Consider the following 144,179-nt stretch of genomic DNA (forward strand, 5'->3'; position numbering starts at 1 on the left):
TTTCCTTGACTTCTCTTCCTCTTGGGACGTAGTTCTACAAAATTTTGGGTGGTCTGTTTCTTACCATTCTAGTAGTCTACGTGTTGAAATCATTTTGTTCTATAATTTTCAATTTTTTCTAATACTGAAACTATTTTTAATTCTGAGTCTCAGTGAAACGTACAGCAGAGTCCGTATAGGTCAGTTTCTGTCAGATGGGTTTCCAATTCACTGTGGGCTAAAGCAAGGAGATGCACTATCACCTTTACTTTTTAACTTTGCTCTGGAGTATGCCATTAGGAAAGTCCAGGATAACAGAGAGGGTTTGGAATTGAACGGGTTACATCAGCTGCTTGTCTATGCGGATGACGTGAATATGTTAGGAGAAAATCCACAAACGATTAGGGAAAACACGGAAATTTTACTTGAAGCAAGTGAAGAGATAGGTTTGAAAGTAAATCCCGAAAAGACAAAGTATATGATTATGTCTCGTGACGAGAATATTGTACGAAATGGAAATATAAAAATTGGACATTTATCTTTTGAAGAGGTGGAGAAGTTGAAATATCTTGGAGCAACAGTAACAAATATAAATGATACTCGGGAGGAAATTAAACACAGAATAAATATGGGAAATGCCTGTTATTATTCGTTTGAGAAGCTTTTATCATCCAGTCTGCTGTCAACAAATCTGAGAGTTAGAATTTATAAAACAGTTATATTACCGGTTGTTCTTTACGGTTGTGAAACTTGGACTCTCACTTTGAGAGAGGAACATAGGTTAAGGGTGTTTGAGAATAAGGTGCTTAGGAAAATATTTAGGGCTATGAGGGATGCAATTACAGAAGAATGGAGAAAGTTACACAACACAGAACTGCACGCATTTTATTCTTCACCTGACATAATTAGGAACATTAAATCCAGACGTTTGAGATGGGCAGGGCATGTAGCACGTATGGGCGAATCCAGAAATGCATATAGAGTGTTAGTTGGGAGGCCAGAGGGAAAAAGACCTTTGGGGAGGCCGAGACGTGGATGGGAAGATAATATTAAAATGGATTTGAGGGAGGTGGGATATGATGATAGATACTGGATTAATCTTGCTCAGGATAGGGACCAATGGCGGGCTTATGTGACGGCGACAATGAACCTCCGGGTTCCTTAAAAGCCAGTAAGTAAGTAAATAAATATTTTTAATTCTTCTGCAATCTCTAATTGTTTTTATAGTCCATCCAAGTGTAAACTGCTGTTTTTTCGCATGCTGCTCCTATTCTTGATGAATCTGCTGCTCTGATGGTCAATTTTTCACTGTCGTACAAGAGCGTGGGAAGAGCTAAGTTGTACAATTTTAACAATTTTGCAAACATACAGAACACAAAACATTAATTGAATAACCAGGTTTGAAAATACACTAAGTCCAAGAAACCGAGTTTTACAGGAGAGTCAAAAAACGTCATTGCATTACTTTCATAACAAATTAATGGCCGCGGATGCGTTTTACAGAATTGGGGAATTGGGTTGGAGATGGACTACCTTCTTTTAAATTCTTACCACGATTTGTGTAACCAAGAAGACTTCGCAACTGTATAAAAATGCTTTTGCGGTTTCGATGGACTTAATTGGTTTTAAAGCTGGCGATTCAATTTAAAAAATAAAGAATTTGAAGTTCGTTAGTCTTAAGCCCATTACTGCACAGGAAGTACTAGCTTTGGAATTTTCAGACTAATGTAAAGGAGGAGGTAAGTATTGTTTGCGTCTGTTTGCGCTCCTATTCTTCATGTACAGTACCGCGTTTTGATGGCAGTTCTTCTGTATGCAGGCAACAAGCTTCGCAACACTGTCAATAAGTAGCATTTATACAAGAGCTCTTGTTTATTGGACATGCACAATGCGTTGTATGTGAAACTTAGTAAAAATATGGCGGTCTATTTCTTTTTTTCTGAAACTGTACAGTACATCATGTCGCATTTCTTTTAAGGCAAGATAAGATTTCTAATAGTTCGTATTAAGTCAACAATTGCAATTAATGTATGTAAATTAATCTTTGGCGTCGTAGTCTAATACATCCTGCCTAGGACTCGCGTTACGGAATGCGCGCTGGTTCGAGTCCTCACGGGGGAAGAAATTTTCTCATGAAATTTCGACCAGTGTATGAGACTGGTGCCCGCCCAGCATCGTGATGCACTTTGGGAGATACGATAGGTAGCGAAATCTGGTTGCGAAAGTCAGCTATAACCACACGATACCGATATTATTATTATTATTATTATTATTATTATTATTATTATTATTATTATTATTATTATTATCTTGGTCATTTTTTTAATTTTAAAGTCAAACTTACTTACTGGCTTTCAAGGAACCCGGAGGTTCATTGCCGCCCTCACATAAGCCCGCCATTGGTCCCTATCCTGAGCAAGATTAATCCAGTCCCTACCATCATATCCCACCTCTCTCAAATCCATTTTAATATTATCTTCCCACCTACGTCTCGGCCTCCCCAAAGGTCTTTTTCCCTCCGGCCTCCCAACTAACACTCTATATGCATTTCTGGATTAGCCCATACGTGCTACATGTCCTGCCCATCTCAAACGTCTGGATTTTATGTTCCTAATTATGTCAGGTGAAGAATACAATGCGTGCAACTCTGCGTTTTGTAACTTTCTCCATTCTCCTGTAACTTCATCCCTCTTAGCCCCAAATATTTTCATAAGAACCTTATTCTCAAACACCCTTAATCTCTGTTCCTCTCTCAATTAATTTTAAAGTCATGTTTTCAAAAATTTAAGATTATTTTATAGGTCATTTTTCTGTGATGTTTAGGTCATCAACTTCCGAGCCCTAATAATTACACTTCCTCTTTCTTATTGTCTTCGTTTATTTCCCATATTTGGGGCTTGCTCAGAGTTGGCTGCGGGCCGTCACTGAACTTGAACCACGTGGTAGGTGGTCATTAGTTTCTGGTGGTAGTGTTATGTACCGTGGGCTTCCCTGGGCTAATGGTACCTAGTGGGACCGGAGTTAGGGGACGGCTGTGAGGCCTACGCGGAAAGGTAAATGGATTCTGCAGGCTGGAGGGGCGTTCGAAGGCGGCCCACAGGGGAATCTGTAAAGCGCGGAGCTTAGCATTCCACTCCTTATAGTACAATGGGCCCATCCAAGCGGCCTACGTGCGAGGGCAGTTCCCAGTCCCTGCTTTTCGCCTCACAGGTGACTAAGTGCAGTAGTAGTTCATTCAAAGACGCTCTCAACTGCAGCGTCGAAATTCAATCTGGACGAGAAATAGTTCGCCTGGAGCTCTCTGTCAGTAGTTGTAATTTTAGTGCTGTAAATCCGAGACACAGATCTCTCTGATATACTTCCCTCCCGGACAAAGCACTGCAAAGGACTTTATCGTCGTTAAAACCCCACTGACCTCGGCCGGGTTTGAACCAAGGACTTCTGATCCCACGGCTACTATGGTAACCGCGAGACCACCGTATCGAGGACGTCACCATGTAAACCGTTTTGCGGTCGATACAGAACACAAATCCAACATTCGCACCTTTGCCGCAACTTGTTAGATTACTATGGATTCTTTCCCTAATACAAGACCGAAAGCAATTGAGCGAAGTGGCTCAGATGGTAACGTTTGAAAATTCGCATTCGGGAGGTGCTGGGTTCAAAACTCGTGACCGACAAATCTGACTAAGATTTTTCATTTTCCCCTCAGTCACAAAGGCAATTTGCCGGACTGGAAATTTAAAAACATGATTTATCAACGCCTTAATCACCAATATTATAACTATTAATACAAAATCTAAATCAGTTACATGAACACAGGTCATTTATAATTCTATAACACACAAAAATAAAAGCAGAAACTCAACAATAGTCAACGGCCTTCTGATATACCCAACGATCCTACACACGCGATATGATAATAGAAATGTTAAAGCGCATATAAATAAATGCATATAAGAAAGATCGAAAGAAATTAAAGAAACCCTTCCGTTACTTTCTCATGATATTTTTCGATATACAGAGTGTGAACGATACAAACTTTCAGAATAATATAGACAGTACGTATCGATGTACTGAACAAAATATCTAGTGAAATTTAATTATTTCTTATCATTATTCTATTTTTAATTTGTAAAGTACCATGTTTTTAATATTGATAGTAATATAATTGTTTACATTTCGATTGAACGTAAATGGTAATGCCAATGACTTTGTGCCCAATACATACCAATACACAACAGAGTAACGAGCGACTGATTCAGCGTACGTAACGGGCAAAGTAAATAATGACTTTCTACTTTCATTTTAAATAGAGTAGATTCACAAAACATTTTTTTTTCAGGGAGAACCTTGACAGTTACAGGAAAATATTATTTGACTTTTTTATTCAGATATGTATGTATTCCCAAGAAACTAGCTCGATTAATTAAAATGTGTCTCAGTGAAACGTACAGCAGAGTCCGTAATAGGTCAGTTTCTGACAAATGCGTTTCCAATTCACTGCGGGCTAAAGCAAGGAGATGCACTATCACCTTTACTTTTTACCTTTGCTCTAGAATATGCCATTAGGGAAGTCCAGGATAACAGAGAGGGTTTGGACTTGAACGGGTTACATCAGCTTCTTGTCTATGCGGATGACGTGAATATGTTAGGAGAAAATCCACAAACTATTAGGGAAAACACGGAAATTTTACTTGAAGCAAGTAAAGAGATAGGTTTGGAAGTAAATCTCTAAAAGACAAAGTATATGATTATGTCTCGTGACCAGAGTATTGTACAAAATGGAAATGTAAAAATTGTAAATTCATCCTTTGATGAGGTGGAAAAATTCAAATACCTGGGAGCAACAGTAACAAATATAAATGATACTCGGGAGGAAATTAAACACAGAATAAATATGGGAAATGCCTGTTATTACTCGTTTGAGAAGCTTTTATCACCCAGTCTGCTGTCAACAAATCTGAAAGTTAGAATTTATAAAACAGTTATATTACCGGTTGTTCTTTACGGTTGTGAAACTTGGACTCTCACTTTGAGAGAGGAACATAGGTTAAGGGTGTTTGAGAATAAGGTGCTTAGGAAAATATTTAGGGCTAGGAGGGAAGCAATTACAGGAGAATGGAGAAAGTTACACAACACAGAACTGCACGCATTGTATTCTTCACCTGACATAATTAGGAACGTTAAATCCAGACGTTTGAGATGGGCAGGGCATGTAGCACGTATGGGCGAATCCAGAAATGTATACAGAGTGTTAGTTGGGAGGCTGGAGGGTAAAAGACCTTTGGGGAGGCCGAGACGTACATGGGAAGATAATATTAAAATGAATTTGAGGGAGGTGGTATATGATGGTAGAGACTGGATTAATCTTGGTCAGGATAGGGACCGATGGCGGGCTTATATGAAGGCGGCAATGAACCTCCGGGTTCCTTAAAAGCCAGTAAATAAGTAAGTTAAATATATGCTCTACCACTACTATTTTTGACAGTTTATAATGATTATACCCCGTAGACACATAATTCTAAAAATAATCTATTTCGGTATTTTTGCGAAAATACTAGTTTTTTGCACTTCTGGTTTAAAAAAAGTGGTTTTGCGCATATCTTTTATGTAATTTAAATTATATTATTTATCCTGTCTTCCTATCATGATAATCCTTTTTTTCAGGCATTTTATATCAGCAGAAGCAGCAAGAACACAACTACAGTAGAACCTCTATTATCCGTGGTAATCAAGGGGGTGAAGGAATATATCTATCTTATCTTATCTTATCTTGTCTTATCTTATCTTATCTTATCTTATCTTATCTTATCTTATCTTATCTTATCTTATCTTATCTTATCTTATCTTATCTTATCTTATCTTATCTTATCTTATCTTATCTTATCTTATCTATCTATCTATCTATCTATCTATCTATCTATCTATCTATCTATCTATCTATCTATCTATCTATCTATCTATCTATCTATCTATCTATCTATCTATCTATCTATCTATCTATCTACCTACCTATCTATCTATTTACTTATTTATTTATTCATTTATTTATTTATTTACTTACTTATTTACTTAGTTACTTACTTATTTACTTACTTATTTATTTATTTATTTATTTATTTATTTATTTATTTATTTATTTATTTATTTATCTATCTATTTATTTATCTATTTATTTATTTATTTATTTATTTATTTATTTATTTAGTCTGGCGGAATTAAGACCATCAGGCTTTTTTTTTTTACACACCACCAGAATACAAATAGACATATACAGGAAACAAATGCAGAGAGAAGAAGGAAATAAGGAAATGTTTCCTCACGTTGCAGAGAATTATGACACGCTTGATATAATCATTTTCTTCTTCCTTGGATGGATACATGTTATAGCCTCCTCTTAGCACTTGATTTCGGTATGGACATAAAATTTAAAATGTTTATTAAACAGTGTTAAAAAAATCACGAATTTTAACGCTAACAATTGTTCATTAACAATATCTTTTTACCTCTGGTGTGGACGCATCTTTAAGTGTACAGAAGTAAATTTGGAATAGTTTGTTTTCTTGGCAGCACTGACATTCGTTCACCCGGTAGGACCCGATCCGAGTCCTGCTTGTTTCTTTTCTGCAGTGTGTGAATGCGATAAAGTGTCATCTAACCCACAGATGTTTCAGTGGCACTCAGACACTTGTAGCGCCGATTATCGCCCGGTCCTCCAGTTGTGACGGCGGCAGCTTTGCATGCAGACTGCATAGCACGTCATAATACACACAGCCGGAAGAAGAACATTGCAAGGTATTTGATGTCATATTGTTTGTTGTGGTTCTTTCTTTCACGTTCACTTCACGCTATTATTAGGATTCAAATTATGCAATTAAAACTTCATCTACTGTCTTTATTAACATTGTTAACAAATAATTTTAGTGAACGGTTTTATGTTTATTATAAAAAAACGAGTGTTTATTAACTTTTATTAATTATTCAAGAACAAAAGTTCTTTAACTTTCAACAACGAAACTTTTTTAACTTCTGTGGCGTCTGTCAACTTTTACAACTACTAACGTGAGGTAACAAAATATCTCTAATATAGAGTAAAGGTTGGTAATATTGCGGTACTAATAATATTATGATAGTTCTTTTTGAGAATCTTTTACAATTTTACTGAGCGAGAGGAAGATCGGTTTTTTACGTCAACGTATTAAGGGAATGTTCGTGGATAAGTTTCTGCACAAACCCGGTCCTTCTCTCGCTCAGTAAAATTGTAAAAAAAAACTGTCACATAGAACTATCATAATATTATTAGTGTCAGAATATTACCAACCTTTACCCTACACTTTGTGATGAGGGTATTGAGGAAAAGCTCTGATAAATCTAAAGAGATTGCATATAAGTCACTAGTTCTTCCAATAATGGAATTGATGCCGCATGTTGAGATTCTTACAGATTAGAGCATATTAAGACATTAGATAAGATTAAAAAACGGGCTTTTATTTAAGCTTTGATGCAATAATTAAACATTAAAATGGGGTACACTCATAAAGAGAAAAACACGAATTCGATTACGCGCAAAAAAAAAAAACGTACAGAGATGAGGTTGTCTGTAGAGAAATAAAAAATAGTTTTCAGCAGCCAAATTATCTTCAAAGAACGATTACTCACATAAATTGAGACAAAGAAAACAGAGAACAGAAAATTTTATTTTCTCAATCTATCAGAGACTGGAATGTCCTATCTGCAGACTTTTATTTTCTTCGGAAGAGAACCCGTAGGCAAGCACCGCAGCCTTGGGCTTATTGTGCAATCTACTTATATTGAGATTATTTTGAAGTCCTTAGGCCCGCTCTTCAAGCACATGATTCACTGCTTAGTGCTATTTTATCGATTCGGCTATGACATCCAATTCTGACGAAGCCCGCATGTATAACACAAAAGACCAATAAGCGTCCTAAACAGACTAGCATGGAATGTCAACGTGCCGCACGACGTTGGCTTTATGACGTACACCCATCGGGGCAACAGTGACGCCCTTCTAATCGAGTAACGCTAATAATAGGTTGGATCCCCCTTTTGGTGAGATTGATTGGTTTCTTCCGAGGTTTTTCCCAGCCGTGGGACTGATGCCGGGTGTTCTATGGTGAGTCCTCGGCCTCACTTCACTTCACCCCAGTTTGGTCTGATTACCTGGTTGGGTTCTTTCCGAGGTTTTCCCCAACCATCAGGCAAATGCCAGGTAATCTGTAATCTGTTGGCGAATCCTCGGACTCACTACATCTCGCCAAAATATTGTAAAAAATTGTAAAAATTATAATTGTAATCTTGTAAAATTTTGACTTGTTCCAAATCTTAAAGCTTCATTGCTAATGTAAGATCTATGGAATACAATAAATGAAATGAAGTGAAATGTCACCCTGTTGCGGACCACGTGGTGGACAGTCTTAAACATCTGTCGCCATGTTTGTAATTGAAGGGCCCAATGGGAAAGAGGCCCATGCCTGTTGATTTTTAGTTTCTTCGATATTAATCCGACAGATCTTGCCATCTGGGACCTCTTTTATGAACTTCCAGTCTTGTGGCATGTGTTTACCGGACATGGCAAACATTTATAAATTTCTTTTCTTCACTTGAAGAGAGAGAATCTCAGTGAAGTAAATGCTTATTTTACAACATTTAGTTTTTGTGGCATGGGCCCCTTTTCTACTGTGCCCCTTAATCCTTCTGTTTCAGGACATATTTTCAGAATTAAATAAATAATATGATTGTAAATAAAGTTGTATACTGCCATGTTTAGAGAACGAGAAAATAGTACCAAAATAGTCGCTCTACTTAGTTACAAGTTCTGCGCGTCTTTGCTATAGACCGCTGGGCTACAAGACAGACATATAGGACGTCACAAAGTGCAGTGACGTTAGTAACTACAGTTCACATAACAAATGCAGTCAGTCAATGTTGATCAACGGTGTGTTAATACAGTTGTTTTGTGTTGTTTCAATACTCGTAACACCAAATACAAAATATATATATCAGGAGGAGGAGGAGGAGGCCTTTGCCCTCAACGGGACATTTTTAGGCTTATCATTTCAATTCAAAATATTTGTTAGAAATTCCATATGAAAAAATTTCCTCCCGTACTCTTCGGCAGATTTAGATAGATCTAGATTTCTAGAGTAACATAAGGTAAAGTTGTGAGCAAAGACGCTGTGGATTCCCCAGCGAGGAACCCCTAACACACGCCTACATTCTCGTATAAACTGTACGTAGAGATAGAAATATATACATACTTATATAATGAAGGATAAATTAAATCACTAATTTAAATTTTAAAATTCTAATATTAAATTACCCGAAAATACTCCAAATTTCTTAATATTCGCCAAAATACCTTCCGACCTGAATTTTACCCGATTGGCAACACTGGTTAAGACGCAAACATGTCACAAACCTGATTCATAGTACGACGTAATGACAATTCGACCCATATTCATATGACAAAATGCCATTTCAATGACATTCACTTATAATTTCAATAGTCTCTCAATCTTACACATTGAGGTGAAAGTCTTCTAATATGTGGTGAAGAGATAATGAAGGACTTAGGGTGCGAATTTCTCGAATGAAGGCGGTCTAAATGAACTCCCAATTATTTCACTGTCTGATCTGCAGGCTTCCATGCGATGATAATATTGCCTAGTATTATTTGGGTACTGATATAGGACGTCATAAAGTAAAAATGAAGGGTTCAGAGCCATAGCGGGCCAAGTGCAATTTTTTAAAAACGGAGAAAGCAAGGGTTAAAGTTAAGTAAATATAATTTAATGAAGATTGACATATCATTTAATTTTAATGTGCATACTTTATCTTACTTGCTATATGTTTCGTTAAATTATGATAACCACTTAATTTTAACTCTTGTTTTCTCCGTTTTTAATAAATGGCTCTTGGCCCACTATGGCTCTGAACCCTTCAAATCAAGTAAAGCAAAGTAATATTAGAGTTATATTATACACTTCTTTACTCCGCTCTCTGATCACTTATGCATGACCAATTTGGGGTATGCAGCGCCAAACAAAAATCCCAAGAATGCAGTCTTTTTGAAACAAAGTACTACGACCTGCTGTTAATGCACCATGGTTTGTCTGAAATTCACAACTACATAGAGAACTGGGATTATACACGACACAAGAATTCATCTGCAGCTTCCTGAGACCTGGGAGTATAGTATAGCCTATTATACCATACTTCATACATGATTATGATATAAGATGTATGCAGAGACCTGAAGTATAGTATAATATACTAGCATTTGTGCCCTAATTGTAACTTGCACCCACTACACAGGACATTCTACTAGAGTACTATGGACTATGGTCCGTCCCAGGAAACTGTACAGTCACTTGGCGCATATGGGGGCGGTGTCTATATGTGCCGGAGTGTATTGCGGGCAGCATCAGTTCGAGACCGCTAAGGAGTAAGATGCTCGTGATAGAGAGTTCAGATAGAAATGGTCCCCTCCCTGCAAGAGATTGGTAGTTTCGTTCAACCAATGCCTCCCCCAGAGCGGTCATTGGTCCTAGCCCTCCCACATGCTACTCGCGCAGAGATCTTATTTCGTCTTTCTACTCTACAGATTCCTGAGACGGACCATAGATTCATCCACTTCATCTGATGAAGAACACATAATTTTATAAATTTATCAAATAATAATTGTTTTCAGACATTTCTTTTCTGTCACAGAGGAATCTGTAAATTGGCTGACCTTCTTGTTATTTACTTATTGTTACGTTATATCTTTTATCATAGATCTGTAGGCCTATAGCGCTACAACGCAGAACGTTCAACAAAATCTATTTTTAAAAAACTATTACGTCTCGTCTCCTACTAATTTATTTTTTGTCATGTCTCTGTAAAATCAATTAATTTCAAATGCTTACGCAATATCTTTTGTTTCTAAACGTGTAATACCTACATGTAGGCCTACTTATTGTATGTGATTACGAAACAGTCTATGTATGTAAACAGTTCTCAAGGTTAGTAGTATTATATAAATATTTGACTTTGATACAGTTCAATTCATAAAAGCTAGCAAAGCACGGCTTTCAACGGTCGGTGCCCCAGATGGCCTGTCTGTGTCTAGTGCGTCGGTCTTTCATTCATCCGGCCCAGGTTCGATTGCCTGTCATGTCGTAGTGGAATTTGTGTTGGGCAAAGTAGACGTTGCAGAGTGTTTTTCTTGGGGTACTCTAGTGGCAAAATTCGGAATTATGTCTCACGTTGCACAGCCCGATCAGTATTGCAGGTAGTCATTATACTAACAACATTATTATTATTATTATTATTATTATTATTATTATTATTATTATTATTATTATTTATAATGTTACTACCCAAAGGTAGAGCACGAAATGAGTCATCAGTTTAAATGAAATGTTTAACCACAGTATGAACACCACGTTTCATGGTTTTTGGTTTAACATAATGCATGTCAATATACCTAATGGTTGAACATTAAATTGAAAATCAATGACAACGCGTTCCGTCTGTCAACGGCTTGTGTCTTTAATATTCAAATAAAGGATCGCAAATATTTAATCGCTGATCAGCTGAACAAAAGTGGGTAATTGGCTACTTTATCTCCAACTAGAATTCTAAATCGGCTACTATATAAAAAGACGATGTTACAAATGGCTTTTAGAGAATCCGCTCTCACATAAGCGCACCATCGATCTCTATCCTGAGAAAGATTAATTCAGTCCCTACTCCCTACCATCATATCCCACCTCCCTCAAATCAATTTTTATATTATCCTCCCATCTACGTCTCGGCCTCCCCAAATATATTTTTCCTTCAGGTCTTCCAACTAACATTCTATATACATTTCTGGATCCGTCCATACATGTTACATGTTCTGTCCATCTCAAACATTTGGTTTCAATGTTCGTCATTAACTCATTATGTCAGGTGAAGAATACAATGCGTGCAGTTCTGCGTTGTGTAACTTCCTCCATTCCCCTGTAACTTCATCCCTTTTAGCCCCAGATATTTTCCTAATCACCTTATTCTCAAACACCCTTTTCCACAGTTATTCCACTTTAATTCTCCATTTGAATATTCGTAATCATCGATACAATAGTATTAATCCAAAACGGTGTCGACCTGATGCAGTATTGTAAGTAGCATACAGATGGCATCGGTCTGAGGAGGCGCAGTACGCTTTCGGGGGGTAGTGAAAAGGCATTCTAGTGAGATTGAATCGACAGATAACGCCATACAGCTAGGTCATGATTGAAGACTGTTTCACTAGCCCCACAACATTGAAACGAGTATATAAGTGTGCACGGGGTATATAATACGGCACGTGCCCTTCACTACAGACTCTGCTCATAATAATAACAAATAACGCGCACTACAGGATCACTCTACAACAGGATCCTTACTCCTAAACAAGTACAGTATACTTCAATTTAGCAATATTTATGATATTATGCATTAGGTACTAGTTGAAATAAAGGTGCCTAAAAAAAGTACGGAAGTACAAAAGTGGAGAGAGAATTTCGGAAGACAGTATGTCTAAGTGGCGACATAATTGTGTGTAATTTATGTAAGACTGATATAATCTGTTCTAAAATATTATACTTACAGCAGTATTGTAGTTAAAAAAACATATAAACCATTTGAAATTGGTAGAAATGAGTGAGTCAGATGACTTACCATCAACTAATAGGCCTAATTCAGTGCCAGCGGATGAATTTTGCAGAGATCTATATGAAATAATGGTGCATGGCAACATTCCTTTCAACAAAGTTGAGGACAAGTACTTTAAAAGGTTGCTGAAAAGTACTCTTGTACACAAGAATACCTGTGTTTTAGTAGTACCGGTAATTTAAGTAAAATTTTACAGCAAAGATTATTATAATATTGACTTAAACATTTAATTGAGAGCAGTACCTGTGTTACAGTGTACCGATATTTTAAGTTAAAATTTTACAACAAATATTATCGTAATGTAGGTTTAAACATTTGATTAAGAGTAATGCCTATGAAACAGTAACATTTTAAGTTGAAATTTTACAGCAAAGATTATGTTTATTCTTTTGTAATACATAAAACAGCCCTACTCTTGAAATCATTCTTTTATGTATGTGTGTGCTTTCTTTGATGCGGACATCGTCTGTTTTCATTTTACAGCACCACGCGCCACTACTCTTCTTCAGGTCATTGGCCCATTGTATAAACTCCGTAGATACTTAACTTCATAGGTTAGGGACTAAGATTCCAGTCTCTAGTCATGATGTCTGCAAAGAAAGCGACACTTTGGACTTCAACACTACTCTTCTTCAGGTCATTGGCCCATTGTATAAACTCCGTAGATACTTAACTTCGTAGGTTAGGGACTAAGATTCCGGTCTCTAGTCATGATGTCTGCAAAGAAAGCGACACTTTGGACTTCAACATTCCTAAATACAAGGAGTGACAAAGCACAATAAGCCCATTAGAGACTGCGGAGTTCAGACTTCGGTCCCATCATCCGTAGAAAGGAAAATATATATGTATATATTAAGAGTATGGAAAAAAGAGATTTCGTAAAATTCAAAATATGAATATGCAAACTCTGTAACAGATACACACGTCTCTGAAAAGATTCAATCAAGAAGCTTGAAACTTGAGCAACAAGAAAATGAAATACATGTTCATGAAACTATACAATCATAAGACTTCAGTCTATTCTATGTAGTTTAAACTTAAATGTTTTTTTAGTTTTTAAAACGTGTATAGAAATCGGTGTTTGCACCATCATATTTATAAGTTTCAATGTACAGACCCAGAAACAAACTTCAGGTGGCCCAAATTTTGTTTCTGGGTGTGTACAGTAAACTCTCGATTATCCGTTCTGCGGATTAACCGCGGCCATTTTATGCACTACAAATTTATTATTTGTCTCGATTGCACATCACAAGCATAATGGACTATCTGGAACAATAAGAATAAGAATACTTTTCCTTTAAGTTGGTGCTGCGGAAAATTGAATCACTGATTGGAAAAGGGAAGTATATCCATTCACTTGTGTTTTGAGAAAAGTAAGAAAAACTTATTTACACTTACAATATTATTCCTACAGTTTTGTGATGCATTACAAACTTGTAGAACTAAGTTATCTATACTGTATGGTGAGTCGTTTCAGGATATTGCATAAATATTTTTGAATCCATCCTCTCTTGAAGTTGATTGACATTCTTTCTTTTTCCAATAAATGATCAATTCCCATGGGTAATTTGCAAAGAAACTCAAACAATTTGCTATGTATTGTTAATTAAATTTCTATTGTTAACACAGTATGAAAAATAGGCCTACTTAATTTCAGTCAAACATCATAAGAATTTAATAAATTGTGATATTGTATTAAAAATTATTGTAATTAACAATTTAACTACTAATCTTCATCAGATTGGGCAGCATTTCTTGTGGGCCATTAAAGAATGTTGTTATAAAATTCCTGATACTCTGATGGAATATATTAATTAATTATTTTGTTACTGAGTCAATTAGTACGATATGTATAATAAATTATAAATGATTGTATGGGGACTAACTTGTGAGTACAATATTTATTTTGACACTTAATGAGTATGGTAGTGTAGTATTCGTTGTATAAATTAAAATAATTTGAGTCCATAGTACATTTTTGCATTTCAATTGAGCCGTTCAGAGCAAAAGTGGTGTAAGTCAAAATTGGGTAATGAGGTTTAAAGTAAAAATTCTGTAAAATTCGGTGCAAAATAGCAATGAATAGGTCCTTCTTGCTATCCACTGACTACTAATAGTTTAAATAAATTGAATATTAATTGCTACTTTGCGCTGTATTTTACAGAATGTTTACTTTAACCTTCATTACCTATTTTTGACTTACACCACTTCTGCTCTGAACGGCTCAATTATTGAATAATTCAAATTTCTTTTTAAACATCCATATCACCTAATTTTCGGATTATCCGCGGTTTTTCTATTCGAATTACCGCGGATAATCGAGAGTGCACTGTATAACAATATAATACAATCAAGAAAAGGAACATGGATATTATTCCGAAAGAAGTCGGAGAAATCACAGTTTTGTGCTATTATTGCACAAGCACATGTCTCTCACGTCAGGATTTACCCGACTTCAGTAAAGAAACCTCTAAAATACGGCAAACTTGCGGCTTTTGCAAATGATCCTATTGTGTATGATGTGCAACGTCATATACAATATCATGATCTTGCGTAGCAATAAAAGTGACGTGCTGACTTTTATCTAGTTAAGCACACAACCCTCAATTCACAACATTGACAAGGACGCTCAGTGTCGTCTTGGTCCGTCCTCTCTCAGCTCCGAATCTCTTCAGTGTGTAAGTACCAAACTATTCAGTTTCCCATTTCATCCCACTTTGCCCATACTCTTGCACAAGGCTATGAAAAAGAGGAAAAATCTATTTTTCCGCCATCGAAAGTCTTCACTTTTCTTACATTCTGGTATTACATAACGATATTAGAAACATTATAATGTGAAAAAAGTGAATTTATCTTTACTACAGGGCATGGAAACCGACAGTGTAAGGCGGGGCTATATTTAACATGTTGGCCGTCCCGGGCCATTAAAAAATGCAGCCCCCTCAACACAAATAACGATCTACGAACAATTACTATTCGAAAGGAAGACAGAGGATTAAATCACTATTCAAATGAAAGTATTTAAGAAAGAGGAAATGATACACAACAAATATAACTAAATACTATTTTAATGTCAGTAATGATGTGGTACTATAGTACCTCCAGTTATCACAGTCCTGCTTTTTGCTGGATCTGAAATTTTCCAAAGTTTTCACTCCTTGACTCTGTCTAGAACGTTGGATTATCTCTAATTTTACTTATTTCATTTCCAAACTCATCGCTGTTACTACTTTCATTACGTGGGTACTGATCGATATTGCCATTATTTTCACTTTCACTATCGTAATTAGTTGTAATAGAAGTCGTTATCACACAAGATTGAAGATGTACTCCCATCAATTTCCGAAATAACGTCTCCTGTTTCATTTTTGGCAACTTCGAAAGAGTGTTCTACTTTGTGTGTCACCTCTGATCATATATATATATATATATATATATATATATATATACAGGGTGATTCACGAAGATTTACCGCCACTTACGGAGCTTAGTTCCGAAGACATTCTGAGCAAAAAAGTCACATAAACATGTGTTCTAATCTCAATATTTTTAAAGTTACACTAATTTGAAGTTGTTAGTAAAGTACTTTTTTTCTTTAGTTTTAAGGGTAAAAGAATATTACAAATAGAGAATGAACTATTTACAAGTATCATTTCTTTAATTGACTGGTGTTCTGAAGCTAAAAATGTGTTCTTAATAGCTTTGTACAGATTTTGTTTTTCAATTTTTAACTAAAAATTACATTATTCTTACGCACTTATCACAAAAATTGTTACAAATACGACATTAGGAACTTGATTCTTTACAGTTTAATTATGCATCCTAATGTTCAGTCTTGAAGAATTTACAAGAGTGACGTGATTTGTAACAACTTTTGTGACAAATGCGTAAGGAAAATTTAATTTTGTAGTTGAAAACCAAAATAAATAAATCAAATAAATAAATGAATACATAAATGAATGAATAAATGAACGAATGAATGAACGAATGAACGAATGAATGAACAAACGAATGAATGAACGAATGAATAAACGAATGAATAAACGAATAAATAAACGAATGAATAAACGAATAAATAAACGAATAAATAAATGAATGAATAAACGAATAAATAAATGAATGAATAAACGAATAAATAAACGAATAAATAAATGAATAAATGAATAAACGAATAAATAAACGAATAAATAAACGAATAAATAAACGAATGAATAAACGAATAAATAAACGAATGAATAAACGAATGAATAAACGAATAAATAAACGAATGAATAAATGAATGAATAAACGAATGAATAAACGAATAAATAAATGAATGAATAAACGAATAAATAAACGAATAAATAAACGAATGAATAAACGAATAAATAAACGAATGAATAAACGAATAAATAAATAAATGAATGAATAAACGAATAAATAAACGAAATAAACGAATAAATAAACGAATAAATAAACGAATGAATAAACGAATAAATAAATGAATGAATAAACGAATGAATAAAAGAATAAATAAACGAATGAATAAACGAATAAATAAACGAATAAATAAACGAATAAATAAATAAATAAATAAATAAATAAATCTGTACGAAGCAACTATGGAATTCACAACACATTTTTAGCTTCAGAATACTAGCCAATTAAATAAATGATACTCCTGAATAGTTCATTCTTTATCTGGGATATTCTTTTACCCTTAAAACTAAACAATAATGGTATTTTACAAACAACTTCAAATTAGTGTAACTCTGAAAATATTAAGATTAGGACACACGTTTATGTGACCTTTTTGCTCACAATGTCTTCAGAAATAAGCTCCGTAAGTGACGATAAATCCTCGTGAATCACTCTGTATATATATATATATATATATATATATATATATATATATATATATATATATATATATATATATATATATATATATATATATATCAGACTGGCCACTCCCATGTTATGAAATGGCAACATATAAAAGAGAACAACCACCAGGATCACCACTGTCGAAAATATATTTTTTGGTAATAACCACTAGATGGAAGGACTGCTGAAAGCTATTACTCCATGCAATTCCATCAGGGTTATAACGTGACTTCTTTTGCAATCGTTAGATGACAGTATAGTGAAATTGATAAACGTTGTTTTCTTTAAAGTCCAATAGGCTGATCAATCTGTTAAATGTGACCAGGGATGTCACATTACCCAAGCACTTTCTGTTCCTTTTCTAATTGAAGTTGACTGTAGGGTGGCATATCAGTGAAATTTAATTGATACACTTGCACTTGAAAAGAGAGTTATCAACTTATCAGTCCTGCGTTTCGTTACTTTGAATACAAGTTAGGTGTACGTCGATCATACTAGCTTGGTACGGAGAGCAAGTTGAGAGTCAGCTGTTCACCCTGCACGCTCCGGTACTGTGTGTTTACATTTATTTATTCGTGTACCTGTGTGTATAAGTCAGTGAAAAACAGGAATAATACTCGTGCACAAAACACCACTTGAATTGAATAACAATAATAACGAAGTATTTATTTAAAAACGGCGTATATGCAATGAAAGATAATTTTTACTAGAGATAGACAAAACTAAGGATATTTGCGCAGCCAGCCCCTTTGTTTTCAGGAGCCAGCACATTTTGTCCACACATGCAGTGAGAAAACCATTAGAGCTAAGATAAAGATGCATTCACTGAAATATATTAAACAATATTAAATATCTAGGCAGTGCAAACACACGCTGTCAGAGACGTTCTGTCCTTTTCACTGAAGCTATGTAGTGACAATATCTTGAAATGCGCAAGATATGTAACAATATTAACCTAAAAGCACATTCGGATTTCTTCCTGCAAACGCTTTTGTTAACATTATGTGTTAGTCGTAGTGACATCGAAGTCTTTAAAAATTGTGAACTCAATAAAAGAAAAGAACTCAGACGCCACATAAAACTTTTAGTCGCTATGCCTACCTGGCATCAGCAATTTATCTACCTCTAATTTTTACAATAAGCAAAATGTATCTAGGTCCTTTAGATGCATAGGTGGAGTTATGAGTGGGGATGGGGTCACTGCCCCCCCCCAAACTTATCTCAATTCTTTTTTTTTTTTCTATTAACATTAGAAAATATTGAATTCAAAAGATATTTTTTTGCTTATGTTTATGATTAAGTTTCTGTGCTTAAATTGATGAATTAATAATGTCTTCAGATCATGTGTCTGGACTACAACATTTATTTTAAATGTCTGAATGTATAAGAATAGCTATTCCTCATTTGAGGAATGGAAACACAGTAAAGTTTCTTTGTAACAGCCTGAACTCATGTGTTAGAAATCTTCAGATGTTCAAGCCGCCTTTTGGAGAAATATGAATAACACTGCACAACAATGCAGGAAGAAGAAAAGTGATTCCGGTATAATGTGTAAACTTAAAGACGAGATTAAATAAAATAATTAGAGTTTACATTTCATATGATATCTTTAGGAAGGTTAACTTCATATAAAAAAGTTTCTGTTAGCACTGTTACGTAGTTTTATTGATGCATGCATGTGTTTCTGTACGAGAAAGTAAGGGAGATTGTTTTAAGTTATGCCCTATTATAATTTGTAGTAGACCTACACTTCAATCCCTATACAATTCGGTCCGAAACATCGCGGATATGGTTGTAACACTGTAAGAAACATGCCCCCGAAAATATATTTATTAAATGATCATATTCCGATTACTGTACCACAGTGAAACTATACCGGGGGAAGGAGGTAAATGATGTCCTTCATAACCCCGTTATTTGGGGATTCTATGGCTTTGCTTTGCCCCACAAAGGAAACGATTCTCTCTCCGCCTATGTTTAGATATAATTAAAGGTTGTAATAAACAAATGAAAGAACATAAAATGTCAGCACAAACTTAATATAAAACAAATTATGAGTGCGTGCTTTACGTGTGTCTACACCAGGCATGTCAGAAATCAGACACTGAAAGTGCAGTGTATGTGCGCGTAACGCCGGTCTGTGCAGATTGCGTCATTCACGTGTTGCTCTTACCAGTTCTTAGCGGGAGGGATGTACAAGAATCTATTCTGCGCTTCTAGTGTTCAATTAAATTGACATTTGGGCATTATAAACATACTTAGCAGAAGGAAAAAAACACAATTATTGTCAGTGTCTACATTTTACAATAATTGTAACACAAGAAACAATAGACTTACTCAGTTACAATTCACAATGCAGTCGTTTTGTAAATAATCATTTATTCACGTGATTTGTATACAGTATTTGAAGAAAATATAAATATTGCAGTAATTTCGAAACAACAAAAAAAAACGAACACAATATTTCATTTTACGTAGTAGGTACTGATTATTTCAAAGTAATACTCTTTCATTGTTCCTCAAGCATTATTGGGTCCTTGGTGCACAAATGCTAAGAAAGAAAATATTTTACTCCCAATTACATGCAATAGGACATTGTGAGGCTTTTACACTGGAATCATTTCCTTGCTCTATATTAATATAAATTCACAATATTATTAATAAATTGGATAAATTAAGCTTGAATTTAAATTTATATATAGTTTATTTGGAAAACGTTGAGAGCAAATATCAGCAAGTTGGGAGCGTTACTGAATTGAGTTAAAAGAGTACTTCACAAGCTGTGAAGCGAGGACATTTTCTTTATGTCAGGTTTAAAGATTTATTAACGTAAGTATATTAAGATAATATAGTAACGTAAGATGGAAAATTCGTCATTAGGCCTATGTATTATTTTTCCAGAAAATGTTTCCGCTTGACAAATAGTTGCGTTCTTCCCTTACAACCTCAAGACCCTACCATATATTCTTCACTCAATATTCTCATCACTTATCAGCTTATCAAATAAAAGTTGTAAGTCGTCTAACCATTGATGGATGTGTTAGTACAGACTCCAAAACAACATCATTGTCATGTTTGTCTTGCCGTGATAGTACTAATTAAGAAATAAGAGCTGGCGAATATCATATTTTGAGAACTTTACTAATCTGATTTAAATTCTCACATCACTATTAGGTCCACATGATATGAGGAAAGCCTTTCATTTTAAAATAATTACTATTGGCTGAGGAAAACATCATAACAGTTATGTTATATGATTCGTGATTTCTCTTCTTCGTTATATCTGTGGACTCCTCACTTTATTTTCCATAACGCATTCACAATCACAGCTCAAAGAGCACCCGTACTGATCTGCGTTACTGAACACAAAAGCTGATCTGCTACTGTAGGTACTGTACAGCCCTGTCGCGCTCCCCTCCAAGCCGATTCGCTCCCTCCAGGTAGGGGAATAGGAATTGCACGTTGCACAGAGACCAGTGCACAATGTGCGCGACTGCACAATGTGCAGGGTTTTGACATGCCTGGTCTACACATTACGATCAATGACTGTAAACATTTTAAGTGTTTCAATTGAAAATTTTGCCCTCATTTCTGATAAAATACATTTTCTTCTTTACTAATGAAGTGCTCGCTACCAAATTCTTCTATTAGAGCAGTAATCTCCAAACTCCTATCTTTGTTTTGATTTCATGTTTTCACTGAACAGCAAACCTGAACTGTGTAGATGCCGCCGAGCTCTCTATTTTCCATACATACCTACACTGTTGCGGATTGCTTGGAGACACTAGGGGTGCTATGCATAGACATTTCGCTAGTCCGCGCTACGAGCGTGCTAAACTAGTCCCGGCTATCGACTGATTACTTGTACAGGATTCATATCATATCGCTAACACTGGTTTATGAAAACGAAAATCTTTAGTTCGCTGATCATCCACCGGAAGCCTGCGCTAAGAATGTCTATGAATATGGCCCTAGGTAACCAAACGCAGGACTCTACTTATCAGACTGCAAGCTGAATATATTTAAAATTAAAAGTTTGTAGTTTGTTGAATCAACGATAATGCGCTGTCTTCAGAACCAGCGTGTGGGAGTGTTCCCGCCAAAAGCCAAAATTACCGATTTGCGACTGGGAGATAAACTGTTCACCTGGTAGTTGAATTGTCATCAAGTTACACCAGTTTGTCTTTACTGCACCTTGAATTCTATACTGTATAATAAAGTTAAAGATAAGTAGGGAAACGTCATTAACTTGCCCAAATTAAAAACGAGACTCTAAATTTGACTATGTTGTTGTTTCAAAAATTCTTTTTGCCTTTTTAAGAAATGACGCACCTCTCACTGCCGTTTCGCTTAGGAGGTAATGTTTTTCGGATGCTATTTTAATTTCTCCCAAGATAACGGAATTATTAATTTATACAGAGTGTTTCGTAATTATAGGTACAATTTGCAGGAGTGACTAGAGGACAATGAAACAAAGCAAAAAGTCCTAATAAAAACAGACCTGGAAACCAACACTTTCTGAGATATGCTGTCATCACTGAGTTCACCAACTGAATACACCTTGTACTTTTGCAACCTCATTTCTTACCTCGCAGACTGGATGGTCATACGTACCTCCATCGTTTAAATGGATACTGTGGTACATGCATGACGGAGAACCAACTCACTTTCATTTGAACGTTGGAGAGTTCTTACGCACAAACTTTCACAACAGTGTATCGGCCATGGTTTATCAACACCATGTCCTCCCAGGTCCCCCGACTTGAGTACTCTCTTTTTTTTTTTTTTTTTTTGCTATTTGAAATGTTGTGTGTATTTCAGCCCTGTTGATAATTTTAACGAACTCTGGGAACATATTTACTTTTCAATTATTGTCAACCCATTAGAAACACGTCACGGATATTCGAAAGTGTATGGTCGATGGAGAAACATGTTGATGCTACCTTATCATGAATAGTGGTCATTTTGAGCACATAGTAAAACGCTCTCTTCCTTCAGTGCAACGGATGTTATGTTACCTCTGAGCACTTGTACGCATAATAAAACCCCGTAGATTTCAGAAACGGCTGGTTTTCCGACTTGCAGGAGTGACTAGAGGACAATGAAACAAAGCAAAAAGTCCTAATAAAAACAGACCTGGAAACCAACACTTTCTGAGATATGCTGTCATCACTGAGTTCACCAACTGAATACACCTTGTACTTTTGCAACCTCATTTCTTACCTCGCAGACTGGATGGTCATACGTACTTCCATCGTTTAAATGGATACTGTGGTACATGCATGACGGAGAACCAACTCACTTTCATTTGAACGTTGGAGAGTTCTTACGCACAAACTTTCACAACAGTGTATCGGCCATGGTTTATCAACACCATGTCCTCCCAGGTCCCCCGACTTGAGTACTCTCTTTTTTTTTTTGCTATTTGAAATGTTGTGTGTATTTCAGCCCTGTTGATAATTTTAACGAACTCTGGGAACACATTTACTTTTCAATTATTGTCAACCCATTAGAAACACGTCACGGATATTCGAAAGTGTATGGTCAATGGAGAAACATGTTGATGCTACCTTATCATGAATAGTGGTCATTTTGAGCACATAGTAAAACGCTCTCTTCCTTCAGTGCAACGGATGTTATGTTACCTCTGAGCACTTGTACGCATAATAAAACCCCGTAGATTTCAGAAACGGCTGGTTTTCCGACTTTATATTTATTAAGACTTTTCGCCTTGTTTTATTGTCCTCTACTTATCCCTGCAGTTTGTGCCTATAATTGTGAAAAACCTGCATACTGTACAATAAAATTACACCAATTTCTTCGGTGCAAAATAACCTAGTAGTTGATAGAGTGTTGTTAAATAACCAAGAAAAACCACAGATTTATATATCCGAGCCTACCTCAGAGAACATGTTGCTCAGATATGATGGGGATCAAGGGCGCGACAAGTAGGACAGCTGATGGCTTCAATTACGCGTCAACGCCTGATAACAGTGCAGGCAATATACATAGCAGAGCACTGTTCTATATATGGGTTTACAAAGATTCGTATCATTAACTGCAAACAGAATACAGTATCTTGGCTGCAGGAATGCGTGTGCGCCGAGATCATTTCAGTCACAAAACACCTTCTGCTGAGGACTAAAGAGGTAGCAAGTTTTAGCTGAGGATTGTGTAAAAGAGGTAACCTTTGATAAGTCTTACATTATCGGTCAGTAGTCTTCGTTATCAGTCTGCTCCTACTACTTATTTTGACGTGCACCGTTCTTCTTTTGTGTACATAAATACAAGAGGGGTGTCCAGAAGGTAAGTTTCCTTGGGGCCGTTTTGAGAAACAAAACACAATTTCATGGAAAGATTTATTGGAATAGATACAGCAATTGTTTAGTTATTTTTAAACATATTCCCCACCGGAATTGAGACATTTGTCATACCGTGGGATCAACTTTTGTACCCCTGCCGGAACCAGTGTGTGACAGTCGTCTGCACCTCTCTGCCACCCTGAAAATGCTGACCGAACAGGCATTTCTTGAAGTGTAAGAAACGATGGTCATCGCCCGGCCACATACTGCTCGGCACACAACAGATCTTTAGGAGTTCCACTGGGAGGTACTTCAACATCCATCCTACAGCCCGGATCTCACTCCCAGCGATAACTATCTTTTCCCAGGGAAACTTGCTTTCTGGACGAGCCTCGAATTCTGTATTTCAAAAATTTTACTGACGAAATAATACAATATGACTCCAAAAAAAGTATATACCGAAGTTTGACTACTTTGCGTTTGCAGATAAATGAGAAAAATTACTGACGGCATTGTTAACTGTTACTTTAGACTGAAGAAGGCTGTGGAAGGCACATAATCAAAACATTGCTCAATATTCCAGAAAAAGAATTTCTCGTAGAGAGTATTATTTTCTTTCATACGCAGTTGGTCAAGGTGGCAGAACTAGTATGAAAGCAGTATGCGAACTTTATCAAGAGGAATTCCATAAAGACCCATAATCAAATCGTACAATACTAGTGTGTGTGTGCGTGCGCGCACGCGTTTTTTATCTTAAGGGATCAGCTGTGAAGAAAAGGTTGTTACGTTATTAGGAATGGCAGACGTTTCAACTTCACGTACCGGTAGTGCACGTTCCCTAAGCGCCATAATTTAGTCTTATTTGAAGAATTTGAGGATCACAGCATTAATGACTGGACAATCTTATGACAGTGCAGCTGTTATGACGGGTATTAATAATGGATTGCAGGCTTTAGTTCGTGAAAACCACAAGTATGGCAACTTACATACATTGCATTGCGCACAAATTAAATCTTGTTATAATTTCTACTTGCAATGAAAATAGATATTGCTTGTTATAGATTTAATATAATACAGTAATTATATGAGTTTTTCTCTCATCCAGATACGCATGCGCAATTTATGAATATTCAGAAAAATATGCAAATAAATAAGCATGAAATCAACAAACTCAGCGATACTCGCTGGATTTGCAGAGCTACAGCTTTGATTTCCGTTAAAGCAACATTCCCTGCAATAGTAAGGGTGCTGAAGAATATATCTAGTAACTTAAGACACCCAAGATGTTTAGTTGCTAAAGGACTGCTACAAAATATTCAGTCCTTAGATTTCCTTGTATTTCTGATAATATTAGAACATCGTTTTTCAAATATAAATGTTGCAGCATCCCGATTCATGTATTGCTTCGTGCATTCTAGCAATTCAAGGGGCTATTAGAAATTTGGATTCAAGTAAGAATGAAAAGATGTGGTTGGAGATGTGAGAAAAAGTACTAGAATTTTGTAAGAATAATTTACAATATTTTCCTGAAGATGATTCGGAGAAAATGACACATTTTCAGAGCAAGAGAGATGTAAATACAGACTAAAACGACCTTGTACAGTTTCAAAAAAATTGAATTACTATACATATTGATTACACAACTTTTAGCACTAGGCCTATATCACTTTGGAAAACGTATTTATATGTTTTTCGCGTGTTAAATTTTATGTTACCTTGTTAACAGGTTTCGCCTGCTAACTAAACACACTAGAACAATATGAAATATACAAACACACAAAAACACATCCAAATGAAATTCTCAACACACAACTCAATTTCAGAACACACACACTCTTTGACTCCACATTATACTACACAAACGCATCCCCACAGGAAACAAAACAAAAGGCGCCAAGACCAGCAACAACCAGTTCTGATGATGGCCAATAGCAGGCTAAAACATGTTAACAAGGTAACATAAAATTTAACACGTGAAAGACATAGAATACGTTTTCCAAAGTGAATGACTATGTTGTTAGTGAATCTGTGGGGAAAAGATACAGGGACGAATAAGAAAGGGCAGACAGTGCAGCAACACAATAACAGTTTCTGATGAGTAGTGACATAGTGTTTTTCTTTGTGTTACTCATTATTCGTAGGTTAATGATATTTTAATCAGGAGATTAACATCAGCTGTTATTTTATCCAGAAGTTCACTTATTACTTGCAAAGTGTCCTCTTTGATTAAAATATAAAAACAATATAATTATACAGTATTAAAACACTTATTAAAAATAATGTTTAGACCATACATGTTTCAGGACGTGCGGTCCTATCTTCTGTGGTCATATGTGATGAAATAATCTCTTGATATAATGTTATTCAAAATTCACAATGTTGAAATTGAAGTATAATAATGTGTATGAAATTTAAAACGGCCACAGTACAGAATGAATACTTACGACTAATCAGTTGATGATCGGTGATGTATGACCCCGGTGTGGGTTGGTGACTGAATGCGACGTATTAAAACAAAGTGGCGTGTATTATGACTACGTGGTCAAATCGAAACTTAATATTCAGATCAATGAAAATGTTACTATCAATTGGAGCTTTATCATTTAAATTATTATTATTATTATTATTATTATTATTATTATTATTATTATTATTATTATTAGATTATTTCCTTACAGATGATCACTGAAGATAGGACCGCACGTCCTGAAACATGTATGGTCTAAACATGATTTTTAATATGTGTTTTAATACTGTAATAATTATATTGTTTTTATGTTTTAATCAATTGAATGAAAACACTGTCAAATCAAGACTAGGTTTTAACATGTCTGTTACAAGCATGTCTAACGTTATTGTCCTCTTTGAGTTTGGTGCTTACCACATTCCTAGCAATATCTATTTCAGCTTCTGACATTCTCTCATTTATTTGTGGCACTGAATAATGACCAATAAAATATCTTGCACCTTTTTTTTGTTTAATCTCAAAAATTCTTCTCATGACATTGCTAATATCATATCTTCATCTTAAAATCTTCTCATTTTTGCTAATAGCATGTCAAATACAGTGTAATACAAACACTTAAGATAGCACTGTTACGTATTTTATTGATGTATGCATGTGTTTGTGTACGAGAAGGAAAAAGAGGGAGATTGTTTTAAGTTACCGGTATACCCTATTATAATTTGTAGTAGACCTACAGTTCAAGCCCTATACAACTCGGTCCGAAACATCGCGGATATGGATGTAACACTGTAGTAAGAAACACACTCTCCGAAAATACTTTCATTAAGTATTCGTATTCCGATATACTGCACCACGGTCAAGCAATAACGGGTGGAGGAGGTAAATGATATCCCCATAACCTCGTTATATCGGAATTCTATGGTTTTGCTTTGCCCCCCCCCCCCGCCCCGAGGAAACGGTTCTCTCTCCGCCTATGCCGCTATGAGATGAGATGAGATGAGATGATAGAGATTCGTTGGGACGCCACAGGAGAACCGGAGCTCCCGGAAACAACCTCTGTGTTACCTGGACCACGGACTTGTACAACAAAATTAATAACAAGAAAAGTACAATAAGGTTGTTCTCTTTCGCCCATATTTTTTAACTTCTATAATGAAAATAACAAGGTCGTAATAGACTTGATAATGAAATTTTAAAATTTGATTTTCAGAGTATGCCTGTAAATTTCATTTTATTTGCATGTGGTATGGCAATTATGACAAGAACAGAAAATGAACTACAAAGTTCTATGCAGAACATATTTTATAATATAAAATAATTTTGAAATCTCGCAAAAATATAATTTAACAATATTTCAAAGGAGAAAACGAAAATCAAGAATAACTACGTGCAAAAATAATGATACAAAATAAAATTTAGAACAAGCTAAGAAATTCTGTTATTTACTCGTATGTTGTAAAATATCAGATTATAAATCCACCGATGAAGGCAATACCGGTAAACTGGCCAGATTAAAAAAAAACTGATGCAATATAAATAACCTTATCTGCAAAAGTATGAAATGAAATGATATAATAGTAAATGGCAGTACTGACAATGATTTATGTGGCTCATAGATACGGGTTCTAACAGCAAAAAAAAAAATAATAAATAAATAAAAACTGAAGCATCAGAAATGAGATATATAAAAAACGGGATACAATTTAAATTGTTACATTTTATAGTCATGCTATATATACAGAGAAATTACAACTAAAAAAATTTCAATAATTTAATAGAAGATTAGAAGAATAAAATATGTAAAAAAACGTAAAATGAATGGGGCCACGTACGATACTACAATATACCTTATAAAGTGTTTCATTACAAACTAGATGTAAAGAGAAATACCGGATGTCCAAGAAACACTGGTCGGACATATTACAGCAATCTGAAACCAGAACAGGCCTTCGTGTAGTTAATGATGACAATTCGCTTCCAGCACTTGTCGTCTATGCAATTTTCGAGGAGTTATTTGCAGATACCAACTCATCTTTCGGCCTCTGCTTCTGTCAATTGATATGCACCTATTTGTCGTCGTCTCCACATTATTCCAAGTTGGTGGAGGTGCAGATTGTCTCTGGAAGTACCAAGGATTGCCAACAACTCAAATGGCAAGTTGTTCTTCCAACTTGATGGAAAGAACCTCACTTTTAAACAGATGGGGTTTATCGTATATTTCCCTTCATTAAATCGCTTGATGCAGTTTAATACCGTCCTAGTACTAACTACCTGTTCCCCTTAATTATACTTCATACATTTCTTCAGCTACTGACTTGGCTCTCTGGCCATTTATCTAAAAAAAATCTCAGAAGCACATTCTCGATGAAAGGCACAATACACAACGATCATAATTATTATATTCAATTACATGCTTCCTGAAACTTGCTTTAATACAGTACCAGGAACTGATCTAAACAAATAACCTGTTGCCTAGCAACTGAAAGATAACTTAACAGCACATTTATATAAAACGACTGCCGTTTTTCTGCCATCATCTTTTCGCTGTTGCTTCGTTACCTGTACTACCACATTGCGTAGAATCAGATTTTTCTCTGTTGTTAAATCTTCAAATATGGAACAATCAGCCTAACGACTAACTTTTCTAGTACAAATGACAATCATAACCTCAACGCACATACGTACTGTATAGGCTATCCTTGTACCCATACATTTGGCCTCTCTTTCTTGTTTACAATAGATAATCACAAATCTGTCCGGCAAACATATCTGCATAGCAAGTAAAATGAAAGAAAAAAATATTTTGCTTTTAAAGTAAAACTTCTCCAGCTACAAGAGCATTAAAATTTACTTAGTTACATCCAACTTTACTTAATATAACATTTTCGAAGTAATTAAACATGGATATATTTTAACATAGTTTGGAATATTAGACTTCTGTATGTAACACTAATAAGGAGTACACAGATTTGAAAACTGTAAAATAATGCTCCTTAGAAATGGCATTGTCTAACCACTTGTATCTCTGGCTGATATTTGTCCCTCTAACTAATAGTTGTTATCTATCTGCATTTCTGACTATTTACTATATATCTCTGTCTGATGTCTGTCTCCCTGACTACTAGTATCTACTTCACTACATGTATCTCTGTCTGATAGCTCTCCCTCTCTGACGACAGTACCTATTTACTATCTGTGTTTCTGACTACTTGTATCTCTATCTGACACCTGAACCTGTCTCTCTAACTGCCAGTATCTGTCTCTTACCTATTTCTCTGACTATATGTATCTGTCTGACATGGTCCTCTGACTACCAGAATCTGCCTACTAGCTCTCTGAATACATCTATCTGTCTGATACCAGTCCCTCTGATCACCAGTGTCTGACTAATATCTGTCTCTCTAACTACATGCTCCTCTGTCTGATACCGTCTCTCTGATTACCAGCATCTGTCTACTCCCTCTAACTATTATCAGTCTCTCTTACTATAAGTATATTGGCATCTGTCTACTATCTGTCTGATTACTTGTATCTCTACCTGACACGTCCCTCTAACTACCAGTACTACTACTGTCTCACTATTTATATATGTCTGGCACCTGTCTCAATGGCTATCAGTATCTGCCTAATATCTGTCTCTCTGACTACTTGTAACTCCATCTGATACCTGTCTCTTTGACTATCAATATCTGTCTACTGTCTGTTTCACAACTCGTATCTGTCTCCATCTCATACCTGTCCCTCTGAGTATTAGTATCTATCTACTGTCCGTTTCACTACTCATATCTGTCTCCATCTGATACCTGTCCCTCTGACTACCAGTATCTATCTACTGTCTGTTTCACTACTCGTATCTGTCTCCATCTGATACCTGTCCCTCTGACTACCAGTATCTGTCTACTGTCTGTTTCACTACTCGTATCTGTCTCCATCTGATTCCTGTCCCTCTGACTACCAGTATCTGTCTACTGTCTGTTTCACTACTCGTATCTGTCTCCATCTGATACCTGTCTCTCTGACTACCAGTATCTGCCTACTATTTGTCTCTCTGACTACTTTTATCTCCATCTGATACCTGTCTCTCTGACTGCCAGTATCTGTCTACTGTCTGTCTAACTATTTGTATCTGCCTGATACTTGTCCCTCTGACTACCAAAATCTGTTTACAGTCTCTCTGACTACTTGTTCTTCTATCTGACACGTCCCCATGACTGCCAGTATCTGCCCTCTTACGATTTGTATCTCTGATACTTTCTCTCTATTTTTACTCGTGTTTGGATATCTTTCTCTCGATATGGCTATTTATTTATCCTGTGTCTGTCTTAGTCTATATTTTGTACGTAGTACCCTATCTGCAAGTTCGCATATTTATTCGTCTAGATATCTTTCTGTTTCACTACCAATCCGTTTGTATATATATATATATATATATATAATATCTACATCTGTACCTACATCTCTCATTCATCCATTTTAGATTACTATGTCCATCTTACACTTTATTTAGCTGTTTAAGCATACGCGGTAGAATTCCAAAAATTGGAGTCTTTATAACAACAAGCCTACATTACGATGGCAGACAAATATCCATGAACTCAGGATCGTGACTGAAGTGGCGTGTTACCGATTTCGTAGACCTACACCAGTGGTCGTAAGCACTCGCTGAAATGGGTAAGGGGTAAGGAGTGTACTGCAATATGCACCGTCGTGCAGAAGAGAGAGATAGAAAACATACCCGCCAGCAGGCATGGATGCACTCTAGTGCAATGTCTTATCCGCGGGTAAAATATGCTAGCCCGAGAATGCACTGTGCTAACGACAGCTGGCCTACACAATGACCGAAATCATATCTATACTAATAATAAATCTGTAGCCGAAATTTTTCTGGTAATTTTCGATTTTCCAAAAATAATTGGTCCTAACATATATAATTAACCACCCTGAAACCGAAAATCGCTTTTCTGAAATTTTTGTTTGTATGTCTGTCTGTCTGTCTGTATGTTTGTTACCTTTTCACGCGATAATGGCTGAACGGATTTCGATGAAAATTGTAATATAAATTAAGTTCGTTGTAACTTAGATTATAGGCTATATGGCATTCAAAATACTTTATTTAAAAGGGGGGTTATAAGGGGACCTGAATTAAATAAATTGAAATATCTCGCTTATTATTGATTTTTGTGAAAAATGTTACATAACAAACGTTTCTTTAAAAATAATTTTCGATAAGTTTTATTCCTTGAAAAATTTTGATAGGACTGATATTTAATGACTTAATGAGTTTTAAAATTAAAATAACTGCCATCTAAGGCCGTGTAATGAATTAAAAAACAAATGACTTCGTCCATAAGGGGCCTTGAACAGCAACAATCGAAAAATAGCCTACAGAGAATGTTTCTGTGTTTGTATGAAGTAATATCGGAAGCTAAATTAACCGATTTGTATAATTAATTATTATTTCACCATTGGAAAGTGTAGTTTCTCTGGATGGGCATAATGCTATAATGTTATTACAGTAACTTCTGATATAATATAATATAATATAATATAATATAATATAATATAATATAACATAATATAATGGGAACCTATAACAAGTAAAATAAAATATACACATTAAATCTAAAAGATGTCAATCTTCATTAAACTATGGTTGCATGTAATAAAAATTAAGAAACAGGTTAAAGGAATTGAAGGGTACACGGGAAAAACGATCAAGGTCCATCAAAAATCGAAATTGAGTTAATAATGCTATCTTATAGTGGAAAGGAAGTACTATCATGTGGTCTAGCTAGTAATAAGAAATAATCGTTCTTGACATTCCACTACGTCAATTTCTATTAAATACACACATAATAAAGTATTAAGTGCTTAAACTTTAAAATTTGTTTTTCTCGAAACTTTCTAAAATGGACGTTGATCGTTATTCCCGTGTACCCTTCAATTGTCATTGCACCAAATGAGTGTCTCTGGACCCAAATGATCGCATTTTAATTATTTGGATGCAATTTAAATTAAGTAACATATTAAATTATTTATCCTTCTATCAAACACGAATGTTTCCTGGATCAAACGTCCTATTTTAATAATTATGTAATTACTTTATATTTATTTCTAACGGGTGCAGCGGAGCGCACGGGTACGGCTAGTACATAAATAAATCGTCGCGTTCAGTTCTCCTTGCGAGTATTTTCAGCCAAGATTTATCATGAAGCATTTGCTATCGGAAAGGACATTATGACAAGGGACACAGGTCCAGAGTGATAATATCTGCTTAATTGCCGGTGTTACAATACGATCACTGGATGCATAACTAACCAGTAAATGCTACCACTTGGGCAAGCGTAAAAGACTAAAGAACAATGTCACGTGCTAAACTAAGCAATATCCGTCTTTCGGTTGTCACATCTTCCCTCTGACAGTGTTCGTACTATCGAAATTACGAAATTGTAGAACAATGCTATCACGGAATGTACGTATTTATGTATGTAGCAAGAGCATCTGTTCCAGTGGGGCTGCACACGTGTCTTGTAATCTTCTGATCGATGTCGTGGAACATGCAGTGACTCATGTCAATTAGGTATTGTTCCAAAATCCCGTCGCCGAACAGTTCTAGTTTGCAGATTTGCCGCCAGCCCTCATGTTTTGCATTTGATTGGCGTTCTATTTTAAGTCTATAAAATGGTTCACGTATAAAGAGCAACCTTCTGCTGTCTGCCAGCAGTTAACGTCCTTATTCCGAGGTTTAAAGTTTTATATTTCTGTGAACGAGAATGGAGACAACTGCGAATGAAGGTACGCTCAATAATGACATTTTAACATTAAGTTGACTGAAAGGAATCCGTATTTGTGGCCTTGTGAACTCCTGTGTAAGGAATACGTCAGTCTTGCTAAGAAGGGAACACACGAATATAACCTCAAAGCACACGTTTCTACAGTAGATACAATATTTACACCTGTCACGTATAAAAATTGCATTACCTTATCATTTTTCTTCTTTAGCATCTCTTTTATGAATCATAATAATGGAGTAAGAGTAAGAGAATGTAAATTCTTTTGACGTCTAAAAATCACTTTAGCAGGGAATGAAGTGATGTCAGCTGTTTTCAACGTGTTCACTGGTTCCCTCTAATGATCACTGAATACTACTTCCGGAATACAAATCTTTATTAAATATTAAAAAATGTACGCATGTACCAGTCACTGTATGCAACGATTTAGAGATAAATCGAAGTAAATGTTTTTACTTTTCTGACGGGTTTTGACAAAAAGTGACACGGGATTTGGGGAAAACCTTATGATTGCTTGTAACGTTAGGTATATAGGAATTAGGATAATGAAATTAGAATAGATAAATACAATTTGCTGTAAGAATCAGGATTCTTATACGTACGAGAATTCTCGTACACATACGAGAATAAAATTTCGATTGTTTTTACGAGGTACGCCAAATGTACGACAATTTCAGCTATTTTTGTTGTCATAAAATATGATTACGTACCGGTGTACAACATTCACTGTTTTAATAATAATAATAATAATAATAATAATAATAATAATAATAAGGTGAATGTTACTTATGTCCCGCCCACTATAGGAGACACAGGCCAGTTTTACACTAATCCTACACATTTAGTATAACTTGTTGCTTGTGGGTGAAACGAGCGTTGAGCGACTTCCGCCGATTTTGGAATAGACACCGACGCACTTGAACTGGCAACATAGAAAACAAAAAATCACACTCAATCGCTTTCACCTTCATCTTGACGGGATAATAAAAGCCTAAACTAACCTAACCTAACCTAAGTGCGTCGGTGTCTATTCCAAAATCGGCGGAAGTCACTCAACGCTCGTCTAACCAATATTCGTTCAGTGGGCGGTGGATACTCTACATTGACCAATAATAATAATAATAATAATAATAATAATAATAATAATAATAATAATAATAATATTTTATTTTATTTTTGTTTTATTTAATTTTTTTTATATTTATGTGCTGTCAGTAGCTGTTGGCCAATAAAAGTCCAGCATAATGATACAAATAAAAATAGTAATAAATTGTGCAATAGTGTATTACAGTGATACCATAATAAATAACAATGGAAAACAAAGTGTACACCTCTGTGGAGTAATGGTTAACATGCCTCAGGGTGAAATTAGCGGCCCGGGTTCAATTCCTGGTTGGTACAAATTACCTGGTTCAAATTTCTTCCAGGGTTTTCCCTCAATCCATTAGGAGCAAATCCAGAGTAACCTTTGGCGCTGGACCCCGAACTCATTTCGCTGGCATTATCATCTTCAACTCATTCAGACGCTAGATAACCATAGCAGTTGACTAAGCGTCGTAAAATAACCAATTAAAAAAACAAAGTTAACAATTGTTAATTGGTAATAATAAAATAATAATAATCCGTGACGCCACAGTCCTTGAAGAGGCCAGACCGACCAGCCAGCCTCACGTTCACATGCCGAAGCAGAGTGGACGATCATCCAACAAAATAGAGGTACCGTGTGGTTAGCACGATGATCCCCCCAGCTGTAATAACTGGCTTTCGCAACCGAATTTCGCTACATATCGTACCTTCCCAAGTGTATTACGATGCTGGGTGGGCACCGGTCCCATACACTAGCCGAAATTTAATGAAAAAATTTCTTCTCCCATGAGGACTCGAACCAGCGCGCATTCCATAACGCGAGTCCGAGGCAGGATGCCTAAGGGTATGTACACGTTGGAGCAACGATAAACGATAAAAGAAATGACCTAGCGACGCTTTGGTTTTATCACAGTCTAGTATATACAATAACGAAGCTCAATACGTAGTAAATATGCAAACATTAGATAGTTGCTCACCACTAGGATCGCTAATATCGCCTCATAACAGGCAATGCAAAATAGTACCGTCACAGTCTATTGTTTCTAGCACCCTCAAAACTCAAGCTTCGTGACTGTATATAGTAGACTGTGGTATTATCAAATAATCAAGTGTTCATATCAGAGCAACGAGGACGCGGGAAGCGAACATTTTGATTTATCGTAGAAGATATTCTATACATCCACTTAATGAAAGAAGATATATAGGAAATATCAGCTGCTAGGTTCAAGGTTAATATAACTTAAACACGTACAAAATTGAACCCGTTTCTCATCCCAGAGCTAGTATAAATTCATTGTGTTGTGATTGGTTCTTGTGAACATATAACGTATCACGAATAAATACACAGCTGATCAATATGCCAATATTTATGATAATTAATTTAATATTCCGAAATAATAATAAATCGATTAATATTCTGATATATTGATAACCACCGGTTATTATGCGGATTAATATTATTTCAATTAGAGATCATATGAACGACAAGAGCGAAGAAAATGGAATTTTTCTTTTTCGTCGCTTATTGGTTTAGGTGTATTAATTTAAGTAAAGTTAATAGAAGATTTTAACTTCTTTCTTATGCTTTCAAAACATATGCTTTTCTTTAAAGCTTTTTAACTTTAATTATTTAAATTATCTCAAAATTTTATTATTATTTTATCGTTACCTCAATATGCACACCTCAATGACAATGCATGTTTCAATTCTCTCTGATATAGCATCGCTGCTTCTTTTATCCTTTATCGTCGCTCCAACATGTACGTACCCTTAGACCACGACGCTACGCCACGCGATAATGGGTAATTGGCAGAAAAATAAAAACTAATGTAAATTATATTTAATAATAATAATAATAATAATAATAATAATAATAATAATAATCCGTAAATATTATTTATCCATTTGTATATACAGGACATCATTTTATTTTTACTTCAATTTTTATTGTACCTGAGTTTTTTAATGTACTTCACTCCCACCCCTTCTACTAAGGAAGTTCCAACTCCACACAGAACCAAGACCGCAGATAGTAAGCAGTACTGAGTTACTGGGTATAGTACGTTCCAGAAATATGTTCGCGTTTTCCAGTGACGAAAGAGCTTTCAATATTGAATCATATTTTCGCACAGGTACTGTCCGTTTGCCTACGTCGCATCCCGATTTCCCCCACCTGCTTCTGCTCGCCCCTCTGTAAAAGCTGGGCTGTCTTAGCTCTTTTCTGAAAACATTAATTTCTCTTAGGAATTGGACGTTTACGTAATATTATACAGCTGTTTAATTTAACTTAAATAAAAGGGCCTCGTTAAGTAATTAACTGTCACGTGATTTCCTCCCTTTCTACAGTCCTGCGGCATAACCACTTGGACGGACAGTAGATAGCATGTCTGAGTAATTTTATATTTTCGGGTCGGGCAGAAGTGAAGATTGAATTCACAGTACGTAGAGTAGGTACAGAATTATTTCAACATGAGTTACTAGTACGAAGGACGAAACTGGCAATTGGAATTAGATGCAATAGTCTATAGTGCGATAATATGCAAAAAAAGAACTGAAGTCTGTATCGAAATGAACGGCCACCATTTTCAGAAATGTGTTTGAATATTCATATTATGATTATTTTTTAATTTAACTTCTTTCTCTATATTGTACGCTAATGTGCTGTAGACAGTATACACTGCATAATGAATACGTTCGCATGGATAACTCACTTCGTGAGTAAAAACACTTATTCTTAATACAGTACTGTACTTTGATTAAAGAAAAACCTAATGAAAATTATCAGACTCAAAATCGCGATATTTCCTAGTTTACGTAAATGGATGAACTACTTTTCTTCCATCCTATACCTAGTAGAGTGATTTGTGTTTTACGCCAGTATCATCTAACTCCAGTCTTGGAGGGGGGAGCAAGCGGTGTTTCCGGTTCTCTAAAGGTATAGACAGGTTAATATTAAAAATGTTAGTAAAAATAAAATGATGTCCCTGTATAAGGAATGCCAAGATTGGAACCCACGATCATGGCTTTATTTCAACGTTAAAGCTGTGTTTTGGCTTTTACGTGGACATATTGCGGACAGCATCGAAAACCCGTACAATCCCCAAGACTTCAAATTTTTTCTATTGCATATGATAAATTAAAATTTCATGTAATGGGTGGGGGGGGGGGAGGTAGAGAGTCTTGATGGAATGGAAGAGAGAAACGGAAATACCCCGAGAGAAACCCTCAGCAAAGACTGCTTTGTCCAGTACAAATTCTATCACGGCCTGGCGCGCTAGTTCTTGAGCCACAGATGCGGCATGCCCCGAACTTACTATAGATTTTGAATGACGTCTATTTCATGGCGAAGATGTAACTTGTCATCTCTGTGAAAACTGAGGGAACTCATTCCTTGTCAAATAATTACATCATCTCGGTATAAAAAGCCTGTCATCGAAGTCGCTTAATACTGTAAACCTACGTAAAATACAACATGAATCTTACAATATAAGTACAATGTGCTCGAGGAAAGACAGAGATTAGGCTATTTCGTAACATATCCATGGTAAAATGCATGGACAAAAACAAGAGGGAATTCAGTTACTGGTACTAATAGAAGTATAACCACAGTCTAGTATATACAGTCACGAAGCTTGAGTTTATAAGGGTGCTAGAAACAATAGACTGTGCAGATCTATTTCGCATTGTCTGTAATGAGGCGATAATAACGATCCTAGTGGTTAGCAACTATCTATGTATGCATATTTACTACGTATTGAGCTTCGTGACTGTATATACTAAAGTGTGGTATAACGACGAGTTGCCTGCTGATCATAAGTTTCGATCGTGCTCGAGTTCGATTCCCTCTTGGGCTGATTACCTGGTTGGGTTTTTTCCTAAGTTTTCTCTAACCGTAGGGCGAATATCAGTTAATCAATAGCGAATCCTCGGCCTCATCTCGCCAAATAGTCTAGCCTGCCATCTCGCTATCCCAATTCTATCGAACGTTAAATAATCAACTGAAAAGTAAATAATATAAAAAAATATAACAAATAATAATTTCTAATTCACGGTTTATGTTCTGCAGTTTGTTTCGGCGCTATAAATTAATGTTACCACATTTCCTAGTTTGGTCCACTCCTGATTTCTTTCAATAATAATAAGATTTCTTTCTTTCTTTGTCTGTTTAACTTGTCTGTTGTCTGTTTTTCCGCCTTAGGGTACGTACACGTTGAAGCAACGATAAACGATAAAAGAAACGACCTAGCGACGCTTTGGTATTATCAAAGAATCAAGTGTTCATATCGGAGCGACGAGGACGCGGGAAGCGAACATTTTGATTTATCAGTAGAAGATATTCTATACACCCACTTAATGAAAGAAGATACATAGGAAATATTAGCTGCTAAGTTCAAGGTTAATATAACTTACATACGTACAAAATTGAACCCGTTTCTCATCCCAAAGATAGTATAAATTCATTGTGTTGTGATTGGTTCTTGTGATCACATAACATATGACGAATAAATACACAACTGATCAATTTGCCAATATCTACAATAATTAATTTAATATGCCGAAATAATAATAAGTCGATAAATATTCGGATATATTGATAACCATCGGTAATTATACAGATTAATATTATCTTAATCAGAGATCATATGAACGACAAGAGCGAAGAAAATGGAACTTTTCTTTTTCGTCGCTTTTATCGTGTATATTTGCTTTTATCGTTACTCCAATATGCACACCTCAATGACAATGCATGCTTCAATTCTCTCTGATATAGCATCGCTGCTTCTTTTATCGTTTATCGTCGCTCCAACGTGTACGTATCCTAACACGCTACTGCGGGTAAAAAAGGGTGAATCATTGAATCACACAATATACAATCTCACAAGTGCGAGCCTCTTTGGTCATGTAATCAGCAGGGCCACCGCAGAGACATCACAGGACAATCACAAGACAACGCACAAACACTCAGTCCCGTGGACGGAAGACAAATTTCTTCCATTGCCCACGCCGGAAATCGAACCTTGGACCACCTAGTTGGGAAGTGCTCGCGCTATCTACATAGCAACAACAGGAATTAATAATAATCATAATAATAATAATAATAATAATAATAATCATCATCATCATAATGCCATATAGTAAATCTATTATTATTATTATTATTATTATTATTATTATTATTATTATTATTATTATTACTACTACTATTATTATTATTATTATTATTATTAGCAGCATCCCTAATCATTGGATACCCTAATTTTACTTGTTACGTTGTCACTTTATGAGGATTATGAACTAATTACTGGCATTAACAAGTAGCAATAATCCGTCAAGTAGTTATTATGGTATAAGAACACCACTTCAGGCAATTAGAACAGTCTAACACGCTCAATTCTAATGGAAGGAAATATATAATCATTAATATAATTGAACGCATAAATTGCATTAAATTTACTTCCCTCTCAGTCATATCCACAATCATTATAAATAAGAATCAATTGATTAAATATATAAATATCATAATAATACCTAATCGAACGACAGCATAAACATTTAACGCAGTTACACGGATCTGTCACTTTTCTTTTAATTGGCACTTGTGTAAGAATCCTACTGTTAGTCTTGTGAACTAAATGATCGTTGGTTTTATATTTACAAAGGTTTCTCACGCCAATAATTATTTATTAATGAACATGACGGATACATGACTTTACAAAAATTAATAGGAAGCATTTCCAGCGATGAACACTATTTTCATTTCTAGCGTTACTACACTGCAATTCGTGCTCTTTTTCTAGTGTTTATAAATGATCTTGCCCACCTAATGAAATTGATACTAAAACTATGTGTTGTACTAGTAGACTATATTGTAAATCTCATCTGTATATATTTCATCTAGACTGTGACTATATATTAAGATTTTATAATAGTATTAAGTTTTTTGACTTGTTCCATATTCTAGCTGTAAGCATGTATGAATACCATGGAATGTTAATAAATACAATACAATACAATACAATACAACAATTCTAGATACAAGAACGGATTAAAATATGGAGTTGTGGACATAAGGTCATGAGTGGACTATAAGTACTGGAATACATACGAGTAATATCATTTAACACGTCAATTAAACATCCCAACACCCGAGAACGTGCAAAGTAAGTATGAGTAAATCAAGAAATCTGAGTTAGTAAATCAAGAAATCTGAGTTAGTAAATCAAGAAATCTGAGTCAGTAAATCATGAAATCTGAGTCAGTAAATCATGAAATCTGAGTTGGTAAATCATGAAATCTGAGTCAGTAAATCAAGAAATCTGAGTTAGTAAATCAAGAAATCTGAGTCAGTAAATCATGAAATCTGAGTCAGTAAATCATGAAATCTGAGTCAGTAAATCATGAAATCTGAGTTACTAAATCATGAAATCTGAGCTGAGTAAATCATGAAACCTGAGTTACTAAATCATGAAATCTGAATTGAGTAGACTAAATCGTGAAATCTGAGTCAGTAAATCATGAAATCTGACTACACTAATGGAATCATACACAATTTTACCAAAATAGGGTAACTTAGGGTCTTTTGGACAGTGGGGCTTGTTCGACACTTTGTACTTTAACGTGTTACCTCGCCACTTGAGGGCACCACATTCTGCTAGAAGTCAATGACGGAAGTAGCCACGAGTGGAAGCTTCATAGAGAATAGAAATCTACAAAGAAACCGTGAAATATACAGCATAGGTGAGTGAAAATACAATACATGTGTTTTAATGTTTACCTAAAACATCAGTTGTTATAATTGAAAGACTTTTGTAATTAATAATTTAAGGGTGTGAAAGATATCAGATGATGAATTGTAAGCTTCCACGTGAAAGCGTAACTGCTTGTGGTAATGGCATGTAAAGCTGAGGTCTCTGCAGTCGTTCGGAGAGCTGTGACATTAGTTCCTTTGTTCAGCTGCAGGTTGGGGACTGTTGGACAGTGAGTACTGCTGTGTAGCTTGTATCCCAGAAGTAAACACGCCATTCCGAATGCTGCTCTTGCTCCGTCTAAGGTTTCGGACAAACACAAGAACAAAGTAATAGCAACGCAACAGATAATAATGCAGCCATCACCAGTGCAAGCACGCCCATGAAGAAGAACGATGTTTCAAATATACCAGCAGTAACTCCTTTCGAATAAGTTTCACCGATACCCGAATTGAAAGGAGCACTTCAAGGAGAAAATCTAAGTACAGAGCAGTTTTGAACTCTACACCATTGTCAAAAGAGACATCCCAGAATGCTACCACTAGGAAACGTCAACTCCCAGAAGAGGAAACCAGCAGCGAAAATGAGAATGACCTTGAAAGTGAGAGTGATAGTGAGGATTATTGCGGAGAGTGTGGAGGACATTACTATGACAAGAACACGAAAAATTTTCAGATGATTGGGTATTGTGCCAGAAATGTAAAGGATGGTACCATGAATCATGTGCTGGCGGAAGAGGGAAGAAGCGCCTCACTTGTAAAAAGTGTCTAGTGTGACAACGATACGTCAAAAAGAGTCATTCTGTATCATTCTGTACTGATAATCTGTTTAATTATATGTTACTATGCACAGGAATGTGTCAAAAATGTTCTGTCCAACAGATCCCAATAAAGGGTCTTTTGGACACTTTTACACTAATACAGATTTTGATTAAACTCCGGAAAACTGTGTAATTTCTTGTAATAATTTCATTACAGATCTACACACAGATATATGAGAAACCACATCACCAATAGTTTCAGGGTGCACTATTACTTCCTAACTCTAAAATTAATCTTGAGTAGCAAAGTGTCCATCTGACCCAGTTCTACCCTATTAAATCTTTCAACGATTATAAACACATAGATACATTTTGTTACTTTGCATTCGGATATAGGCCTACAGTATTTTTAAAATCAAATGAAAAAACTGAGGCCTTCTGGATCTTTGCTTGTGCATATTGTACACGGTATCATCATGAATTGATCACGGTATCATCATGAATTTATCACGTAAGCCTATACGCAGCATTTTCAAAGGTTGGTAGTTTTGTCGCAAATTTACGACGCCACGCACACATTTTCAATTTGAAAATACCACTTCAAAATTAGTTTTTATCGGCATCTATAGACCTAATGATGATGATGAAAAAGAAGAAGAAGAAGAAGAAGAAGAAGATGATGATGATGATGATGATGATGATTAATGTTCACAATTTAACTCTAATTTTATATGTTCCTTTGCTTACTTATTATTTCCAAGAATTTTAAATCCTCTTGTTAATACAATGATGACATTGAGTTTCTAACAATAAACAAAACAAAAATCCATCCCAAAACGCTGCAACATGCTGAATTCTAAAATTAAAAGTGCTATAAAATGCTAAATTTGTTTTTTAAAGTGCTAAATTTGTAATTTTAACTTGCTAAAATCACTTCTCTGGCTAAAATATACCATCTATAATAATAATAATAATAATAATAATAATAATAATAATAATAATAATAATAATAATAATAATAATAATAATAATAATAATAATTTGACATGAGTCACAGCCAAAGTATATTAAATAATTATGTATGCAACAATTAATATTTATTTTGACACGAACTACAGCATTTCATTTAGTCAGTTTACTCTACTTCATACAAAGAAACCACAAAGAAAATCTCCTTTGATTTGAACGCCATTGTGATTGCAAATAAAGTCCCGTTATTTTTTAAATAGAATTATGTCCTTCCCCGAATGTGGATAAGGGGGTACGTACGAAGTTTTGAATGTCCTAAAAAGTGAAAAATTTGAAACGCTTCCTGTACGGAAATTATAGTGCACACATTTTATCTTTCCACGCTCACATGTGTGCAGCTGCGCTGTGCACTGCCGCATTCACTCTACATCCGCGCGAGCGCAAAAAGATAAAATGTATGTACTATGTAAGGTTAACGATTTACAGTTGGATATAGGACAGATGTCGTTTCTTAACAATATGTAGATTGATTGGACTAGATGAATCAGGGGCGAGGGGGGGAGGCGCTGCGAAAATAGCCGTCTTTAACGAATTATGAGAGTTAAGAGACCCAATTTGTGAGAGTAGTAGGCCTAGTGAGCAAAATACCATCGCGACCGGCGAAATGCACTAAGAGGGGTGGCCGAGGGTATAAGGATTCAGAAAAGACCACAAATATCTGAAAGAAAACGAGAGTACAGAGTCCAGATGAAGGCAGCGCGCTAGAGTGGAAGTCCGTTTCAGTGTGTAGTGGTGTAGTGTAAACAGAGCTTATGTGAATATAGGTGGCTTTGACATGAAGTGATTTAGATTTTTGTAGTTATTGTTTTGTTTTTATTGTTAATAAAGAGAAATTAATTGGTGAGTACAATCTTGTTTCATTAATTTTAATAGCACATAGTAGTTCTACCAAGTTCTTGGTAGCACACCTATGCTCTGGAATCTCTTTCTTTTTACTCACAATTATATTTCATGTATCATTTTTAGATAAATTGATTCATACATTTGAATATGAACAAAATCTGGGATAAATAATTGTTGTACACTAACAGCATGACGAAAATAATTTTTTTCTATAATAAAGTTGCTGAAAATAATCTCTAAATCGATGTTTATGGAAACATAATACTTTCTCTTTATACGTCATAATGAGAAAGTAAGAATGATTCCATTCTACAGGAGATTATAATAAGGTCTATAATAGATAAAATGGCTGTGGGACAGGTACCTTTCCAATGTATGAGTTCTCCTTGCCATCCCTACCCTGACATTGCACCCTTACGTCCATGATTGTTTCAGCTAGGCTGAATAACTCCTGCAGTTTATAAGGGCCATTAAAATACCTACAGAATTCTTACTTTCGCCTGAAAATGAAATTTTGGATAAGTGCCATCTCGTATCAAGGCTTATTACAGAAGTCCCACGCATACACATTATTGATAGTTCAGATGCCAAGAACCACAGTGCAGTACTTTCCATGGAACGGTGACTCTAACATCTTTTCTGTGCAGTTCCAAACATTTTTTTTTTATTTCGGTCTCGAACAAATAACCTTTCCTTTATCGGACGGATGCACACAACTGGAATGTAGAAAACCTAAGAAGTGAGTATGTGGATATTTGTCGATTTATTTATATCATGTAGGATGCTGTGATATTTTCTTAATTTAACCGATTTAACAACGGAGTAGAGTTGATCTCCGATTTAACAACGGAGTAAAGTTACTCTTATGTTCCGTGTGTTTTTCTGGATGCAGGACATAAGGACTTTTAACATTGTCATAAGAAAGCTATGTATAAAAACAATGAAGACATAACTTAATACTTAGAGTCCCAGGTTAGTTTCTCGGGAAACTTTCCTTGAAGAAGAAGAAGAAGAAGAAGAAGAAGAAGAAGAAGAAGAAGAAGAAGTCTTTCCTGGGTGGGTAATGGGTATCTAGAGTCTGAAAATTTGTATGATTGCGAGTGTGCCGGATTAAATAACTAACAGTCTTAAAACAAAAAATACAATACAGTATATCAGCATATCACTATAAACCTGAACCTTCACAATGTTGACAAATTATATATCGACTACTTCCATATCACTTTCTGTTCATCAGTTCACAGCCGTCTTATTTGACAGACTCGGACTGATTTCTGCAATCGAAAGTTTTTTTGATAAAACAATTAACAAATAAACTACAACGCAAAATATTATCTTTCGATGAAACACGAATTAGAAATAACTCATTCTTTTTCCTTTCGTTTTTGTACGTGAAACAAAGCGAAAATATGAAACTTAAAATAAATATTAGGCATACATCAAGTTTTTCACCGTGAGGAATGATAAGACCAATTTTTAGCATTCTTGGCACTGTAAAATTTTAACTTACTACTTGCAATTGAAGGTTTAAAAAAATAAACAACCATAGTCCAAAAACATAAATTTTCAGGAAAAACACAAAACTATCTAACATGGATACTGCTGACACTTCGAGTATGAAATTCATCATGCCACTTCTTAAAGTGTTGTAGAAACGTAGAAAAGTTGAAGTACATTTATAACTTAAATTGCCTCTGAGAAATACATGTGAAGAGCACAGGGGAAAAACAGTTAAGTCCGAAATTATCGATTTTCTGTTTTAGATGTCATGTAATAGCTTAGGAAGTGTAGATTTGTGTAGTCTAACTGTACAGAATAACAACCTCATCAGTCCAAAGAAATTTTAAGAATGATAAACCAAAAACAATAGAATATAATGGGTCTTGAAACTTTTAACTTGCTCTCCTGTAAAAACAGTAAAACGTGATTTATCAGAAAAACATCACGCCCACTATTTTCTGTACTATTCGCCACATTATGAAACTCAGAATTATGTAGTCCATGGAGTTAAACACTGTATCTTTCCTTGTAACTTCAAATTTATAGCAGAAAATCTTGATTACGGTGTACACCACATATCGTTTGCACATTGTACCATATTCACATTCACTCTTTTATTATTTTAATAATAATAATAATAATAATAATAATAATAATAATAATAATAGTAATAATAATAATAATAATAATAATAATAATAGCTCGATAGGTATTAGGTATCCATTACATTATTATTATTATTATTATTATTATTATTATTATTATTATTATTATATTTATCTAATCAGAGGCCATAACAAATATAAATGACACTCGGGAGGAAATTAAACGCAGAATAAATATGGGAAATGCCTGTTATTATTCGGTTGAGAAGTTTTATCATCCAGTCTGCTGTCAAAAAATCTTGAAGTTAGAATTTATAAAACAGTTATATTACCGGTTGTTCTGTATGGCTGTGAAACTTGGACTCTCACTTTGAGAGACGAACAGAGATTAAGGGTGTTTGAGAATAAGGTTCTTAGGAAAATATTTGGGGCTAAGAGGGATGAAGTTACAGGAGAATGGAGAAAGTTACACAACGCAGAGCTGCACGCATTGTATTCTTCACCTGACATAATTAGGAACATTAAATCCAGACGTTTGAGATGGGCAGGGCATGTAGCACATATGGGCGAATCCAGAAATGCATATAGAGTGTTAGTTGGGAGGCCGGAGGGAAAAAGATCTCTAGGGAGGCCGAGACGTAGATGGGAAGATAATATAAAAATGGATTTGAGGGAGGTGGGATATGATGGTAGAGACTGGATTAATCTTGCTCAGGATAGGGACTGATGGCGGGCTTATGTGAGGGCGGCAATGAACCTCCGGGTTCCTTAAAAGCCAGTAAGTAATCAGAGTCCGTATGATACAAATTTACGATTTCGCGTCGACTGCTCAATTCCGACACTGCAGACAGAGGCGGCGCAATCAGCCGCACGCACTAACGCACAACTTCACAACGTCGCTCCCTTCCCGCGTGTGAGAGAAAGAACTGTTAATACCCTTCTAGTTTTGTACAGACTGCAAAGATATGTAGATTGCAATCCCACAAAATGATTATCGATAAATCTTATCAATACTATTGAAAAATGATGAGGAATATTTTACGTAATATTTACTTTGATCGGTCAGGATTCCAATTCTAGCTTTAGATCAAATTCTCAATTCCACACTTGCTACAAATGACAATAAACCATCAATAGGAAGTGATTAATAGAACATATGATTCACAGAACAGTAATGTCAACGATCGGGCCAAAATGTATCATATACTATCCCTGTGTATCAAATATCCCCAGTCTCCCCTACCGTGAAACGCCTCTAATTCGGACTTCACTAATTCGAAATTCTCGATAACTGGGACAGCTCTTCTTTTTAAACACAAGGCATTCGGAGATAAATATTCCACATACTGAAAGTAGAAGTGAATTCAAGGAATGAAAAATGTAATAAATTCAAATTATCCAACATAAGATACATTTAAGCACATTAATTGAATTTGTGAAATGTAAAAGGAAATGTCATAAAATATCATCTTGCTTTAAAAGAAAATTAAATGCGTCATGATGTAGTCTACATAGAAAACTGCAGCGCAAACAGATACAGACAACACTTACCTCTTTTCTTAAATCATAGTCTGAAAAGTCAAAAGTTAGTACTTCCTGTGCAGTAACTGACTTGAAGTAGAGAACTTCAAACTCGTTCTTTTTTTATTAATGTTTTGAATGAATGAATGAATGAATGAATGAATGAATGAATGAATGAATGAATGAATGAATGAATGAATGAATGAATGGGAGGAGAAACATTATAGGGTACCACGAAAACGCCTCCTTGCAAGGGAGTTTGGGGCTGAGAAAAACTAAATAAATGTGAGCTCCAAGTCTGCTGGCCACTTGTCTCATTCCGAGTTTCGCCATTCTACTGACGGAACTCTAGAGAATGTTGAAGGGGAAAGCCGACAATGGACGTAACCTAATACAGTAGCTACCACATAAAGGAGGGCGAGAGGAAAGAAGCATGTAAAGTCCATAACTCACTCATGTACCGAAGCTAATAGGCGAAATCCAAGGCTCCTATTTGGAAGTATGTTTCGTATTCCGTATATTTCTTAAAGCTAGTTACACTATTTACTTCCTGTGCAGTAATTGACTTGCACTAAAAAACTTCAAACTCACTCTTTTTTTAATTAATGTTACAAAAGTTTGTAATTAAAGCACTGGTAATACAGTATCGTTATTTTTTCGATTGTCGAAATAATCTTGTTCCAGTAAATTCTCTTTAATTCGGAACTTCACTAATTTGGACTGGATTCCCACCCCCCACCCCCCAAATTAGTTCGAATTAGTGGACTTGTATTATAATTTGTAACCTTAACCGGTTTCATAGTGATGAAATTCCTCTTTAAATCTCTTGCACCAGATTTTAAATATTGTAGGAAATAGTGTTTTAATTAAATATGAAGCAATTTTTCTACGAAAGGGCCCAGGAGCCACTCAGTTCAATGTGAGAGTAATGTTACACCTTTAGCCTCCTTCCCATCTAAATATAGCCTACAGTTGTATATGACGTTAAATTAAGTAAAGCCTGGCATTAATTTCAATCTGTTGTAATTAATAACATAATTTATAAACAAAGTTTTGCTTCTATAGGTGCCTTGCTGCAGGCATCGTGCGTCAAGACAAAAACGCAAGAATCAACAATGGACGATATTGCTATCAGCCATGCCTTCATTGACGGCTCGATTGTGCAAAGGAAGAAAAGCACCACAAATAAAACGTTACGTAAGTTAGCAGAATAAAGCCAACTTATTATTATTATTATTATTATTATTATTATTATTATTATTATTATTATTATTATTATTATTATAAATTCTTCGATAAATATAACGAACTGTGGAGTCCTGCAGGGCTCTATTCTTGTTATAATCTCCATTGATGATATGTGACTGTGTATCATTCGCTGATGATTTAAAAATCTTCACACAATCAAAAGTATTACTGATTGCCAATCTCACCGTGACATTGATGCAAATGCAAAATGGTCTGAAGATAGTGGTATGAAAATTAACGTTTCCAAAACTACTTTCATAAACTTTCAAGGAAAACTTCTTCTCTTAAATCAACTATTATTTAAATAATATTCAAATTAATAGAACGGATTGTGTTAGAAAGACCTTGGAGTATTCACTGGCAGTAAACTATAATCATATCTTGATATTTTTTTTATATTGTAATGAAGCATAATTTTAAAAAAATGAAGTACCTGTGTAAAGCATAATGCTTAAAGTTTCATTTTGGACCCTGGTATTTTAATAAGAAATTAAAAAAAAAAAATTTTAAATGTTCTACCAAAGACCTCTGACAATGGCAATAGTGTTACTGTACTAATACACTAGAAATAACTGTATTTTTTATGATTTACTATTGCAATATTTACGTTTATTATATTTTATTCACTACGTTTTTAGTTTTTTTAATACGAGGTCATAAAAGAGGAGAATGTCCACTGCTGTGGAGTAATGGTTAGCACGTCTGACTGTGAAACGAGCAGGCCCGAGTTCAAATCCTGGCTGAGACAAGTTACCTGGTTGGGGTTTTTTTTCCAGTTTTTTCCCCTCAACCAATTGAAGCAGAATTGATGGGTAACTTTCGGCGTTCAACCTCGGACTCATTTCGCCATCATTAATTCACATATCATCACCATCCATATCATAGCCCACGTTAAGATCACAGCCATTCAGCTACCCAATCATTTGCAGAATAGGAGTGGTAAGCACAATAAGTCTCAGGCTGCAGTGTAAGCCTTTGGGTCCCTCAACCATACGTACAAGAGAAAACACAAAGAGTGGAGAATAAGCTATTTTCTGCTGAAGACATGAATTCCTTTAACACACTCTTTATGTGTAAAAATTTTTGTAGTAAATTAGGGTTTAATAATGCCACAAAGAAGCTTTATTTTCGTTCCAATTCGTGTGTGAGTGCCTTCGTTTCACATAGAAAATTACTAAAACAGAGCACGATTTGAAAATATATGACCAAGTATTATCATAATTCAATGTCTATAAAATAATAATTAATAACTAGAGCCCGGATGTTAGGCAAAATGCCTTTTTTAAACTGAGTGTACGTATGAAAGACCTATTAGAGATAAACACGTTTCCACACATTTGGGGATGATTTTTATTTTGCCTTTTTTTTTTGCCTATTTTAAGGTTAAATGCCTTTCTTAGTCTTTTTACGTCGTTATTGTACATTTTCTATATTTTTAATGCATTTAAAATAAACCACATATAAATTATATCAAAAAACAAAAAAGAACGGTTGTACAAATTAAAAATATATATTCACCTCACACAAATATTTGCTGAGAATCTTATTCTCCAGCAATACATACGTTTCCAAGAAGTCGTAAACTTTTCTCCCCTACCGATTCCATCTTTTATGTCACTTAACAAAGATGTTTGAACAGTATAACAACACTCAGTGCTCAGGTCACTTCGGGGTTTACCAGTGAATGAAAGGGGGCGAGGTAAGTATTAAAAGCAAGTCTCCAGGTCCTGTTACTGTTGTCGCTTGCACGCACAAGTCATGCGTACTTTGAAATCTCTAATCCCTTCTCTCACCCTTCTTTTTGAGACAATACACAGTCGGTTTTTCCCGATCTCTGAAAGAAAGCACAGACAGTCCTTCTGAAATAAGTTGTTTTAAGTTTGCTCCAATCACTTCAGTAGAAGTAGAAAGATCTTTTTTCACCATAAAAACCGTTCTCTCTGACAGGTGGCTCACTATGACAGTTGACAACTTAAAAAAGCACCTTGTTGTGACATGTAACCAATAGGATAGTTTATTAAGTATTTGTCTATTTTTTGTCTGTTTCCATGAATAATAAATGCCTATTTCACTGCTTATTTTTACTATTTTTAGTGCTATATGCCTACCTGTTTAACCAAAATAAATGCCTAAACATCCAGGCTCTAATAATAACAATTAGCACAATAAAGCATCACTTTTAAAAATAAAAAGAAGAATAAACAAATTTAAAAGCATAAACTTCGTTGTCCTAGTTCTAATATTATTAAATACTGGTATTACATTATTAAGTGTTTTCGTGTTGTACAGTTCCTGCTCGTGTTCAACTGGGTGTGATGGCCTTCTTCATGTTTCTCGTGACTCAGATGATTCGTTCTAACCTGTACATAGCTCGTGTTGGAATGATGCAGAATGAAAATGCAACAAATGAATCTCAAATCAATGTGAGTTAACACATTTTAAGTTACCGACCGGTATGTACATTGTTTAGTTATAAATGATAAGTTGAAGCTTGTGTACCGGTATTATTTTAAATATATTTCTTAAAATCACATTATAAGTTTTTTTAAGAAATTCAAGTTCAATTGTGTTTCTAAAACTAAGATTAAGAGGCGTAACTTAGTGCAGGTAGAGCAACTGCCCCCCCCCCAAGAGGACCTGCCTAGAGGCATGAGGGATTGCCTGCTAGGAACTGTGTACACAGTGAACCTTAGTAGTCAGCTGGTGTGCATTTGAAAATGCACCTAGCTTGAGGGCCAGCGCAATAGATCTAATAAGGTCGCAGTGCTGGGTCGTAGTGCCCCCTCCCTTAAATTCAATTTAATTCAATCGTAATATCATAGTGTTTCAAATTACACTTCAAAATATTGTATCTCTAAAATGATGTCGTATGTAAGATAAAACAGGCCTACTTTATATTTTCTGTTCCAAATAGCAATATCTTTCACCACCTAGTATTCCACAAAAATCTTTTGAATCATCCTGTATAAATAAGATATAAAAGTTTAAACAAGAAAGACAGATTACAACATCTGTACTTCCTTAATTTACTACGATATTTTTGCTTCTATTAAATTAATAAGCTTTAATGATTGTTCCAGAAAATAACGTGGGATGAGCAAGAAACAGGAATGGTTCTGAGTGCTTTCTACTGGAGTTACTGGATAACAGAGCTGCCTGGAGGTTTGCTTGCTCAGAGATTTGGAGGTTGTCGTGTGTTAGGATTCAGTGTACTGTTGGCTGGACTGGTTAACCTAGCATTTCCACTAGCTTGTAAAGCACATTATGGTTTAGCAGCAATTCTGAGAGCTGTGCAAGGACTAGCACTGGTAGGCATTTTTATGTCTTAAAATATAATAATTATATAAATCCTTGGAAATACTCAATTAATTCTTTTCTTTAATGCAGAAGTTCTTTATTTGTGGAGTGCGCCTAACCAGTGGAAGTGTCGGAGCTAGTAGGGAGAGTGAGGTGCCCTCTAGAATTTTTTTTTTTTTTTAATTTCCTTCTGGTTTGACAAAATATTACATTTTATACAAAGTGGAAGTGATCTGTACAGATTCAGGGGGGCAGTATAATGCAGTTTTATTGAGGTACCGTAAAAGACTAACTTTTTTACAAATAGATCTTAAAAACAGGGTGCGTCTTATATGCCAATACTGAGTTTGTGAATGGATCAGAGCTTCATGGGATGCTGTGAAAACTAAACAGTGATTAAATAATTTAAAAAGTATGCCATTGTAATGCACTGGATACTACAGAGAGCAATTTTCTATACGAGAACTCAGGTTCTGATTTCGAAAAGGTTTCAAGAAACTCTTCATTAAGTTATGGAGATAAATTTCTATATTATTTTCGAGCTGACAATTCATACCATCTTATAACTGCATTCGTGTTGAATACCACAGTTGAAACCACTATTTATATATTCTTATTAGTTATTATTTGTGCAAAAAAATACAGTAATTTATATAAATTTGTCTCTTAGTAACATTACATTAATGTACTGGTTACCATTATACATCATGTTTCAAAACTACGGCAACACATTCATATGATTATTATTGAGTAACTATTAATGAGTACATATCAATTGTTAGTCAAACTCTCAAAGTTCTAAGTTTCGAAAAAGTATCACTTCTGTTGTCATGGGAGACTGTTGAAAAATGGAAATTCCACAGCATAAATAGTTTTGTGTTCTGCAACTTGCGAAAACAAATTCAGCAAAGGTACAAAGGTTGTTTTGTAGGCATTTCTGAATTGACCATCCAACATATCAATGGATTGGACATGCTACTAATGTTTATGTGGCTTAAAGTTTTTGGCCACCCAGGTCTCCAGACTTGATACCATGTGATCTTCTTTGGCAATATGTGAAGGATGCAGTTTATATGTCACATCTACCTCAAAATCTTGAAGAAGTAAGACATCGGATCACTGCTGCAAGTGCATTCATAAACAGAGATATGATGGAGGAAGCAAGCCAAAAATTTGATTATTTTGTTGATGTATATCATGTAACAAGGAGTTCTCGCATTGACTGTTTATAATGTGCCAATGAAAGCTTTGAGAGTCCCTTAAATAAACTGTATGCACCAAGTTATTGTATCATTAATACTTACTTGATAATAATCAAATAAAAGTGTTATCATAACTTTGAAAGATGACATACATTAAATTTAAAAACGTGATGAAATGTTTTGCACTATCGGTATGAAGGACTGATATGTGTACTCTACCAGTACACAATGACATGTATAAAATTAGGAGCTTATTCAGGAGAAGGATTGTTCTTTCCAATCCTCTTATCTGAGCAAATAAGTGAACATGCACAATTATTTAGTCTGATATCACAATGACAAATGTGCGTCTTTCTAGAGCACGTTCAACCTGTGGTAAAATTAGTGTAGATACCACACAATTAAATTTTTCATAACAATTTGCTTTTCTTGGACAGGGGGTAACATGGCCAGCAACACATGCATTATCAGCACACTGGATTCCATCCATTGAACGCAGTAAATTTATGACTACTTACCATGGTAAGCTTATGTTTTAAAAACTATGTTTCATATAGTGTCATGTCCACAATGAAGGCGAATCTAAGGTAATTATAACGTGAAACAAACGAAGGAAATACTCTTATAATTAGAATGCGATTTGTTGGGAGAATAAGAGGCATTTCTTCCCAGGACCATCTTCAACATTTGTGAGACCCGCTGCAAAGTACAGCCACGAGCTCCCATTCATTTTTAATTTTACAGAGAGAAGGGGAAAAAGAAAAAGAGAAGAAGACAGAGTGAAGTTACCAAAAATCACTTTTCTGAACTTTTTTTTTTTTGTTATAAAAGTTGATTTTCTAATAAAAGACGCACACACTTACAATAATATCAGATATCCCTGCCTTTCCCTGCTGCATTCTTGCTATTTCTTATCATTTTTCTGACAGTGATTTATTATGAAACACAGTTCGCATATAATCTTTTTTTCTTAGATTTATTAATATGTATTTCATTAATGTATTGAAACCACAAGGTCCTGTGCAAAGGCAAACTTCGAACACCTCTAATGATCAACTGAAGGCATTCTTTATTTTACTCCTACACTGCTTATCCCAGCCAGAGACAGCGGTTTACTTCTATTGTATTTTCTTAGACAAATTTGGTTTAACTTCAGTGACCTTGACTGTAACTAAAAAGCGAATCAGCACACCATTTTTGTTCTAAACTAGTACCATAGCTTCCTGAAGTGCACTGCCGATAATTACTACATAAAGACAAAATACCGGAAAATACTCGTTTTTATGTAAAGTACTCGTCTTTTATTCATAGGTACCATTTTTGGTCCAGGAAAATAATCGTCTTTAATGCAAAAAAGCCCTAAGGATCACCACACACTATATATGTTGAAAGTCGCACAGTGATAAATCAAGTTTTATGACAAAGCTATAAATATATTAATTTAAGGCATAATTGTATCATCGTCATAATAATCATTACTACTTACTACTTTTTATGAAAAAACTAATTACTTTTAGACTACAAATTTTCATTCTTAACTTACTGTACCTCTTACGCGTTTCTGGAGCATAAAGAGATCATGTTTACATACATATTGATGAAAAATAGTTATTTATGGTACTTGTGAGGTAAGTGCATCTTTATTGCATGAGTGGAAAGATTTAAGCACGAGGCGTCAGCCGAGTGCTTAAATTACACGAGTGCAATAAAGATCACGCTCACAAGTACCATACGTAATTTTATCCATGACCATACCGAAAAATTCTGTTTTATAAAAGAAAATATGTTGAAAATAAGTCCTCATGTAATCACATACCATGGCATGGATTTTAGAATCAATACGTGTACTAGGTAGGTCATGATGTAGGAGGCCATGATTAGTAAAGAATGATATCTAAGGCGTTGGATAAATAACAAATTATAATTAATTATATAATTTTAATATATGTTTTTTCATTTTAAACGTGTATTTTCGTCTTTTTGAAGTTTCAGGGATTATTTATAAGTGTTCACGGGACTATTGTGATTAAAATAATTTCACATTTTACTTCTGTAAACTTAATAGGAATATTAAAACATAATTAATGATCGTGTCTGTTTAGCTCAGTTGGCTAACGCGTATTGTTTTAAACCCAACTTCGCAGGTTCAAGTCTCCTCGCATCCCAAAAGGTAAATTATTACAAAATTTTAAAAAGATGCATATTAGATATGGATGTAATGTACAAATTACGACGTAGCAGATAGAGAAAAGAGAAGGAGATTGAGTGTATGTATATTTAAGAAATGGTAATAAAGAAGTAGAGGTAGTTACATCTAGTAACTAATATATTAACTTCTTGAGTAATAGTTCAATGGAAAAGTATACATGTGTACCTGGGTACTAGGAAAATACTAATGAACTGTGAGATAAAGTTCAAACTGTGAGGTAAAGTCTTTATCTCACTAGTGGGATAAAGTAATGTTGAATAAAAGCCTACTTTACAAACGCAAAAGTATTTAGTAAAGGCATGTTTTTCGTTATGGTCATGGATAAAAAGAATTACATACTGGATGCTTTTTATTATGAAAATGCATATATCGACGTTCCAGTTCAAAAGGAAAACAACTCAAAATTAAAGTTTTGAGAAACCTGCATTTTAAAGCTTTATGTTGCTGAGAAAATTCAAAGGATCATTGAAATTACTCCAAATTCTGTTAATGATGTTTTACATATACTATAAGTTTCAGATCAGAGTGTGTTAATTGGATTTTTCACAGCAACATGAAGCTTTAAAATTCAGATTTCTCAAACCTTTAAATTTTGAGTTATTTTCCTTTTGAAATGGACCGTCGAAATGAAGGCTTCTATTTTTTGTATAATTTTGTGTACACCATGTTTCAAAATTATAGTAACACTTTAATATAATTATTATTAAGTAAGTATTAATGATAAAGTAACTTGGTGCAAATAATTTGTTTAAGAAAATCTCTAAGTTTTTATTGGCATGCTATAAACACTCAATGCTAGAATACAAAAACCCCTTGTTACACAGCATACAACATGATAACCAAATTCTTGTCACTCTACCTCCAACATGTCTTGTTTATGAATGCAATGATCTGATATCTTACTTCTTTAAGGCTTGAGGTAGAAGTGGCACATAAACTGCATCCTTCACGTACCCCAAAAGAAAGAAGATGCGTGGTGTCAAGTCTGGTGACCTGAGAGGCCAAGAGCAATAGGCCAGACAATAGCACATTCAATGCAACAATGTGGTAGATGGTCAAGTCAGGAAATGTCTACAAAACAGCTTCTGTACCATTGTTGCTGAATTTGTTTTCGCAAGTTGTAGAGCGCAAAACAATTATGTTGTGGAATTTCCATTTTTCAAGTGTGTCCCACAACAATAGAAGTAATACTTTTTCAAAAACTTAGAACTTGAAACTTTAAAAGTTTGATTAAGAAATGACGTGTACCAAGTTAATTTCTCATTAATACTTATTAATATGCGGAAAACAATGGGAAGATACCACATTTATCTTTCCCAAGAAAAACTGCAAACATGGACAGAAAATAGAAAAGATTGGAGAAAACTGGTTTTGCAGTGAAAGACCCACCCTTGGGCAGAATGAACTTATTTTGAAATATAGTATATGTATTTATTGGTCAGGCCTTAGCAATGAAGTCACTATCCTTGTTCACCTTATGTGTGTAATCCCGTAGACGAAAATGTATCTTTTTATCTGGGTGAATCGTAAATTATTTATGTCCATCTTTGAATAACAGTTCAAGAAAATAAACTATAAACAGTAATATCATTCACAACATGATGAAATACCTAAACTGGTATGACACATTGGACAGCAATTTAATGAGAATGTAGAAAACTGTTTATTTTACAGGGTCTGCAGTTGGAACAGCACTAACATATCCTCTAAGTGGGCTTCTAATGGCTGCTCTGGATTGGGAATATGTTTTCTATGTGACTGGTGGTCTTACAATTTTCTGGTACGCATTTTGGTGGTATCTGGTCTATGACACACCTGCACAACACCCAAGGATCTCAAATGCTGAACGGAAATACCTGGAGCGTGCTATCGGAGACTCTGTTGCTTCCCATAAGGTGTTTTGAGAACTTACGAGATGGAAAGTAATCATAATTTTACTATTTAAGATGTTTGTTACGAAGGTATCAATCACTTCTCTAAACCAAGTATTGAACAATAACGTCAAGTAACATCCTTACCTCCTAATATACAGAATAAACGTCAACTTTAATTAATTATACAGAGTGAACTTAAAATGTGGAGACAAACTTCAGTAGGTGATTCTAGGCCAGAAGAAACAGAAAAGGTCACGTAAGCATATGTCTGAAAACGAAATTTTCCATGATAGATGTCAGTCCTTTGTACTCCAATCATATCGGTTACAGTGTGTTTGTTTACACTTATTCTCAGTTGCAGATCAGCTCTGTAGTGCTGTCTAAACTGCTGTTAGAATGGCCGTGTATTTATATCAAGAACAAACAGAGATAGTATTCGTGTATGGTCAAGCAAATGGAAATGAATGCTAGGCTGCACGGATTTACAACGAAATATTCCCTGGCAGACAATAACCACACTAAGCATAAACACAATGTAACTAATATGATAGCATGAATAACAGTATTGTCATCTATCATGGAACTTTCATTTTCGGACATATGTTCATATGACCTTTGTTCTTTCTCCTCTCTGGAATCCCCTCCTGAAGGATAAAACAAAGACACTAATTTAATTTTGAAAGTACACGCACTGTTTCTACATCAGCAAGAAAAAGTAAATTATTTGTAAAATATACATTTTATCAATAAAGGTAACAATTTAATGCAAGTAATAAATTTTATAAAGATAAAAGAAAACTTCAGATCTCGCAAGTCTTTTATGGAGAATTTGAAATCGTAATTTCATGGATAGAGTTTTGGTGAGCTGTTGTTGTACAAAATATTCAGATCTCCAAGTAACATGTCCTAATTACATATGCCATAATTTTGTATTAGTTTCAATATTGTATTGTTAATATCTAGACTAGCATCAGTAATCTCTCAAAGAAAAGAGACATAAAAAGCTTGAGAAGGGGAACACAAAAAATACTATGGAGATATGACATTAATTTTCATACATCTGGATTAAACAACTCTTAACACTATATCACTTAGAAATATAAAGTGTATATATAAATACATTGCTTTCACGTGTTAATTAACTAGGTTTAAAATTACCTTGTTGACTAGTTTCGGCCTGGGGGTAAAATATACAGTATACTATACTTTATATTTCTAAATTAATTTTCAATTTCTGAAAAATTAATAAAAGTAAATATGTAAATCAAAATAAAATTCTCTCAGATTCAAGATATATCTCCAAATGTGATAATTACTCTGTATGTCATGACATTTTCTTCAGAAAATTTGAAGAATAAATCTGCATTCACAACATCTTTGTTCATAAAGTCTAAGAACTGTAACTGTATGAATCTAAGTAGCAAATGGACAATTTACAAATATACAGTAGTTACGTACATGATTTTCATTATCAAGAAGAGAGAAATATAAATTTTATACTGGTACTAATAATTTGAATTTTATGGAAAAAATATTGGTCAGTTTGATTCAGTCTTAAAAAGAAAATCTCAATGAATAAATCTAAAAATGAATTGTAGGTACATTGTTAACGTAACATCGATTTATTCTTTCAAATTACAGAGTTCTTTATTAAAAACCCCGTGGATATCAATACTAAAGTCTGGACCATTCTGGGCTGTACTGCTTGCATCTCAGGGTCTCATGTGGGGAACCATAACTCTCTCCATGCAACTTCCTGCCTATTTCAAGAGTGTCCACATGCTAGATATCAAAACAGTAAGTAGGATATTTTATTCTTCATTCCATTCTTCCAGATTTCAATGCATATATAGTTTAAATCGAAAATCAAGACATTCCATTCTTTCAGATTTCAATGCATATATATATAGTTTAAATCGAAAATCAAGACATTCCATTCTTCCAGATTTCAATGCAAATACAGTTTAAATCGAAAATCAAGACATTCCATTCTTCCAGATTTCAATGCAAATACAGTTTAAATCGAAAATCAAGACATTCCATTCTTCCAGATTTCAATGCAAATACAGTTTAAATCGAAAATCAAGACATTAGTAAGATACATCATTAAAGAATATGGATACAATAACGCTCAGAACTCTTTACTTTTCAAAAAATTCAGCAGTAATAAGAAACAGTTAAAATTAAATGCCCTGATCAACACAAAAAGTGAAACACTTCAATTATCTTACTTTTTATTATAAGATCTAAGTTAATGTTATTGATAACCATACCTACAAAAAATAATTTGGTTACCACAATAATATACTAAGGTTTCATTTAAGATAATTTGTTTAAACAAAAGCCGCCCTAAATAAGGGTTCGATAGATCGGCCTACTAATCAATTCATAAAGAATAATAAGTAAACAAAACAATTTTGTGACACTTGGAAAGAAAAAGAAAAAACATTAAGATAAGAAAACGTAGGAAATCATTTACAATAAAAATTTTGTTGGGTACAAATGATTACTAATTATAGCTAAGGATGATTTTAACACGTGAGATCCTATGGCATCAATCGTTGCATCAGAAATTTTATATTGTTTAAGTTGATTTAAAGTTTCACATGGGATCGTGCCACGGGCACCGAACATGAGCCCAAAAACTGTCCAATGTGTAATGTGGTATTGTGCTCCAAGATGCTGACAACAAGGCTCATATATGACTTGTTTTTCACGACACACCTCTTGTGGCTGTTGCTCATGCATCTCAAAACGGATTGTGGGATCAAGAATGACACCCTTATCCTTCTGCCAATCAATTATGATGATATCAGCCCGTCTAGTAGAGCCATCAGAAGAGACGCAATTAATAGTTAACAATTCAATTGTTTTATACTCGCAAACATACAACCCATTTCTATGAATATCTTAAAAAAAAATTGTTTCACTTTTTTGTGCCAGTGAGTGTATTTATATTTTGTAGTAGTCAGTGTGTCTGACTACAGAACTACTAGGCCCAGATCGAATCCCTGGTTGGGACAAGTTTCCTGGTTGAGGTTTTTTCCGAGGTTTTCCCTCGGCCTATTAAGATATGATATGATATATTTGGTCACAGCACTTCTTTACATATAATGGTGTACCTCACATTTCTGTATCCAGTGCCACCATTAACATATTACAGTAACACATTTTTTGCAGTACGTGTCTACACAAATACTCCCAATTACACTATGTACTTTTTTTTTTATTACTTGTTCAATCTCACCTTCAGTATTTCTCCTACATTTCATTTGCTATTCTCTATTTGATAATTAATCGTAATATATCTAAAATTATATACACCTTTCAAACCCCCTTTTTCCTCTAACTACTATTCACTAAAATTTCAATTTCACTTATTCTCTATAAATTATCATATTGAATTATTTGCCCTATTTGTTCTTTGACCTTTTCTCCTATCTTTCTCTTATATTCATTTACTGTTCCAACGTTCAAATGTTAGTACTAATTTTATGCTGTCACTTTTTCACTATTTTCACTCATTCCTATTTGCGCTCACTTTCACTTTCTCACTATTCCACTTACACCTAATCCTTTCACACTATTCTCACTTCCTATAAATACTTATATTTATCTCTACACATCAGCTTATACACTTTCTCTCTCCCCTATACTTCTCTATCATTTACAATTACAATTTCCCTTTACTAGCACTTTTTGATCACATCCCCACATTTTTAATCATATCTAATACCATTGCTATATCCTCAGCTGTCGCAGGTTCTGACCTTTCTTTACTGTTCGTCTCTGCTTTATTTCTATCTCTGTCTTTCTTTCTATTTCTTTCTTCTTCTTCTATTCCTCTTTTATTTTTCCTCCCCATGCTTTCACTTTCACATCCTAGATTTCCACTTACACTCGCACCCTTAAACTTTTCACTACTTTCTTCCCTGTCACTTCCTGACTCTTGGTTTCTCTTTTTATCCCCACTCGCCTTTTTCCTAGCGCCCGTGTTTCTTGTTCCGTTATTGTCAGCATTCCTGGCCCATTAAGAGAAAAAGCTGGGTAACTTTCGGTGCCAGACCCTAGGTTCATTTCGCCATCACTATCACCTTCATCTTCATCCATCTTACCTACTTTCATACTCATATGTCAATAAAATCAATGTTATGTCACCAGATTTACCTGATCTTCATACATATCAGCAAGCAATTAATAATTATATTAAATAAATGTGTGTCACATTGCCTATCTCAGTCTTACAAATATCTTTCTTTCCCGAAGTCGCAAATACCCAATGTCAGAATTCTCTACCTGCTTTACACAATAATAATACTCACTCAAAACTCTGCTAAGACTTTGAATAGACCCCTTTACTGCAAAAGTGGCATAAAATGGGAACCAGAGTAGCCTTAAATCTTTACATAATTACTTTCTTCGAAATAATCATTTTTGAAAACAGGTCCACTTCTTGTGCAATTTCATCTTACATACTAAAAACAATTTAAGAAAAAAAATCATTAAAATTTTCACTAAACTTTCATTTCGTACTATTTTGTCGAATGCAAACTAACTATATTTTTGGAAAAATTATTATACTTTATATTCAGTATTCCAGAATAAATTGATTTGGAAACCATGAGCATGAGCAAACTCCATTGAATAGTAATACATGATATGCAATTTGTCCTTTTGAACATGTGCTGTAATAATTCACTGACTTACATTTCTATTACAGAATGGTTTTGTATCCGGAATACCTGAGCTCTGTAAGTTTGGATTCAGCATAATATTTTCTACATTAATGGACTACATCCTCCGAAAGGAATATTTGACCATCACATCAGTCCGCAAAATTTCAGTAGCAACAAGTTAGTATATTAACTGGAAAAATGAAATGTGTTCCTTCAAAATTCTGTATCACTATAAATGATATAGGTAAAGCCAGGAATGCCTTATTTTTCCGAGGAAAAAATAGTGACATGTTCACCAATGTGTTTTTACTTTAATACATCATTAGGTGAATTCCTGCCTGCTGTACTCCTATTGGTGCTAGCATTCCTCAGTAAAGAGTCAGCTATTGTTGCTGTAGTGCTGCTAGCTGCAGCAAGTGCAGTGGGAGGGGCCAGCTCATCAGGCAGTTTGCCCAATATTGTTGATCTCAGTCCTAATTTTGCAGGTAAGTCTACAGACTATTATTATTATTATTATTATTATTTCTTTTTGACAGTAGAATCCACACTGTAAGCAATCACAGAGAATTAAAGAGAAACTTTTAGAATTCGTTGTTAGGTCACATTCTAAAAAATTCGTGATGTGAGTCCGCATATTATTCACTATTGTGAAGTGCAAGTATCTAACACATTCATTCATTTATTCATTAATACTTTCCTATCCAAGGGTAGTTTTTCACTGCAAACCCAGAATTCTCCAATCTTCCCTATTTTCCACCTTCCTCTCTAGTATCTGCATATGCTCCATATATCTTAATGTCGTCTATCATCTGATATCTTCTTTTGCCCCGAACTCTTCTCCCATTCACCATTCCTTGCAGTGCAGCCTTCAGTAGGCAGTTTCTTCTAAGCCAGTGACCCAGCCAATTCCTTTTTCTCTTCCTGATCAGTTTCAGCATCATTCTTTCTTCACCCACTCTTTCTAGCATAGCTTCATTCCTTATATTGTCTTTCCATTTCACACGTTCCATTCTTCTCCATCCACATTTAAAATGCTTTTAATCGTTCTTCTTCACTTCATCATAATGACCATGTTTCTGCCCCATACAATGCCATACTGCACAAACACACTTTACTAGTCTCTTCCTTAGTTCTTTTTCTACTAAAGCTCCCTTTGCCATTGCTATCCTCCTTTTGACTTCACAGCAGCAGTTCATGTTACTATTTATACGGTAGTACACACGAAGTATTTGAAGCTGTTCACTTATTCTATTGCCTCATTTTGAATTCGCATGTTTACTGTCTTTATTTTTCTTCAAATAACCATGGTCTTCGTCTTACATATCAACAATAAATCCAGTAGCTGGGAACAATGGATTATTATATCGAAAAACGTTTACAATAAACTAATGATCTCAACGCTTCCCATAATTTTAAGATTTTCTTCAAATAGGTCTACGTATTTTGCAAGAAGTTGTAAAAACTTAAAAATTTACAGCAGAATCTCTGTAATGCAACGTGCATCAGTCTAGCAGGTGTTGCATTACTGAAAATTGTTGCATTACTTTTCAAATAAAACCAATTATGATTTTAGTAAAATTGATTATATTTCACGTATAACAATCTCAGTTGAATTGACTGTTATGTATTATATTTCAAGAGATATCACTGTACAAAGGTAAGGCAGATAGACAGCATGTCAAAAATGACTTTGAAATCGGCTTTTTGCAGTCCTGCTTTAAAATACATAAATACCAGAACGCGCAAAAAAAAAATGTTCTTCCATCATGTTAATAATGTCAGAACATGTGCTTATATATTTTGTCCACTCGAGCGCAATTAAAGGGCCCTCTTAGAAAGTAAGTTTCCCTGGGGCAGTTTACAGAAAGGAAACACAATTTCATGGAAAAATTTATTGGAACAGATACTGATATTGATGACCTATTTTCAACATACATATTCTTCACTGGAAATGAGATATTTGTCATACCGTGGTATCAACTTTTGTATCCCTGTGTCGTAGAATCGGAACCAGTGTGTGACAGTCTTCTGCATCTCTTTTTTGATCTTACAGTATGAGAAATATCTCAATTTGAATGGGGAATATGTTGAAAAACAGTTCAACAGTTGCTGTATCTGTTCCAATAAATCTTCCCATGAAACTATGTTTTCTTTCTGTAAACAGCCCCAAGGAAACTTACTTTCTGGGGGGCGCTCATATTTGTGCTCAAGTGGCCAAAATTTGTATAAGAACTTGTTTTGACATTATTAACATGGTGGAAGAAAAACAATTAACTTTTTATCTGCCCCCATGAGAATGTTTGTTTGTGAGTGTAATGCAGAATAACATGTTATAACATATTACCAAATTACTGTTTGTCAGGAACCCTTCTTGGAATTATAAAAACGCTCACACTAATTCCTGGGGTGCTGTCTCCAAATGCAGTCAGCCTTCTAGTCAACAGCTTCGTAAGTAGAACAACAGACTTCATAGATAGTTATAATTTACAGGCCTAACATTTGAATCAGTCTATCCGCAATATGCGGAACCCGAATCACACAAGTGAGGTGGATAGGCAATAGATATACACATACACATTTGAATCAATTGAATCAGCAGTATTATGTATATTCTGATAATGCATTACTAAAGGAGGTAATTCTACAAAAGGGGATTAGAACAAAGAATGTACCATTTTTTTAAACAATAATTGCATACTGCACGTAGTTTTCAGCACCAATGCTTTCCATAGAACTATTCATCTTGTACATACAGAAGAACCCCTTTTTAACGAATCTCTGAGAGATTACTTTTTTCCCCCTTAAATAAAGGTTTTCCTTAAAAGGGGGATTTACATAAAATGGGAAGGAAAGGCTACAATAACTAGTACAAACATATGTGTTATATACGAAACATTAGGCCTACAATTATTATTTACAATAAATTTCATTATAACATTTTCTAACTCTTGAAATGGTGAGGCACGAATAATTTATCGATTTGATTGAACCCGAATCACCTGAAACTTGACCTTATAAAATTTCTTTGTTCTTCTTCATTATTCCCCATAATGAAGTAGTTCACAAACCATGCTTTTTGCCATATGTGATAGTGTTATTTGAGGACTAGCCTAGACATCCCTTATTATTTTCACTTTCTGTCCAATAATTAATTTCTTCCATTTAGTCGCCATTATCTTCTTCTTCTTTCTTGGCGCTACAGCTCATTGTGAACCTTGGCCTCTTCCACGATTTTCCGCCAGTTGTCTCGATCCTGCAAAATTGCTTTCCAATTCCTATATCCCATCTTACACATGTCTTCCTCAACTCCATCCAGCCATCTTATTCTTGGTCGTCCACGGCTTCTTTGGCCCCCAGGATTTCCATTTAATATCCTTTTAGGAATTTCTACGTCATTCATCCGTGCCACATGCCCAGCCCACCTTAATCTTGCTGCTTTTACCATTCTTCTAATAGGCGGATCTTTATAGATGGAATACAATTCATTATTATATCGCCTCCTCCATCTTCCTCTCTCGAATACTGGACCAATTATTTTGCAGAGTATCTTCCTCTCAAAGGCATCCAAATTTCCAGCGTCTTTTTTTGTTAGGGACCACGTCTCAGAAGCATATGCTAGTACAGGTCTTATAAGTGTTTTATAGATAGTTATCTTTGTGGTACGAGATAAAATTCTTGAACAAAGTCATTTTCTTAAGGCGAAGTAAGCTCTATTGGCAGCCATTAACCTCTGCTTTATTTCATATGAAATATCATTAGAATGAGTAACTGTTGATCCCAGGTATTTAAATTCATCCACTCTCTCGAAGTCATATCTGCCTATTGTTATTGAGGATGGCATATTCTTGAGGTTTGCCTTTCCACAAGCCATGTATTTAGTTTAGTCGCCATTATAATGAAACATAAACAGCATAAACTAAAAAAAAAAAAAAAAAAAAAAAAAAAAAAAAAAAAAAAAAAAAAAAAAAAAAAAACCTTGGCTGTCGGAAAGTAAAACCACATGCTTAGTACTCCATACTATTCATAGTATGCAATTCTTAAAAAAAAATGGTGCCTTCTTTGGTCTAGTTCTCTAAATTGAGCCAAAGGCAATTTTTAGACGTAATAAAGCAATAGTGCCATACCTGACTATTGATTTTTTTTCAGGGCCCAGTCAATTGCTGGTTTTATATATTTATCTCAATGGCCGTCATCTATCTCACCTGTGGAACAATATTTGTTCTGCTGGGCTCAGGAGAAGTCCAGGCCTGGAACCAGCCACAATTCAAGGAACTGTCTACTACTGTAGAAAATGAGGCATCAGTAACAAACTGTGAACCAAACGATAATAATTCAGAAACGTTTCCTAAAATATAATGTATAATATTCGTATTGAAATTTTTTCATTGCTTATAACTAAATTACATCAGAGACAAAGCTGCGGTGATTTAAAATGGACCAAAAGGAAAAATAAATATATTAACACACACTGCAACAATGTTTACAACTAATATACACTAAAATATAGATGTCATTAAGTATCTGCAAATTGTTTTGTAACCTTGTTCAGTAACAGAGAAGCTATTTTCAATTTGTCAAAGAATAAATAACAATTTTGTATAAATATTATTACTGTAATTATTTCATAATGAAGATTTGTGTGTGTATATGGCCAAGGAAGCTTTTAATAGAAAAAGGAGCATCTTCTGCAGACCTCTGCACGCACGCAGGGAGAGAGAGAGAGAGCGAGGGGGGAGAGAGAGAGAGAGAGAGTGCTAGGAAATTTACTGTGTTTATACAGGGAATAAATCTCACTCACATTTGCAGTAGAACAATATATTGTTACTCAAACGTCTTCCATACTGCTGATGAGGCCCTGCTACATACAGTAAGGGTTGTTAACATGAACATGATGCACTCCAAAGGTGCGCAGATCGGCCTTTTTTATGCCCATTTCCTGGCTACTCGCACCCTGAATAATGAGATTGGTACAAAGTTCCTAGCTCTGATCATCATCATCATGTCCTTCACATGTTAGACCCCAGTCAATCTGTTATGCCAGCGTTTTCATGGTCTTCCCAAATTTCTCCTTCCTTTTGGTACATATTTCTAATTTATGATATACAAAAGACTTTAATTCTAACATCCATTAATATCACCAGTGCTCAAGATATAACGTGAGATGTGTAGATACCAAACAAAATAGTTCATAAAACCCTGAACTATTTTAATCACTTACAAACTCTTATTAACTTTTACATTATATATATATATATATATATATATATATATATATATATATATGCACAAAAAAATTGGAAAAAGAAAACAGCTTTTGCTTATTACAAAATAATTTATTGATTTTTAATCTTCTTAAATATATACAAAATGCAAATACAACAGTAGAAAATCGTGGAACATTACTCTTGCTCTTCCACAATATGTTTCTTTTTCTCGGACACAAATGGCACAGTTCCTGGCTTTGAATGTGCTCGCCTGTTGGCTTCCCTGCAAATAACAGAAATATATAACTTAAATGTTTATACTTACAAAACATAATTGCTTCTTTTCCAGACTAATACTAAGTAAATGGTCACAAAGTAACAACCCGTATATTATTTTGGTTGGTGAGAGTTTTTTAAGAGGTTTGCAAGTTCTATGTTTTCTGTCAGTGGAAAATACGAAATTGTTTTAGACTGATATCAACTGCATAGTTATTTGGCATCAATGGAATTAGTGAGAATGACGTGGTATTCTGGGAAAATGAGTTCGAGTATTCATTATGGGATTATTTGACATTCACCTGATAGTTGGAGAAAACATCACAGAAATCCAAAGAGTTAATTTAATCAGGTCAGGTCAAAAGCACAAGTTTCGTTTGTGTATCGCATTTCGCGCACTGTTACAAAGAGGTAAAGTGGAAATATCATTTAGTGAGTTGGGCCATTTGTGTGCTGAGCACCTCCATTGTGACATTGCACAAAGCAGAGATATAATGAAATATCTGTAAAAGAGGTTTGGAAACAGCCCAAATGAAATTTCCTCAATATATGTGGAGTTAATTTAGAAGACAGAATGCAAAGTGAAGAAATTAGAACTAAATTAGGAGAAGATGGTGATATAGTGACGGAAATTAAAAGCTATCAAAAAAAGTGGTCGGATCCTATTTTAAGAATGATGTCAAGCTTTGGACTGCAGACAAAGAAACATTGGATGCCCTAAAACAGGACTGTCTGATCAAGTTCAGCCTTGAAACGGATCAAGAGCCCAATCCTTGAATAGGATATGATTAAGATGATGATTACATGAAAGTAAATAAATATTAAAAATTGTTACGTAATTTAAATAAATAATGGTTACAAAATTTCTGAACGTCATTCAATAATCACTGTGCAGGAGGGAGAAGGGAATGAATTCAAATATTAACTATGAAGTGATCAAAGGAAATGGAGAAGTTTAAGAGACAATCTCACTAAAAAATTTCATGAATGCAACAGATGTATGTGATCTTAATGTTACTACAAGAAACACTTTAATCACAGTTTTAACTTAGAATTCAGAACTTACTACCATACATCCCTATTAAATATAATTACAATTTCCTGTGCTCAAATTTTCTTTCTCCATTTCTAACTTCCCAATCACATTTATTTGCCATCATGCAAATAAATCTCTTCAGCCATGTTTTCTTTAAGCTTCCTTGTCTTTTCTTACCAGCTTGGACACATTCTAAACTCCTCCTTTACTATCACTGATACAAAAAAAAATGTATTATTGTTATTATTAGTATCATAAAATTATCAACAACATACTTCCTTTTCTCCTTCTGCTTGATAGTACGGAGCTCCTTCTGTCCATGGTAGATATGTTTGGGTACTTGTCTATGACGAGCAATGCGCCTGATCTGCGGGTGACTCAAGAACTTCTGTTTCAAAGCTTCATTGTAGTTCAGAGCAGCTCTTTCACGTGGTCTCAGCTGTAATGAACGAATGTTGGCTTATGGCTGCTTCATTTTATGCACTTATTGCATTCTTATTGCACATTCTGCAAAATTATTCTAATATTACATAATCCTTAATATATTCTATATGTTAAAAATATATAATTACTTTATTCTGTACACATAAACAACATGTTCTCTGTTGTGTGTGTCAGCTTTGAATGCCTGAGAAAAAGAATTAAGAACAAGCGTGGCAGTAACAAAGAACCTACCTTCAGCACAGAACAAGAGTTCCTAGAATCAATAGGGTTTGGATCAAAGATACAAGGAGAAAGGTAAGTGTCGAGGAGGATGTAGTGGATGGATGATAGGATTCTGAAGTGATTTGGTCACATGCATCTCATGAATGAGACGGCCAAATACTAAATCAAGAAATCCAGCATACCATGGAGAATGCTCAGAATCTTCTGTAACTTGGCAAATGGGAAAAATTAGGTAATGTTCAGTCACAGAGAATCATTTATTCTGCTAAAATCTGCTTCTAAATTTTTAAGGGACCAGGAAAAAATTGTGTTAGATGAAAATTTAAACTGTGAGGGAGGAGAGGGGGAGGTGATAGGGACAGGGTGGAGGCATGGAAGAAGAGGGAGGGGGAGAGAGAGAGAGAGAGCGCACGTGTGTGTAAACACGCACACATGCATCGGCCACAATAATCATTAACACAACATTACACACAACTTATAAAATTAAAATGAATGGTATCTATGTGAAATTAACTTCAAAACTGAACAATAAAATCAGGCTCACATTTACACCATAAATCACTCAGCATGAAAAACAAATTAGTAAGACAATAAATTATTATTATAACTAATATTTCAATAACTATAGATACTCTCTTCCTATTGCGTGTGTTATACAAGCTCACTATCATCATAAGATCATAGGGCATTTGAAAATCTCCACAGCTAGGCAAATACTGAAAAAAAAACATTCCATTTTATGCACAGTGTGGTCCACCAAAGTGGTGTGCAACTTGAAAATGGATCACAGTCCTGCCATCTATCAGCAAAATGCGGAACCCGAATCACATAAGTGAAGTGGGTAGGCTTTAGATACACACATACATTTCATTTTAATAGGTTACGTTGGCAACACTGAAAGTCACACTGTAAGCATCATACGCTTCACATGATAGCTTGGAGTTGGTTATAGGCATTGTTCATGTAATTTTATTTCGTGTCATATTTCACCACCATTCTACAAACAAGCAATTTCATTTGTTGAAGTAACAGCTGCTGCAAACTCCAGGAATTTTGGAACTTAGATAGTATTAATGCACGGTAAAAATATATTTCGAACATAGGAAGGCTCAAGGGATTAAAAATATCGTGTAAATGGAGGAAAAATTTAAATTATGTAAAAGTGCAGTTTCCCTGCATACAAAAAATGACTAGGACCAGGAAGGTTCTATTTATGAATAATACTTATGACGTCATGTTTTACATAAGTGAATATAGCCTATATAATTCAGTAATTCAGTACTACAATAACAACTGTCTCTTGAAACAAAGGAATAATTGGAAGCAAAAAAATTTCATTCTGAAGAGACAGTATCTGGAAAGGAGAAAGTAAAATACTATGTGTGATTCCTACACTTACCACTCCAAGTTTTTCTGCTGCTTTTGCTTTCCACAGCCGAATGTTCATCTCATCTGAGCCACAGAGAATGTATTTATTGTCCATTGACCACAAAATACACGTCAGCCTCTGCATTCTTTTAGTGTGATATATATCACGTGAATGACACTAGAATAACAAACAAATGAAATTAAGACTGTGTATGTAAAAGAGTAAATGAAAAATCAATAAAGTATTTTATACTCAAGATGACAATTGTTGCTGTCGTTATTATTATTGTTGTTTTTGCTGTTATTATTATTATTATTATTATTATTATTATTATTATTATTATTATTATTATTATTATTATTATTTTCCGGCATTAACAGTTCTTTTGGGACTAGTACTTGACAGGATGATGATGATTATGATTTTTTTTGGTAAGCTTTGTCTTCTAGGCAGCCTTCACTTGGAGGAAGCTGAATAAAATTCAAAATAAATAGAGGTTTCGTGTCATATTCCACCATTCTACAAACAATTCCTATTCTGTGTATGAACTTTGCCATGCAATAGTGGCCTATGTTCAGTATGAAGGCTGCTACTGCTGATTTTCTGGGTGCATCTGGTATTAAGATTGGATTATGGTGTTTCTCTTCCCTTTTTTCTTTTTTGGAGTTTGCCATATTGTGTAAATTTGAACATGGAAAATTTAAGTGGGCACCTATTCCATTTCCACTTCTATAAAACTCTACACACAACTTGCTCCGTAGCAGAAGTATGCCAATACAACCCGCAACATATTTCGTATCATTGCTCCTTAGCAGCTGCAGCCAATACAACTAGCAATGTATAATTATTGTAAAAATAAATTAAGTTTATATCATTGTATAAGGTTACATCAAGACATTACTAGTGGCTTAAGCAGGGAATACTGCACTTATTTTCTTACCCTGGTTACGGTATTCATTAAAAGTCCAAATTGTTTGTTTTATGACTATGCTAAGATGATTCTCAACAAACTGCAGCCTACGATTATTTGAAATCACACAACCACCAACCACTTAAATGCTCCACACAATTACAGGGATTCTACAAATCTCCTGCCATTTTTTTATATACAATAACATGGTAATTTTTTTGTAAAATAAAATACGATATGAGTTAATACTAATTTAATTGTTATAAATTAGGTTCTTTTGCATATGAACATCTAACTTAAAAATATATCATGCAATGTCGAGACCATGTTTAGTTAGAAATGTATGTATTTATTCCTGCATGAAACTGTTCAAATTGGCAATGATGTAAATGAAGTATTTTTACATCAAGATTTCTAACCCTTGATATAAATGCATCTTACACTACTTTTTTCTCACCTTTCCTTGTTCAAATATTCTGACACACTTATCATAGCCACCACTGACAAACTCTTTTCCAGTAGGAGCATAGTCTACAGCTGTCACTGCTGATACATGATCCATGTGAACTTGCAACGGTTGTGCCAACTTTCTGATGTCGAAGGTGTACAAACTGAAAACATACAATCATAAAATAAAGAAACTTAGAATTAAATAAAATAGCTGCTTGTTTATGCAGATGACGTGAATATGTTAGGAGAAAATCCACAAACTATTAGGGAAAACATGGGAAATTTACTTGAAGCAAGTGATGGGATAGGTTTGGAAGTAAATGCCAAAAAGACAAAGTATATAATTATGTCTCGTGACCAGAACATAGTATGAAATGGAAATATAAAAATTGTAAATTTATCCTTTGAAAAGGTGGAAAAGTTCAAATATCTTGGAGCGACATTAACAAATATAAATGACACTCGGAAGAAAATTGAATGTAGAATAAATATGGGAAATGCCTGTTATTATTCGGTTGAGAAGCTTTTATCATCTAGTCTGCTGTCAAAACAGTTGAAACTTAGAATTTATAAAACAGTTATGTTAACGGTTGTTCTGTATGGTTGTGGAACTTGGACTCTCACTCTGAGAGAGGAACAGAGGCTAAGGGTGTTTGAAAATAAGGTGCTTAGGAAAATATACGAGGCTAAGAGGGATAAGTTAAAGGAGATTGGAGAAAGTTACACAACACAGAACTACATGCATTGTATTCTTCACCTGACATAATTAGGAACATTAAATCCAGATGTTTGAGATGGGCAGGGCATGTAGCACGTATGGGCGAATCCAGAAATGCATATAGAGTTTAGTTGGGAGACCGGAGGGAAAAAGATCTTTGGGGAGGCTGAGGCGTAGATGAGAAGATAATATTAAAATGGATTTGAGGGAGGTGGGATATGATGATAGAGATTGGATTAATCTTGCTCAGGATAGGGACCAATGGCGGGCTTATGTGAGGGCGGCAATGAACCTCCGGGCTCTGTAAAATCCATTTATAAGTAAGTTTGTTACAATAAGAAAAAACGTGTGATAGATATTTAACAATTTTCAGCAAGAGTACACAACGAAGACTAAGGAATAATCTAGTATGTAACTAGCTTATTAATACTGGGGAAGTCTGTAGGGGAATGAGTGTTTTATTACCAATTTTTTTAAAAGTGGTTTCTATGTTTAAATGCAAACTTTTTATTCGCGATTTACATGTTTAAATGCAAACTTTTTTCATTATTTACATATGTCAATAACGACTTTTTCTGACGACTGACATATACCCTATAAATAACGACTTTTTTCACAAATTACAGTAGTTTTATTTACTGACTTTGATGTATTTTATTCACCATTTTATGGTGTCCCTAACCATAATTATAGAGACAGCACACCAAAAACCACTTTTAATATGAGAAATGCTTGAAGTATATTTTCGAGGAAATTTTTTAATTCATTTTTCCGGACATCTCAAAACCTCTTCATATTTTGTATAACAAGAAAGTAGTCTTTTTGAGGATTCAACTTAGCACATTTTCTATCACACCATGTCCCTACAAAAGTAACTAAGTTTTGATATATATTCTCACAACGTAGCTAAAGTGCTACTGAATAAATAAAGATTTTAAAATGTATATCATTACTTGTAATCCTCATTAGCAACGGTGAAGATAAAGGCCTCCATAGGATTCCAGCACAGCCTGTTACTTCTCAGAGTCATGATTACTTTCCTTACTGGTCCAGCGTCTCTTATATCATACAAGATAATGCTCCGATCACTAGCACAAGAAGCTGTAATAACATCCAGAAACAGAGAAAAAATTGTTCAATAGCATCATCATAATCAACCAACAAATATCAACATAAGTCCTATATCTATTATGAAACTTCGGCATCTACATTTATTTCAAAATACAACTTCACAAAATCACAGAAGAGAAATTCCAGTGAAAATCCGATATTATCAGTATGGCCCACAAGAGATCCATTATAATGTCCGTATGTTTTTGCACTGTCAAATTGATCAAAAGAAAAACATGCTAATAAAATTATTTTAAAGTAAGAATTTTATGACCAATTTTGCTATAACATTATGATAAAAAATTCTTAATTAATACAATGTTTTTATCAATAATCAGCCATATGTTTAAATTTGAATTGCTCACAATGTCTTCCATTTTCCCCACTCACATGCGCACCAATGCTATTTTGGCAGCGGAAGGGGACTGCGTTTTTGTTAATTCTGTGCAACAATAATACAGAATATAAAAGTTAACTGTTGTAATGAATTATCTATGTTATTTGTTGTAGATACATTAAGTAAAAAGAAACTATTGTAATAAAATTTCTATCATTATGACTTTATTAATAGAAATGTTATGATTTGAGGAATATTTATAATACCGTGTGACACAGAAGTCAGTTGACAAATGAAGGGTACACGGGAATAACAATCAAGGTCCATTTTAGAAAGTTTCGAGAAAAACTAATTTTAAAGTTTAAGCACTTAATACTTAGTTATGTATGTATTTAATAGAAATTGACGTAGTGGAATGTTAAGAACGATGATTTCTTATTACTAGCTAGACCACATGATAGTACTTCCTTTCCACTATAAGATAGCATTATTAACTCAATTTCGATTTTTGATGGACCTCAATCGTTTTTCCCGTGTACCCTTCAAATGGGAAACATTACTAATTATAAAACCAAAATAATTATTGTACAAAGTAACATAATGACTTGTTTCCATCAAGATGTCCATAATCTGAGTGGCCTTTTTCCACTGCCTGCTGGATCGCATCTTATGGCTGCGTAACTGCCTGCTCATTCCTCTTTCTTAGCATTCAGTTTTGCGTGAAGCATTATTGTCCAGTTTCGAAGTTAGGGCGCAGCAAGTAACTGCCATTGGTTTGGCTGTATTAAGTGTTCAGAGTGAATTATAATTTTTAATTTGAAATCTTAGAAGTAATTACAGTGTATGGAAGTAATTGTTTATTAATTATGTGGTTATGTGGTTATTAATTTATTTTGGATTCATTAAGTGTGTGGTAAAAATTTTACATTTGGATAAAACGACAGTTCATTATAATGACAACTCTGTTGTGCATCTTGAGGTCTTGCTATATAACGGATTTTCACTGCAGAAAGAAAAAAAAAGGTATTTCAAAGAACCATTTCACTTAAATGACACAAAATAAGTTCCATAAATGCCAGTATTCTATACAAGAACTTCAGTAATTTTTATAGAACTCTTCAATATTAACTGCACACACACACACAGTGCAGAAGACACGGCCCTACAGTATATGAGCTGTTCAGAGCAGAAGTGGTGTAAGTCAAAAATGGGTAATGAGGGTTAAAGTAAACGTTCCTTAAAATCAAGTGCAAAGTAGCAATTAATATTCAATTTATTTAAACTATTAGTAGTTATTGGATAGCAAGAAGGCCATATTAATTGCTACTTTGCGCTGTATTTTACAGAATTTTTACTTTAAACCTCATTACCCAATTTTGACTTACACCACTTTTGCTCTGAACAGCCCATATATTGACTTCACCGCAACTCTGGCTACTAGCAACAGGCATCTATAATGAACACCGATCAAAATACCCCTCATTTCTCGTGAAAAACAACAACTGAATAGACTACAGTGGATTATAGTGGACTTTATGTTGTCAGCAAACAGCTGGATACATTAAGAAGATTGATTCAATATTTACTGCCTCAGAAATATAATAATTATTAGACCATTGTTACATTACATCATTATTTTCTAGTGCATACCTAACAGATTACTTTGGATTGGATTGAAGCTGATGTCATGCAAGCTGTCCACTCCCCACTGAAATGTTCGAATTGGTTCACTGCGATCTTCCTCCCACAACTGACAAATCTCTCCACATGTTGCAAACACTGGGTACTTCTGGTGGTGGCTCACACCCATCAACACTGTCTAAGAAATGAATAGTCACTAATTAGCATTAAGAACTCTTGATAGCTTATGAAAGATTATATGAGATTTTTCGGCTTTGTAGTGATTGTGTTCAGAAGGTTTTTGGTATTTCACTCTGTACTGGGACTTTCATCTACAATAATAGAGAATTCAAGGAAGAAATATTAGGAAAGCATAGAATCATAAGAGAAGGCAAGAAGTGGAGTACATTTACTCACTTCCAAAAAATGCTATACCAAACCTACCACTCAGAGAAACAGTTGCGACAATCTATTTCCTGACTAGTTACGAATTAGGGCTTGGATTTCTATGGCATGTTGTATTTTTATCCTGGTCTCTGTTTACAAATTTAAGTTAAAATGAACACAATGTTACATTTTCTATACATAATGACTCGGTTTTTATTGTCATATAAATGCATATTTTACTACATTTTAGCATTAAGACATATTTGACCAAAAAATGGTACAAAAGCATATTTTTTGTCACATTACAATTGTTTTAACAATTCTCCAAGTATTATTCACATGTTTTGTGTCAATAATGGCAAGAGATTTTGTTTGGTAAGTTGTTAAAACACAAAGAGCAAAAGAACGTTAGAAATATGGCTAGTTTGTTGCTGGTTGGTCTTACCTTCACCCTCTTCACTTTTCTCAACTGTTTCCCAACCCCACTGTTAAACCAAACATATCTACAAATATTGTATGTATGCTGTAAAAATTGTGAATTGATAGATTCAAAAGTTTAAGAGTAATAGCAAAAATTCTTCACTTATTTCACTTATACACAACAATCATACGCTCAGACTACCCAGTCCCCTCAGTACTAACCACTTTCTTTGTATTCATTCAGACATTCTGGGGGTTGTGTGTGAATGAAGTAGGCACCAAAACGTTAAAATATGGTGTTCACTTAAATCGGCTACAACTTGCCATTTTCACTCCAATATGGAAAATCTGTGCTTCAGTGGCTGGCCACTCACATCTTTGAAAAATATTGGAGTGCAAGAGTCAAATGACTTTATTGTCAAACGCCTGGCATTAGAAAACAACAACAACAATTGAAATTTCCCTTAACAAAACAGGTTGAAAATTAATGAGAATTTTCCATTGTAGATTACACTTAAAAATATGTAATTAGAATAACTTTCATAGCATCATAGCACTATTCATATTTACCATTTAGATAAATAAATAAATTATGGGAGAAAATATTACGAAATACGTGAGACTGGCAAAAATGTGGGAGAACCTGTAAAATAGTTATGGCTCAGAAACGTTTTACAATCCAACAACATTGCAGTACTGCTAAACACAAAACCTTAGATATACTTCAGTACTGCTACACACAAAACCTGTATATATACTTCAATAGACAATTTGCTGCAGAAATCCGACATCACTTGCTTTCCGTTTGAGAAATCAGACAGCAGTTCATCTTCAGACAGTAAATCTGTCCTATGAATCTTTATGAGATGACTGCTCATTGTAGGCTATTGCCAACTGCATTTCCATTCTGCCATCACCAGTTCATTTTAGCGTGGAAGACGTGACGAAACTATGTATTGGGACCTTGTTTTAAATTGTAGAACATTAGGTTAAAGGACTTTGAATAAAAATCAACAGATGACTACTCGAAAGTAGAAAGATGAATGGCTTTAAGCCAAGTGACAAGGGATTAAATTAAACTAAAGTAAATAATAATAAAAAGGTAAAAAAAGGTAAAGGTATCCCCGTAACATGCCATTAAGGCACTTGGGGGGCATGGAGGTAGAGCCCCATGCTTTCCATGACCTCGGCACTAGAATGAGGTGGTGTAAGACCCGGTACTCAATTTTATGGAAGGCTGAATGAACCTTAGGGCCGTTCTGAAAGTTTGGCAACGATAAAAAATCCTGTCACCACATGGGATCGAACCCCGGACCTTCCAATCCGTAGCCAGCTGCTTTACCAACTGAGCTACCCGGCCGCCAAAGTAAATAATAATAATAATAATAATAATAATAATAATAATAATAATAATAATAATAATAATAATAATAATATCATCATCTTAGTATAAACTGATAATATAATGATTGGACTTTTAACATCCTACTGTACATCAGTCTGGAATCAGCAGACATTACTTCCTATCCAAGGACTGTTCCAATTAATCCTCTCTGTGTGTTTTCGAAGCTTGTATAAAAACTTATGGGATTTCATGTATATATTTACCTTGCTGATGTAGGTATTGTTAGGTTCTTCCTCTTCTCCAATATCAGAAGACTCTGTCTTCCACATTTTTATTGTCTTATCATCACCTGTTGTAATGAATTGTCCGCCATCTGGGAGGAATGAAATCCCTCTCACATAACCATCGTGCGCCTGAAAACTGCGTACACACTTCTGTTGAGGTAGTTCCCACAACCGAACCTGTTCCAAACAAGAAATAAATATTAACATATTCATCACAACACACTGTATGTATGTTTTAAACAAACAATATTCTGCAACATTAAAACGAAAAAATGAAATTTGAAGTTTTTATTTTTTTTTTTTAGTTTGTAAGTACACTGGCTTGCAAAACTTTTGTCTGATATACTGTACAGTTTCCCTTGTTCTTAAGATGGTATTTGTACTTGCCCCAAGACAGTAATGTGAGCAGGAGGTAACTTCCCCGCAGGTAACAAACCACACCTCCTCACAACAGAAAGGTTGAACTAAGCTAGTTGATTCTAAACTTAAAGAGAATTCTTTATGTTTGCTTAGTGGTCCAGTAATATAGGTAAATTTAATAAACACGTCATTTTGTAGCTCCTCCTCATGTTATGGTTCTTTGCGCTATGATGCACCTATAGCTTATTTTTCTTTGGCTATTGTCATAGTAATAACACTATGTTAGTTACATTAATAATTAAAGGTGGCACTAACAATCAACAGATTAATATTCTAAAAAAATAGGGCAACTTAAATAATCTTATTAAGACAAATTTTTATGGACATGTCTGTAATTTAAAACTTGATTTCAATTGTATCCTGCAGGCTACAGCAGTTTAATTTATATTTTGCACATATAAAAAAAAGGTTTGCATATTACTCTCATACATGCAACGGAACGAAAATGTGGATGTAACGAACTAAAAAATAAACGAAGCATGTAGAAATAGCAAATGTCTGTGCTTTCAACACCAAACATGATATTGGAACCATATCTGATATAACAAAGATATTTGAAAAAATATAATTCCATCAGGTTGCAACATGCGCACTCTAGGTAGCATATTTTCCAGCATGTGGATATATTGCTGGAAAGTCAAATTCTCTTCAATTTTACACAGAGTTCCTCCTCATAGCCCAGAAATCCATCCCTAAACAGCGACAGAAATACGTCCACTATGTTGTCTTGATGCTACATATTCTGGCTGGAACCCTGTGGACCTAATAGGACGAAATACCTGAGTAGGCCCAAGACTCATGTTTGAGAAAATCTTTTAATCTGTAAATATCACATTTCCCCAAGGATATTCACAATATTCTTGTCAAAACACGATGCGAACTATTCTATGTTTATGATTCAACATGGAAACTTACTTATATGTGCAAAGAAGATGAACAATTTTCCTGGAATGTTCTATAATGCTCAAGATAAATAAATAACATGTTTTAAACATTCGGTGCAAAATAGACTCAATATTTTATTTCTGTAAGTTACATATAGGTTACTGTTATTGTTCTAAAAGGTTCTTTTTTGTTCGATTAGTTAGGTATAACCTGCAACTCAAGAGCTCAAATACCACCCTCCCTAGGACGACATGTGGAGTGGGTTATGTAGACATATTGCCAACATAATATCTCATAGAGTTCACTTCCATACTATTTCATAGGACAAAATTTTTGTGATTCAATGTACAGGGACTCCTAAAGTTTACCATTGCCCAATTTGCAAATTACTTTTACTAAATTAAAAATTCCAATTTTCCCTCAATTACAGTAAATATTTACTACCATTGGGTTACCGGTATCTGATATTCGTTTAATGTTAAAAAAACAAATCAGAAAAACCCAAACAAGTACAGACCCAGAAACAAGTCCAAGCAGGATTCGAACCCAAGCTTGTGCGCAGTCTTGAAGTGTATTAGTGTAAGTCCCAATTGTCAAGCCAGCACACACGCCAATGGTACACAAAACATTTGCAGGGTAGTTTGTTATACGTGTCCATTAGGAAACATGCAGTTAATAACTTCAACAAACTTCCTTCCATATGCATAACAGTACACAAAAGATTAAATTGATAATTCATACCTCGCCATCATAAGAACCACTCACTAAAAGTGACAAATGCTGAGGATGTTTTCCCAAACAAGATACACCATCCCGGTGTCCATCCAGATTTCCAACAAATGGTTTAGCAAATACACGCTCTAGCTTAACAGCATTCAGTGCTCTTGTGTACTCTCTAAGAGCTTCAAATGGATGCAGAGACGGGTCATAATTACGTGGAACTGTAAAAAGGAATAACATAATAATAATAATAATAATAATAATAATAATAATAATAATAATAATAATAATAATAATAATAATAATCGCATTACCTGTAATAATATATAATGAAATCGTGAATTAAAAAAAAACGTGGCGGTATATAACTACTTGTGACGTCATCAATGGCATCATACCCTTCCATCGTACCTTTAAATTTACCATGTCTCGTAACCAGTATATAGTATCAAATGTAAATATAAAAATTGAAAAGTTATCCTTTGAAAAAGTGGAAAAATTAAAATATCTTGTAGCAACAGTAACAAACATAAATAACACTCGAGAGAAAATTAAACGCAGAATAAATATGAGAAATGCCTGTTAACTTATTATTTGGTTGAGAAGCTTTTGTCATCTCTGCTGTCAAAAAATCTGAAAGTTAGAATTTATAAAACAGTTGTTCTATATGGTTGTGAAACTTGGACTCTCACTTTGAGAGAGGAACAGAGGTTAAGGATGTTCGAGAATAAGGTGCTTATGAAAATATTTGGGGGCTAAGAGAGATGGAGAGGAGAATGGAGAAAGTTACACAAAGCAGAACTGCACGTATTGTATTTCTTCACCTAACATAATTAGTAACATTAAATCCAGACGTTTGAGATGGGCAGGGCATGTAGCATCTATGGATGAATCCAGAAATGCATACAATGTTAGTTGGGAGACCTGAGGGGAAAAGACCTTTGGGGAGGGCGAGAGGTATGGAAAGATATTAAAATAGATTTGAGAGAGGTAGAATATGATGCTAGGGACTGGATTAATCTTTCTCAGGATAGGGACCGATGATGGGCTTATGTTAGGGCGGCAATGAACCTCTGGGTTCTCTGAAATGATGATTCCTAACCAAGAGGGCTAGAATTAGACTATCTACTCCTCTTGTTCCTAACTACGGAAGAAACAACACAGGGCTTCTAAGCAAAAGGTGAAGTAATCGGTCGACACTAATAAAAATACATAACCTTGCTACACAAACCTTTATGAATGTCTCTCGTAGTTTCCCGCAAATACTGATCTGGGTTTCTACTTAACACCTTCACTTTCATTGTTTATACTTTGTAAAATAAATAATAGAACAAGCCAATAAAATAATTATTACAATAAATAGAACTATAACCGATGCACATGCCTTCCACAATCCACACTTCAACAATTTTATGCCTGAACTGAACAGTGTCACCAACTAAACTGTATGAAAAGTCACCAAACAGTAGCTCAAAATTCCCTATATTACTTGTTATCAATAGAGAAAGATTCATCTTTTTCGCTAAAGGGTACTAAAAAAAAGTCGCAAAATCCTTAATTAAGCAATACAAAGGTAAAATGAAGTTAAATATCGCGGAAAAACAATTAAAAGTCGTCTGATTTGGCGACACCGGCTGAAATGTTTCCATTTTCAGTGCTACCAAGTCCTCACATTGTATTGGCTATGTCAACGAGCTTGGCATAAACCCCTTTGATTAGATAACCTAATTGGGTTTTTCCGAGGTTTTCCCCAAACCAAAAGGCAAATGCCGGGTAATATTTTAGCGAATCCTCGGATCTCACCTCATCTCACTACATCTCGCCAAAATATTGTAAAAAATTCACAAAATTGTAAAAATTCTAGAAAATTACTAAATTGTAAAACTATAAAAATTTGTAAAAATTGTAATTGTAATATTGTAAAATTTTGATTTGTTCCACATCTTAAAGCTTCATTGCTCATGTAAGATCTATGGAATAAAATAAATGAATGAATGAATTAACACAAGGCCGGAGGGGGGGAACGCGTATTGTAAACAGAGTAGTCAGAATGAGTACAACAAAAACTGTAGCAGGAGAAGCTAAGCTCTCTGTATCTCGTTCCTGCCTAACACGAATAACTTCTTGTGAACATCCCTCAGGGCCAAATTGCAATATACGAGTATTATATTGTTCAGCCACAATCACATATAATAATATGTATTATTCTAAATATAGCCTTATACTTAACAAAATTGTGACTTGTATATGCTTATCAAACACTACTTTGAATCTACATTGATTATAGTAAATTCTTCCTAATATTTCCACCATAATCACTATAATCTTCTATGCCACATCAATAAATTTAAAAATGCAGTTATATTGTCAGACTCCAAAGCAGCTATTCTATCAATAGTCTCTAAACACACATCTTCATCTCAAACAGCAGAAATAAATAAAATGCTCTCTCAATTAATATCACTCAATAAAAGAATTGTATTCCAATGGATACCATCCCATTGTGGAATCCTGGGAAACGAGAATACGGATGCTTTAGCAAAGAAGGGCAGCACTGCTACTTACAGACCTGTTACTAAATCTACGTATTACTCTGTGAAAAGATTTATTAAATCTACATACTTAGACTTCAACAAACAAAATTTGATAACACAATCTCAAGGGAAAAAATGGAACTCTCTGCATCAAAATCCACAGTTAATTCCCGATTTACCACGAAAATCATCTGTAGCTGCATTTAGATTGGCAACAGGCCATGATTGTTTGGCCAAACACCTGCATAGAATTGGAATATATCAGACCCCTAACTGCCCATTGTGCAACTCAAACCAAGAAATGGATTCGGAACACCTCAAAATCTGTGCTTCAGTGGCTGGCCATGATAATATCTTTGAAAAATATTGGAGTGCAAGAGGTCAAATGACTTTATTGTCAAAGCCTGGCATTAGAAAACAACAACAACATATTTCCACCAATGATACACATGGTTCGATGGAAAAAAAATAACTTAGAAATTAAATATATAAGTAGGCTAATGTAAATAAGTTTCCTAAAAAATGTTTTCTCTTTTTAAATTATCACATATCTTACAAATGAATTACATGTTTCAGTTATAAGATTAAGTGACAATAACTCTGCAGAGGGTTATGGGATATAATTAGGGTTGCCGACACTCCCATATTTCCCGGGATCTCCCTATTTGGCAGTAATTTTCAATAGTCTCCCACTCCCCGTATTTTTCTTCTCTTCGAGCATTTTCCTCCCTCATTTTTTCATAATGTAGAAGCTTTATTTCAAACATTTGATTTTGTCATGCATTAAAATGATTCAGAATTTTGTTCTTCCAGAGATGCATTAAAATGTGCAGTCTCTATGGAAGATCAAATTTCTATGTGAAATTCTGCCGATTCCCTAGTCTCCCGTATTTTCTTAAAAAAGTTGGCAACCCTAGATACCCAAATAGACATTACTGCGATCATGAAGATGGCTCCCACAGGGTGAGACCTCCCATTGCACAGCAACCAGGCCATTCTCCCATGACTGCCTCAGGAGAGGGCAACTCTAATGTGCAAGTTTTGATACAAGGGTTGATCTCTATGCTATAGCCCTTACCCACTTATAGTTGGGGGGGACTTGCCTCATTTTTGCACATAGTCCTCTCGCATCATGCATCATCATTATTTTCATTGTCATTATTTGTACAGTTCAAGGATTGGACTTTATGGGCCGTATTCATAGACATTTTTAGCGTGGGTTTCCGGTGGATGATCAGCATTTTTCGTATTCATAAACCAGTGTTAGCAATAGGATATGATTTGAATTCTGTACAAGTAACCAGTGGATAGCCGGGGCTAGCTTACTACGCTCGTAGCGCGTGCTGCGAAATGTCTATGAATAGCACCCTAAGGCTCGATATAGGAACTCAAATTAAAGTTTTACTATTATAAAATTGGTCTGGCTACTTTTTTTTTCCATTAGGTCTATAATAGTAAGTTTTCTTAGGCTGTCTCGAATCATCTATTCTTTGAAGTCTACATGATGTTGCCATCGATATTTCAATGTTTTCTATAATGTTGCTTTCTTATAATTTGTTACTAATAAATTAATTTCTAATGTGATCTGTTCATAAAGCTCACTAGTGGTCTAAGAAATTTTATTTGTTAATCTTCTAATACTTTGTCATTGTTCTGTAGAACCCAGTTTTCTAATCTACTCGTTTTCTTTCTCTTTTCACCTGTTTCTCAAACTACTCCACATATTCCTTTCCTCTTTCCACCTACCTTTGTAGCTAGAGTGTTAATTCAAAAGAAACTGTACTTGGAGAACAAGCATCACCATGTGTCACAAGTATAGAACTGTGTGCTTTTACAATTTCTTCTTTTAAATTTATCATCTCTATTAAACATACATTTTTGAGCAATAAAATGTCGTGTCAGTCTGCTTTCAAAAAAACTGAGAGTTAGAATTTATAAAACTGTTATATTACCGGTTGTTCTGTATGGTTGTGAAACTTGGACCTTCACTTTGAGAGAGGAACAGAGGTTAAGGGTGTTCGAGAATGAGGTACTCAGGAAAATATTTGGGGCTAAGGGGGATGAAGTTACAGGCGAATGGAGAAAGTTACACAACGCAGAACTGCACCCATTGTATTCTTCACCAAACATAGTTAGGAACATTAAATCTAGACGTTTGTGATAATCAGGGCATGTAGCACATATGAATTCAGATATGCATATAGTGTGTTAGTTGGGAGACCTAAGGAAAAAAAGACCTTTAGGGAGGCCGAGACGTAGATGGGAGAATAATATTATAATGAATTTGAGGGAGTTGGAATATGATGCTAGAGACTGGATTAATCTTGCTCAGATTAGGGTCCGATGGCAGGCTTATGTGAGGGTGGCAATGAATCTCTGGGTTCTCTAAAATCCATGTGTGTAATAAAAGTCGTGTCTTATATTTGAGTAAATACATCTTCTCATGATATCCATACTACTTTATATATTTTCTACTCATCATTTGTGACTGGATTAGAATCTGTGATATTTGGCTCTAGAGTCAAGGTCGAGAACCATTAAACCACTGAAAATGAGCTCACAATATTATTTCACTTTAAGACATTTATTATAACAAACCTTTTCTTTACCCAGAAAATTAAATTAACCTTACATTTCATTGCACTTGCATGTAAAAATTAGTATCAGTACCGTATGTACCACACATTTAAAAAAATAGCTTTAATGAAAAACCAATTTGTGTACGAAATTTAAAAAAAAAATCACATTTACTCAGCATACGCCTCTGTCGCTTTTATAACAATCCTAGCCCTTTGTCTTTATATTCATCTCATTTTCACAGTTTGCTTTGAAATGGCTTCTCTTCCTTTCCACCTGTTAAGTTGTAGAATTTTCCATGTCTTCCCACGCCAGACACGAATTTCTTGGCACCAGCTATGGATTCCTGAAAAATATCAGAAAAAGTAATTACTTTTTATTATGGATAAATACTGCAATGACAGTGAGACATATTTTTAAATGGAAATCGTCTAAGTTAAAATCTTAATGTTAGCTGCAATTAACTTTCTTCATAACAAATTGAATACTTCAAATACAACTTTAATCTAAACAATTTACTATAACATCCGATCCTCCAAAGTGATATCTCTAATTAAAATTAAACCAATAATGAAATATCTAAAATCACTTCCCGAATATCCATTACAAAATATGTTATGTAGTAATGCTTAAGAGTACCATAGATATTTATCAATCTTAAAATTTACCTGTAACACTGCTGGTAGACTATTATTTTTCTCAAATTCGAAAGCCTCTTCGTAACTGTTTGCATTGAAAGCTGTATTGTATGCAGATTCTCTATCAGCTAGCATACATGCCTGAGGAAACTTAACTAAAGAGCTTGCTAAATTTATTGCTTGTCCCAGACCTAGAATCATAGATCATCATATTATTATTTTTGAGCCAATTTCTATTTGCTAGTGAGATATCAAGAGAAGACTCGTTCTGACAGTAATCCACAATATTGCCAACAACAGAAAAGAGAAAGATAAAACACAATACTACATGCGACTATTGAAAACATATCATACATCCTTATGACTAAGATCTTAACAACTTTCTTCGATTAGAAAAGTCCTCCTATATAGGTGCCGACTTTGCAGAAGGGAGAGGGATGAAGAGAAGGCACTTTCTGCCCCCTCAATGTATACAGCCAGCCAGGGGCGTCACCCTCCCAAATAAAATTAGGCCCTAGAGAGGGGCTCCTTCAAATAATTCGAAGAGAGATTCCTTATGTTAAAAACATAATTAATTTTTTTGGACAAATGAACTAGAACATAAGCCAAAAATGTTATTTCAAATCCAGAGAGAGAGACAGCTGCTGCAATGAACATTGAACATGACGCAACACACAATGACCCCTCCCTTTCTTTCCTCCTGCAGTTGAGATCAGTGAATCCCCACTAGTGATACAATGGTTACTCCACTTGTTTGTTTATGATCCACATTTTGCAGTTAGTTCAAATCTAACAACTATTGCAACCAAACAGTAAGGCCTGAAATACACTGGCGACATTTTGCAGTCGAGATGGGCAGTGTGCAGTTGGTTTGTAGCTGCGTCTTAGCAGACCATGTAACTGAATGGAGCACACTACACTAGCAGCTTTTGCAGTCGAGACTGCAGTCCATCTGCTGCCTGTCCCCGCCAAGCTGCAGACTTCAATTTGAAGTTCATGCTGGATGCTCTGTTAGACTCAAATGTATTCGATAGTGAGGCATTTACTGCTAAAGTTCAAAAATATGAATCCATGTAGAATTACAAGAGTGAGTCCTATAGTAACCGAATTCAAAGGAATAATACCGGGATATTAATTTGCGAGATGTTTCCGGCAAACTTCAGTGAAAAATGCACAAAGGAGAAAAAAATTGCTAAGAATTTTTCTTGCTAACAGAATCCTTCTTATCACATATAACAATATTGTCATTGTCATTTTACTAAAAAAATTAGAAGAAATGTTATTTTTATGTGATATGTGAATATTTTGTATTTCAACACTCCAAAATATTAACAACGTAATTAACTAAATATAAACAATGTACTGTAAAACTACGCAACCATAGTCCTAATATACAGAATACAATAGAAAACTACAGCATCACATAATTTTTCAAGAATATATTACTGCATCAAAAATCGTATGAAAACTAATTAAAAGAGCTGTCTATCTCAACAGGAAAGACAAAAATAAAAATAAAACTACTTTTAAAAAACATGAAAACTTGACATATCTGTAAGATTTCACATAATGAATATACGTCCTATGCACTATTTTTCACTCCATAACAAAATCATTAAGCACCACATATTTCATAAAAATATGAAGAAATTAATCTGAAACAATACACTGATGTGAAATGGAATGAACTTTCTGCAATTTGAAATTAAATTGATAACAATTTTGGACGACATAAAATATTCTACGAAGCCTCTATTCTGCAATGTAGTCGGGTACAGAAATTTCATCAAAATATTTTGTGATTGAGGAAGAGAAGCCAGATTTACCTGTTCCACATGCAACTACACGATTTGCAAGACCCCATTCATAAGCTTCTTGGGCTTTGATAGCTCGACCAGTTAGTATCAAGTCCAGAGCTCTGGACAGTCCCACCAACGCCTGTAATCTAACTGTACCACCATCGATCAGAGGAACTCCTAGAAAAAATAAAAAGTTAAAAATCAGGTATAGTTCAGGATTATCTTGTTTACATTTCCAATTCATACAGTTCAAAGACTATAATCGAGTCTGGTGAAGTACTTTAACATTTTCAACCAATGGAGGAGACCAACTGCAATGCTTCAGATAATTTATCTGTAAGAAGTTCCAGAAAGTTAATTACAATTTTCTACATAATATGGCAAATGTGTACAAATTTTTGACAAGCAAAATTCACTTTTTTTCCTAACAACTGATTATAAGAAAGAAGAACAACAGCACCACTGGAACAGACATGTCTTCATTATTGTGCCAAAAGTAGTACTTCGTTGTAATGATGTATGTCTAAAAAAAACAGGTTTAGCTTAGTACAGCACCATTTGAATGGGCAAGTAGTGAAGAACTTATGCTTGGGCAGAAAACTATGAATGAATAAATTAATATTATATCATATTATCGTATTAAGTTTCATATATAATATATACGAATATATTGTAAATTTTATTAGTAACAACAATGTAATTTATTCGTCACAACAATAATTCCTTTCTACAATTCACCTTAAACGCTCTCGTCAACAATTGGATCTTCACTCAACACAGTATTCGTTATAGCACTCCACCGACGACAATGACAATTTACTTGGACTATTATGCACAACAATGAACTGTTAATCTTAACTAATATTTACAAAGCACTATTTACAAATCAGAACTACCAGTTCTCAGTTCACAGTTCTTCTATCTCAGTCACTCGAGTTCACAGTATCTCGAACCACAGACCTTCAGAGACAGTTCACTGTACTCGAACTCGGGTCCCTCCAACTGCGGTCCACTGCACTCGAACTCAGGTCCCTCCAACTGCGGTCCACTGCACTCGAACTCAGGCCTTCGGCTGCTGACGCAGTTGCGGACGCACACTCGAGTCGAACTCCGGTGCACAAGACTGGCTTCCTTGCTCTGGCTTTCTCACTGACTGAATAACTGAAAACTCTCGAGTTCGCTGGCGCTTCTTCTTTTATAGCAAAATCATAGTTGCGAGAAATTTCTACAGGTGTGTAGAGAATTATCTGGATATCTCCACTTCGACGCACTTCTGGAAGGGTCGGGAAGGTCCATTCCCCCTTACTCCTCATGCAGCAGTTGCGCGTGCACTCTCCCCTCGTCGCGTGGGCCTTTCCCCTCTCCGCCGCGCGCCGTCCCACATGCTTCATGAAGCCCGCGCGATATGCTCTCTCTCGCGGGACGCTGGTCGTGAGTTCGAATCTCACGTCGCTGTCACATTGCTCCCTCCTTAGGACTGCTCGTCCTGGGCAGTCCCTTGGTAGGCTGCTAATCGGTCCAGATGCACCACCATCATCTTCCCTCGAGGTTGTCGCTGGATGCGGTACACCACGTCGTTGATCCGGGTCACCACGCGGTATGGTCCATCCCAGGCACGCTGCAGCTTTGGTGATTTTCCTTTGATCCTGGTAGGTCGATACAGCCACACCAGGTCGCCCTCCTGGAATCCTGAAGAGTTTGCTAATCTGTCGTAGCGCACTTTCATCCTGTCGCTGGCCATCTTGAGGTGCTCTCTGGCCAGTTGGTGAACTCCATTCAACTTCTCGGTGAGTTCTGCCACATAGTCAGTCGCTGGCTGGTCGGCGCTGGGTGGCGTTCCAAACAGCAGATCACAGGGCAGGCGCAGCTCTCTCCCAAAGACCATGTTTGCCAGTGTCATCCCTGTTGTATCGTGGACCGAAGCTCTGTAGGCCAAGAGGAACAGTGGGACTCTGGCATCCCAGTCTCGTTGATGGTTGGACACCACCTTCTGCAGGTGCTCTTCCACGGTTTTGATGTATCGTTCCACCATATCATCAGACTGTGGGTGGAGGGGAGTGGTCCTGGTTTTATGCGCCCCCAGACGCTTGAGCAATTCTCCCATCAGGTTGGATTCGAAGTTGCGCCCCTGATCGCTATGCAATTCCCGGGGCACCCCGAATCGGCAGATGAAGTTGTCAAGCAGCGCGTCGGCCACCGTCGAAGCCTCTTGGTTGGGAATCGCGTACACCTCTGGCCATTTTGTGAAGTAATCCATGGCGACTAGCAGGTAGCGGTTCCCGCGGTCCGTGACCGGGAACGGTCCAGCAACGTCGATGGCGATCCTCTCAAAAGGAGCTCCCACGTTGTACTGCTGCATGGCTCCCCTGCTGCGGGTCCTTGGTCCGCGACTGGCTGCACAGGTGTCGCATCTTCGGCACCATTGTTCCGTGTCGGTTCTCTGATGCAACCAATAGAACCTCTGCCTTAACTTGTCCAGCGTCCTGTTGGCTCCCAGGTGGCCTCCAGTCACTCCAGCATGAGTCTCCTCCAGCACTTCCTTCACCTTGCTCCTGGGCAGGACAAGTTGTTCTATGCGGGTCCTTCCATCGGCCGACTCCCAAATCCTCTTCAGGATACCGTCCTTGACAGTGAAGGATTCCCACTGGGCCCAGTAGCTCTTGTAAGTGGTGCTACAGTTGGTGATATCGGCCCATACTGGTCTCTGGCCGGACTCCACATCACGTAGTAGCTGTCCAATGTTTGGGTCCTCCAGCTGCTCCCTCCTTATGGCGGCGTTATCCCATCCTGGGCTCGGCTGGGCGGCAATTGCTCGGACTGCGTGGGCGCCATCCCGCTCTTCTACTTTCAGGCAGTGTTTACAGCCATCCGGGCACGGGCGTCGTGATAAGGCATCAGCATTGGAATGTTTCTTCCCTTGTCGGTGTTCGGAGGTGAAGTTGTACTCCTGCAGTCGTTGAACCCAACGGGCAGTCTGCCCCTCCAGATTCTTGAAGCCCAATAGCCAGGTGAGTGCAGAATGGTCTGTCCTCAGATGGAACTCCTGGCCATACAAATATTTGTGGAAATGCTTCAGGGCTTCCACAATGGCAAGAAGTTCTCTACGGGTCACGCAGTAGTTTCTCTCAGCCTTGGACAATGTTCGGCTGAAGGAGGCAATCACCCTCTCTTGCCCGTCCTGTTCCTGAGAGAGTACTCCGCCGATGCCTACGTTGCTAGCGTCCGTGTCGAGCGTGAACTTCCTTCCAGGGATGGGATATCCCAGTACAGGAGCAGTGCAGAGCGCCTCTTTCAGTGACTGGAAGGATGACTCCGCCTCGTCCGTCCACTGGAATTGTCGTTTCTCCTCGGTCAGCTGGGTTAGAGGCTTAGCGATGTTGGCGTACCCAGCTACGAACCTTCTGTAATAAGTGCAGAGGCCGAGAAAGCGGCGCAACTCCTGTTTGTCCCTCGGTCTCGGCCATCCTCTGACGGCTTGTAGCTTCTCCGGGTCCGTGGCCACTCCGTTCGTCCCTACTACGTGCCCCAAGTAGCTAACCTTCTTCTGGAACAGATGACATTTCTTCGGGTTCAACTTCAGCCTGGCTTGTCGCAGTCTCTCGAACACTTTCCTCAGGTTCAACAGCTGTTCGCTGAAAGTCTTGCCCACCACGATGACGTCATCAAGGTACAGCAAACATGTGTCGTATGTCAGGCCTCTCATTACGGACTCCATTAGTCTCTGGAATGTAGCCGGGGCGTTGCAGAGGCCGAACGGCATAACAGTGAACTGCCATAGTCCCTGGCCTGTAGAGAATGCCGTTTTCTCCTTGTCCTCAGGATGTAGCACCACCTGCCAGTATCCTGACTTATCCAACGTCGAGAACCACTCTGCTCCGGCCAGAGTGTCCAAGGTGTCGTCAATTCGTGGAACGGGAAAGCAATCTTTCCTGGTGACGTCATTCAGTCTTCTATAGTCGACGCAGAAACGCAGGTCCCCATTCTTCTTCTTCTTCACCAGCACCACAGGTGATGACCAAGGGCTGTCGGATTCCTCGATGACCCCTCTTGCTTTCATGCCCTCCAATTGGGTGTCAATCTCCCTCTGTTTAGCTAGAGGGACGCGTCGAGGAGGTTGTCTGATTGGGCGAGCATTTCCGGTGTCGATGCGGTGCTGAACTTTCTCCGTTCTCCCGTAGTCATTTTCAGACAGACTGAACACGTCCTGAAATTCTGTCAGTAGATCGTGGATTTGTCTTCTTTCTCTTTTGCTTAAATTCGCCGGCAATTCTCGAGCCAGCTCTTTCAGTGATGGGTCTAGATCTGGACGTGGTCGGTGACACTCCTCGTTTTCTGCCAGCGACGTCACAGAAACCACCGGCTCGACGTTACCTAGTACAGTTCCACTAGGCACCTCCTTGTCCCGATTGGTGACATTCAGGACCCTCACCGGTACCACTTTCTGATTCGGGAGTAGGGATCTGGCCACATAAACCCCATCTATCGGAGTTGTTTGCGAATCGAGGAGCAGGTTTCTCTTAGGTTGTCCATCTAGTCTTGCCGTCACCACCATCTCGCAGCCTGCTGGGATTGTCACTTGATTCTCCAAGGTGAGTCTGCTGGCCATGGGTTGGTCTTCGACGTCTCTCAGGAACACTTCATCCTGACCAAAACGCAGGATACGGCGCCGGACGTCCACCGTTGCATCGAAAATCCGCATGGCGTCGAGTCCCAGGATGACGTCTTCAGTGATGTTGGCGACAAACACCCACATCTCCAGTCTCCTCTTTCCCAATGTCAGATCCAGGAAAACCTCCTTTTGGATGGGCAGGTTCTCGCCTGAGGCAGTACGTAGCTCATACCGGCGCAGCGGCGTCCTCCCAGGTAGTCCACGCACGACTTCCGGTCTGGCGATAGTGAGCGACGCCCCGGTGTCTACCAGTACTCTGCATGGGCGGCCTCTTATCCATCCGTCAGCAATCAGCCCATCGTCGCATCTTCTGTTAACCGTCTTCAAGATCAGCCGGGGGATGGTGATGACGGCGCCGACGTGCCCCTCATTGCATCGGCCCCTTTTAGTTTTCCTGTTTGTGACCAGATCGGTCACAGTCCCTCCTCAAGTGCCCAGGTTCGCCGCAGGACCAGCAGGTAGGCACTCCTCGTCTTCGTCGCTCGGGTGATTTCGGTTGACGTTCCTCGACGTCGGCCGCCGCGAAGCTCCTAATCCGGTGCGACGTCGAGACGTTCGCCGTCAACTTTGCTGCCTCCATCCTGAGGGCCGCCGCCAGAGCTGCGTTGATGGTACGATGCTCTGCCAGGAGTGGCTGTTGTCTGATTTCGGGGTCTCGAACCCCGCTGCCGAAGGTGTAGGCCGCCTCTCCAGCGATGAAGTCATTAGGTAGGCCCCTGAGGGCCTTATGGGCAAGTTGTTCCACCGCCATCGCGAATTCTTGTAGGGACTCGCCTGACTGTTGGACCCTCGTTTTTAGTTGGGTCCTAAATGCTGCAGCAAGTTGATGGTCACCATAACGTCCCTCCAGGGCCGCCATTATCTCAGCGGCTGTCCCATCTTCTGGAACGCTGTGAAGAATCTCCGACGCCTGTCCCTGAAGCGCGGCCAGCAGCTGAGTAGTTTTCTCTGCCGGCGTCCACCCATTGTGCTCTGCGATGGCCTCGAACTGGAAACGGAATATCGCCCAAGACGTCGTACCGTCGAACTTCGGCGTCTTGACGTTGTAATGCCTGGCTGAGGGCGATGGTTCCACATGGCCACTACATGAGGTCCTCAATTCTGTCGTCGATCTTTCCACGGCCCGTTGAACTTCCTCGGCAATTATCTGTTTCTGTTCTCTAGCCTGGCGATCCATCAACGCGAGGATGTGCTTGTTTTCTACAGCATGTTGGTCCATCAGCACACTCGTTTCCTCTTGACGACGTTCGAGAGCGCGGATTTTTCCGTCGAAATGGTCTACCTCCTGTCTCAATTCGGTTACTGTCTCGTTTATAGTTGTAAAATTCTTGTTTAGGTTGTCCAAATCGGCCTTAAGTTCGTCTTTCACGATGGCGACAATTCCATCTACGTGGGCCGAAACGCTTTCAATTTGCGTAGTGACGTCATCTTTCACTCCGCTTATGTCGCCTTTCACTTCACTTATGTCACTTTTCATCTCCGTTTTCACTTCACTTATATCGTTCTTGACCTCACTGATGTGCTTGTTCATGTCGTTCATGTCGTCTTTAATTTCTGCTTTTACGTCACTTATGTCCTTTTTCATTTCAGCTTTCATTTCCGCGATGGCTTGCAGGATCTGCTGTAGGTTCTCCATTGTCGATAATGTCCCGATTCTGACACCAATGTAAATTTTATTAGTAACAACAATGTAATTTATTCGTCACAACAATAATTCCTTTCTACAATTCACCTTAAACGCTCTCGTCAACAATTGGATCTTCACTCAACACAGTATTCGTTATAGCACTCCACCGACGACAATGACAATTTACTTGGACTATTACGCACAACAATGAACTGTTAATCTTAACTAATATTTACAAAGCACTATTTACAAATCAGAACTACCAGTTCTCAGTTCACAGTTCTTCTATCTCAGTCACTCGAGTTCACAGTATCTCGAACCACAGACCTTCAGAGACAATTCACTGTACTCGAACTCGGGTCCCTCCAACTGCGGTCCACTGCACTCGAACTCAGGTCCCTCCAACTGCGGTCCACTGCACTCGAACTCAGGCCTTCGGCTGCTGACGCAGTTGCGGACGCACACTCGAGTCGAACTCCGGTGCACAAAACTGGCTCCCTTGCTCTGGCTTTCTCACTGACTGAATAACTGAAAACTCTCGAGTTCGCTGGCGCTTCTTCTTTTATAGCAAAATCATAGTTGCGAGAAATTTCTACAGGTGTGTAGAGAATTATCTGGATATCTCCACTTCGACGCACTTCTGGAAGGGTCGGGAAGGTCCATTCCCCCTTACTCCACATGCAGCAGTTGCGCGTGCACTCTCCCCTCGTCGCGTGGGCCTTTCCCCTCTCCGCCGCGCGCCGTCCCACATGCTTCATGAAGCCCGCGCGATATGCTCTCTCTCGCGGGATGCTGGTCGTGAGTTCGAATCTCACGTCGCTGTCACAATATATACTGTATAAATGACAATGATAATAATAATAATAATAATGAATTAATTAATGAATACTGTATTATATTACATATATAATATACGAATATATGCTATATAAATGATGACAATGATAATAATGGATATGGTTTAATGTCACACAACATATTCGGTCCTGCGGATCTTCACATTCGGGTCTGCATTTCCTTCCATTACACTATATACATCATTTACACAAAGTGACCAATGACTGCTCCTCTCCTCTCCTCTCTTATTCATTATCAATGTCCATTCATTTCATTTATTTACTCAACACCTTCTATATTTCATAAGTATAAACTGTTTTGCTTTTACATTTGGTCGTCATTTCACATCAATAAATTTTAAATCTTCAAGTAATTTTTCCACATTTTACATCTTGTCCTCTATCATTTTTCCTCTTGGCTCCTCCAGAAGTTGCTTCCTACTTGTCTGAAGTAAAACACGCTCCTTTAAATGAAATGGTCCATCGGGTTCGGACCCCCTCAAAGTGATAAGCTGTAACATTTTTACCGAATTTTTCAGCATTGATAGCATATAATTCCGTTATTTATAATTTCACGGAAATTATTTACGTACATGTACATAACACTTTTGATTTGACATCTATCGTGATATCACAGTTTCTCCACAAGATGTTGTTAACAAACTAAAGAAAAAGTCAAGAAGACTGGACTTTGCTTTGTAAAAAAAAAAAATAGAAGAATGTATGTTTGTGTATGTGTGTGCATTTATGTAACTTAACATCCTTTTACTGGACCACCTCCAAGAGAAATTTCTGGGTCCGTCATTTGTCAAAACAGACTGGCAAATCAACAGTAACTTGGTTTCATTCATTTTACTGAATTTGTCATTTTAACTACATTTGCAGAGCTGGGTTTATAGGATCATACAGCTGAATTACTAATTGGTTGGAAGGACTGGCAGTATGAATATGACTGATCCAATTTGTTTTATATCAGCTACTATTGACCTTCTTCTACTACTATGGCATCACAGCATGCAATTGAACCTTGCCTCCTATATCCTTTTCCTCCATTCTTCTCTATCCTTTGCTGCTCGCCTCCAAGTTGCTGTCCCCAACAAGACCCTTGCATCCTCGTTCACCGAATCAATCCATCTATTTTTTGGTCTACCCTTAGGTCTTACACCATATATTCTTCCTTCGAGTATTCTCTTAGGTACCCTGGGATCATCCATCCTATGTACGTGACCAGCCCATTCTAGTCTTTGAAGCTTGATAAAAGTGACTATATCATTATCATTGTACAATTTATATAATTGAGCATTGTACCTGATTCTCCATTGTGCATTCTGTTGAACTGGTCCGAAAATCCTTCTGAGGATTTTCCGTTCAAATGTTCCCAATGCCATTTCCATCTTTTTTGTCATGACCCCAGGCTTCACTTCCATAACATAAGACACGTCTAATAATAGTTTTATAAATTTTCACTTTTGTTCTTCTATGAACACAATCAGATTTCATACTATTGATCTAGCCTGCATTTACTGAACAAGAAAGTTATCTCACCAAAACGACGACAGAAAACGCCCATCACAGCTGTTTCTTCCATGACTCTCAGATCACACATCATAGCAAGTTCCATTCCACCAGCCACAGCATAACCACTTACAGCTGCCACTAGTGGTTTTTTAAACATTCTTCGCGTTGGACCCTGCAGCAGAAATAATAGTGACATACAATTCTTTACCCTACTTTAAGACTGCATTCGCAGCTGGACCAGGCAAGGAGATGCACTTTGGCAGATGAGAGAACAGAATTTCTTAGGCCATGTTCACATTTTTCAAGTAGCTTCTTGAATCAAGTGGTCCAATTTAACGAACTTGAAAAGTGTTGCAGTTCAAGTTGGGAGTAGCCATTTCAATGCTTGAAAAGTGTGAACAACCTCACCTGTGGCCGATCGGTTAGCATCTCTGTCTTCCACTATGGCAACAAAGGTTTGATCCCTCTGTGGTTCATGAAGGAATCTGTGGTGGACAAAGCAGGCACAAGGGGTTTTTCTCGGCATTCTCCTGTTTCCCTTTACCATTATAATCATTATTCCACCAATACTCCACAATCAGCCTTATTCTGCGCGGTCCCAACCCAGGCCTCCAGAACAAATAAAAAATGGCTGAAAGTTATACACAGTGTGTTTAATAAATACTATTATTAAAAGTGTAAATAGCACTTGACAAGTTGAATCCAAGCCAAAATGACACGAATTTACGTTTGCAGTTGATTTCTTTCCACAATTAACAGCAGATTTAATTGTTTCTAATTTACTGTTCAGCTAATATTTACAGATTTTTTAGTCAGTTATTTAACGACACTGTACCAATTATTAGGTTATCGGCACTGATGGAATTGATGATAACGAGGTGGTATTTGGCTACTAGATGATGCCGAGAATTCGCTATTAATTACCTGACATACACCTTACAGATGGAGAAAACCTCGGAAAAAACCCAACCAGGTAATCAGCCAGAGCGTGAATTGAACCTATGCCTGAGCACAGCTCTGGATCATTATGTATATATGCCATTGCCTGAACTACACTGCTTGTTCAACTCTAAGACGAATGTACAGAGTGGAAGGGAACCTATTACATTAATTCACCATGGTAATAGATCAAGTCAATGCGAACAACTTTTGTCAAATAAGTTTTTTGACATGTCCAATAGTTTTGAGAATACGAAATGTAACGTGTTGCAACGCTGCTTGAGTTCATTGCTCTGCAGTGGGTGTGAGTGTAGCTGCAATCATCCTCTTCATAAGACTTGCGAGAAAGGAATGTAAATAAAAACGTCTCATCAGATACGTTTCGAACAAATTACTCTAGATGCAAACATAAAGTAGGCTACCTACTGAATCAATTAATTACGAAAATTGTTTGGTTTTAACATTCTTTACTATGCTATAACAACTCTAAATTCGATACCATGAAACTTATTTAACATTCACAGTATTTGTTAATTTCTTTGCTTTCTATGTAATTATAAAATAATAAAGAATGCATATATATATTCTTATAAAACAAAACTATTTCCATTAAAGATTCCTTTACACATGATGTAAACTCAAAATACTATAGCATTAACACGAATGCACATTCTGTAACTCAAGCTCCATTTAAGTTATTATCTTTGAAGAAATTAAAAATAAATTAATTTAGAAAAGAAATTAAGTTTACAGAAAAGAAATTAAGTTTACAGTAATGTTAAGTAATGTACACACGCGCACACACACTGCAGGAAAAAGGGAACACTTTCAAAATTGCCTTTGAAAAGGTTTTTTTTTTACAATTTCAAATTGCAAAAAATTGTCTGTTCTATAGTTTATCTCTCATGTTCTTGACTCACAACTGACTGCTCTGTGGGCCACGTGTAGGCAGCTGCGCTGTTCAATGCTGCATATATGGTACTGAACTACAGAAAATGGGCCCTAGCAAAATAAATGCATTGTATTTTTTTTTATTTTAGTAGGTTATTTTACGATGCTTTATCAACATCTTAGGTTATTTAGCGTCTGAATGAGATGAAGGTGATAATGCTGATGAAATGAGTCCGGAGTCCAACACCGAAAGTTACCCAGCATTTGCTCATATTGGGTTGAGGGAAAACCCCGGAAAAAACCTCAACCAGGTAACTTGCTGACTGGGAATCGAACCCAGGAATGCATTGTATATTAACAAGGTACAATGTATAAATATCTTTCTGTGTCCGAAGTTTATTCCGTTTTAATATTTCTTCTCCACTCTGTTCTGTATGCCCAATCCATTTCTTTCAATCCTTCATCCCTCATCGAGCTTCTAATGTCATTCATCCATGCATGCCTAGATTGGCCTTGCTTTCTTTTACTGGGTGGAATTCATTCTAAAACCTTCCTTAGTATAACTCGATCAAGGCAAGTGGAGATGTGGGTGTAATGTGAACTATCGCGGTGATGCTACATGAACGCAGAAGTACAAGTAGCACTCCGGGCTGCAGGACTCCACTGGCCTCTGTCGAGTAATAATTGTTGCTCTGACATTCGTCTTTTATGTCCATACCACTTTAATTTTCTGTATTTTACAAAGTCTGACAAGGAATTTTAAACATTGATTTCTATCTGATAATTTCATTTCTTACCTTTTCCAATCTGGAATGTCTTGCTGAATGTCTCAAATAATCCATTTCTATTAGTAGAAATTTCAAGCTTGTATTTTAATTGCCAAGTTTCAGCTCCACAATATAGTATATCTTCTTCGAACTCTTACCTATTTTGCTTTCGGAATTCTATATGTCATATTCTTGGCCGTTATTTTTATTAATTCTAATGCCCAGATATTCATATTCAGCACAAACTTTGTTAGAATCCCTTCCCTCTTCCAAAATCAAATCTTTTGTCTTTTTTCCAGCGGACCAAACAAACCATGCAGAATAAGCTCATTAGCTGTGGTGGAAGCAATTGAAGAATGTGATCCCAAAACTTGCTCAGTCAATTTGGCCATTTTTATGATTTATACACATATATAAGTTCAGGGATGGATGGATTGGATGTGCTGGAGTGTCACATGGGCTCTGCCTGTATACCTATCATTACCCCTTTCAATTACTTTTTATGGGGATACATAAAAGAAAGAGTCATGTCTACAGAAACTACCACCAAAGAGAATAATAATATGACGAAACGAATACATGAAGAATGTGACACTATTACTTCCTATATTTGGCAAATGTTAGAAGAAGTCTTTGCAAGAGATTAGTGCTTAGATGTTAATGAAGCTTACTTTGAGCTCTTAATAAACTGATGCAAACTAATATCCTCGTTGACTGTTATATATTTAGTATCTTTTACCTACTCCATCTAATTTCAAACAAGTTTAAGACCTCACTTTAGGAAAAAAAATGTTCAAATAAAAGTTGTCCGAATCAGAATATGCAAAAAATGTCCATCTTTCCATTCAAAATAGTGAGCTGACGCCCCTGCCCCATGCTCCAAGACTGGGGCTCAACAGAATGCCGTCCATGACACAATCTGAAAGGCTAGGGGTTTGGAAAAAATGAACTTTTAGTTTCATTGACCCTTTTAAAAAAACTAAATTGTAACACTTTATGTGGGCCATCTTGTGTATTACATAATAGCATGTTAAAGTGGGATATACAAAGACATGCAATAACAATGAAGTAAAATACTTTCCGTTTACCAACCATAGGGCCATGTCCAGGAGTAAAATCGAAATTCACATCACCAGTGCCAAATCCTGACACTTCTTCTAGGTCATAACCAGCACAGAAGTTTCCTCCAATACCATGAAGTACTCCAACAAGAGCTGCATCATCTTCTTCAAATTCTAGAATTGCTTTTGACAGTTTTTCAGCTGTTACTTTATTTACACAATTTCTTTTCTGTGGTCGATTTATACCAATAGTAGTAATGGGCCCCAGTTTCTCTACCAATATTTCCTCTGTAAGTATAAAACAATAAATAATAATGAATAGGATACACAAAAGGACAGTAGTGAAAAACAATTTTATCGATTTCATTAGCTTTTCTCCATTAACATCCAATACATTTTAAAAAGAAAGTGCATCTTCTGTGGACCTCTGGAAAAAGAAGTAAAGAAGAGACTGATGAAGTGCTTTGTGTGGAGTGTGACATTTTATGGGACAGAAACAGGGACATTACGACGAAGTAAAGAGAAGCGACTAGAAGCATTTGAAATGTGGATATGGAGAAGAATCGAATGTGTGAAATGGACATACAGAATAAGAAATGAAGCTGTGTTGGAAAGAGTGGGTGAAGATGCTGAAACAGATCAGGAAGAGAAAAAGAAATTGGTTGAGTCACTGGTTGAGAAGGAACTGCCTACTGAAGGATGCACTGGAAGGAATGGTGAAGGGGAGAAGATTTCGGGGCAAAAAGAAAATGTCAAATGAATGTGCACAAATTGAAACAACTACAGTCTGCAATTCAGGAGAAGATTCGAGCACGGAATGCGTGTTTTTCCCCTTCTCTTACAACCAACTCCCCAACATGGAACCGGCGGCCAATGACTAAATCTTGTTTGTCCCAGTCAGTCAATGACACCATCCCCATCCACTTGCTCCTTCAGAGGAGCAGAGTTACTAGTTGACTCTCTCCTCTTAACCAGCAAGGAGCATACCCCCTCGCAGGTATCTTCTCGTGAAATTTGGACAGTATCTTAGTGAGCATGCGTTAAAGTGATATGAAATTGGTTTACACTTGATATGCAAATCTGTCAGGAAATGGTTTGTAACCTTTTGATATGCTGCAAGAACGCGTGACTTGTAATCAGCAAAAAAAGAGAGAGAGAGTGTGTCTTGGCTCTCTCTTGATAGTGATTCATACCTTAACTTGCCCAAATTTTCAAGATATGTCCTGACATTGTTTGAGTCGTCAACATATGTACATATACGAAAGTACGTTTTCCAACATGAATTTTGTGAAGAACAGTTTAAGAACCAAAATAACACACGAACACATGCGGGACTATATAACCATTGCTGGAACTTACTACACTCCGGAATTTAGAAAGATTTCACATAGCAAGACATGCTGCTTCTCTCAGTGATGAGGCGAATTTTACCAACGTGCATATTGTTATTGAATTTGAAATATCACTGATCTAAAAAAAATGGAAGTACAATGCTAATTCATGCTAAGATACACGATAGTACTTTTTTCTGTAATTATTCTACATCCATATTTCTATGCCATTATACGGAGTAATCAATTACAGTCAGTAAGACCAGCATCTAGCTTATTCAACCAAATGTTTGGACCCCAAAGCCCCTTTTATTGCGTTATTACAATCAATCTGGACCCCAAGGACAAATAATGAATATCCCTGGGCTAGAGGAGAGACCGTGAGGAATAGTACTTGCACCCTTGCTTATCGTAAGCAACGATTTGCACCGTGCAAGAAGCTATAGTATATACATTGCCGTGCAAATTACGCCTCGATTATGATGATGATGATGATGATGTTTAGCTGCTCCCCTGCTCGAACAGTAAAGTCGATGTGCGCATGCTTATAACTGCAACAAATGGAAACTGTTGCAGAAAACTGTGGACTGAGAAACGTGACATATGGCATGGATTATCTTATCTTGTTTATGTTTTGTGTAATACTGTGAACCGTGCTTGAATCTGAATCCATCGTAGGCGAAATTCCATTTACGTCGTGTTAAGTAACTTGTATTAAAAATGAAAAGGCCTATCACCGAATTTATTTTTTTCTAATCTTCAGTAACAAGACATAAGGACTTTATAAAATTATTATGCTTCATACCTGTAAATAAAAAAAAAAGTAATTTACAGATTACGATAAACCAACTATAAATGCTATCAGATGATAGTTCATAACCTCAAACTTACCATTACTAGAGGCATGACAATTCCTACCCATCACATTATTAGTAACTGCGAGCTTACAGATATTCTTTTTAAGCATGGACATCTTTAAAATGTCTCCTGTTAGTGTGTTGGTCACTAATTTCCACATTATCAATTAACAAGTCTTTACAATTTGCCACATTCGTTGACAATCTCATATACACGTTCGAACTTTGAACACACTATCACTATTACAGCAGGATCACAGTCAAGAGGACTTCATCACAGTACTTTGGCTATATCCCATCCGAAGCAACGATCGCATCCGATGATCCCAGCGTATAGATAATTATATGATCCAATCTCCTGCTCTACAGTCCATTAAATTGTTTTGATAATTTCAACAGCTGACGACACTTAATTAGCAATGACAATAAGTTAAGACGTCACACTATTCCGATTTCTTGTATTTCTCTCGCATTCATATTCATAATCAGGGAACGGATTTATATGGACTAAAAATATATGAAATATGTAAATATATATGTAGTTATTTTTACCAAAATATGGAATTAAATATGGATTTTTACCAAAATATGGAATTAAATATGGACTTAAAATTATAAAAAAATGACTATGTACGTTAAATATTGGTACATTTTAATCAAACTAAACAAAAAATATAATGGACGTACCTTATCTTCCAATGTAGTTTCAACAAAACACAATTTTTATTGTCTGTTACCATAACAATAGGTTACAAACATTTCTTTCAAGTGCTGAAAAGTGAATCTTCTTCTATTGTCTCTGAGGATAGATTTATACTGACTAAAAGAGCGTTCGACGTCACAAGAAGTAACTGGTACATAATTCAATTTCACAATGTCTGCTGGGGATAAGTCCAAGTTAATCTTCACTGTTGATTCACCACTCATCACAGCAACAACCTTTTGTAGTTCTTCATATCCAGGGTTTTTTGAAAGTACAGTGTCCACCTTAGCTCTTACTGCATCTGCAACTTTACCTCTACCACGATTCAGTTGTTCCACAGTACTATTTATAATTTCAAAACTTTCAGATAGTGAAAGGTGCCTATTTTGGAGACTTTTGAGCGTTTTTATGATGCATGAAAATGTATGCTGAATGTGAGCTAAGTCATTCTTCACACTTATGTCACAGGTAACTGTTTTCGCAGTATCAATTGAGACTGCATCTTCAGAGTCCAATGCAAGGAGAACATTGTTAATAGAGTCTATATGTTCGGCATAATATTCAACTGCTTCTAGCCATGTACCCCATCTAGTTAAAATTGGCTTTGGTGGCAATGGAATTTCAGGGTACATTTCTTTCAACACGTTAACTCTACTGGGAGCTTTGAGAAATACTTTTTTCACTGATGAAATCAACAAATCTACTTTAGGGAAATTGTCTCTGACCACTTCTGCCACACGATGAAATGCATGCGCCACACAAGTAAAATGAGTCAATTTAGGATATACAACAGATAATGCTTGTCCAGCTTTGACCATATAAGGGGCAGCATCGCTAATAAAGAATAACACATTATCGTACATAATACCCTTTGGCCACAGGATACCCATAGCTTCGTTGAACAGTTTAACTATAGTTTTGTTATTGCACTTTTCTAGAACATCACAATGTAAAAGAATTCGTTCAGAATATTGTTCACTTAACAAACCGATAACTACATTACCAACAAGTCTACCTTCTTTGTCGGGAGTCTCATCAATGGAAACCCAAATTGAACTATCTTTAATTTCATCTCTTATCTTCTGTATTGTCTCATCGTAGATGGATGGAGCATACGTCTTCCTAAGTGTTGACTCATCCGGGATTGTATGTTGAGTATATTTTTCAAGGAATTCCCTGAAGACCTTATTCTTTAGTTTGTAGAGAGGAATATCAGCAGAGATGAGAGAACGGCACAGGTCGATGTTAAACTCAGATCTTACATTCGATGTTGTTGGTTGTGTTAAAAACAATTGTCTCTGCTTGGAATTTAGTTGTTTGTTGGCCTGATGTTTACTAGTTGTAATGTGTTGTTGCACCAGGAACTTTTGTGTAGATGATACTGCACACTGACACAAATTACAAAATAATATTTTATTGTCAGTTGATAAACCATCTTCTTTAAATTCTGAAATGTAACTTGTTAGTTTTGATTTTAAATTGACTGAATGACGTACTTTTGGCATATTTACCGTCTTTATAGTATGATTTACAAAACTGAACCTATGTGTACTCTGACTGGCATTTAACTGTTGAGCTGCACAACTGAAGTCTGTTAAAAATTTTAAATTAAATTAATACAGTTTTGTAACTTACTTTCCCATTGTTGATAGGACTGCTAATTTTCAAATAACTCTGATGTTAAAGGGATTACTGAACATGTGTTTAAATCTCTATTGTTGAAATGTATTTTTAAAAGTTAATGGAATTTTGTTTTGTTTTATTGTTAAACCTAATATAATATGGACTGTTTTATATGAAATATGGAAAATATATGGAAATTAACGAAAATATGTACTAAACTCTAAAATATGGAAAATAAAAGTAGGATTTTTCAACCCTACACATTGTGAAACATAAAGATAATGCAAAATATAAATTATATTAGCTTTATAAGTAAATATGTATTTACATATAAATCCTTTCCCTGTTCATAATTCTTATATAAAAAAAGAACTATAAATTTCTTAAAAATCTAATATCACAATAACACCGAACCGAGAGTATATCGGAATATGATCATTTAATAAAGGTATTTTCAGGGGGGGGGGGGATGTTTCGGACCGAATTTTATAGGGCTTGGTTGTAGATCTACTATAAATTTTATTATAATAGGTCATAATTTAAAACAATCTCTCTTTTTTTCTCTTTCCTACAGAAACACGTACTATACATCAATAAAACTACGTAATAGTGCTAACAGAAACTTTTTTGTATCAAGGTTTCCTGAAGATATCATATGAATTGTAAATTCTAATTATTTTATTTAATCTCGTCAAGTTTACACGTTATACCGGGATCACTTTTCTTTTTTCTGCATTGTTGTGCAGTATGTTATTCCATCGTTATTCATATTTCTCCAAGTGGCGGGCTAAACACCTGCAGACTTCTAACACAAGAGTACAGACAGGCTGTTACCCTAGGTCATAGAAACTTTATAACTAGTAAGTTACTAACAAAAACGCAAGAAATGAATGAGAGGAATGAAAAATGAACATGCCTGCACTTTATCGAAACAGACCAATGAATCCTACTAAAGCCTAAATTAAAGTCACTCATATCAATGTTTTTCTGGCCTTTGCAGACCATAAGACCGAATTTCTCCAACAGCAAAATTGTGAAAACAGTTGTACTAAGACAAAGACTTTTTTTCTACATTCTGAATGGAGCTTAGACACATTTCCAGGAAAGCCTTGTTGCTACGATGAATAATTCTTTTATACCACTGATGATTTAAATAATTCTGGGTTAGTAAAAATAAACCCTGTTACAGTTTCTTTCTTCAATGTAAACAGAAAATATGTTCCTGAATTTCTTGGCCTGTTTCATCAGGACATTTACTGAAATAGCTGAAGAGATTTTTGGGGGAAAATCAGTATCAGTACGAAGTATATGACTTGAGAGGCCTGCAAAGGATTCTCATTTGATAATGCAAGTAGAGATTTATAAAAAGGAGATTATATCAGAAGCAGAGGACAAAACTCCTATATACTCCCTATTTTGCATGTGACTCGTGAAAGAATAATAATAATAATAATAATAAAAAAATGCCTCTGCCAACGGATTTGATGTTGAGGATTTTGTGGCACAGATTACTGCAAGATCTTAAAACACATCTTAGTCTCTCCTTTAAGTTCTACTTTATACCTGAAATGCAAGATGGCAGAACTCAATTTCAGACTTTTAAAGAACACTTTGAAAATCTTGTGATGAAATCTACTTACCATTTCAGAGTTCTCTGCTATATAAAATATGTTGTAAAGCCAAGAAGCATCTAGTTTACCTTCATCTTTCCTTCCCTCAGTGTTATGAACTTTTATTTATTTTTTTTTTTTTTACCTTGGGGATTTAATTGAAGTGAATTTTTATGGCAGGCAGAGTAACTGTCTCATGCCCCCAAGTTTTAAATTGCTACCCGTGCACTTCATTAGAACCAGGTACCCAGCTTCGAAGCCGTTAGCCCTGTGAACTTACAATATATTTATTTTCCCCTATTATCATAGTACAGGGTTGTTATCTAAGAAATTAGCAAGTTCTTTGTGATAGTAGAAGACTTTTATTTAAACAGATCTGTACATAGTATATTATGATCCTGTACCAGAAGAACAATTTAATAAAACAATTTTCACAAGAGAAATTTCCAACTCCAATCTAGAAAAATTTACGACATTCGACTTACCTTGTTCTTTCCATGTGATCTCAATTTAATACATGTGAAATTTTAAAAGTCAGTTATTTTGGACTGCTTACTCCAAGGAATAAACAATGTCCTTAAATTGTGATAATTCTTCCATAATTTGTTCAGTTACATCATGTGTTACTAAATGTTTCACTGTCACTAAAGCAGTAACAGCATCATTAAAGCACACATTGCAGGCAAGCATAGGCAGCTTGGAATTTTAACGAATTTGAAAGTGGGCTGCATCTTTACAATGTACACGTACTGTATTTCCATGCTATTATATTTTTGAGCAAAATTCAATTACAATGTATAAATTACATTTTGTATCTCCAAGGCCTTCAAATATGATCATATAAAAGTGTAAAAAAAATGTGTAACGAAAAACATACAAGCGAAATAAATATAGAAATTATAAAAATTTTGCTAGAATTAAAAAAAAAAAGTGTGATATGTATAAAAAGTTTTACTGTATTGTGAGACATTAGGCTAGTATTTGCATTTTACTTCAAACTCTATATGGTGCAGGTATAAATATCAGTAATGTCACCAACTGTACCATAACCAATTATAGCACTCAAAACTGAGTTTGCTTTTTGTTTTTTTTTTAACAAGCATCCAAAAAATTTCATTTTTGCATGCAGCATAAAAATGACACACTTTCAATGCACAAAACATTAAAAAATGAGATAATTTGAAGGTGGTGGTGGTTTATTCAACTGTCCGAAGACAGTTCTGAACCTCACAAGTGATACCAAGAAGGCACCACTTATGAGGCAACTAAGCCAAGATATGAGGTAGGGTGGCCAGTTCCTTTCCCCCTCCATAGCATACATCACCGACTAGCTACATATTCCACTAATTAGACTTAAAAAAGTATTTTTTAAAGTACTGTGCATACAATGCAACATTAAAAGGACCTCTTCATATTTTCTATAAATCGATCCTGATATTTGGTGTTCAGATAATTGGAGTTCTATTGAATGTTCCATGCATTTCATAATTCAGTTCCCATATGTTGCAAATGATATTTATAGTTTATTTTCTTCAACTATTATTCAGGAGGCATACATAATCGTCATCGTCTTCCTAACAAGTATTAGGCCAAGTGGCCTGTTACAGTCTCAAACTAGAATTTTCAGTCCATCTCTTCTTTGGACTAAAAATTGCCATACAGATGGTAATGAAACAGTGCTTTTGGAATTCTGCATCAATTCATTCGAGATGACCCTTCCACTGAAGTTGATATTTGCTGATGAACTGCATAATGGGTTCTATTTGAAGTTTTTGCATTATATCCTCATTTTTTTTTATGATCCTAGCGAGTATATCCAGCTGTTGCTCTCATAAACCTCATCTCACTTGCTGTTATTCTACTGACATCTTTATTCTTCACAGTCCACCCTTCACTACCATAGCTTAATACTAGCTGTGCTAAGGTTTTATACAAGCCTATTCTTGTGTGCTTTGTACTAGTGAAGGTTTCATGATTTTATTAATGATCCCTATTGTTTTATTATATTTACATATTTTTTTCAGCAATATCTACTTCATCATAAGGTGATAGTGTATAGCCAAGGTAAGTGAAGGTATTTACTCTTTCTATTATTTTATTATTCAAACAGATTTTACTTGGTACAGGGAATTTCCCACAAAATGACTTGATTTTAGATTTTTCAATATTAATTTCCATGTTATATTTTTCACTGACCATATTTAAATTGTGTACTGAATATTGTAAATCATCTTCAGTTAAAAATCTTTAATATACATCCAAATAAAGATTAACTTCAGTTTTCTGAATCGTACACAAATTTCCTATTCCGAGCACCAGAAGGGGGGGGGGGGGGAACTTTATACATTTATATTAGCACATTGGTTTGTGAGGTACCATTTAACTGCTATCAAAAGTGGTATTTTACATTAATTCTCAAGCAGTATGTTAGAAAACTGGAAAAGGGTTACAGTAATGAAGTACCATTGATACTCTCCTTCATGATTTTAATATGCACCTGTACAGGAGATACAAATCAAACAAGAAGGAAACACTTTTGAATCACACCATTCTTCTAAGCAATTCATTAATTTTATCTTCACGGTTTCCAAAATCACCTCCTTCAACATAATGGTTCGTCTTCTTGCGCCAGCCTCCAGTTGGTGTATTGAGCTTAAAATGAGAACACAATTCAATCAGTAATGAAATATATCGACATAATGAATTGGCTCACAGAATAAAAAGAATAACAATGTTCTAATATTCAAACAGGCCTTTCCCACCAAAATATAGCAAAGACTTGTATGACTATTAAATTTAATATTCAACAAGATGGAAGGAGGTAGTATACAGTGAACATCTACCACCATGGACTTGTTGGACAAAATGTAAAACGACTTCATACTTCTCTAGGTGTAACTTAAGGTATGATCACACATTGTTACTTTTAATGCTGCATGTGTTGCAAGCAAGTCTTCACACACAAAGTGCTACTTTTGCAGCCACAGTTTAGCTGCAGCTTTGCATTTCTGTGTTGATTCTTCAGTAAGTTTTGTGACTGTGTTTCTATTAGAGTTTCAGTTTATGAAACTCTAGCAATAGCTTATATATTACCTCTTTTAATTATAAAATGGCGAACAAAAACTACAAAAAGCAGAAGATGCTGGATCAACGAAAGAATTAAAATGCAGCACAATATAAAGTTACAATCTCCTTTGAGAATTACGATGAAGGGGATGAAAAAAAGTTACAGTATCTGTATAAGAACTTTTTGTCAGTATCAGGAAGATTATTTTTTATTGTATTGGTCCCGAAGAGAAGGCCTATGCAATTATCATTAAAGCCTTTACCTTTTGTTGTGGAAATCAGCATTTGCAAATTTCAAAAGCACTCTTGGTTCAAGTGGTCCTTTTTTTTTTTTGTCCCACCTAGTATTAGAAATTTACATTTTTATGATAAAGCTATTATAAAAACGCCTATATAGGCATACTTCAATGATAACCAATAGCACTACTCTCGTAAGCAATGTTAACAATCCTCCTATTTTTAACTATGCTATGGGAAATTAAAAAAAAAAAATTTATCAACCCGACACTTAGCAGCAGAAGAGACTGAAGTAGATAATTTTATCATCGGCAAATATCTGACTTCATTGTACATTTAGTAACTGTTACAAATCATTAATTTTCATCATGTCAAACACTATTATATGCAAACAATATAAAGTATCATTGGCATATTTGGGTGGCAACACTATTTGTAACCACTGCAAAAGTTTCAACAAAACCAATACAAAAAAAATGCTGCAATTGCAATCCGAAGAATCCTGTTCACATGTCACAGCTTTTAAGATATGCATAGCATGAAAAATTAGGGTAGCTAATCCTAGTTTAAAATTAAGGATTTCATAGCTTCAAACAAAATAAAGTCGTAATAAACATGAAATTATTTTTTTCTTTGTGGTTTTGGCGGCAATAAGCACAGTGCTGAATACGAACGTGATCACTCTTTCAGGGGAGTGATTGAATTTTTGTACATTATTAGTAGTAATAATAATAATAATAATAATAATAATAATAATAATAATAATAATAATAATAATAATAATAAAAGCAAAGAGCTGGTTTGGCAGCCACTACTTTTCGGGTTGCACAGCCCACATGTTCCAGTACACGAGTTTTGCAGTATTTTGCACTGCAGCATTGCAAAACTAGTGATGTTTGACCATACCTTTATTTCCTAACTTACAAAGAATTAAAAAAATTGTTGTTTTCCAATGCCAGGAGTTTGACAATAAAGTCATTTGACCTCTTGCATTCCAATATTTTTCAAAGATATTATCATGACCAGCCACTGAAGCACCACTTTTGTCTCCTAGTGCATCATAAGGATTTATATGATAAACAATAATGCAATGAAGACAAATTTTTCGTATAGTATTATTTTCTGTCAAATCTAGTTTTTCTAAATATCCTAGACCCTTATTTTGTATTTACAGCATTTGTGAAGTTAATTAATAGTAAGAAACGCATTCTATACGAACTCGACATAAAACCTAACAAATTCAGGACTAGAACTGTCATTACACTTCAGAGAAGAATCACCCCTCTCACTCTGTAAATACATACATCACATTGAAAATAACAAGAAAGATCGATGTAACTGCAAGAACTGCGTCTGTAAGCAAAAGACTTTGGAAAAAGTAAATTACGTATGTGATAGGTTAGTAGACAATCCTACAGTTAGGGTGACCAATTTCTGAACACAAAAAGACAAGAGACTTGGTCACGACAAATTTTAGAGCAATTTTTTAGGGTGTAAAGCTAGGATTCGTTGATGGAATGGTTTATATTTATAATAAAACTACCTATTTAATTATAATACAAGGTTCACAACATTAAGTAAAATAATATTTAAAAATAGTCATGTTTAATTTTAACTTATTTATATTTGTAAAAAAAAAAAAAAATCTCTCTCTGTCTAAAATCATAGGTGCAAAAAGTTACAAAGTAATATCAGTTTACATCTAAAATTACTAGATTACATTAAAAATTTGCGATTATATCAAGAAAAGAGAGTTTTCGCACCCTGGTCACTGGCTGTATGATTAACGCTATGTTGACGTCGGTAATCACGTATTTGGTGACGTATGTTCATATTCTTAAAACTTCCAGAAGAATCATTGCACGATATTTCCTGCTCCTTTAATATTTATCATGTCGTAGCTCCTATGATAATCAATAGCATTGTAATTTTTTTTAACTGATAGCTCAATGTCTAAGGAAAGCTTACAAAAGAATTGGAAATGGAATATATTTTTTGAAAAGTGAGAGAAAAAATACCAACTTCGATGTGATATGTTCAGAATAGACATTTTACACCTTCAAACGTTAGTAAATAACAAACTTCATTTTTCACGTCAGATGGGGAGGAGGGGGGGGGGGTCAAAGCAAGAGAAACATTGAGAAAGAATAGAAATTACTTTCAGAAGTGGTCCTACTCAAAATCTTTACTGTTGTCCAAGTTACAGCGAGTTAAAGGTGCATTTTCGTTTGGCGGAGTAGTCACAACTCAACATTTTCTGTTGGAATCTCAACGAATAATTCTTTCCTGAGTCTTCTTGTACTTCTGATTGAATAATTTACCCACATTGAGATGTTCTAGGTAGATGAATATCATCCATAGTGGTAAATCTCGAACGAGATGCCATATTTTGACAGGCCTAAGGTAAACTTTGTTTGCATCTACTTTATCCATCTAGAGATAGCGGTTCCGCTATTGAAATAATGTGAGGTGAATGGCTCTTTCATCAATGACGTCAACAAAGTATTAACGATTTAGCATACCAAGAGAGTTCAAAAACTCTAATATGGGAATTAGGAAAATCTAGAAAAAATTATCTCAAAAACAGGAGTTCCTGAAAAATACTAGAGAATTGGTCACCCTACCTACAGCAATAAAAATATGATATGGTCACAAATCACAATTTATAGCAAAATATGTTATAAACGTTATCTCTCTTACCTTGAATGGCCAAAGGAAGTTGGAAACATACTTGAATTTATTTCCAACTGTGAAAATTTCATGGATCAAGTCCTCAATACAGATGACGTTGCTCTTAGCTGAAACAAAAATTTAAAATAATGGGCAACTCTTTACGCATAAGATATTTAACTGAACATCTTCAATTCCTGATGAGATTCATATAAAGCATTTCTTTACAGTTATGGTTTGCTCCCAATGTTTCCAGAGAATGTGAAGTTACTTCTGAAATCCTGCTAACTTCATGCTGAATTCAATTTCTGAAATGGAAGAATATTTAATCCGAAATTCATTACCTCCATAAACAGGATAATGACCGACAGCAAAGTTTTCACAATCTTTCTGCTTTTTGACAGCAGAGGGCATCTGAACGCGTGTGCTATAGCTTCTATGTTTTCAAATTAAAAAATGCAAAGCAATCTCTACAGAGAAACGTTGTTGAAAACTTGCAAAGTTTAATGGTGAATTAGGCCCCTGGACTCTTGACTTTGTTAGTCTAGTAGTACTCAATTACTGAAGGCATTAAGCCATTATTCCTAATGGAACACAGATAAGCAAGAAGAGCTAACAGATTGAAATTTTAATGTGGACAAGAAACGACCAGTAAATTTTGTATGGAACCCTCTCATTCTGTAATGCTTTTTTTTTACAAAACATGATTGTGTGAATGAGATCTCCATTTTTACTTTACGTTTGTTTTTCTTTAACTCTTAAAAATCCATCAGCCTCTGTGCCAGTTTTGGGACATGCAAACTTCAGTTCTAATAGCAAATATAGTAAACCAGTTGACTATCAGGAATGATTCAGATTCAAGCACACACTTACACAACTTCTTCTCTATGATCTCATTGGATGTGATGGGAACTCGTTGGCCACGAACTTTGGCAAATCCACGCTTGTAGATTAACTCCCTCACACTCTTCAAATTAGGGTAGCCCCATGTTACGTATGGTTCACAGATACGCAACATATTGATTGTGGCCTGTAATAAATAACAATAAAATAAGAATTTTTTCACAAATTTCAAACAAAAAAAAAACATACAATTGCAAAGGAATACAGTCACTCTAACCTAATTCAGAGTGAATAGGAAATGTATGGAGAGCTATCCTCTGATTTCACAAGTTTGAAGTTCGCGGTTCAATGCCAAGTAGTAAAAAAAAAAAGTCCAATATGTGTGTAAACTAACACACTGTCTAAGCACAAATCATTTTGATATCTCAAGAACTATATGAGTAGGAAGATTGAAATCTTTTGCTTATGTGTTCTTTTCAATTGAAAAACATTCAAGAAAATTCTCTCAGTCTATTTCTGAGACATTCTGTATAAATGCACGAAGTAGCACTTTCCAGCCTAAAACTTCCGATTAACCCACCACTCTCACTTACCCTTCACAGAATTACCCTTCAATTCTTAAATTGGTTTCATCTCCTCTTTAATGAAGACTGTTTTGTCATAATCGAATTTCACTGGGTACTTATTGTAGCTCTACACATGCATCACAATGCCGGGTGGACATCAGTCCTATACACCAAAATGGCATGAGAAAATTTCTTTCCTCATGAGGACTCGAAGCAGTGTGCATTCTGTAATGCGAGTCCTAGGTATGTACTTCAATTATTATTGCAAAGTGTCTCAACTGTCACTTCCCTATGGATGTAATAAATGCAAATGTACAAACATGCTTCTTACAATTACTCCCTTAAATTAGTGTATATAAAATTATATATAACTTGTACGTAAACATAAAAGAAAATTTTAAACATAATTCCAGCTGACATTAACAAAATCTATACATTAGTTTAGATAATGGCACCAAAAACCACAGTTTTGAGGGGGGGGGGGGATCAAAATAAAAAAAAAATAGATCTACACATTCTTTACACAGCCTACTTACAGTTAAAAAAAAAAAAAAAAGGCAACAAATGTAAAGTGAACATTTACTAATGCTATTACAACTGACTGATGCCTTACCTTGTTCAATTTGATAAATACACCATTGTTGATTTGTTTAAGCCGGAACAACTGCAATACCTTGCGGACTTTGGGGGCAACCTGGTTAATACTAGAACAAAAATATCACGATATTACTAAATTTATTGGTCACTATACATACATACATCAACCTAAGTTATACATGGTCAGTTTGTAATTAAGTGTTACCGACCCGAGTTATCTGAATCCAAAAAATTGCGAGTATTACAAGTAGAATAATAACTAGTGTAACAATCCCATCAGGGTATACCTCATGTTTATTTGGCTCAGATAAGGTGCTTCTCGAAATTACAGTAACCTAAGTTGTTTTTTAAATTTGAAGAATGTTTTTCTCTTTTTTAGAAATTTGATGATGGTAAGAACAGTTTACATCAGCAGTCATCAGCACAGTGCACCTTCAGGCAAGCATTTCTTACCCGCGGATAAGACACTACCCTATCATGCATCCATGGATGCTGGCCGGATATACTTTCTACCCATCCCTTCTGCACAAGGGTGCATATTTCGATGCACTACTTACCTGTTACCCATTTCAGAGAGTGCTGACGACCACTGGTTTACATAATCAATATTAAAGCTGATTCTTCTTTTTTGAAGAAGAAATGGTTTTAAAACACTCATTCTATATGAACTATAGCATTCAAAACTAACAAAATCTTCAGTTAAACGAGCGTTGAGCAGATTCCGCCGATTTTGGAATAGACACCGACGCACTTAGGTTAGGTTAGTTTAGGTTTTTATTATCCCGTCAAGATGAAGGTGAAAGCGATTGAGTGTGATTTTTTGTTTTCTATGTTGGCAATTCAAGTACGTCGGTGTCTATTCCAAAATCGGCGGAATCCGCTCAACGCTCGTTTCACCAAATCTTCCTTAAAAGAAGATAGAATTTCTACTAAAAATTTGGGAACAACTGGATAATACGCACAGTAGATCAACGTCGGTAGTCGACGTTGCTCATTGGCCACTAGTCACCAGGCTGTACCAAGCCATGTCAAACAAAAGACAATCGAAATGGTGGTAGTAAAATTCGCACTATATTCTTAAATAATTCATTCCATTAGTCATGTGCAAGGTTTATGCAGTACAACGGCGGTGTTTTGAATGCACCAAAAGAAAATGCAGATGTAGTAAGGTTATCACAACGAAATAAAAGAGGACAAAGGTGTGTTTCAGGGAATATCATCGAAATGAAGAATGTAAATTTCCAGTTAATGTTCATCAAAGCATTAAGTACAGTACATAATTATGACCGCGTTGCCATGTTATTTGTGGTCTAGAGAAAATACGTCTTTAGGAAGAAAACTTTTAGTAGGCATGAAATTATTCACTGCTTCCATCATATTATTTACCAATATTACGAAACAAAAAATATCATAAGGGTCATGACCGACATGATCATTTGGCTGTCTGCACACGAGTGGACTTGGTTAATAAAACCTAAACTAACCAAACCTAGCCTTCGTATAATATGCAAGATGTATAACCGGAGCGAGAAGGGTTCTTGATTTGATCTGGAATGTACACACGGAAATAAATTCAAGGAAGGATCACGATGCCACTGCATGACAGGTCCGCGCATGCACCACACCAAAATGTTCCTGTCGCGAGCTCCTCATCTAAGCCATGTAATCTACTCGCAATATTTACGCCAATACATATTGTCGCTAACAGTGGTGCTCTCTCTCAGTAATGTTCAGAATGAAGGCGGTAGAAACAAAAAAAAAAATTACCCTTCTGGTGCTCTCTCTCAGTAATGTTCAGAATGAAGGCGGTAGAAACAAAAAAAAAATTATCCTTCTAACAACGCCACAGACAAACGTCATGTTCTTATGTTGACAACATTGTGCATTTCGTTCAATTTGCACAGTTGAAAGCTACCGTAGCAAGTTCTTCAGGTTAGCGATAATTTGTAATTAAAATCCATTTTATTATAGGCCTATTTGTACTACCAAAGAATACAGATTTATTGTCAGACACTGACATATTCAAACTAGAACAGAATAGCAAAATACAAGGAACACTTCTACTACTATTCGATGGATAATTCAATGTATGCGCAACGACTGTTTCAAGAGTACTTTTTAAGTGAAGAATCAGAATCAGACGTAGCACTGAAATGAGGCGTGTAGTTGTAAAACCAGATACATAACTTTTTTTTTTCGAAAATGAGTTAATGTTATATTTCATATCTTCATATGATTCTACAACTACTATAGCACTGTTGTGTTCCAAAGCCAGATACATCACATCATCAGATGCAAAATAGTATTGGTTGCAAATCCTTGGTTCCTTCCAAACGTTTTTCCTTCATACTGAAAAATTATGTTTTTAGTGATGTATCTGATTTTGCAACTAAACGCCTCAAATGAAGGTATAATAATTCAGTGCAGCACTTTCACCAAAAAAGTTCAGTCAATTTTTGAGACAAATTATTATTGTGTCGTAATGCTGCAACGAACACCAATGAATGTTCGATCTCAATACGCATCACACAAGGGGCTGACGTCGGATTTGTGTTGCGTTACTTCATGATAAAATGAAACTGAGGAATAGTATAACTTTATGAATATACATATATCTGAAAACATAAATAGGCCAGTTTTCGTAAGGTCGAGAATCAATGGTAGTTCAGCTTTGATGGCTTTTCGGTTTTGTTTGTTAGGCATTTGGTATGCCTTGCATATACGCTTTTTGATAGACAAATAGGTAAATAGATTTGCCCTGGACCAAAGAATCTGAGAAAATCATCGGTCGGGTATATAAAAATGAAGACATTTGCGGTGAGTTGAGTGGGTTTATAGCTTTCGCAGTGTTCTTGTCTTTACAGTGGTGTGCTACAATTTTGAGGTTATTTTCAATTATTTCTTCTCCCGTGTATTTCACGTAGCAGGATCGGACATTCCTTCATCTATTAGCATAAAAAAGTCCAACACTTTCACTTCACTTACCCTCGAATACGGATGACGAAGGCAAGACGAGCTTCACCCGGAATGTAATAATTTCCGCGATTTCTTGCCTGTCGTGCCAATCGAATTTCATCACGTTCACGGCGATGATATTCTTTCACATAAGCTTCTGCACGCTTAAATATTTCCTTCCTCTTCTTGTGGTACGCTGCACGTTTCTAATATGAAAAGGGAGGAAAAAAAAACAATATAGCCTACATTGGTAACAACCTTATACATTTCCTCTAACGGTATTTCAAAATACATGCAAAACTATATCAATGTTTCAAATCGTAAGAAGAAAAAGCAATTACACATGTTCGTACCTTAATAGCAGCATTTAATCGTGCAGCCTTTGTTAAATCCCGTCGCCTCCGACTCTTCAGAACAGACTCAGGAACTGCTGGCAATTTCTTGCCGCCTTTTGCAGACTTTTCCTTGGCTGGAGCTTTTTCTTTCTTGGCTTGCTTCTCTTTTGGCTGCCTAAATAAAACGAAACACAAAACTGTACAAAAACATTCGTCTACAAAACATGTAACTGCACGTCAGTACGAAATAAAAGTCGCAGTAGTAAGTTAATAACTAGTTGTTTAATATCAATCTACTGAATGGATTTCACATTTTGCAATTCGCTTTCAGAATATAGAAATAAAAACCGGACAAGTAAACAACTGGAAGCTGCATTTACGAGCTACCAGAGAATATAAGCAACCTCTTACACGCAAACATATTTGAGTCTACAACAAAATCGTTACATCAGCGTATAAATTAATAAAAATTTATTGCGAAGTATTAAGAAACAAATAAGATGTTTTCTGATATTAAAGAACTCCACATGCACTTACGTGTCCGCCATGATTTCAGTGAAAGGAAGTCCGTGTATGAAAACAAGTGAACACTCAAGCAAAGATTCTCAGAGCAAAGCTGTCCAACACAGATGTCAGCACAAGGGATAGTTTTCATCAAAGAGTATGCAGATACAAGCAGAGCCATATGCAAGGGATTTCCAAAATGCAATCTGCATTCTGTCACCTTTGGTTGATTAATTCATTAAAGTTGGCTGCACATGATTTTTTTTTATTACAGGAGAACATCCTCTCAGCAGAATTAAAAAAAAATGCAAACCTCAAATATTCCATGACGGTCTGGAAGCTCAATTGGTGGAGCAGCTGACTAGGATTACGGACTGGAATGTCCGGGGTACGATCCCGGGTGGTGACGAGATTTTCTCGTGATCAAACTTCCATAATGTCCCCGACTGAATTCCGGGTCTTTCCCCATGATAAAAAGGCTATCAGAGTGTGGTGCCGACCACTACCTCATTCTAGTGCCGAGGTTAAATAATGCAGGCAGCTCTACAGTCGGGCTCCCATATGCATCATGGCATGTACCTTACTTTTTACTTCAGATTCTATAGGCAAAATCATTGGCTTATACAGTGTTTTTCAGAAATACTTTGACAAACCTTGGGGGCATGTTCCTAAAACCAAAACAAGAAAAAAAGTTCATATAAATATATGTCCGAAAATCCTTAGTTTTTTTTATTATTAATAAAAGAACATAATGAAACATGTTTGATATTGTCAGCTTGGTAGCAAGAGTTGCAACTTCAATAAACTTAGAAACTTATGTCTTATAACAAATGTTCAAAATGTTCTCCTTTTGCTTCCACTTTCATTGTAACTACGTTGTTGCTGTTGCCTTATGGCTAATAGGGGATTTTATCCCATTTTGTTTCTGGCATCCCAGTAGAGCTTGCAGATGTCGATGTCAGGGCTTCTATCCAACATTGGGCATAGTAACAGATGACTCTCTTCCATAAAGGACCCTGGAGTCTGGCATAGTGGACATTCATCTGGATGGGTAGATTTTCATTCTATGGAGATTAGCCACTAAGCAATCATAACCTGTATTCACTCTGAAGCTCGTTACTGCTTCCTTTCGGTGTTTACTACCCTTGTTCTCCTACTACCCCCTCCCCCCACTTCTTATTCTATTGTATATTTTCTACTGCTTTCCGAGCTATCTCTTTTCTTATTGCATTCATCCGAATTGTATTGGTGTATCATTTGTTTGTCTACAAACTCATTTCCTTCTAACCCGATATAACAAGGAATTCACTCTAAGACCACAATTTTCTTAAAGGAATCGTTTAAGTGCTGGTGTGATGTTGTTGTTGTTAGCAATTGTTTACGTGACGATACTACCTGTATGGCCACTTGTGAGTCTCAAAATGACAACTTTTTTGACAGTATTGAGTCTGTTAGGCATTGTCAGATGTCAGTCATCTAATGTGCAATCTTCTTTAAGAGTGAGAGAGGAGGAAAAGTATTTCTTAGTGAGCCCCATTAGTGACCGGCAACCCTGTGATTGCTGCACTCTTCCGAAACTTTCCACTACATTACAGTATGCTGAACTGAACAAGTAAAGGAATCAACAATCTGGAAAAAAGTATAGGTACTGTAGTTTCCTCAAACCGTCCAAAATTAAAGAATGAGTATAGTATGTACAGTTGGGACGGTCGTTCTGTGCCGGTGTGCTTGGTTACTTGAGCAACAGAGTGAGTTTATAGAAACACGTGACTTACCGCCTCGGCTGGGATCTGCAGGGTGTAGTGACATCATCATGCGCAGTTGGTTCCAGGATGTGCGATGAACGGCGCATTCCACTCACAGTTGTCCAGTATCACTTATCACATCACACGTGTTATCATAATAAATAAAAACTGATTATAAACATAACATGATATCCATGGTTCAATTATATAGCATTGAAGAGAAACAGACGCAATCAATATATCTAATCATCAGACAAACTTTCGATACCAGATATATCACCACCATTGTCGTCGTGATTTTCGTTATGATCATCATCTTCATCGTCGTCACTTTCACTACTGCTGTCTCCGCCCGTAATTATGAAGCTTTCAATTATATTTTCCATAATTCCTTCCTGTTCAATATATTCATCTTCGATTTTTTCAACATGTTCACATACTTTTTCCCATTTTTCTACACTGATGTCATCAACCCGTTGTTGGCACAATTTCATCACTTGTTCTAATTTAAAAGTTGTGTTTTGACCGGCTACCCACTGCTTGATATCTGCCCAAATCAATTCCAATGGATTTAGCTCAGGTGAATACGGCGGCAATCTGAGTACACAGTGTCCATTCATAGCTAAGAGATTGTCAATCACGTAAGTTTTATGAAGTGGCTTATGTGTTTTAATGAGCCCGTAAAGCTCCACTTTCAGCATATTTTCCTGAAACTGCACATTGTTTCTTCTAAGCCAGTCCTGCATATCACTTTTCTTTGAATTACTTGAGGGAGCTTTATGCAACTGCACCTTATGGTAAGGTGCGTTATCTATTATAAAAACAGATCTAGGTGGCAAATTCGGAATCAACTTTTCCGTTATCCACTTCTGGTAATTGTTGGCATTCATTTCATGATGGTAGTCTCCAGTTTTCCTGTTCGATTTAAACATCAGAAATGCGCCAGGTACAAAACCCGCTCGACCCCCTGCATGAACAATAATAAGCCTAGGTCCTTTCGAAATAGGCGCCAGTAAACCTGAGGTTTTGTCATCACTCCAATTTTTTGGTCTTGTATGCGTGCTATGAATATACGTTTCATCCTTGTATATTAGAGGCCTACCTTCTTCTCTGTATTTCTTTATTGCGCGTAAATATGATACGCGCTGTTCTCGAATATCATGCCTTTCCTGTAATACCGCTTTATTATTTCTTGTCTTCTTCCATTTAAACCCCATATCACGTAAAATGATCTTTAAACTTCTACTACCGCCGTTAAAGTTTATGGCATCTTTTAGTTTAGGTAGCAGTTTACTGACAGTGGGCACTGTTTTGTCATTTATATAAAAAATATATAAATTGCCTGTCGTATAACTCTCTTATCAAAATCATCAACATCTGTGATGCGTTTCGGTACACGATGAACTTTACCGGGCGTTCCAAAAGAGGTCCCTTCTTCCTCACACTGTTTCCCTTCTTTAATTATCTTTCTTATTGTTCTTTCGGGCACTTTATTTGCTGCACTCACTCGTTCTTGCACCTTTTTCAGCGGTATTAAAAAGTCTCCAGAAGCTGCTTCACTCTTCATGAAAGAATGTATATTGTTCACAACTTCCCGAGTTTGGCTATGCAGTGTTTTTGTGCCAAGTTTAGACTGAATAGGAGGCATTTTAGTCTACACAAACACACACAACTGCAATTTGCCACGATAATAAATAAACAATATGAATATGAACTAACTAAACTAACAAACAGCAATTATCACGCACGTGGCAGGACGATGTTACACAGCCAAGGCTTTCTGCGAGACTGGCCACTTGCCATATTCTGCGCATGCGCGAGAGTGTAGGCTCACTGGCTAGCTACCACATGATTCTCACCGGCACAGAACGAACGTCCCAACTGTACCTTGTGTATGAAAAAAAAAAAGTACATTTCGGTTAACCTAGATTTCAGTTGACCGAAGTTTGGATAAACAGGCTTCTACTGTAAAGTTTCCTTAAATGCGTCACAATAAAATCTCAAAACCAGAATTCTTCTTAATAGAGTGTCTTTATTTTCACTGTACCTGTAATAATACAACAAACATTCAAATATAACCATTCATTCATTTATTCATTCAATCATTCTTAAAAAGTTCCATTCCACTGTAAAGACTGGTACATTACTGAATTTCCATCCTCTGACAGACTTGATAGAACTACAGTTTTCCTAACTGATGTTCCTAGTCTTCCCAAGGCCACCAGATCTGTTGCTGGCAATGCATCATTGCCATCAATGCAAATCACTAGAAATTGAGCGTGGAATTTGATGGGATCCCCTGAAAAAAGGACAACAATTTTATAGTCATGCCCACAATACTAAAAATTAAGCAGAAATACATGTACACTCATGTATTTTAAATAATGGGTACTGGTGCAGATTACTGCTACATACGAGTAAACTCTTTTATGTTTTGAAAAATAATGCTGGTACAGAACGTCAACGAAATGTTATATATATTTTTATTTTAGTAGGTTATTTTACGACGCTTTATCAACAGCTTAGGTTATTTACCGTCTGAATGAGATGAAGGTGATAATGCCGGTGAAATGAGTCTGGGGTCCAGCACCGAAAGTTACCCAGCATTTACTCATATTGGGTTGAGGAAAAACCCCAGGAAAAACCTCAACCAGGTAACTTGCCCCGACCAGGAATCGAACCTGGGCCACCTGGTTTCGAGCCAGACGCGCTAACCGTTACTCCACAGGTGTGGGCGAAATGTTATAAATTAATGTTTTGTCTAGTTGGTGTAACGAAGCTTGATCACAGGAGGAATAAAAACAGAAAGTGACTTTGAAATATCAATATCATTGAAGAAAATAAAATAGTTCCAACAGAATGGACAATCAACTCTCCAAGCACAAGTTACAATTGGAGAGAAAAATAAATGTAGGTAGGGAAAGATAAATGGGTTATTGAAGATACAAAATACGTAAAAATATACGACTACTTTTGTTAACTTCATGTATTAATCGTAGCAACATAAATGAATTCGAAGACATAACGTATTTTGAACTCAATAAAAAAATTCAGGCACCACCATAAAAATTTTTAGATGTCAGGTTTTGTTTACTCCCGGATATGATGATAGGTAATTGAAGGTAGGAAGATGTATAGATGTGAAGGACTAGTAAAGGAGAAGAAGAGAATGAATATTTCTTTGTTCATTAAGCCAAAGCCAGTATAGATTTTGGAAGGATGGAGTAATGTGATCGGTATGATGGGCATCACAGATGAAGAAAAGGCATAAATTATGAACATGTTGTCATCTTTGCGACTGGTTAACATTGAGGTCAGTCAGTAGAAAATCACAATAATCAAAATGGGGCATTAATAGTTAGTGTTTGTACTAATATTTAATGAAGTAAAACTACGTCCTTCTCAAAGTGTGGGTCATGGGGTACATACGAAGTTTTGGATGTTCTAAAAAGTGTAAAATTTGAAATGTTTATTATACAGTACAATATGTACCTTGAGCTACATTAATGATTTATTACAATTGAACAGAATACAGGCGTCACTTCTCAACAATATGTAAAATGATTGGACCAGATACGTGAGGAGCGAGTGGGAGTCCTTAAAAAATGGCCGTCTTTAGTGACCTCGGTATAGTGCCAGTCAGGACAGATTACATCAGTGTGACTTGTGATACAAAAGCAAGCAGTATCTCGCTCTCCAGCTTAAAGACAACACTATCAGTGAATGAAAGTACCATTTATATACGAATTAAATTATGAGAGTTATGAAACCTAGTTTATGAGAGTGGTAGTGAAAATTTCAAATATGCCCATGAAATTTGGAACAAAATACCATCACGACTGACGAAAGGCACTAAGAGAAGTGGCCAAGCATTCAGAAAAGACCACATATGTCGGAACGAAAACGAGAGTACAGGGCCTGGATGAAGGCTGTGAGCAAGAGTGAAAATTCGTTTCAATGTGTAGTGGAAACAGAACTATTGTAAGTACAGTAATAACATTAAGTAATATTCAGATGTTTCTTCTATGATTCAGATTTTTGTAGTTATTAATTTATTTTTTGGTTAGTAACAGAGAAATTAAATGTAAAATACAATCTATTTCATTACTTCTAGCAACACATAGTACCTCGTTCTGTAGCAGAACTATGTCTCTCTAGTGAATACTCAAGAGATCTGTAAACCTCTGTCCAATTCACTCATGGAAGTGATTCTCAATTTCTTCTCACTAACTAGAGTCATGGGATAGTCTGATGACGCATTCTCTGCCATAAGTACTCCCAAGATCAGAAACGGAGAATTTCTAATGGCCAAACAGACAGAAATGATCCAGAGTAGATGCAAAACAGTCAAATGGTGTAAAAAAAATGAGCCCGGTGTCATTTGACTCCTCTATTGAAATATAGATGTGGATAAGCAGACTTTGCACTCGATCACTGCCAATGTGAAAACAATACTCACCAGGATAAACCAGGAAATCTGCTCCAAACTTCTGTCCAGAAGTAAGATAGTGGCCCTTTTCCCACAGATCCTTGAACGTTTTATATCTAAGTTTTTCTGAATTGTTTTCAGGGTAGTTCCATTCTACTGGAGTAGCATCATCTTCATTCCACCAGACATTTGCTTTAATAACAGAGTATATAAACTAATTTATATAACAATTCATAAACTGGAAATTGAAGAAAGAAACACTTAACTGACACACACTAACCTGTAAATATTTGTACAAGTGTGCTACTTTCATCAATGCATTTTATCTTGTCCAGTTCTTCTTTCAGAAGTGCTTCTTTGTCAATAATGGTTTCTTTTTCATCTACTTTAGCTGGAGATTGATCCTGCACTGAGCTCTTACTGTTACTGGATCCTTTTGTATTTTTAGAACTACATCCCATTAACTTTCTTCGTTTCCCTTCCACAATCTTATCTATCATAGATATAACTTGTCGCTTACGTTCTTCTTTGAAACATTCAACCTATAAATAATAACAAGTTCACAATTGCTATAACAATAACTTACTATACAGCTGTATACTGTGTGTATTAATAAATAATTTTGACTGAATTTTTTTTAACTTATGGCAAAAAAACCTTTTTCATTGATTAAATTTCCAACTTCTTTACCATGTTAATATTTAGGATTTATCTTGCTTGACTAGTTTCGAAGTCTTGTGCTTCATTGTCCAAAGCCTAGTTGAGGCGCTATCTTCTGGTTTTCTGTTATAGTGGGGTGTGTGTCGAAAAGGATGTGTGTGTGTATTTTCATGTCATTGTAGCTGTTGTTACTGTAGCTGTGGTTGGAGTTTGTGATGTGTTCTGCGTAGGTTGAATTGTTGTGTAGTGTGGTTATGACTGTGATATGTTTCTTGTAACGTGTTTGAAATTATCTTCCAGTCTGTCCAATGTAGAAATCATTGTAACTGTTTTTTTAGTAAGTTATTTTACGACGCTTTATCAACAGCTTTGGTTATTTAGCGTCTGAATGAGATGGTGATAATGCCAGTGAAGTGAGTCCGGGGTCCAACACCGAAAGTTACCCAGCATTTGCTCATATTGGGTTGAGAGAAAACCCCAGAAAAAACTTCAACCAGGCAACTTGTCCCGACCGGGAATCGAACCCGGGCCACCTGGTTTCGCGGCTAGACGTGCTAACCGTTACTCCACAGGCGTACGATAGTTTGTAAACTCTTGTTAAGATGTATTTATTTGTGTGTCTTGTCTGTGTGTTAAGATGTTTTTGTAGTGTGTTCTGTATGCAATGCTGTATTTTTAGTTTCTTGAATGATGATGCAATTTTGGATATGTTCTTGTTTTCATAAGTTAGTGTGATGTATTTGTTTCTTTCCTGTTTTTTGTGTGGGGTTTTCTTGAAGGACCTTTTTCATTTTGCACATTTCAACATTGAAAGGATAGTGTCCCAGATTTTCACTTTGTGGTACGTACATAATATGGCAACCAAAGAGTAAACTCGATATACCCCGTTTTCGCGTCATACAATTACTACGTTTTCACGTGAATATTCCATAAAAATGTAGTAGGCTAATTATAAGAACATCCACCTTTTCCGTCCTGTACTTCATACACGTTAGTCATGTTACACTACCCGTATCACTGAAGCTTAATTGTTTCGAAATCCTTTTTCTTGAGTTTTTAAATATTAATTTGTTATTTTTTTTTTTTTACAATTGTGTTACCAAAGGAAGGCGGATATTTATCCATACCCACCTACCGACCAAAATGCCTACCAGTATATGCAATGCATACAAAAGCCTGAACTAACCAAACTTAACCTAACCTTTACTTGTAACGCAATTGTAAAGACATTTTTACGTGCCTGTTCTTTGTACATCTTTTTTCTGTGCTCCTCAAACTTTTGCTTAATTTCATTGGTTGGAGCTTTTGTTAGGAATGAGCAAGACACCAAACGAGCAACTTTCCTTTCCAGTAGTAAAGTCACTTCCTCAGGTAATAATACCAAAGGCAATCCAAGAAATGAATCTTGCCGGGGAAGATGCGGTAGACAGCCAATTAATGCCCCTACAATACGATGATCTTCTCGAATTTTCAACCAATCTGAAAATGTAAACATAAAAAGTCCATACAACATAACGTAGGAAGAAAACTGGGCAAACGTATTGTATATATACTTAAAGTGTCTCAGGACTAGCAACATAAGATAGATAGAATTATTGAAATATGAATGCACTTTAAAGGATTACCATCCGCATTCCATACGTATGCTTTTCCATTTACATAGGTTAGAGTAATCATTCTGCTCTTCTGCTCCTTCCCAAATTTGACACTGACAAGCAGTGTCGCCAACACTCAGTGCCTTACCCGCCAAATCGGTCTGCTGTATATCCGCCTAGATCATATATATATATATATATATATATATATATATCTCCGCCAGCAGAGCCATCTAAATCTGTTTCTTTTTCTTTCTGTATTTCTTAATTTCTAAGAATCAGCAATTAAATATCGGACTATAGCTGTTTTACACTTCTGATTTAATTACTTTATTACATTTACCATTGCTAATGTAGGACTTCAGTTGTTTTCCACTCACGGTTTAGTTTCTTTTTCAACAGGAAGCCGTAGATAAGATTTTTCAATTCGAACTGTGAAAAGAGCCAGCTGTTGAGCTGCGTATGAACAGTACCAACACAGAAACAAACATTTAATTTTCGGATCCTGGAATTATTCTTTCCAATGTACTTTTTCTTGGATTTTTTTATAAATCATTTTTCAAGGTAAATTCAACAGAAATTGGTAGGAATACGAAGTCCCAAACAAGTCTCCCATCAATACAGACAAAAACAAATTTGAAGTACTTATCAAGAATCAATTATTTGTAGTCCTCTTTTTATTTTTTTTTACCAATGTCACTTTGACATTTCTGGTCTCTCCTGTCAATGGCTTTATTTGTAACCCACTTCTGAGGTCGAAGCGCTTGGAAGGAGGAGTTACGCTACCCCGATGTTATTATGATTATGAAGTGCCAAGAGAGGTCTGTGTGCGATCTATGCTTAAACCTAAGCCTAAACTAATTTCCAGACCATGGATGAACATAGGAACATTCTCCTTTAAGGAAAAATTCCTGTGTTCTAATCGGAAATCGAACAAGAGACCTAATGAACTCGTCAGAAACTCTTACCACTAGCCCCTTAGGCTGGTCATAACACTCTTTATACGAATATTCATTCAATATTTTCTCTTCTATTTTACCTTGTTCTCTTAACAAAAGTCATTCACCATATCGGTTTTGAGAATGGGGTACTGAATTGCTATGATTGAAAGTTCCGGAATTATCTGCAGTCATGATATGGGAGTGCAGCATTTAAAACAGACCACCTGAATAGCACGGCCATTTGTAGTGACAGAAGACAATGTTCAGACAACAATTGTTTGGCCTGAAGGGGGACATATTGTGGTATAGATATTTGTTTGATAGGTGCAGGTGCAGAGAAGATATGGAAGCAAACTTCAGTATTTTAAATGGATTGATATGACTTATTATTAACTCTGTAATAGTAAGTTTGAAGACGTATACATCTGTATTTTGATGGCCATTGATGATAGTTGAAGGTCAAAGATTAAGAAAAATATTAGTTCACTTCAATGAACTGATGAACTACTGGGTTGCGCCATTATACAATTTGAACTGTACAAATCGAATGTAAACAGACATTCAACTCGTTGTACTGTTTCCTTTATGTGAATGTGTGCATGAAGACATAAAATGGCCTCCACGTTCACCAGACTTAACACCAATGGACTTTTGTGGGGAAAATTAAAACAGTGTACCAAGAAATACTGACAAGCCCCGAAGACATGAAAGACCGTATAACATGAGCATGCTCGGCGATAAGCTCTGATGAAATTCAACATGCAATGTTTTCTGCTCAGAATCGCTTTGAATCATGTATCAGTGCTCAAGGTCACCACTTTGAACACATGATATAATTCTGAGCATATGATGTAAGTTACAGAAATGAACTTTTTCTTTAACAAACACATTTTTCATAATATTAACCTTTTACTATCTTCAATGGCCATCAAAACACAGTTTTTGTATGCATCTTCAAATGCACTATTAAATGGTAAATAATAAATCATATCAATCCATTTAAAATAATGAAGTTGGTTTCCGTATCTCCCCTTCACCTGCACCTGCACCTGCACCTATTAAACAATATCTATATCACAATATGTCCCTCTTCACGCCAAACAACTTTTGTCTGAAGATTTATTTTCTATCACTACAAATGGCCGTGCTATTCAGGTGGCCTGTTTTAAATGCCTCACCTGGCGTGTGTACGTATGTTGTTGTTGTTGTTTTCTAATGCCAGGCGTTTGACAATAAAGTCATTTGACCTCTTGCACTCCAATATTTTTCAAAGATATTATCATGACCAGCCACTGAAGCACAGATTTTGAGATGTTCCGAATCCATGTCTTGGTTTGAGTTGCACAATGGGCAGTTAGGGGACTGATATATTCCAATTCTATGCAGGTGTTTGGCCAAACAATCATGGCCTGTTGCCAATCTAAATGCAGCTACAGACGATTTTCGTCGTAAATCGGGAATTAACTGTGGATTTTGATGCAGAGAGTTCCATTTTTTCCCTTGGGATTGAGTTATCAAATTTTGTTTGTTGAAGTCTAAGTATGTAGATTTATTAAATCTCTTCACAGAGTAATACGTAGATTTAGTAACAGGTCTGTAAGTAGCAGTGCTGCCCTTCTTTGCTAAAGCATCCGCATTCTCGTTTCCCAGGATTCCACAATGGGATGGTATCCATTGGAATACAATTCTTTTATTGAGTGATATTAATTGAGAGAGCATTTTAGTTATTTCTGCTGTTTGAGATGAAGGTGTGTGTTTAGAGACGATTGATAGAATAGCTGCTTTGGAGTCTGACAATATAACTGCATTCCTAAATTTATTGATGTGGCATAGAAGATTCCTGAGACATTCACTTATTGCAATGATTTCACCATCAAAACTTGTTGTTCCATATCCAAGAGATCAATAAAGTGAGAAGAGACAGCACGTAACACCTGCACCGGCACCTTGTTCTCTGGAGATCAAGGATCTGTCGCTGTATAAATGAAGCCAGTTTTGTGGAGGGTACCTAATATTAATTGTCTCTAAAGACAATTGTTTCAGTAGTTCAGTGTTTACTTCTGACTTCAGTATTTCTTCTGTTAAATTTAGATTATATTCTATATTTAATAGAGTTAAGGGATTTGGTTTAATTTGTAAGTTTTCTTTTAAATTCGGCATATTGATTTTCTGTTTTAATTCTTGAACAATGGATATGAAACTTTTTTGAGTTTTCAATCTACAGAGAGGACTGTATGAATGCCAATTGTTTCCTGGTAATCTGATAAGTTTTTCATATTGAATCAGTGCTTTTTCTTCTATTGTCATTTTGATGCCGTTAATATTAGTGAGGAATCTCATAGAATCTATTGGCGTTGTTTTGATTCCACCAATAATGAGTCTGAGAGCTTGGTTTTGAACATATTCTATGTCGTTTATGAAAGGTGAAGTAATTAAAATTTCTCCGCAGTATGTCAGCACTGGCTGTATAAACATTTTATATGTAGTGTTCAAAGTATTCCTAGAGCATCCCCATTTCTTTCCTGCTAGTTTTTTTAGAAGGTAGAATCTTTTACGAGCTTTTTCAGAAATGTATTTCAAATGGTTGCTCCATGTTAACTTACTATCGAAAATAACTCCAAGATATTTGGATTCATAAGTCCTAGGAAGGTGTTGGCCATTGTATTGGATATTGAATTCTCTTTCTTTTTTACTGAGTGAAAATATTTGGTAGTTACTTTTGCTTAAATTGAGTGTCATCAAATTTGATGTATTCCATTCATGTAGTTGATTTAGAGCTTTAAGAGCAGAATTTTGAATTTTGTCTCTATGTCTGTAAGATCCGGAAGTCCACAAAACTATGTCATCTGCAAATAGTGCTGTTTTCATATTTGATTCCTCTAATAGGGAGGGTAAGTCATTTATATAAATATTGAATAAAGTTGTGCTGAGGACAGCGCCCTGAGGTAGACCTCGATATGTTTGTCTGTAACTAGAAAGTGAGTTATTGAATTTAGTGGCAATGAATCTTTGACTAAGGAATTCTGATATCCATCTGAACATATTGCTGGAGATACCTAATTTCTGGAGTTTTAGTAATAATTTATTTCTCCAAACAGAGTCATATGCTAACTGAAAGTCAATAAATATTGCCAAGGTATCTTCTTTCTTGTTAAAACTGTCTTTTATTTCTTGGCCAAGGCATATGACTTGTTCATTGGTAGAGTGTAGTTGTCGAAAACCGGCTTGTCTTGGTGTTAAAAGATTTTGGGATTCCAAATACCAAGTTAATCTGTTGGAGATCATGGACTCCATGGTTTTTGCTATCATGCTTAATAGTTCTATTGGTCGATAACTATCAACATCATGAGCAGGTTTCCCTTTTTTTGTGAATTGGTACAATGATTGCTTTTTTCCAAGCTGCATACGTATGTATGTGTATATATTAAATATCAATTCAATACAATACTTCATTCTCAAAATTTTTGTTGAACACTACATAGGCACTCTCATTTGCTATGATCTTCAATAAAACTAATCGTACTTGCCACCATTTTCAGCTTAAATGGTTCACCATCACCAAACAAACGAATTTTCAGTTTATTCGCAGACTCCTATAATAATCAACTGCTCACTACATGCTGCTGTTGAACGAAATAATGCACAAGATACCCACCGGCAATGGGTAGCTTTCAACTGCTCCATGCTTTCTTATTTTTAGTGGAAAAAAGGCATGCACAATTGAATGTGTTTCATCCAATCTTGCATGCACTGCTTGAATGTGTAAAGTTGAAAGAAAAGTTGAACTGTGTAAATGCAGCTTTAGATAACTTTTTTCAGTTGCATAGTTCCTGAAAATTTATAATCAAATCTTCGAAAGCTGAAAAGTTACTTACAATGGGACAGCCGCCTTAATTAAATCATCATAATGAACTGTCACTGAAACATAACCAGTATTTTGGATCTCGACAGGGATACCAATAAGGAAGGACAGATACCATTCAAGTGGGGAGAGAAGACAGATTTTTTAGACTTTTTTTAAGGAGCGGAAAACAAAAAATTTACAAAACTTTTTTTTGACATGAAACAAGATTTCTGTTAAATCACATATTACAATTATGTTTTCAACATGTTTTAAGAAGTACGCTACTAATGAAGGACTATGACTAAAGTAGCCTACTTCTCAAGAGCATACATAAAATAATGTGATTTCAGTTATGATACTACCATACAACAATTAATAATAAGCCACACTACACTGACTTAGTTATATTTGTATATTACCTTTTCTTAGGGTATATTTAAAATATTTTCATTACAGTATGCTTACAGCTATTTCAGGTCATTGTGGATTGTAGGTGAAAGTTTAAAAAAAGTCAGGTTTGCTATGCTTTCGAACAATGAACATATTTTCTTTACTGATTATGAATGAATGAAGCCACTGTGTCCCATGAAGGGCTAGGGCCTCCTACAGGAGGGGAAGCTCGGTTGGTGTGGTTCACATGATGAGCTATTTCACGTGAACAATATTTACATTCACATTCACTATGTGAGATACACTAGAGTTTGTCAAATTTTAGATCTATATGAGTTTGTTCACTATCTGTCTCCACTTGTTCCTGTTGCGGGTGATGGTTGACCAGTTCCCTCCCAGCTGCTGCTTGAATGTATCTGCCCATCTTCTTCTTGGCCTGCCTTGTGTTCTCCTTCCTATGTACAGGTCCCACATGGTGGTTTCTCGCGCCCATCTGCCTTGCTACATGACCACCCCACTTCCACTTCGTTATGAGGGCTTTTTCTGTGATGTTCTCAGAAGCTGTAATTTTCTGCAGTGCCATGTTGGAGACCTTGTCTTTCAGTGAAACACCAATTATCTTCCTCTCCATTTTCCTTTGGCATATTTCGATGTTTGTGTTTTGCTTCTCTGTGAGGGCCCAGGTTTGGCAACCGTATGTTAGCACCGGGAATACACAGGAGTTAAGAGCCTCTAGTCTGAGTCTGCGGTTATGACTGATTTATTAAATATGTGTATAATCTAAGAGTGTCTTTATTTCTCTTGCCCAAGTAACATTTAAATTTCGGTAACAAAAAAGGTTGGCAGAAATTGTAATAACATTTTATTGTTGTCTTAGTATTGCATTTAAATAACAGAATTTCAACATTCATTACAATACTGGCGAGAAGGGAGAGCCCTGACAAAATATGTTTGTGAAGGGGGTCCACAATTCTTATGGGTCATTCTGATCTAGATGATGCAGCCAAAATTTTGTCAGAAGAAACAAATTGTAATGACAAACTTTCACTATGAGGAAAATATAACACTTCAAAACAGGCAATTTGTAACTATTATTATTTACTAATCTTTACGTTAGGTTTATAGCTGTACAACAAAATCTAATGATAGAGCTTGCAGTCAAAATATTAGAATATTATTTTTATTTACGTTTTTAATTTCCACATTGTATCTCAATTATTAGTTCTTTTTAATTTAATTTACACAATAATGTACATAATTATCTTCAACAAAGATCCCTTTTAAATTATTGTATATACACTGAATAAAATGCTTAGCTTTATGGCTTCATTGCTTCCTTCGATGTTTGTATTTTCTAAGCTTAAACAGAGGTTGCCCTTCTCTCCAATATTTTATAGAATTCAGCATCTCTGGTTGAGACATTACACAAAAATCTGTCAGTTTCATCTTACTGACCCTCGAATAAAATAATAATAATCCGAGGCACAATAGCCCATGAAGGACCATAACGACCAGCCGGCTGCTGGCCTCACATCCACATGCCGAAGTAGAGGTGAACGATCATCTAACCAGAATGGAGGTATCATGTGGTTAGCACGATGATCCCTCCAGCCGTTATAGATGGCTTTCGTAACCGGATTTCGCTACATATCGTAGCTCCCCAAGTGCATCACAATGCTGGGTGGGCACCAGTCCATACACCGAGACAGTTTCTTCCCCCATGAGGACTCGAACCAGCGCACATTCCATAACGCGAGTCCTAGGCAGGATGTCTTAGACCATGACACCATGGCGCGAGACTCGAATTATTAATTCAAAATGGTTTACAGACTCACTTAGCGTAGAATAATATGACTACAGACTTGAAAATTTGAAAATTTCTGTCAGCCATGGGCTAAAAACTTGTCAAACTCTTCTTTCCCCCACTTTGTATAGGAAATAACATTTATAGACACATCAAACATAATTTCAACGAGTTTATTTATAAAACATTAAACACAATCATTATGCTGAGTTTTCATGGAGACAAATATAAATACTACTTTCGTGTTGTAATTAAGAAACAGAATTCACTCTAGCATGCAGAGCTTTGAAATGTTGTTCATTTACATCAGTAAGTTTGATTACACATGGAGTTTCTGAATCTGGCAGGAATTCTATATCCATAAGACAGTTCAAGCCAATTAGTTTTTGCTGTGCCTCTCGTTGAATCTGTAAAAGAAAATAATTCTATGATTAAATATAAATAAGAAGAAATCAAGTACATCATGACCATAAAGGAATTGTGGAGTTTTAAATGTAAGATGTAGAGATATATGACAGAGATGTGAAACAGCCACTAAATGAAAGCATAAACACTCTATCATGCGTGCTATGGTTACCTACCAATTAATTCATTCAATAAGTTGAACAATCTACCTGAACAGATGTTTAATAGGCTTCCAGTTTCTTTCAGCTGGTTATTTCAATGATTATTAGAGGAGAAAAATTTGCTCCGGTGCTGGGGATCGAACCTGGGACCTTGGTTCCACGTACCAAGCGCTGTAACCACTGAGACCCGGGTTCGATCCCTGGTGCCGGAGCGAATTTTTCTCCTCTAATAACCATTGTTACCATAACAGATAAATTCTGTAGGACTAAAAATTAATGTTTATGTAGTTGGTTATTTCAATTGCTAATGTTGTTTTCGTGTGGCAGATCCTCATTAAACACACGCCATGGAACAAGAGTAACTGATTCAAATTTTGCAAGCCATAAAACATATTATACTTTTCCTCATATTTCCATATTGTTGGCCGTAACAATAACAATCAATCAGTAAATAACAATGGCAACAATATAGGACAAAACTTGAGAGTTACTCTTTCATTTAATGGCTGTTTCATATCTCTATCGTGTTTATTGCAATTATATTATAATCATTTAAATTTCCACCATGACTTTAATCATATATTGTGTACCATTAACCAATCTCTCTTATATGTCATGACCTCCATGGTCACCAAACCTCACACCCCTTGATTTCTTTCTATGGGGTTTTGTGAAACAGCACGTTTTTCAGACAGAGCCTACATCTATAGAGGATTTGAAACAAAGGATCACCCATGTTATCCAGCACATCCCACCTGCAACGCTTTTAAGCGTGACAGAAGAATGTCAGGATTGAGTGAGGCACTGTCTTCAAGTAGATGAAACTCATTTTCAATATTTGCAGTAGTGAACATACTGTATAAAATTTTATTTGCAATTAGAGTAATGTTTCCCATTTTGTCAACTGACTTCTGTGCCACATGGTATAAGAACCAAACACCACTTCCATCTTCTCAGATGTATTCTATATGGAATCAAGTCCATTTTTTGGCCTTTTGGACGCAAGGGAAATGTTGTTTTCTAATGCCAGGCGTTTGACAATAAAGTCATTTGACCTCTTGCACACCAATATTTTTCAAAGATACTGTCATGGTCAGCCACTGATGCACAGATTTTGAGGTATTCTGAATCCATTTCTTGATTTGAGTTGCACAATGGACAGTTAGGGGACTGATATATTCCAATGCAAGGGAAATGTAAATAGCAATGATTAAGTTATAGTTCTGAAGGGACTTATCAAATGCCAAAAAAACGTCCAATTGAACGTCTAAGCAGTTTTAATATGTTAGAAATGTTAAGTTCCAGGACACAGTAGAATACTCAAAAGCCTATTCCTGATTAGATCACATTCACCGTGAAAGTCTAAAAACGCATATAATGTATTTATCTACTCAAAAATGATTACTAAAAGTTACCATACTAAAGAAGATAAATGAGTGAGAGAGTGAAAAATTACACACTTACATATATTAGCATTTATGTGTAAACAATGACATGTCCACACCTGTGGAGTAACAGTCAGCATGTGTGGCTGCAAAACCAGGTGGCCCGAGCTCGAATTCTGATTGGGGCAAGTTACCTGGTTGAGGTTTTCTGGGGTTTTCCCTCAACTCAATATGCTGGGTAACCCCAGACTCATTTCACTGGCATTATCACCTTCATTTCATTCAGACACTAAATAATCTGAGAAGTTGATTCAGCATCATAAAATAACCCACTAAAAAAATGACAACATACATTTTTCAATTGCTCTTTGATTGAAGGATTACTTGGTATCTGTTTCACCAAATCTCTCATTTCTTCTGTCTTGAACCCAATAAGTTTCTCCAAAACCTGTAATAAAAAAATTTAATTGTATTTAAAAGACACATGAATGTAATGCACAGTATCTTAATATGTAAACTGTTCTGTATATTTTTATTCAGATATTACAAAGTCTTTCCTTTATTGTGTTTCATATCATTGCCTGCTCCGGCAGAAAGTGTAAAAATGAGTTGCTATAGACATTTCTCCTTATGTATATTAATACAACATTCTAGAAATGCCAAATCTCTGCTTATGAAGCTGTCCAATGAAATACAAACTTCGGCTTTGAAAATCTTATGATTTAATTCTGAATGAAGCTGGAAGATAAAGTTCTGAATGAAATATTTCTAAATCTATTTTTTAAATTTTCATCTCAATCATTTTAAATTTGTGCTCTCCTTTCAGATGTGTAACATATTTGTCATTTGACAACATGTATAAGTAGTTGCTGCCAGTTTTCTCCTACAAAGTTGTAACTTCGCAACTCAGTCTAACCGACCAACATGTTAATAAAGTTAAAAAAATCAATGAACTCAACTTGGGTACATACTAACATAACTTCCATATTGGTATTTCTCACAAATCAATAACAAAGTTTTCAAATAATTTCACTTTGCAGATAACAACATTGATCCACAGAAAAATGCTGTATCAGTTTCATTTCGTGTAATAGGTGTGGAACAATTAATCCCCAGTTCGAGAGATCTCCTTCTGGTGGACTGCTGACACAATTCTGAGCAACAAGCTGAGCATTTTCTTCCGTTCTAACAGTTCGTGGTAGATCCATAACACTATCCATTTGCTCAAGTTTCTAATTGGTTGGCATGATGGCAGTTGAACATCAGAAAATCTTGTCTCAAAGTCTGCTATCACCAATGCTGTGTTCTTACTGTATTTCCACCAATGTTGAAGCGCAAAACCACGTTGTTCTGTGGCTAATTTGCGATTCATTGCATAGAGACTAACCCAACACAATAAAATAAAACAAAACAATAACAAGATATGATATTGTAAAAACAGTTGATGCACGAACATTCAGCTATTCGTTTATTCAAGTTATGACATCTGTATATGTGTACAAGTATGAAACCTAAGAATGGATATTGGGGAAAGCGACTTTTGACCCATCTTGCATAGTGAAAGGATCGAATTGTTTTCACCATTACAGTGCACATCACTAGAAAACAATGGCTGTGAAAAGGAAAATGCTTTCTCTTGTGAAAAAGTTAATGTAATTTGCGAAGTGGAAAAAAATCCAAATGCAAAGATATCCGATTTGGCAAGAAGAAGACTTGATTAGCACCCAGCTTCCCATTAATGTTTTCCAGTTTTTTGTGCCATATTATCCATAATTTATTTATTGTAGCTTTCTTGCAAGTAAATTGCATTTTTGCCTTAGTATTAATTTTTTTAAAAACAAAAACACCAAACCTCTATTTTTTGTCAATCCCCATTGAAGGTTAATTATTCTTTGTCCCCAGAAAAACATTAAATAGGGGTTCTACTGCATAATTTTTCGCAGCACATGATCAAGTTGTTCATAGAAAGCATTCTACAGTACCACAGACGATATTTCTGTAAGTATGGACACGTGCATTTGTTCACATTAAGATTAAAAATACAGTGAACTTACTGAACAAGAGGCAGGGAGTTTGAGCTCCCATGTTTTCTTTACTTCTGTACTAGGAGGTGATGTAACTAGCACCACATTTAAGCAACCCACAAGAAAAACGCTTTAGCTAATTTTATATGGTGCCATTATGCGAGTTATAGCTTAAACCTACATACTTTCAATCTACAGTCTGATATTTCATCACAATAGTCAAATCAGCTAAAATTTGCTAAAGTTAAGTTTATATGAATTTGTTAAGTCAAGTCTTTAGAAGCAATATAAAAGCAACAGTGATAACAGCTTTCACATGTACTCTACCTACCTGAAATAAAATCTAAAAATATTGCTCAAATATGTGTTGGATTATCATTCTTACCTCTGATGATAGCTGGACATCCAGATTGCTAGAACCATCACATAATTCCACACGTAACTTCCAGCCATCTCTTCCGTGAGCTAATGTAGATAACAAAGTCATCACAAATGCTTTCACTGTGAACACTCTTCGACATTCAAATGTTTTACTTTTTATCTGAATTAAATACACGAATGGAATACTATTTGTCACACGTGTCATCTGTTTATCTTGTTTAGAATTGTGATCAGAATTATCGGTATAATTGAATTCAAAGTTTCTTTTTGGGATATGAGGTTGTGAAACTCTATCACATTCAGATACACTACTGCTGCTGTCTTGGATATGATGATGTTTAGAACCGTCAAAACTGGCAATGTCTTTATCAAGGTCAATATTCTTTTTTGGAACTTTACACTCTTTCAAATTATTGACTTGTACTATCTGAATTTGTCCACATGTATCATTGCTGCTAACAGCTTTACTGCTGACATTAGTGGCATTAGTAAATACCTCACACTGATCACGGTTTCTTTGACGAAAATTCGACATTTGTAAGGTTTTCATTTTCACAACTCCTTCACCATCAGATGAAATATTACTGCTATGTACTGTATTGCTGCTTGAAGGACCAGAATCAGAGATGTCAGCAGTACTTTTGTTCAAGAATGAAGTTATTTTACTTTGAGAATTACTACTCTGAGTTTTACACTTAGCAGAAAGTTTTCTAGACAGTGTAATACCACCATTCCTCTTTCCAGCTGGCACAGATGTTGTTTGAACAAGTGAACCAGTTTGCCTACTGTCCAACCTGGAGAAAGTTGACATATTTTGCGATATATTCGAGTTCACAGGTCTTTCCAATGATTCCACTGAAATCTGTAATAGCCTGTCATCGTCATCATCATCCAAGAGGTATGATACATCACTGTTCTCTGGTTTATTTTCTGGAGGTTTTTCTTGTTGTAGTCCAGGAGATTCCTGTTGATGCATTGCTTCATATTCCATTTCATCCAAACCCATGGCTTGAAGTTCTCCGAGATATTGTTGTTCTAATTCATCGATATCTTGGTTATTTCGGAATTCATCTTGATTTTCATGTTCTAGGGCCATCAATTCGGCGTCCATTGCTGCCCCTAACAACATATTATCTTCTTCACAAAGAAATTCCTCTTCTAGAATTCTATCAGACATCTGAAAAAGACACAGAGAGAATACCAATTACAATTTCATAATTAAAATTGTTAAACCTTTTGTACAGATATTAGCATAGCAAATTATTTAATGAGCTACCTCGACTGCATGCTTATCTTGCTTAGAAGGAATTGCTGATAACAAGATGTCACTTTGACAACTGACAACATGAATCTGAGAATTTCCCATGGAATCACCTGACATTCGCTTTAATAATAGCAACCAAAACAATACCAGTAGTAGTACCAATTACCTTACTATAATAATACAGAACAGCTGTATGCTACTCCAGGGACATAACAGGGTTTTCTATCTATGTTTTCATGTGTGAACAATGAACGAGTAAACACAATATGCCCACAATTGACCCACCTTGTACAGTGAAAGGATCGAATTGTTTTCACTGCGATCCACGAAAACCACTCACATCTTCATCCGACTCTTTATTTTCGCATGAATGATAATTTTTTTTGGCATAGCTAAAAGTGCCGTTGTTTAGATATTGCCGGTTATTTGGGTGCTGGATACGAGGGACTTTACTGTATGTCAGTCAGTTTTGACTCTAAGCAGCTAAGATTTCCTACAAATAATCTTACATTCTTCTTGAATATTGTTATAAATTTGAGTACTGTATTATAAACTCGACGATGGCTTAACTATGAAGTTCTAAATTTCTCTTGTAAAGACTTTACTACATTGACTTCACTTGTTCTTCTTGTACAGTCTTCAAATGCTATTTCAGATGTTATTAAATGCCATTTCAGTTCTATACTTTTCTGACTTAAGCGTTTTTCTTCAAACACCATAAAACGTATGAAAGAGGTTTTACTGTAGTAGTAATAATAATAATAATAATAATAATAATAATAATGATAATAATAATAATAATAAATAAACAAACCTGGCTGCTACCATTTCTGTTTTGGATCGCTGGTGCTGTGCTCCCATTTATTCGTGACCCTGAAGCAGAATTCTGCTGTGCAGACAGTTGCACTGAGTCATTTCTTCCTAACGATAGGGCCTGTTGGATCACTGTTTCTGGTTCCACGTTCACATTTGTTTGCGTTCTGTATGGATCTGGATTCAACACTACATTCCTACAATGAATAATTATTCTGTCAATAATTTATTAGAGACTGGGTCAATATGAACACAATTATGAAAGAAATGTTTCTATGATAAAATATCTTCATTCCTATTCCTAAACCATTTCGAGCAGGTTTACATCATTATTCACAAAATAAGCCTTTAGAGATTAATATGCTACCAAATAAAATATAATAAATCTGCATAATTAGACATTTTTTCAGCATCATCAAATCCTTACCTGAATGCAAGATTTTATACAAAGGAGAAAAAAATAGTTCTTACATCATTTACTGGATTCTGCGCTGATTATAATACAACACAAGGGTAACTTTTTATATTTTCTGGCAAAAGATTTCACCTTCTGTTAAGGTAATAGATTATTGTTTTTTTTTGCGATAAAAACCTATGAAGCTGTAAAAAAAGAGAAGAAATTACGTAGACTGCAAAACTATGCTTGAAACAAGTTCAAAATATTTATTTTATATCTATAAAAGTAAACATTACAACACTGAAAAAACTTTCACTGGATTCGAAAGAATGAGCAAAAGTGCAATAGAAACAGTTATTTTGTTTTGGCTTCTCAAATTCATTGAAGCTATGAGTTCAATGACTCTAACGGGGAATTTGGAAATTTCACTTGCTTTTGGAAATCCCGGAATGTTGGTGGAACGAGTGGCTTAGGATTTTTAAGTTTCCTGGTAAACATTTCTATTGTTTCCTTATAATGTCTGAAAGCCCAGTTCATTGCTAGTTATAGAAATATTAACGGAGGAGAAATTATGCAAAATATGAAAATTTTACCAAAACATTATGAAATATAAAGATTTTTGTGGCTTTAATTGCATTCTGTGAATAGCGAAAATACTTGATCCCACACAGTTAGTAGGAATTTAATATTATATCTGTTAGTAATAATTATACATTAAGGCCATATAACGTTCAACTATATGCTTGTAAGAGAAAAAAATGGTCCAAAATAAAGAATTATGAAACAAACCCTGTACAAGCCAAACAAAAAGGAGTAACTGTATTTAGAACAAGAAACAGGATATAGCTGTCTTGCTAAAAATTGTACAAAACCGGAATTTTGCACAAAAAAAAATGACAACCTCCTTTTCCCAAACACCATCGAATTGGCCTATGGTTTTCGTGGATTTCTACAATAGCATTATAGCCACAATTTACTTCTTATTCAAGGAATAAATTAATTGTTAATGGCTCCATGGTGCCCACAGGCACACTGTTGAACAGACCTGGTAAATAATGTTTTTAACATTTCACACGGTTTTCCTGTATTTCAATAATAGTTAATATTAACTGAGACAAAACTATATTTTGTCATTAAAATGGAACTGACTAAACAATCAGAAAAGACTGCTCATACCACCTAAAAATATCCATTCCTACTTTCTGTTCTAAGAGCGTAATTCCATGCAGCACTGTGCTTGTGCTGTAGAGATGAGCCTATTGACGCTTCCATCTGTTAAAAAAAAAAAAAAAAAATAGGCGCACACGCACACCGCGCATGTGCGTGACTATGATTCCATTTATTACTGACCTGATCCGGAAACATCGGATTCAATTCATTATTTTATTTAACCTACTTACATTGCGACAAATCAGTACTTACAGTCTTCTCGCCAGAACATTTTCAATAGCATTAGGTACAAGGATATTGCCTATCTCTCCACCAATGAGTTTCAGGTTTTGTTCCTGCAGGAGAAGTACTCCTCTTCGACATTCAACAGGACCAGTAACAAGCACCTGAATTGAAATGACAATCTATTAACAATAACAAGTACGTAAACAAATGAATAAATTATTCAATATAGTATCAAAGATAAATAGGGGAAAAAGTGTAACAAAATACGAAGATTTGTATAGAACCTTACGCAAGTACTTATAGTTTCATTATTCACGTAGATAACTATAAAGAAATTCGTTCAGTATCAATTCACAACAGCAGAGATGAGAAAAACCGCTGGGTATTCACTTTTGGTTCATGAAAGGAAGTTGAACATCGTGGAAGAATTATATACTGGTATGCAGTCAATGTTGGAATTTATTCAGAACTACAAACTCAATTGGATATAGCACATGTAAGTGATAGATAATGGCACAATAAGATAACCAAATAACTGCTACACTCTACTTGAGACTGGAACAGTAAATTACTATTAAATTGTAACAAAACTAACATAATCCAATTTAAATCCTGCCCAAATTCAAGCTCGCAAATTTCAAGCCCAATAATTAACAACAGGTCCCTAACAGAAACAACAACAAAATTTCTTGGTTCACAAATCGATAATATGTTAAATTGGAAAAATCATATTAAAGAAATTACTTCCAAACTAAATTCAGGATGTTTTGCTATTAGATCTATGCAAGAGGTAGTAAATATCAATATCTTAAAAACAATATACTTTGCATACTTCCACTTGGTAATGAGTTTTGGAATAATATTCTGGGGAAATTCTACAGATAGCAACAGTATATTCCTACTACAAAAAAAAAAGTAATTAGAATATAGTAGGTGCCAAATCCAGGCAATCGTGTAGGACCATTTTCAAAAACCTACAATTAATGCCCATGACTTAATATATATTTTCATTAATACTCATTTGAGGGCTGAGACAGGATGGCCCACCTGTCGGAATCGCATCCATACCATTTCGAACTTTGACAATCCTCGCATAGGACGCACAATGAGTCAAAATAAGCCTCAGAGCAAAGACTGTTCTGGGTTCAGTCCATGAATAGCCAAGGCAAAGCAAGATCTACCGACAAAATTCCATGTATGATAGGCATCTGGATTTGCCTAGCTTTCTGGTATTTCAGTAACAAATATTTAGACAGTAACTTATAATAAAGATGTTTCTAGGTTAAGGGTTCTTATTACCCCTAAAAGTTTGTAACATGATCACAACATTCTGTATAAAAGGAGTATTTCATTCATTAAAGCCAGTTAAATAACATGCATGCAGCTTGATAAAAACCAACATAAATTACCTTACATCCAGGAAGAAGTATTTCATTAAGTGACTTAATTGGTCTGTATTCCATTCCATCAACATACTGGACACCGTCAGACAACTTCAACTTCAGCACTCTTGTAGGTCGAGGCTCCCAAGTCTGAGGTAAAGTTGCACCAACTTCAACATTTTCTTTGTCAACTTGTTTTCTTATCTGCTGTAGTTGTGAGTATGCGGATTGCCCAATATCCAGCATAGATTCAACCTTAAATAAAGAAAAAAAAAATCCGAGTTACATCAGTGATCAAAGTATTCACTGTTTCTAACATTATATGAGTAGCTTTAAAATGGAGGAAAATAATCCTACTATACCCCCACAAAATTAAATAATAATAATAATAATAATAATAATAATAATAATAATAATAATAATAATAATAATCCGTGGTGCTACAGCCCGTGAAGGGCCTAGACCGACCAGCTGGCTGCTGGCCTCACGTCCACATGCCAAAGCAGAGGTGGACGATCATCCAACCAGAATGGAGGTATCGTGTGGTTAGTATGATGATTCCCCCAGCCGTTATAGCTGGCATTCGCAACAGTATTTCGCTACCTATCGTAGCTCCCCAAGTGCATCACGATGCTGGGTGGGCACCAGTCCCATACACTGGCCAAAATTTCATTAGAAAATTTCTTCCCTCATGAGGACTCGAACCAGCGCGCATTCTGTAACGTGAGTCCTAGGCAGATGCCTTAGACCACGACGCCAAGGCGCGGGACCACAAAATTAAATATCGATATTAATTTTTTATTCTTTTCTGCTGACATTTCCTTCTAGATATCATTCCCCAATGCCACTTCTTTCTCTGTCCTAAAAAGACTAGCAATCTAGTATTACAGAATAGAATATACATGATAATATCTGTTGTCACATGCATTGTAAATTATTTCCTTGATGTCCTGCTACAAACAGGTCCTGATAGGCAGACAGACAATCGAGAATGTCGTCCATGCAGTTATTAGAGCATGTTGAGTGGTTATATGACTCACATCCACTGCTGTGGAGTAATGATTATCATGTCTGACCAGGTTCAAATTCTGGTCGAGACAACTTATCTGGTTGGGGCTTTTTTCCGAGGTTGTCTCCCTCAACTACTTGGGTAACTTCCGGCATTGGACCTGGAGTCATTTCTTCATTAATTTAAACTTCATCTATCATCTTCAATAGTTTCTGAAGATGCTGCAGACATGGTGCTGTGATTCACTGCATATATCATCTGTCATCTGCATAGATTCTAGGGAGGAGAAGGTAACTTTCACAGCAGACTACAGCAGACCAGGGAGAGCTATCATAGCTCCATTGCACAGATGGCACAGTATTTATAGCGCTACGATCTTCAGGTCAATGTAGGATGCAGAAGGACGTAGTACGTGACTTACAAACAGATGCCATCGATCTGAGGAGGCTGCAGAATATGAACAGGGAGATGGAGGGGCGTTACTGTTCACATGGACTCTGTCAGACCTGAATGTCGTATTTGAATTGATAAGACAGCACCAA

At 35.8% G+C, this 144,179-nt stretch overlaps 6 protein-coding genes across 11 annotated transcripts in view; 1 reads left to right on the top strand and 5 right to left on the bottom strand.

The window, feature by feature from the left end:
- Positions 1-6,656: 6,656 nt before the first annotated feature.
- On the top strand, positions 6,657-66,311 carry LOC138712217 (sialin-like). Of its 6 annotated transcripts, none has more exons than XM_069843763.1 (11): positions 6,657-6,777; positions 48,263-48,394; positions 50,735-50,868; positions 51,526-51,753; positions 53,382-53,466; positions 56,828-57,048; positions 58,669-58,824; positions 61,748-61,880; positions 62,030-62,188; positions 64,066-64,151; positions 65,850-66,311. In XM_069843763.1, exons 2-11 carry the CDS (start codon positions 48,313-48,315, stop codon positions 66,057-66,059), a joined length of 1,494 nt encoding a protein of 497 aa, XP_069699864.1. In that variant the 5' UTR covers positions 6,657-6,777; positions 48,263-48,312; the 3' UTR covers positions 66,060-66,311. The 6 variants fall into 6 exon arrangements, with proteins under 6 accessions (XP_069699864.1, XP_069699866.1, XP_069699867.1 ...); XM_069843765.1 differs by lacking the exon at positions 6,657-6,777 and adding an exon at positions 15,227-15,359; XM_069843766.1 differs by lacking the exon at positions 6,657-6,777 and adding an exon at positions 23,711-23,730.
- A 704-nt stretch (positions 66,312-67,015) lies between these two features.
- On the bottom strand, positions 67,016-81,297 carry LOC138712219 (DDB1- and CUL4-associated factor 13). The gene is made up of 9 exons (XM_069843768.1): positions 81,092-81,297; positions 79,882-80,081; positions 77,815-78,012; positions 75,430-75,598; positions 73,286-73,433; positions 71,622-71,775; positions 70,285-70,431; positions 68,495-68,658; positions 67,016-67,190 (listed from the first exon to the last, which is right to left on the bottom strand). Exons 1-9 carry the CDS (start codon positions 81,159-81,161, stop codon positions 67,103-67,105), a joined length of 1,338 nt encoding a protein of 445 aa, XP_069699869.1. The 5' UTR covers positions 81,162-81,297; the 3' UTR covers positions 67,016-67,102.
- A 3,662-nt stretch (positions 81,298-84,959) lies between these two features.
- Positions 84,960-102,317, bottom strand: LOC138712220 (probable enoyl-CoA hydratase). Its single transcript, XM_069843769.1, has 6 exons — positions 101,939-102,317; positions 99,748-100,004; positions 96,086-96,230; positions 87,436-87,585; positions 85,640-85,800; positions 84,960-85,317 (listed from the first exon to the last, which is right to left on the bottom strand). Exons 1-6 carry the CDS (start codon positions 102,063-102,065, stop codon positions 85,210-85,212), a joined length of 948 nt encoding a protein of 315 aa, XP_069699870.1. The 5' UTR covers positions 102,066-102,317; the 3' UTR covers positions 84,960-85,209.
- A 5,992-nt stretch (positions 102,318-108,309) lies between these two features.
- RpL7 (ribosomal protein L7) lies at positions 108,310-117,763 on the bottom strand. Its single transcript, XM_069843772.1, has 7 exons — positions 117,647-117,763; positions 117,128-117,284; positions 116,805-116,980; positions 113,836-113,926; positions 112,687-112,843; positions 111,844-111,941; positions 108,310-108,492 (listed from the first exon to the last, which is right to left on the bottom strand). Exons 1-7 carry the CDS (start codon positions 117,655-117,657, stop codon positions 108,382-108,384), a joined length of 801 nt encoding a protein of 266 aa, XP_069699873.1. The 5' UTR covers positions 117,658-117,763; the 3' UTR covers positions 108,310-108,381.
- A 3,607-nt stretch (positions 117,764-121,370) lies between these two features.
- Positions 121,371-126,209, bottom strand: Tsen34 (tRNA splicing endonuclease subunit 34). Its single transcript, XM_069843771.1, has 5 exons — positions 126,073-126,209; positions 125,688-125,926; positions 124,068-124,329; positions 123,818-123,979; positions 121,371-121,657 (listed from the first exon to the last, which is right to left on the bottom strand). The coding sequence occupies exons 1-5, from the start codon at positions 126,122-126,124 to the stop codon at positions 121,467-121,469; spliced, it is 906 nt and encodes a 301-aa protein (XP_069699872.1). The 5' UTR covers positions 126,125-126,209; the 3' UTR covers positions 121,371-121,466.
- A 6,971-nt stretch (positions 126,210-133,180) lies between these two features.
- The window catches only part of LOC138712223 (recQ-mediated genome instability protein 1-like), a 14,406-nt gene continuing 3,407 nt past the window's right edge, over positions 133,181-144,179 (bottom strand). The window contains exons 4-9 of the mRNA XM_069843773.1: positions 142,656-142,883; positions 141,274-141,407; positions 139,456-139,651; positions 137,382-138,554; positions 135,325-135,420; positions 133,181-133,428 (exon numbers count right to left, since the gene is read on the bottom strand). Coding sequence (XP_069699874.1) covers positions 133,273-133,428; positions 135,325-135,420; positions 137,382-138,554; positions 139,456-139,651; positions 141,274-141,407; positions 142,656-142,883 — 1,983 coding nt within the window. The 3' untranslated portion in view covers positions 133,181-133,272. The remainder of the gene's footprint in view (positions 133,429-135,324; positions 135,421-137,381; positions 138,555-139,455; positions 139,652-141,273; positions 141,408-142,655; positions 142,884-144,179) is intronic.

The sequence above is a fragment of the Periplaneta americana genome, chromosome 13 (genome assembly GCF_040183065.1).
Source record: "Periplaneta americana isolate PAMFEO1 chromosome 13, P.americana_PAMFEO1_priV1, whole genome shotgun sequence".
NCBI lineage: Eukaryota > Metazoa > Arthropoda > Insecta > Blattodea > Blattidae > Periplaneta > Periplaneta americana.

What these genes read in the sequence shown, in the direction of transcription:
- LOC138712220 (XM_069843769.1), bottom strand. Translation starts at nt 102,065, where the DNA reads ATGTGGAAATTAGTGACCAACACACTAACAGGAGACATTTTAAAGATG. An exon ending in CTCCTGGACATGGCCCTATG is followed by an intron (nt 96,231 to 99,747) that starts GTTGGTAAACGG and finishes TTTCTGCTGCAG; the next exon opens with GGTCCAACGCGAAGAATGTT. An exon ending in GTCTACCAGCAGTGTTACAG is followed by an intron (nt 85,318 to 85,639) that starts GTAAATTTTAAG and finishes GATATTTTTCAG; the next exon opens with GAATCCATAGCTGGTGCCAA.
- Tsen34 (XM_069843771.1), bottom strand. Translation starts at nt 126,124, where the DNA reads ATGATTACTCTAACCTATGTAAATGGAAAAGCATACGTATGGAATGCG. An exon ending in AAAAGATGTACAAAGAACAG is followed by an intron (nt 124,330 to 125,687) that starts GCACGTAAAAAT and finishes TATTATTTATAG; the next exon opens with GTTGAATGTTTCAAAGAAGA. An exon ending in AGATTTCCTGGTTTATCCTG is followed by an intron (nt 121,658 to 123,817) that starts GTGAGTATTGTT and finishes TCCTTTTTTCAG; the next exon opens with GGGATCCCATCAAATTCCAC.
- LOC138712219 (XM_069843768.1), bottom strand. Translation starts at nt 81,161, where the DNA reads ATGAAAGTGAAGGTGTTAAGTAGAAACCCAGATCAGTATTTGCGGGAA. An exon ending in TACGAGAGACATTCATAAAG is followed by an intron (nt 80,082 to 81,091) that starts GTTTGTGTAGCA and finishes TCCTTTTTACAG; the next exon opens with TTCCACGTAATTATGACCCG. An exon ending in GTTGCTAATGAGGATTACAA is followed by an intron (nt 71,776 to 73,285) that starts GTAATGATATAC and finishes GTATGTTTTCAG; the next exon opens with TTTGTACACCTTCGACATCA.
- LOC138712217 (XM_069843762.1), top strand. Translation starts at nt 33,090, where the DNA reads ATGGAGACAACTGCGAATGAAG. An exon ending in CAAATGAATCTCAAATCAAT is followed by an intron (nt 50,869 to 51,525) that starts GTGAGTTAACAC and finishes TGATTGTTCCAG; the next exon opens with AAAATAACGTGGGATGAGCA. An exon ending in CTGTGCAAGGACTAGCACTG is followed by an intron (nt 51,754 to 53,381) that starts GTAGGCATTTTT and finishes TTTCTTGGACAG; the next exon opens with GGGGTAACATGGCCAGCAAC.
- RpL7 (XM_069843772.1), bottom strand. An exon ending in GATTAAATGCTGCTATTAAG is followed by an intron (nt 116,981 to 117,127) that starts GTACGAACATGT and finishes TTTTCATATTAG; the next exon opens with AAACGTGCAGCGTACCACAA. An exon ending in TTCGTCATCCGTATTCGAGG is followed by an intron (nt 113,927 to 116,804) that starts GTAAGTGAAGTG and finishes TTTTTGTTCTAG; the next exon opens with TATTAACCAGGTTGCCCCCA.